Source organism: Ixodes scapularis, unplaced genomic scaffold, assembly GCF_016920785.2.
Source record: "Ixodes scapularis isolate PalLabHiFi unplaced genomic scaffold, ASM1692078v2 PGA_scaffold5__190_contigs__length_132052651, whole genome shotgun sequence".
NCBI classification, from domain to species: Eukaryota; Metazoa; Arthropoda; class Arachnida; order Ixodida; family Ixodidae; genus Ixodes; species Ixodes scapularis.
Window position 1 is genome coordinate 62,574,838 of NW_024609880.1, and position 144,179 is coordinate 62,719,016.

A 144,179-nucleotide genomic window follows, 5' to 3' on the forward strand; every position below is an offset into this window, starting at 1 on the left:
TGCAAGGACAAGGAGCGCGCGGGCCAATCAGCGCGGCCCTCGCGTCCGCTCGAAGCGCCAGTTTTGAGACGGCGGCGGCGCAGCTCCAAAAACCAAAAGAAAAAAAAAAGAAAACCGGATTTGGCGTTAGTAACGCGAACTTGGGGTCTTTGTTCGCGTTGCTGTTCTGCTTGGGGAGGCTACAAGTTGCTGTGTTTGAATAAGAGAGTTTGCCGGTGCCTTGAGTGCTTCCTCTGCCGATGGTTCCTGTGGCTGATGACGTCCTCCGCCTGAGTTACCCTGAGTTCCACTCGCTCGCGGGCGAAATGGCTGCCTCCCAGAACGGCGTGTTCGGAATTCGCTACGTCCTCATTGCAGCGCGGGCACTGGCTGTCTCTGTCTCGGCGCCAGCGAGCCAGGTAAGCAGGCTCGACCATTTGGATTCATTTTCATAATCAGGGTCATGTGAAACTTAACCTTTTTGCAACCCCATTTGGAACAGCCATGCTAGTAATACAATCGCCAGTGTATACATTCAGCTTCAGACAACCTCTACCGCAGTGGTTAACCACTGTGGTAGATGATCCTGCTGTTTTTGCCCCTTCCTGCCTTCCTAGTCTGTCGTCCGCTATGCAACGTAAAGGCTGAACCGCATGTAAGCGATTAAGCGAGCGGCGAGAGTCAGCGACGAGCGGCGGAGATTTCCCACGGTCGCTTGTCGCATCGCTCGGTTTTTGGATTTCTAGAAATCGACGCTCATCGCCTTGGTCGCTTGCTCCGTCGCTTTCACGCGGTTTGCTGCGTCGCGCGAGTGACCGAACGACAGTGAAGCGGATCGTCGTCGCTTGTCTCATGGCTCGTCAAATCTCTTACATGCGGGTTTCTACTTAATTGCCGCGAGACTGGCACCACATGTACGATTGGCACACGCTTCCATATTCCCTCTCATACTGTTTATGATAGTACATATTTTTTATCAGTGGCATTAGATATTTACCATTTTAAAACAGAAGGGTGCAAATAAATCTGCCATGGTTCTAATTACTGATGTTTATTCTTTTTTCAGGTGCGTTGCGGTACTATGTTAGCCACCACCGGAACCCCTACACTCCAGAAGATGTGGAGAATCTCGCCAACCGCCTGGGACACATGAATAATATCATGCCAATTTTTTTGCATTGTACATATGTTTTTATGTTTATTTTTGCAGCCTGCAGTATGTATTTTTTTGTGGCAATAAATTGAATTTTATAAATTTACGATGTGTGTTGTCAATATGACCAGTTAAACTGGTTTAACTGCATTTTGAATTTCTATTGTCTAGCCAAGCTTGGCTGACCACCCGTCCACTAACCTGGCCCATGCTGTATATACAATAAAGAGCCAAGCTTGGGGTACCACTGAGCTTCCCGCCTGGCCCAGGCCATAATTCCAGTGGTGAGCCAGTCCATGGCTACACAGGGAACTGCCGGTGGTCCCCAGACTGGCATACCAGGATGGGGCTGCCTAGCGCCATGGTGCAAAACAATCTAGGCCCAGTGAAACTTCCCTGGCTACCCAGTCTGGCTCAAGCTTGAGCCGGTCGTAATGTGCTGCTTGGGGGAGGGCCCATCGTATACCGTATCGGATGTGCAAAAACGGTTCCCTAAAACTCCCTAATATATCATCAGCCAGCAAGGGAACTTTAACTCCACTGAATCTACGAATCTAGAAAAGGTACGAAGAAATGACAAAATAAAAATATCTAGACTTCGCATGATGGTAAAATACACAAATTGGCACCATCGTCGTTACCTGCACCGCCAACGTTGTCACCGTGGTCATTATAGGGAGTTTTAGGGAACTGTTTTTGCACCTCCAGTACGGTACGATGAAACCCTCCGGTACGAACTGAGTATGTGCTACCACAGAGAGACTCGCATATGCGCAGTTCGTACCGGAGGGCCCATCGCATACCGTATCGGATGTGCAAAAACGGTTCCCTAAAACTCCCTAATATATCATCAGCCAGCAAGGGAACTTTAACTCCACTGAATCTACGAATCTAGAAAAGGTACGAAGAAATGACAAAATAAAAATATCTAGACTTCGCATGATGGTAAAATACACAAATTGGCACCATCGTCGTTACCTGCACCGCCAACGTTGTCACCGTGGTCATTATAGGGAGTTTTAGGGAACCGTTTTTGCACCTCCAGTACGGTACGATGAAACCCTCCGGTGCGAACTGAGTATGTGCTACCGCAGAGAGACTCGCACATGCGCAGTTCGTACCGGAGGGCTCATCGTATACCGTATCGGATGTGCAAAAACGGTTCCCTAAAACTCCCTAATATATCATCAGCCAGCAAGGGAACTTTAACTCCACTGAATCTACGAATCTAGAAAAGGTACGAAGAAATGACAAAATAAAAATATCTAGACTTCGCATGATGGTAAAATACACAAATTGGCACCATCGTCGTTACCTGCACCGCCAACGTTGTCACCGTGGTCATTATAGGGAGTTTTAGGGAACCGTTTTTGCACCTCCAGTACGGTACGATGAAACCCTCCGGTACGAACTGAGTATGTGCTACCGCAGAGAGACTCGCACATGCGCAGTTCGTACCGGAGGGCCCATCGTATACCGTATCGGATGTGCAAAAACGGTTCCCTAAAACTCCCTAATATATCATCAGCCAGCAAGGGAACTTTAACTCCACTGAATCTACGAATCTAGAAAAGGTACGAAGAAATGACAAAATAAAAATATCTAGACTTCGCATGATGGTAAAATACACAAATTGGCACCATCGTCGTTACCTGCACCGCCAACTTTGTCACCGTGGTCATTATAGGGAGTTTTAGGGAACCGTTTTTGCACCTCCAGTACGGTACGATGAAACCCTCCGGTACGAACTGAGTATGTGCTACCGCAGAGAGACTCGCACATGCGCAGTTCGTACCGGAGGGCCCATCGTATACCGTATCGGATGTGCAAAAACGGTTCCCTAAAACTCCCTAATATATCATCAGCCAGCAAGGGAACTTTAACTCCACTGAATCTACGAATCTAGAAAAGGTACGAAGAAATGACAAAATAAAAATATCTAGACTTCGCATGATGGTAAAATACACAAATTGGCACCATCGTCGTTACCTGCACCGCCAACGTTGTCACCGTGGTCATTATAGGGAGTTTTAGGGAACTGTTTTTGCACCTCCAGTACGGTACGATGAAACCCTCCGGTACGAACTGAGTATGTGCTACCGCAGAGAGACTCGCACATGCGCAGTTCGTACCGGAGGGCCCATCGTATACCGTATCGGATGTGCAAAAACGGTTCCCTAAAACTCCCTAATATATCATCAGCCAGCAAGGGAACTTTAACTCCACTGAATCTACGAATCTAGAAAAGGTACGAAGAAATGACAAAATAAAAATATCTAGACTTCGCATGATGGTAAAATACACAAATTGGCACCATCGTCGTTACCTGCACCGCCAACGTTGTCACCGTGGTCATTATAGGGAGTTTTAGGGAACCGTTTTTGCACCTCCAGTACGGTACGATGAAACCCTCCGGTGCGAACTGAGTATGTGCTACCGCAGAGAGACTCGCACATGCGCAGTTCGTACCGGAGGGCCCATCGTATACCGTATTGGATGTGAAAAACGGTTCCCTAAAACTCCCTAATATATCATCAGCCAGCAAGGGAACTTTAACTCCACTGAATCTACGAATCTAGAAAAGGTACGAAGAAATGACAAAATAAAAATATCTAGACTTCGCATGATGGTAAAATACACAAATTGGCACCATCGTCGTTACCTGCACCGCCAACGTTGTCACCGTGGTCATTATAGGGAGTTTTAGGGAACCGTTTTTGCACCTCCAGTACGGTACGATGAAACCCTCCGGTACGAACTGAGTATGTGCTACCGCAGAGAGACTCGCACATGCGCAGTTCGTACCGGAGGGCCCATCGTATACCGTATCGGATGTGCAAAAACGGTTCCCTAAAACTCCCTAATATATCATCAGCCAGCAAGGGAACTTTAACTCCACTGAATCTACGAATCTAGAGAAGGTACGAAGAAATGACAAAATAAAAATATCTAGACTTCGCATGATGGTAAAATACACAAATTGGCACCATCGTCGTTACCTGCACCGCCAACTTTGTCACCGTGGTCATTATAGGGAGTTTTAGGGAACCGTTTTTGCACCTCCAGTACGGTACGATGAAACCCTCCGGTACGAACTGAGTATGTGCTACCGCAGAGAGACTCGCACATGCGCAGTTCGTACCGGAGGGCCCATCGTATACCGTATCGGATGTGCAAAAACGGTTCCCTAAAACTCCCTAATATATCATCAGCCAGCAAGGGAACTTTAACTCCACTGAATCTACGAATCTAGAAAAGGTACGAAGAAATGACAAAATAAAAATATCTAGACTTCGCATGATGGTAAAATACACAAATTGGCACCATCGTCGTTACCTGCACCGCCAACGTTGTCACCGTGGTCATTATAGGGAGTTTTAGGGAACTGTTTTTGCACCTCCAGTACGGTACGATGAAACCCTCCGGTACGAACTGAGTATGTGCTACCGCAGAGAGACTCGCACATGCGCAGTTCGTACCGGAGGGCCCATCGTATACCGTATCGGATGTGCAAAAACGGTTCCCTAAAACTCCCTAATATATCATCAGCCAGCAAGGGAACTTTAACTCCACTGAATCTACGAATCTAGAAAAGGTACGAAGAAATGACAAAATAAAAATATCTAGACTTCGCATGATGGTAAAATACACAAATTGGCACCATCGTCGTTACCTGCACCGCCAACGTTGTCACCGTGGTCATTATAGGGAGTTTTAGGGAACCGTTTTTGCACCTCCAGTACGGTACGATGAAACCCTCCGGTGCGAACTGAGTATGTGCTACCGCAGAGAGACTCGCACATGCGCAGTTCGTACCGGAGGGCCCATCGTATACCGTATTGGATGTGCAAAAACGGTTCCCTAAAACTCCCTAATATATCATCAGCCAGCAAGGGAACTTTAACTCCACTGAATCTACGAATCTAGAAAAGGTACGAAGAAATGACAAAATAAAAATATCTAGACTTCGCATGATGGTAAAATACACAAATTGGCACCATCGTCGTTACCTGCACCGCCAACGTTGTCACCGTGGTCATTATAGGGAGTTTTAGGGAACCGTTTTTGCACCTCCAGTACGGTACGATGAAACCCTCCGGTACGAACTGAGTATGTGCTACCGCAGAGAGACTCGCACATGCGCAGTTCGTACCGGAGGGCCCATCGTATACCGTATCGGATGTGCAAAAACGGTTCCCTAAAACTCCCTAATATATCATCAGCCAGCAAGGGAACTTTAACTCCACTGAATCTACGAATCTAGAGAAGGTACGAAGAAATGACAAAATAAAAATATCTAGACTTCGCATGATGGTAAAATACACAAATTGGCACCATCGTCGTTACCTGCACCGCCAACTTTGTCACCGTGGTCATTATAGGGAGTTTTAGGGAACCGTTTTTGCACCTCCAGTACGGTACGATGAAACCCTCCGGTACGAACTGAGTATGTGCTACCGCAGAGAGACTCGCACATGCGCAGTTCGTACCGGAGGGCCCATCGTATACCGTATCGGATGTGCAAAAACGGTTCCCTAAAACTCCCTAATATATCATCAGCCAGCAAGGGAACTTTAACTCCACTGAATCTACGAATCTAGAAAAGGTACGAAGAAATGACAAAATAAAAATATCTAGACTTCGCATGATGGTAAAATACACAAATTGGCACCATCGTCGTTACCTGCACCGCCAACGTTGTCACCGTGGTCATTATAGGGAGTTTTAGGGAACTGTTTTTGCACCTCCAGTACGGTACGATGAAACCCTCCGGTACGAACTGAGTATGTGCTACCGCAGAGAGACTCGCACATGCGCAGTTCGTACCGGAGGGCCCATCGTATACCGTATCGGATGTGCAAAAACGGTTCCCTAAAACTCCCTAATATATCATCAACCAGCAAGGGAACTTTAACTCCACTGAATCTACGAATCTACAAAAGGTACGAAGAAATGACAAAATAAAAATATCTAGACTTCGCATGATGGTAAAATACACAAATTGGCACCATCGTCGTTACCTGCACCGCCAACGTTATCACCGTGGTCATTATAGGGAGTTTTAGGGAACCGTTTTTGCACCTCCAGTACGGTACGATGAAACCCTCCGGTACGAACTGAGTATGTGCTACCGCAGAGAGACTCGCACATGCGCAGTTCGTACCGGAGGGCCCATCGTATACCGTATCGGATGTGCAAAAACGGTTCCCTAAAACTCCCTAATATATCATCAGCCAGCAAGGGAACTTTAACTCCACTGAATCTACGAATCTAGAAAAGGTACGAAGAAATGACAAAATAAAAATATCTAGACTTCGCATGATGGTAAAATACACAAATTGGCACCATCGTCGTTACCTGCACCGCCAACGTTGTCACCGTGGTCATTATAGGGAGTTTTAGGGAACCGTTTTTGCACCTCCAGTACGGTACGATGAGACCCTCCGGTACGAACTGAGTATGTGCTACCGCAGAGAGACTCGCACATGCGCAGTTCGTACCGGAGGGCCCATCGTATACCGTATCGGATGTGCAAAAACGGTTCCCTAAAACTCCCTAATATATCATCAGCCAGCAAGGGAACTTTAACTCCACTGAATCTACGAATCTAGAAAAGGTACGAAGAAATGACAAAATAAAAATATCTAGACTTCGCATGATGGTAAAATACACAAATTGGCACCATCGTCGTTACCTGCACCGCCAACGTTGTCACCGTGGTCATTATAGGGAGTTTTAGGGAACTGTTTTTGCACCTCCAGTACGGTACGATGAAACCCTCCGGTACGAACTGAGTATGTGCTACCGCAGAAAGACTCGCACATGCGCAGTTCGTACCGGAGGGCCCATCGTATACCGTATCGGATGTGCAAAAACGGTTCCCTAAAACTCCCTAATATATCATCAGCCAGCAAGGGAACTTTAACTCCACTGAATCTACGAATCTAGAAAAGGTACGAAGAAATGACAAAATAAAAATATCTAGACTTCGCATGATGGTAAAATACACAAATTGGCACCATCGTCGTTACCTGCACCGCCAACGTTGTCACCGTGGTCATTATAGGGAGTTTTAGGGAACCGTTTTTGCACCTCCAGTACGGTACGATGAAACCCTCCGGTACGAACTGAGTATGTGCTACCGCAGAGAGACTCGCACATGCGCAGTTCGTACCGGAGGGCCCATCGTATACCGTATCGGATGTGCAAAAACGGTTCCCTAAAACTCCCTAATATATCATCAGCCAGCAAGGGAACTTTAACTCCACTGAATCTACGAATCTAGAAAAGGTACGAAGAAATGACAAAATAAAAATATCTAGACTTCGCATGGTGGTAAAATACACAAATTGGCACCATCGTCGTTACCTGCACCGCCAACGTTGTCACCGTGGTCATTATAGAGAGTTTTAGGAAACCGTTTTTGCACCTCCAGTACGGTACGATGAAACCCTCCGGTACGAACTGAGTATGTGCTACCGCAGAGAGACTCGCACATGCGCAGTTCGTACCGGAGGGCCCATCGTATACCGTGTCGGATGTGCAAAAACGGTTCCCTAAAACTCCCTAATATATCATCAGCCAGCAAGGGAACTTTAACTCCACTGAATCTACGAATCTAGAAAAGGTACGAAGAAATGACAAAATAAAAATATCTAGACTTCGCATGATGGTAAAATACACAAATTGGCACCATCGTCGTTACCTGCACCGCCAACGTTGTCACCGTGGTCATTATAGGGAGTTTTAGGGAACCGTTTTTGCACCTCCAGTACGGTACGATGAAACCCTCCGGTACGAACTGAGTATGTGCTACCGCAGAGAGACTCGCACATGCGCAGTTCGTACGGGAGGGCCCATCGTATACCGTATCGGATGTGCAAAAACGGTTCCCTAAAACTCCCTAATATATCATCAGCCAGCAAGGGAACTTTAACTCCACTGAATCTACGAATCTAGAAAAGGTACGAAGAAATGACAAAATAAAAATATCTAGACTTCGCATGATGGTAAAATACACAAATTGGCACCATCGTCGTTACCTGCACCGCCAACGTTGTCACCGTGGTCATTATAGGGAGTTTTAGGGAACCGTTTTTGCACGCCCAGTACGGTACGATGAAACCCTCCGGTACGAACTGAGTATGTGCTACCGCAGAGAGACTCGCACATGCGCAGTTCGTACCGGAGGGCCCATCGTATACCGTATCGGATGTGCAAAAACGGTTCCCTAAAACTCCCTAATATATCATCAGCCAGCAAGGGAACTTTAACTCCACTGAATCTACGAATCTAGAAAAGGTACGAAGAAATGACAAAATAAAAATATCTAGACTTCGCATGATGGTAAAATACACAAATTGGCACCATCGTCGTTACCTGCACCGCCAACGTTGTCACCGTGGTCATTATAGGGAGTTTTAGGGAACTGTTTTTGCACCTCCAGTACGGTACGATGAAACCCTCCGGTACGAACTGAGTATGTGCTACCACAGAGAGACTCGCACATGCGCAGTTCGTACCGGAGGGCCCATCGCATACCGTATCGGATGTGCAAAAACGGTTCCCTAAAACTGCCTAATATATCATCAGCCAGCAAGGGAACTTTAACTCCACTGAATCTACGAATCTAGAAAAGGTACGAAGAAATGACAAAATAAAAATATCTAGACTTCGCATGATGGTAAAATACACAAATTGGCACCATCGTCGTTACCTGCACCGCCAACGTTGTCACCGTGGTCATTATAGGGAGTTTTAGGGAACCGTTTTTGCACCTCCAGTACGGTACGATGAAACCCTCCGGTACGAACTGAGTATGTGCTACCGCAGAGAGACTCGCACATGCGCAGTTCGTACCGGAGGGCCCATCGTATACCGTATCGGATGTGCAAAAACGGTTCCCTAAAACTCCCTAATATATCATCAGCCAGCAAGGGAACTTTAACTCCACTGAATCTACGAATCTAGAAAAGGTACGAAGAAATGACAAAATAAAAATATCTAGACTTCGCATGATGGTAAAATACACAAATTGGCACCATCGTCGTTACCTGCACCGCCAACGTTGTCACCGTGGTCATTATAGGGAGTTTTAGGGAACCGTTTTTGCACCTCCAGTACGGTACGATGAAACCCTCCGGTACGAACTGAGTATGTGCTACCACAGAGAGACTCGCACATGCGCAGTTCGTACCGGAGGGCCCATCGCATACCGTATCGGATGTGCAAAAACGGTTCCCTAAAACTGCCTAATATATCATCAGCCAGCAAGGGAACTTTAACTCCACTGAATCTACGAATCTAGAAAAGGTACGAAGAAATGACAAAATAAAAATATCTAGACTTCGCATGATGGTAAAATACACAAATTGGCACCATCGTCGTTACCTGCACCGCCAACGTTGTCACCGTGGTCATTATAGGGAGTTTTAGGGAACCGTTTTTGCACCTCCAGTACGGTACGATGAAACCCTCCGGTACGAACTGAGTATGTGCTACCGCAGAGAGACTCGCACATGCGCAGTTCGTACCGGAGGGCCCATCGTATACCGTATCGGATGTGCAAAAACGGTTCCCTAAAACTGCCTAATATATCATCAGCCAGCAAGGGAACTTTAACTCCACTGAATCTACGAATCTAGAAAAGGTACGAAGAAATGACAAAATAAAAATATCTAGACTTCGCATGATGGTAAAATACACAAATTGGCACCATCGTCGTTACCTGCACCGCCAACGTTGTCACCGTGGTCATTATAGGGAGTTTTAGGGAACTGTTTTTGCACCTCCAGTACGGTACGATGAAACCCTCCGGTACGAACTGAGTATGTGCTACCGCAGAGAGACTCGCACATGCGCAGTTCGTACCGGAGGGCCCATCGTATACCGTATCGGATGTGCAAAAACGGTTCCCTAAAACTCCCTAATATATCATCAACCAGCAATGGAACTTTAACTCCACTGAATCTACGAATCTAGAAAAGGTACGAAGAAATGACAAAATAAAAATATCTAGACTTCGCATGATGGTAAAATACACAAATTGGCACCATCGTCGTTACCTGCACCGCCAACGTTGTCACCGTGGTCATTATAGGGAGTTTTAGGGAACCGTTTTTGCACCTCCAGTACGGTACGATGAAACCCTCCGGTACGAACTGAGTATGTGCTACCGCAGAGAGACTCGCACATGCGCAGTTCGTACCGGAGGGCCCATCGTATACCGTATCGGATGTGCAAAAACGGTTCCCTAAAACTCCCTAATATATCATCAGCCAGCAAGGGAACTTTAACTCCACTGAATCTACGAATCTAGAAAAGGTACGAAGAAATGACAAAATAAAAATATCTAGACTTCGCATGATGGTAAAATACACAAATTGGCACCATCGTCGTTACCTGCACCGCCAACGTTGTCACCGTGGTCATTATAGGGAGTTTTAGGGAACCGTTTTTGCACCTCCAGTACGGTACGATGAAACCCTCCGGTACGAACTGAGTATGTGCTACCGCAGAGAGACTCGCACATGCGCAGTTCGTACCGGAGGGCCCATCGTATACCGTATCGGATGTGCAAAAACGGTTCCCTAAAACTCCCTAATATATCATCAGCCAGCAAGGGAACTTTAACTCCACTGAATCTACGAATCTAGAAAAGGTACGAAGAAATGACAAAATAAAAATATCTAGACTTCGCATGATGGTAAAATACACAAATTGGCACCATCGTCGTTACCTGCACCGCCAACGTTGTCACCGTGGTCATTATAGGGAGTTTTAGGGAACCGTTTTTGCACCTCCAGTACGGTACGATGAAACCCTCCGGTACGAACTGAGTATGTGCTACCGCAGAGAGACTCGCACATGCGCAGTTCGTACCGGAGGGCCCATCGTATACCGTATCGGATGTGCAAAAACGGTTCCCTAAAACTCCCTAATATATCATCAGCCAGCAAGGGAACTTTAACTCCACTGAATCTACGAATCTAGAAAAGGTACGAAGAAATGACAAAATAAAAATATCTAGACTTCGCATGATGGTAAAATACACAAATTGGCACCATCATCGTTACCTGCACCGCCAACGTTGTCACCGTGGTCATTATAGGGAGTTTTAGGGAACCGTTTTTGCACCTCCAGTACGGTTCGATGAAACCCTCCGGTACGAACTGAGTATGTGCTACCGCAGAGAGACTCGCACATGCGCAGTTCGTACGGGAGGGCCCATCGTATACCGTATCGGATGTGCAAAAACGGTTCCCTAAAACTCCCTAATATATCATCAGCCAGCAAGGGAACTTTAACTCCACTGAATCTACGAATCTAGAAAAGGTACGAAGAAATGACAAAATAAAAATATCTAGACTTCGCATGATGGTAAAATACACAAATTGGCACCATCGTCGTTACCTGCACCGCCAACGTTGTCACCGTGGTCATTATAGGGAGTTTTAGGGAACCGTTTTTGCACCCCCAGTACGGTACGATGAAACCCTCCGGTACGAACTGAGTATGTGCTACCGCAGAGAGACTCGCACATGCGCAGTTCGTACCGGAGGGCCCATCGTATACCGTATCGGATGTGCAAAAACGGTTCCCTAAAACTCCCTAATATATCATCAGCCAGCAAGGGAACTTTAACTCCACTGAATCTACGAATCTAGAAAAGGTACGAAGAAATGACAAAATAAAAATATCTAGACTTCGCATGATGGTAAAATACACAAATTGGCACCATCGTCGTTACCTGCACCGCCAACGTTGTCACCGTGGTCATTATAGGGAGTTTTAGGGAACTGTTTTTGCACCTCCAGTACGGTACGATGAAACCCTCCGGTACGAACTGAGTATGTGCTACCGCAGAGAGACTCGCACATGCGCAGTTCGTACCGAAGGGCCCATCGTATACCGTATCGGATGTGCAAAAACGGTTCCCTAAAACTCCCTAATATATCATCAGCCAGCAAGGGAACTTTAACTCCACTGAATCTACGAATCTAGAAAAGGTACGAAGAAATGACAAAATAAAAATATCTAGACTTCGCAGGATGGTAAAATACACAAATTGGCACCATCGTCGTTACCTGCACCGCCAACGTTGTCACCGTGGTCATTATAGGGAGTTTTAGGGAACTGTTTTTGCACCTCCAGTACGGTACGATGAAACCCTCCGGTACGAACTGAGTATGTGCTACCGCAGAGAGACTCGCACATGCGCAGTTCGTACCGGAGGGCCCATCGTATACCGTATCGGATGTGCAAAAACGGTTCCCTAAAACTCCCTAATATATCATCAGCCAGCAAGGGAACTTTAACTCCACTGAATCTACGAATCTAGAAAAGGTACGAAGAAATGACAAAATAAAAATATCTAGACTTCGCATGATGGTAAAATACACAAATTGGCACCATCGTCGTTACCTGCACCGCCAACGTTGTCACCGTGGTCATTATAGGGAGTTTTAGGGAACTGTTTTTGCACCTCCAGTACGGTACGATGAAACCCTCCGGTACGAACTGAGTATGTGCTACCGCAGAGAGACTCGCACATGCGCAGTTCGTACCGGAGGGCCCATCGTATACCGTATCGGATGTGCAAAAACGGTTCCCTAAAACTACCTAATATATCATCAGCCAGCAAGGGAACTTTAACTCCACTGAATCTACGAATCTAGAAAAGGTACGAAGAAATGACAAAATAAAAATATCTAGACTTCGCATGATGGTAAAATACACAAATTGGCACCATCGTCGTTACCTGCACCGCCAACGTTGTCACCGTGGTCATTATAGGGAGTTTTAGGGAACCGTTTTTGCACCTCCAGTACGGTTCGATGAAACCCTCCGGTACGAACTGAGTATGTGCTACCGCAGAGAGACTCGCACATGCGCAGTTCGTACGGGAGGGCCCATCGTATACCGTATCGGATGTGCAAAAACGGTTCCCTAAAACTCCCTAATATATCATCAGCCAGCAAGGGAACTTTAACTCCACTGAATCTACGAATCTAGAAAAGGTACGAAGAAATGACAAAATAAAAATATCTAGACTTCGCATGATGGTAAAATACACAAATTGGCACCATCGTCGTTACCTGCACCGCCAACGTTGTCACCGTGGTCATTATAGGGAGTTTTAGGGAACCGTTTTGCACCCCCAGTACGGTACGATGAAACCCTCCGGTACGAACTGAGTATGTGCTACCGCAGAGAGACTCGCACATGCGCAGTTCGTACCGGAGGGCCCATCGTATACCGTATCGGATGTGCAAAAACGGTTCCCTAAAACTCCCTAATATATCATCAGCCAGCAAGGGAACTTTAACTCCACTGAATCTACGAATCTAGAAAAGGTACGAAGAAATGACAAAATAAAAATATCTAGACTTCGCATGATGGTAAAATACACAAATTGGCACCATCGTCGTTACCTGCACCGCCAACGTTGTCACCGTGGTCATTATAGGGAGTTTTAGGGAACTGTTTTTGCACCTCCAGTACGGTACGATGAAACCCTCCGGTACGAACTGAGTATGTGCTACCGCAGAGAGACTCGCACATGCGCAGTTCGTACCGGAGGGCCCATCGTATACCGTATCGGATGTGCAAAAACGGTTCCCTAAAACTCCCTTATATATCATCAGCCAGCAAGGGAACTTTAACTCCATTGAATCTACGAATCTAGAAAAGGTACGAAGAAATGACAAAATAAAAATATCTGGACTTCGCATGATGGTAAAATACACAAATTGGCACCATCGTCGTTACCTGCACCGCCAACGTTGTCACTGTGGTCATTATAGGGAGTTTTAGGGAACCGTTTTGCACCCCCAGTACGGTACGATGAAACCCTCCGGTACGAACTGAGTATGTGCTACCGCAGAGAGACTCGCACATGCGCAGTTCGTACCGGAGGGCCCATCGTATACCGTATCGGATGTGCAAAAACGGTTCCCTAAAACTCCCTAATATATCATCAGCCAGCAAGGGAACTTTAACTCCACTGAATCTACGAATCTAGAAAAGGTACGAAGAAATGACAAAATAAAAATATCTAGACTTCGCATGATGGTAAAATACACAAATTGGCACCATCGTCGTTACCTACATCGCCAACGTTGTCACCGTGGTCATTATAGGGAGTTTTAGGGAACCGTTTTTGCACCTCCAGTACGGTACGATGAAACCCTCCGGTACGAACTGAGTATGTGCTACCGCAGAGAGACTCGCACATGCGCAGTTCGTACCGGAGGGCCCATCGTATACCGTATCGGATGTGCAAAAACGGTTCCCTAAAACTCCCTAATATATCATCAGCCAGCAAGGGAACTTTAACTCCACTGAATCTACGAATCTAGAAAAGGTACGAAGAAATGACAAAATAAAAATATCTAGACTTCGCAGGATGGTAAAATACACAAATTGGCACCATCGTTGTTACCTGCACCGCCAACGTTGTCACCGTGGTCATTATAGGGAGTTTTAGGGAACTGTTTTTGCACCTCCAGTACGGTACGATGAAACCCTCCGGTACGAACTGAGTATGTGCTACCGCAGAGAGACTCGCACATGCGCAGTTCGTACCGGAGGGCCCATCGTATACCGTATCGGATGTGCAAAAACGGTTCCCTAAAACTCCCTAATATATCATCAGCCAGCAAGGGAACTTTAACTCCACTGAATCTACGAATCTAGAAAAGGTACGAAGAAATGACAAAATAAAAATATCTAGACTTCGCATGATGGTAAAATACACAAATTGGCACCATCGTCGTTACCTGCACCGCCAACGTTGTCACCGTGGTCATTATAGGGAGTTTTAGGGAACTGTTTTTGCACCTCCAGTACGGTACGATGAAACCCTCCGGTACGAACTGAGTATGTGCTACCGCAGAGAGACTCGCACATGCGCAGTTCGTACCGGAGGGCCCATCGTATACCGTATCGGATGTGCAAAAACGGTTCCCTAAAACTCCCTTATATATCATCAGCCAGCAAGGGAACTTTAACTCCATTGAATCTACGAATCTAGAAAAGGTACGAAGAAATGACAAAATAAAAATATCTAGACTTCGCATGATGGTAAAATACACAAATTGGCACCATCGTCGTTACCTGCACCGCCAACGTTGTCACTGGGGTCATTATAGGGAGTTTTAGGGAACCGTTTTTGCACCTCCAGTACGGTACGATGAAACCCTCCGGTACGAACTGAGTATGTGCTACCGCAGAGAGACTCGCACATGCGCAGTTCGTACCGGAGGGCCCATCGTATACCGTATCGGATGTGCAAAAACGGTTCCCTAAAACTCCCTAATATATCATCAGCCAGCAAGGGAACTTTAACTCCACTGAATCTACGAATCCACAAGGCCCAGAAATGCCTTAATCATGCACTGCCAGCGATGAGCAAAGTTCTCTCCATCGACGCTAACTAAAAGGGCTTAAATGCTTGCGCGCCCTTTTTTTTTCTCGCGCTTTACGTGCATTTTAAACATCAGCACGCCTTTTCATGCGCCTATCTTTTCGCTATGCTCGCCTTCCAATTGGTCGTAGCCTCTTATATTCCACATCAATGTATGTGGGATTAAAAAGCAAGTGCATCTTTCTCGAGGCTTGTGCCACAAGATGAAAGGTACTAACTCTTTAGTGCTCGTTGCGGATGTAATTAGGTTTTCTGAAAGTTCTGAAAACTTGCCCCAATCGGTGACTGGAACTGTGCGTGGACTCCTATCACTATCAAAGCCACGTACAAATGTCAGGACGGGGATGTTGTCACTCCCTCTTGCTTCGAGGTCAGTTGACCACGCAACACATTTTACGTAGTCTGCTGAAACAAATGTCAGGTCTATAACACTACTCACAGTTCGTCCACTGTAGAAAGTTGGAGCACCATGTTCCATCAGGATCAAACGTAGGCTCCCTGCAATGTCATTAATTGCTCGCCCACTTTTATAGTCACGTGAACTACCCCAGAATTCAGGATGGGCGTTGAAGTCACCACATGCATATATGCGGAGACGGTGCGCTGTGTACAATATAGTTTCGAGTCGCCGAGAATGAAATGGTGTCTTCGTTTGTATATGCGCGCAGAAATGACAGTAAAATTACCCGATCTGATTTTTATAGCACAAACGTATTCAGTTCTGTCATTTGGAGTCAGTCACATGACATTCGGTGCAAGTGAGATTTTTTCGTATTACAAATAAAAGTGTACTGCTTCAAGACGTTCTCTTAGATGGGATGAACGAGTAGCTGGAAAGTTTAATGTTCGTTTCGTCGTTAATACTAACTTCGGAAATTATGGGAAAGCGATACTTCCAGAATAGTTGACTAACATCTAAGTTTTGCTCGAAGGCCTTTGGCGTTCCACTGAAATACTGTTGTATCATTCAAGGTGTCTTCAAAAAATTCTACTTTATCCAGGCAAAAAGCAAAGAAGTAATAAAATCGAGACTTTTCTTTACTTTTGTCGCCCATTTTTACTTCTGACTATTAAGGAAACTGTTTATCATGGCAATCACAAATAGGAGTGTCGAGCTTCAAAAGGACTCGCCGTCTTTAGCATATGTTGGCTCAGGGGTATCTGCTTTTTTCGCTTCAGTATCGCTACGTGCTTGTGAATGCTTTTTGGGAGATGTTTCTTTTTACACTTCTTTGCTATTAGATGGTGGAGAGTTTGAATTATTAACATCGTCATTTAATGCAGACGTTAGACCGTGGATTTGTTTCTTTCAACGAGTATGTGCGCTTTTTAATAATGAGGCGTGACTGTCCCGAGCCACTTTGTTTTTCTTTTTCGCTAGAAATTGGTCTGAGCTTATAAAAGTCATCAGAGTTCAGCATTTGTGGTTCTTGAGACTGCTGAGAGGCATCATGTGGGACATCAGTTTGTGTATTATTGGAAACTGTGGTTGTAGCCATGATTGTGAACTGGGGAATCATGGCAGCTGCCACAGCTGACGCATTTTCGACTAGCTTGATTCTCAGCTATTCCGGTCGTGTTTTCCGCCACACTGTCTGCACGTTTTTTTCTCAGAAGCAGGCAACAGTTTTGTGACCATAGCGACCACAGTTCGCACACCGCAAGGGACGCCCTTCGAACGGGAAGATTTAGGAGCGGAAACATAAAATTAGGGCGTACTGTGCCAGCTGTCTGGATGCGAACTGTACTTTAAGAATAGTGAATCTGCCAAATCTGCGAGCATGTAAAATTGGTGTCTGTTCAGCGCTCATTTTATTTTGCAGTGGTGTGCATCTGATCTCCTGATTTACGCCCTTATGACACAGAAAGCTGCTGAACGCGGACCGGGTTCGTAAGCTCTATCGTCCACTTGACAGGGTAAAGTAACCTTGCGCAAGGTTCTTGTAGCGTAGGCGTCGCGCGTCACCTCTAATGCCTAAAAGGGCTTCAGGCTGCTTATCTTTGTCAAAGAAATTGCTGAATTTGCTTGTACAAAAATGACAGTCAAACCTGTCTGATGAAGCGGAGCTGTCATAAGACCAGTTTCATGTGCAGTACCGTTGTTTTCGTGTTGACACTTGCGCTTCCGTGTAAAGATTGCTGAGTCTTCGTCGTAGATGTTTTGAGGAATCTTTCATAGCTTCGACATTGCCTTCTGGCTCATGCTGTGCTGGAGTGATGTCAGCTAGTTAATAACTAGCTGACATCACTCCCGGAACAAGTCAACGACTATTCATACTCGACGGACCCAAGCACCTAAAGGAACAAGCTACCTCATAACTAGTAGTTATGAGCACTGTTGGTGCCAGGATCAGGTAGTTTGTTCCTTTAGGTGCTTGGGTCCGTCGAGTATTAATGGTCGTTGACGTCTTCCGGTGAGACTGGAGCTGCGTGGTCGTTCTGATGGTCTTGTTGCACTGCGAGCGGCTTCAGAGTCCGTGGTGTTTGGACCGGGAGCGCAAATGCCCCTTCTTGCTTTAGAAATTCTCAAACTGTTGTGTACTAGTCTGTGGTGGCACGGTGCACGCGAGCGCCGCCTGCTGCGCGAGCCAGGCCTCCTTCCGCGTGCCCCCATTCGGTTATGACTGGTCAACCTAGAGCACGTACGCAACGTACATGTACCAATAAGCCCTTGGTCCACCGTGCCCACCGTTACCGTGCCTGACGCACCGGACGCCTGGAGTGGACTACATTACACTGGCGACGAGTTAAACGTGAGGTCTCGGCAACTACAGTGCTTCACCACAGCAAATATGACTGCGTATGCACCCTTCGAAGAGTTTACGCCAAATGACCCTGCGTCCTGGCCACGCTATATCGAGCGCCTGGAATTTTACTTCGTGGCGAACGATATCACCACGCCAGAGAAGAAAGGAGCTGTTGCGTCTGTGGCTCGGCCACATATGCCATCTTGCGCTCTCTCTGTTCGCCAAGAGCTCCAGTCGAAACACCATACAAGGACATCATACTCAAGCTTCATGAGCACTTCACTCCCCTGCCGCCGGTAACCTTCGCGCGATTCCAGTTTTTCAAGCGCGGCCAGCGTTCTGGGGAGTCAGTGGCAGACTTCTTAGCAGATCTCCGACGTTCGTTCGAGCACTGCGAGTTCGGTGAGATGCTCGACGACATGCTTCGTGACCGCGTAGTTTGCGGCGTTCAAGACGACGCGTTGCAGCGACGTCTACTCGCCGAGCCGAACCTAACACTGCGCAAGACCCTAGACATGGCGAAGGCAGCGAAGCTAGCCGAATTCCAGACCATCAAAATCCGTACCTCTGCTAAACCGGAGCCTACGGCGGTATCAGAAACCTATCGCGCGGGGATCGACGCAACGTCAAGGTCGCCGCGTGGAAGCACCGCACCGCACGCGTCAAGCTCTCCGCCTACCGAATCCAGCTGCACAGCTAAAACCATGGAGGGTAGCCTGAAGCCAGGTTCGCCAGGTACATGCTGGCGTTGCAATGAAGCGCATAACGCAGAAAAGTGCCGCTTCGTTGGGGCGGTGTCCCATTTCTGTAATAAGGGCCACATTGTCGCTGCGTGCCGCCAAAAGGAGAGAGCCGAACGTCGACGGTCAGCAATCCGCAATAACAGGCTGGAGACGGTGGACCCATTGAAGAGAGACTACTGTGTCTTCGCCGTGGAGCCCCCCGTATTTTTGTGATGTGGTAATCAACGGCTGCAATCTGCGGATGGAAGTTGACTCCGGGTCGGCTTTTACGGTTGTCAACCCGCGTGTGATGCGCCAGCTCCGCATTTCCAAAAGCTGCCTCAGGCCGTGCACCTTCCAGCTGCGCTCGTATACACGGCAGAGTCTTCGGATTCTCGGAAGCGCAACAGCGGACGTTTCCTTCAAGGGCAAAAGCGTGGAATTGGAGCTTCTGGTTGTGAAGGGATTTGGCGTCAGAGTCTTAGGGCGCGACTGGTTCCGGTCCTTGGGCATTTCCCTGGAGGATCTCAACCATGTCGACGCCTCGTTGCAGCATGTTCAGGCAGCCACAGTCCATAATGTGACGGACGAATTTTCTGAGCTGTTCCAAGCAGTACTCGGGAGAAGCAAGGGGCCGCCGGTTCGTGTAGATATCGACCCCGCCGTGAGTCTTAAGTTTTTTAAGGCCTGCCAGGCAGACTTGTACCGTACGCATTACAAGTAATCAAATTACTTGTAATCGATTACTTTTTGGAGTAATTTTGTAATCAGTTGATTAGTTTTATTAGGCAGTAATCACAAGAGTAATTTGATTACTTTTTGAAGTAATAAAATTACTTGTAACCGTTACAATTTGTCCCCCCCCCCCTTCCCCCCCGCCCGGCACACGCCTTTTTTTTTTTTATGAAATGACAAAAATAAATTCTTTTTTTCGAACGGAAAAAAAGATTTTTGCGGAGCTGTAGGAAACGAGGTCAATCTCTTTCTATGTACAGGTTCTGTAAAATGTCCGTTTTTTTTTTTTTTTTTCGAGCTGGGACTGGGAGTGGGAAGCCCCAGGAAAGCCACAGTGCGTGACAAGGGACATTCAAGGCGAAGTTTGAGGAAGCAGAATGTAGCTTTGTAATTCCTTCGTTCAAACTAGCCCCCTCACGTACACACACACAGAAATAAAGAAGTAAAAAAATCCTGCTTAGGGTACCTACTCGCAGCCCGTAGGAGAACCAGGACCGAAGAATGCCTAAAGCGGATGCAAAATATAACAAATGCAGGTGAAATATTTCCCCATTTCCCTTACGTGGTCTTTGTGACAAACAATGTTTCGAGTTGAGAAGTGGTCGGGGCAATCTCTTCCGCTAATGGATACTACACATGATCCGTTTCAAATCCTGTAGCTGCTGCTCTTTTGTATAACATGCGAGCTCATCCACATGTGAATAATAAAATGAGCGACGCAAACTTTGAGCGACAACTGTTGCTCAAGCTTAACAAGATCTAGAACCCCCTCCGCTCCCCCCCCCCCCCCCCAACACACACACACACACTTACTGGCGAACGCCCAAATCATAAAACGTCTTCAAACGAATTCTATGCTTGTGTCCGCATTGTGAAAGTGCAACGACCACTGAAGAGGGAGCCAGTTTTTCTTCTTCAATACTTGTGCAAATGTGAAATATAGGTTGGCAGTAGTTCATTGTTATGAGCGCTAAAGATGTGTCTTCACACAATAAAGTAATCGTAAAAGTAACGATTACTTCTTTAAGTAATGTCCAATTACTTTTGCCGTCGAGTAATAAAGTAATCTAATCGAATACTTTTTAGCCAAGAGTAATAGTAATTGTAATCGATTACTTTTTTTTAGTAACGTGTACAAGACTGCTGCCAGGTGCCACTTCCGCTGCTGCCAAAGGTCGACGAGGCCATCGATAAACTGGTGGAACAAGGAATATTTGAGCCTGTTCGTCACTCTTCCTGGGCAACCCCGTCGTGCCCATTCTCAAGAAGAATGGGAACATCCGCCTATGCGGCGATTACAAGTGTACGGAAAACCGTGCCCTCCGGTGGGAAACATACCCATTGCCTACGGCTGTTCAGCTGTTTGCCAAACTGTCTGGCTGTCAGAAGTTCTCCCAGCTAGACTTGGAACAGGCATACCACCAGAAGGAAGTAGGTGATATGTATCGTTTCAATATTTTTGTCGAAAACCTTGTACTCCCCCCTCATAAAATGCCCGAAAGGGCGCTTTGAGGTAAATTAAATAAATAAATAAATAAATAAACAAGGATACAGCAGATCTCCAAGCGGTCAACACTCATCGAGGACTTTTCCGGGTCACACGTCTACAGTTCGGCGTTGCTACAGCCGTAGCGATCTTCCAAGGCTACATGGAAGAATTGCTCGCCGGACTTGATGGTGTTCTGGTGTTCCTCGACGACATTGGTAGAAACAGTACAGAACACGAAGCCCGCCACCGGGCCGTGCTGAAGAGGATCAGTGACGACGGTCTCCGCCTGAACAAGGGCAAGTGCAAGTTCGGAGTGCCTCAAGTGACGTTCCTGGGGTACCAAGTTGACAGGGAAGGCATCCATCTTACGGAAGACAAAGTTCTGGCCATCAAGACCGCTCCCGAACCGGAAGACAAACAGCAATTGCAGTCCTTCCTTGGCCTCTTAAATTTCTATGGTCGGTTTCTGAAAGAGGCCGCTCATGTTTTGGAGCCTCTTCATCGGTTGCTGGACAACGGTGCTGCATGGAAATGGGGAAGGGAAGATGCGACAGCTTTCAGACAAGCCAAAGCTCTCTTACAGTCGTCCGCGGTTCTGGCACATTATGATGTCGCCCTTCCCTCGGTATTGGCCTGTGATGCTTCTTCGTATGGGTTAGGATTCGTTATGAGCCATGTCTCACCGTCGGGTCAAGAATCTCCAGTAGCTTTCGGGTCAAGGACAATGACATAAGCAGAAAGAAACTACTCACAGACGGATCGTGAGGCCTTGGCTGTCATAGCGGGAGTGAACAAGTTTCATCAATTTTTGTACAGACGGCAATTCATGATTTTTACGGACCACAAGCCCCTTCTGGGGTTGCTGCACCACAGCAACCCGATTCCCCAGGTCTTGTCACCACGCCTTTTGCGCTGGAGCCTGATGTTGGCGAAGTACGACTACGAGCTCATTTACCGACCTGGCGGCAGATGGGAAATGCGGACCTTTTCAGCCGCCTTCCACAGAAGGTTCAGGACTTCGAGGTACCTCCCCTTCATGACGTTTTGCTCATCGAGTCAACCCCCGAGGTGCCTGTCGACTCAAAGAAGATAGCTTTCCTAACAAGGAAGGATCGCGTTCTCGCCCTCGTACTGCGTTGGATTCTGCATGTCTGGCCATCTGAGAAACCTTCCGAAGTTTTCAAGCCATACTACGATCGCCGTGACGAACTGTCTGTTTACAACAGGGGGCAGCCGTGTTATTGTACCACCGCTTCTTCGAAAAGAAGTTCTGGACCTGCTTCACAGTGGTCACCCTGGCGTGGTGAGGATGAAGGGCCTTTCAAGGGGCTATGTATGGTGGCCGGGACTTGACCAAGACATAGAGCGCCGAGTGCGTTACTGGTTTCCGTGCTAGGAGTCACGAAACGCGCCAGCCCGCGCACCCATTTACCCATGGGAATTCACAACAAGACCATGGTCGAGGCTATACGTTGATCTCGCGGGCCCCTTCCAGGGGGAGTTTTTCTTTATCGTAGTAGATTCGCACTATATGTGGTTGGAAGTTCAACGAGTCAAGTTCATGTCAGCTTCGACCGTGATCGCAGCTCTACGTACGCTGTTCGCTACGCATGGATTGCCTGATGTTTTGGTGTCGGACAACGGTACTGCTTTCACTTCAGGGGATTTTAAAGAGTCTCTTCGTAGAAAGAAACTCTTTAAAGAATCCGCCAAGTCCTTGCGGCACCCTACCATCCCTCATCGAACGGGCAAGCCGAAAGGATGGTTCAAGAGACCAAAAAATCACTGAAGAAAATCATTCGCGGCGACTGGTCAACCCGTCTTGCCAGGTTTCTTTTCGACCAACATATCCTTCCCAGTACTTCCACTGGAAGGAGCCCCGCAGAGCTTCTTTTTGGACGACAAATTCGGCCGGCCCTATATCACCTACATCCAGATCAGCAGGCGGCACTAACCCGGCACCAGGAAGAAGCCTTTGAGGCCAACAATTGGCAAGCCGCTCGCCAATTGGAACCCGGAAGTCAAGTTTTTGCAATTAATTTTGGCACTAGCGGGAACCGCTGGTTGCCAGGTGTGATCTTTTGCCGTTTGGGCCCACTTTTGTATCAAGTGCCACTTTTAGACGGTCGGGTGTGGCGGCGACACATAGATCATATCCGTACGCGACATTGCAGCATGCCAAGTGACTGTCCAAGCCAGAGTTGCGAAGTCCAGATTCCTGATACAAACTCCGCAACGTCAAGCCCGAATCTAGACCCGGACGTTCGTCTACCAGCTGCGCCGACTGCTGACCAAGGAACCGAGCAACACCAGGCAGGTCAATCCACATCGACCTCCTATCTTCCTGATCCTGGCGCTGCTCCATCAGGACGCCCTCAACGCGAACATCGTCGTCCGGGGTATCTTCGAGACTACATTTATGGGGGAGGTGTGTCGTGTAGTGGTCTGTGGCGGCACGGTGCACGCGAGCGCCGGCAGCTGCGCGAGCCAGGCCTCCTTCCGCGTGCCCCCATTCGATTATGACTGCTCAACCTAGAGCACGTACGTAACGTACATGTACCAATAAACCCTTGATCCTCCGTGCATGACGCACCGGACGCCTCGAGTGGACTACATTACACAAACTTATATGGAGGGATTCGCAATTCAAGAATATATATCGAGATGAGATCGCTGGAACGTCTTGAGTACTCCTTCGTCGTCGTTTTTCATGTCTTTTTTAGCTGTGATGCCAGATCTTTTCTTTCTTTTTCGAACTTCTGGCAGTATTGAGGATATGGCTAATATCTTTGGCAACGCCGCATACGTTACCGGTTTCTATCACGTTTCTTCCAGCGGTTGAGTAATTTTCCTATACGTGCTCTTCCTGCACGTTGACGGAAGAGATGTGTGGCCTCTGCTCGGTCGAAGACGTTCTGTTAGGCACGGCTAGAGAGTAGAAGAGTGCTTTGAATAGGTCACATATGTGGTCATTTATAATTTTGTAATATTTCTTAGGATCGTCTTGGATGGAAACGGGCAGATTGTGTCCGTTATTGAGGACGTCGCCGTCACTGATCGGTGGTTGGCGTTCGTGGGCCGACGAAGACGAAGAACAGCTCGCCTGCACGCGTTGAAATTGTTTGACGAAGATTCCATCCGCCATAATTCGTCATCGCCATGGAGCTCTCGGCGTCAAAGATACGCTATATCGCCATGGTGCTACTGGCCTTGAACACCGTCGCCGTCCTCGAAGTGGTACTTGTCAGCGCCATACCCATAAGGGAAGACAGGGACCAGCCGAGGCACTTTCTGCTCTCGCTCTACTTCCTAAAGGGGACCGAGGGCTGCTTCAACTGCTTTTCGGACATCGTCCTGTACTTCGGCATCAGCAGCTTCGTCTTGGCGCCCTTCCAGATCTTCCTGGCCTGGAACATGGTCTCGACCGCCATCGCCCTGCCAGTCACCGTCGGCATCTTCGTCATTCGGCTCACCGACCATAGACTTACGTTCGACAGCTACGCCAATTCAGGCGTCAACAAATACGATTTTGTCACCCTCGCGAAAAGAGCGTCGGACTGGATGCCTGACAGCTACCTCGGCTTCAGGATAATCTTGGCGCTCGTGTTCACCGTGGTCAAGGCGCTCCTGTTGTACCAGATGTTCCACTACTACAAGCTGCTCCGAAGGCAGAAGATCGCCAGGTCTCTAGCGTCGAGTCCCGTGAATGCGAAGTCCTCGTGAGATAGACAGCCACCGCAATAATAAAAAATCATAAAGTAAACAAAAAAGATTTGTCATTGTGATTCAGGATTAATTGCTTCTTTTTTTTCTTTTTTTGCTCTGGCAGTCCTTGGTTGAGATCTTATTTTTGGGAACATAGGTTTTGTATTGCTTTACTTAAAATTTATGAGTTAGCATTACGATACAATTATATATCTGAACCATATTGCATCTTCAAACATTTTTTATTTATGGCTCCTTTGCACCTGCATGCATTGACGGTGGCACTTCACAGTTCCAATGGCTTTGGCGTTTTTTTATCGTTTCTAGGTGCTCTTTTGACAATAAAACGCTGGTGGAGTGACAAGATGACAGTAAAATTACATACAAGTTGAGTAAAACAAAAAAAGTTAGAATATGGTGCACTAATATTTGATTTGAGGAGCATTCACTGGGCGCCATATTTGTGAGTGATGTCTAGAGCGCATGCTCTGAACGAGCCCACATTGATAGGCTGCTAAGACCGGCAATCGTGATAGTGTGGAGTGCACGTTGCGAAAGAACCGGGCAAGATCGCCATCAGCACGCGCTGAGCAGTCGCGCACAACTATGGCCGCCAGTGAATAGTTCCTATAGTGGATCGGTCAAGCAGTGAGAACAATTTCTGTACTACTTGATATTTTTGTTTTGTGAAATAAAGTAAATGTCCCTAGACTTGGCGAGCCGTAACCAGCCCTGTGGCTTTAGTCAGTCGAGCTTGCTGCTGCTCCCTCAGTGGCTTCGCCGCGAAGTTCTGGCGCTCGTTCGAAATGTTGATGCGGCCCTATGTTTTTAGATTAGGGTCTAAAAAGAATTTAAAAACGTTGGTGTGGCCCGTCTGCCGCTGAGAAACGATGTGTCGTAACAAATGAAACTGAGCTCAATAGACCGTTTAGAGTGCCTAGAGTGCTTTTGCTTGAGTGGTGTCATCTAATGGTATATTCGGCTGGTCGCTTTTCAGCCTCTTGGAGCGCTCTGAAAAGCCGGTGTGCATTCGCCTGGTCGATGCCAGGCGCTCCAAGTATATTCGGGTGGTTCTTTCGGAGCGCTCTCGAAGCTCCGACTCTCGCCGTCCTCCGAATCGGAGCGGTTTGAGGCGCTCTGACTTGGAAGTGGGAGCTCGCGAGAGATCTGGCTGCCGACCGGTCACGTGACTTCAGCCATTCCGCCATTTTGCTTTTGTGTCGGAAGCGGACGGAGAGAACGCAGCTACTCCGCAGAAAGAGGGCTGCGAAAAACAGCTGTCAGTCTCGACGCCGTCACCGTTGTGTTGTGCTCCCCGAATTGAGGTGAAATATTGTTGAAACGAAGACGTGTTTAATGTTAAGGGTGGCACTGTCAGTGCGGCTGGCGAAGCTAGCAGACAGGGACAACACCAGCCGCTCGGACGACGACGACGAGGGCCGTGTTTACGAAGCGAAGTTTGCCGAGTTGTTTGACGCTAGAGGGCGGCTTGCGCCGTCCTCTAGTGACGCAGGCCACCCTCTATCCGCTCGGCTTGCCGCTCTGAAAAGTCTAGGAGCGTTCGGCTGGGCGCGCCGATTCTCATGCTCCGATGCGGAGGCACTTCGGGATCTGGTAGCTCCGACTCGGATGATTGGAGCGCTCAAAAGTGACCGGCCGAATATACCATAAGTCATATTTCCGTCCGATCGTTTTTTTTGTTGTTGTTTTTTTTTATGTTTTTTTTTTTAAATGCGTGCATTCCGGTGCGACACAGCTCGAGCGTGTAGTCATCGCTAATGCTTAGACGCCATTTTACCGCATTTTTCACGCATTGAGTGCGCGAGCGCGGCACGCGCTGGCTTATTCAGTGCAACAAGGATGTTTTTATCCGTAGCCTCCTCTAAACTGACAAAGCCTCTACTTATTGGAGTAAAACAGCGCAAAAATTACAAAAAGAAAGAGACAAACCGGACAGGACAAAGCGCTGAGTCGCAACTAAAGCTTCTTTACTCAAAGAAAATGAGAAACAAAAACACACGTTGCTCCACACAATCGCACTCGCACCTTTCACCCATGGTAGCTGACTACGGCACGCGCTGGAACCTCATTTTCAACTTCAGGAATTCCAGCTCCTTGCAAGACAACGCTAGACAGTTTATTTATTTTGCATCGGGCCCTTTTCTTGTCAGCTCTTGTGTTCCTTTTTGTAATCCTTGCGTCCTCGTTAACCTAATAGCCCAGCCTGTGTGTAGTGCAAGGGTTTCTTCTTGGCACATTCGACGTGGTACGTATCCTGTGAAATTGAAAGGAACTTTCGGCCTGCTAGCTCCATCGGAAGGACACGCAAAAAGGGTGTGTCGTGTTTTAATACCTGAACAGTGGCACCAGGGTAGGTTCCTCCGAGACTGACTGAGACTAGCCTGTGCCTCTGCAAAGGAAAGCCCTGACCATCAACGGAGGGAGGTTCTACCGTGAAATGAGAAAGAGAGCAAGGGACGCCACGGAGTTCCTGTGGCAGCAAATCCTGCCGCAACTTTAAAGAAGAAAGACCGGATGAATCCGTTGACGGGCGGATACACAACATTGATAGCTGCCGAGATTCCTCCAGAAATTGGCAAGCCGTTAGAGCTGGGTCCCAAGTTCTGCTTCGAGCCGGTACTAAGCCCTCCCGTGTTGGTTACACTGGCCAAGAACGTAGCGGAAAAGGCAGTGGAAGGGTACAGGCCAAGGCGCGTCTCTGATTGTGTGGACGTCCTTCAACCACCAAGAAGGACATGTTTGTCCAATTACCACTTCGGCGAATTTTCTGGTAGGTAATGAACTACACGTCATGTTATTAGGCAAAGAGGGAGAATTTGTTGTGTTACCAAACGGCATGTTCAATGATAAGGCAAACGGGGCCATTGACAAAAATTGTAGACCGGTCAGTTTGGATCTGAAAAAAATTCGATGCAGAGCAAAATGACTTTGTGATCACTAGCCTTAAACCAGCTGGCGGGGAGAGTAGTAAAGGCGGAGACTTTACATCTGCAAGTGTTTCTCAGCGCCAAAACGCATAAAGAAGGGTGCATTTTTCGAGCCACTGTCACGGAAAAGGGATTGTGGCAAAGGAAATGGGCCTCCTACCTACAAAAACAGTTGTCATCATTGAATATCAAGGACCCTTTTAGGGTTTTCACTTCTTTGGAGCTTGTGGAGTACCTCCAGGCAGGGAGACCGGAGATGAGGGACGCTTGCAGAATAGACGTAGATCTTTTTTACTCCTTACCGCACGACAGACTGCTGGAATAAGGGAAAGGGTGCATTGAGACTAATAGAGCTGGCTTTCAGTAGTTCTAGTGTAGTATCCCTGGAAAGCTTTTCGGAATTGTTTTTATTCTATCTCCAGTCAATGGTAGTCGGATGGCGGGAAGCGTGCTATCGGCAAAAGTTCGGTGTGTGTATTGGTTCAGGCGTAGCCCCCGTTTTAAGTGACACTTACCTAGGTGAAGTGGACTGCGCCATTGAAAGAGAGCTACACTCTAAGACAAAATGGGGGAAAAGGTAGCAACGGCGCATTTTCCTCCCTCCTACTGACGCGCTTCTGAGCGGACACGACAAGATTGGAGGAACGAGACGTTCTTCTTCTCCAGGCAGACGGGAGAAAGCTTCCGCCCTCCCGACTTATCATCTTTCGGTTTCGTTTTTCTAGCACGTCGCGCACGTTGTTTTATAAATGTTGTTGAGTTGATTGAGCTTCAGCGGCAGCGAAGGCCGCCTCCAATTCCGTCTTCCAGCCCCAACGTGTAGAACATTTCGGTTGCATTGACGTTTTCGCCACTAATTTTATCAAATGAGCAAACGAAGCCGCTAGAAACAGCGAAGTTCCGGAGCAGGGCCAGCAGCGCTGGGTACGCTGGGTTAAGATGGCCATCTCCGGTTTGCGGAACTCACACGGAACCATGTGGACCACGCGGAACGATATGTCCACAGTAGATATGTCGACGTTGATGACGTTATGGAAGTCGCGGAAACTGCGTCCAAGACAGGCAGGCTTGGCTGCCGGGTGCCTGGGTGCCTTCTGTGCTGAGTTCGGTCCTGTTCTCCGATGCCGGGTGCCAACCGGCAGTCAACGTGGTTCTGTACACAGTTTATCATATACAGTTTGCGCACTGTAAAATAAGCGTGTGATAATCGGAGGACATGGTGTTGAGAGTATTTTTTGCATGCAGCGCCCCTCACCACATATCGCGAACTAAACCACTTTTTATGCTTCTGTTTTGCTTTCAAAGATGGCGGCCCCCGTGGTATTTTGGTTTCCCTGTTCCTCGCGTTCTCACGTTGCATATTGCTTTATTTGAAGCGCCCGTCACAGGACACTATTTCCGGGCGATCACATTCAGACAAGAAAGCATTTTTTCACGTAGGGGACTGTTTATTGGATCTCTGCATGGTATAATTCAATCAAAAAGAGTCACAAACATACAGCCATAGAACAAAGTTTGCACGGATGCCGGTCAATTTGCAAACATAAAACAGGGCCGACGACACTTTTTTTTTTTTGCGGAGTATTGGCATGTTATGACAGAAATATTGTAGATGGCAGCTTTTAGGGCAAGTGTGAAACGCGATGATCGAACTCACAGCTAAGTGCAACACATTTTGACAGGACACAAGGACATCAAGAGGCATGAAAAATAGAGCATATCAAATCATATATGTACTGCACAAGTAAACAGTACAATAAAAACTCAAAACTGCATGCACACAGCATTATCTACAACAATTAAGAAATTCTACAGAATTGAAGGCTTCTGACTGTTCTCCGTGTCAAAAGTTTTGTTGTTTAAATAAAGCATAGTCTTTTAGAGCGCTCGGAGCTCTTTTACTGATCAAGGGTATGGCGCATATTGTCACGAATGAAGGTGACGAGAAGCCGAACAGTGAACTGAAGGATAAAGGTTTAATTGGCGAACTCGTGCCAACCAAAAATAAGTAACGAAAGAGCGTCGAGGCAGCAGAAAAGCAGGCGGCGAAACAGAGAGCGCGAGCGAGACTGACTCGACAAGGTCGCAGGCAGCTGCTTAGGTACCGTGCGTCACTATCTCGAAAGTTTGGCAAAGAAAGTTCGAGCGTCGCGCGCTCGGGGCGAGGATGAACTGGCACTTTCGAGAACAAGAGCAGGAGGAAAATTACGTCTGGTGTGAGAATGAACGCGAATCCTCTAGAAGTCCGTGACCAAGCGTTTCTTTATCGACCCTGCGGGCGGCAATATGACGAGTCGTACAAGGTTTTTTAAATGATAAAATAATATTCTCCCTTTTAGTTTTGTGCGGACTAATAGCATGAACAGAACATATGAGAGAGTTTGAGCAGCAACATTCCCATGTGTGTTTTTGTTTTTTAGCTGATGAAAACACTTAATTTTTCCCTAACACCGGTTGACAAGGAGACGTAGTGCCGTTTTCAACGCGGCAATTCACCAAGTAATTTTTTTTCTAACACGATCTGAACTAGGGTTCAGATCGTGTTAGATCACATATGTTTGCACGAGTTGGGTGCCCTTATTTCAAAGGCACTACTTGAGAACACATTAAAATGAACGCGATCACTAAATTCTAAATCGAAACTTGCGACGCCGGAGTACGCTCAGCGATTTCTTCAGTTTCGTTTGGGCTACATCAGTTACGAGCCTATCTCTACATGTGCAAAGCCGCGGTTACTTTGTTGTTCATGATTCCGAATAGAAAGACGATTCGGCACTAGCTTCATTGATGCAAAGAGGAAAATCAGCACCTCACAAAATTTAAAATACACACGTTTATAGGCAGCCGGCAATGCCCAGGCGGCGCCACGAGAGCATTAAAATCATCTGGTGGGCTGAGCGCCACGAGAGTACTGCATTCAGCGCCACAAGCGGAGGCGTCTCTGTTAAAGGGGTGGTGCAATGATATTCAATTGGAATGTTTTTCCCTTTACACGTGCTTACTGGCACTAGTGGGACTCAAGGATACTCGCACGCAACACCACTGACCAAGAAACTCCTTTGTTGCGCTGTAATTTCGAAGACAAAACCGAGGTTTTTTTTTTTTTTTTTCAATCTCTCCTTCGCAAAACCTGATGACGTAGCTGGGCGGTAGCAGTACCTCCCAGTGACGATATTTGAATGCGGTTCATAGATTGGACCCGAGCATGGCGTCGTCACTCGATTTGGGCTCGTGATAATCGATAGCTCGAGAAGCATTCGGGTAGTGTCCCGTGTCCAATCGCTGCAATGACGACAACAGCCGAACCATAACAATGTCTGGAACTCAGCGCGTGTCCTGTGCCTTGCCAACTCCAGCGCATGGCTATGATCAACATTGGCGGCATATAATCGGTTCCAGATCACGTGGCCGCTTGTTCTGGCTGCGAGTTGAGGGGGTGAACTCTGCTCGTTTTTCTTTATTTTTTTCTGCGACTTGGATTGCGTGTGGTGAAAAACGAACGGGTATTTCACAGGTCATTAACGTCAGGGATCCGTCCTAAGCGGTATTTGCGCAAAATACAAAAATCGTTGCATCGCCCCTTTAATGGGGCGGCCAGTTTGCCCGCCGGGCCGTTGCGAACGGCGGCGACCCCGATTTCAGCAGTCCCCGTGTGCACCTGCGTGCCATGTCCCTGGTTCTTTTATGCGGTTTTTTAAGGCCATCGGGAGCCTTGATAGGTCCAAGTGTTGAGAGAATATTCTAGAGTCGACAATTGGACACCAGTTTGAGTTGTCTTCACTACTTGTGGCCGCCCGATCGGTCTGTGCTTCACTCGTCTGTAGGAAGTGACACAACACAACGAGAAGGCAGCGAATGGGTTTATTGTACATCCCGGTTTCCCAGTTTCGAGAGCCGGCAGTCCGGACCCGCCGACCCTAGTTGTCGCCCGTCGTTCAGAGCTCACAGTCGGAGCCCGTGTCCAGGCCTGCGGATCGCACTTCCCACGCCAGTGCTGCGTAGGCTAGCTCTTCCGGGCTATCACAGCCAGAATCTCGCTGCGTAACCACTCCGGGATCGTCGTGGACTAAGCCAGTATGATCAGGGTTCGCCGCTTCCGCCGGTCCTGATCCGAACTTCGCTGGTGGAATGCTCCCGGGAATCGCCATGGACCAGACCATCCAGAACGGCTCTATCGTTCCTGCCCGGCCCCAGCCTCGTGCAGCACGCTCTTCCTCTTTCCTCGCCGGCTGGCCCCCGCTTGCCCCTCGCTCGCCGTCCTCTCCTCCCGACGCCCACACACACTAGAATAAAATTTCGGTAATTATAACCGAACTTTGCATGCTACAGAACCGTACGCACATTGCAAAGCCTGGTGTAAAATGGCGACAGGCAACAAAGTGTACGCGTAAGAAGGATATTTACGCTTCGCACGAGATTTTTCTAAGCAAAAACTTTAGCATTCTGCTTTCTGCACGCCGTCACTTTTGTTACCAGACTTAGCATTCAATTTGGTTGCTGAAACAAACAAAACTTTGTACAACGAAAATCCACTTTTTGAAAACTCGCAGGTTTGGAAGGTTTTGGTGCGACCACGCGTGCCGAACGGCATTAGTAGTGCCGGAACGGGCCGACGGGCCTTTCGCTTAAAGACCGGATCGCCCGATTCTCGACGTCACAGCGAAGCAACAATCGGCCCGATTGTTCCTATCGTATTTCCCTATGTGGCTGTCAAAGCGACTCGTTATACAACTTGTATAAATATGTTATTTTGCCGAGTAGTCTGCAAAATGAGTTCGTCCGACCACTTTCCAAGCCTGTACGTAGATTTTCGTTCACTCCCCCCCCCCCCCCCCCCAACAGTTTCTGTAAAATTCACTTACTTGTTGCGTCGCACTGCAGTAATCCACTACTGTCGCCGTGTCGCTTCCCAAGATCTCGAAGGGAAACTGGGGAAGTGATGAAGTTCGACGCTTGAGTCACCTTCGCGACTGTGGCCGTCTTTTATGCAACAGTAGTAACATTATGTTCTTTTTCGACCGCCGTAAGTTGCAGGTTTCTGCCTTGAGTGTGTGTCTGCATTAAAAAAATATAAACAAACTCCACAGCAACACTTTCGCATTGACACAGCGATGGGAAAATAATTACAATATTTTATATTTAAACTTTTGGCGAGCAATTTTTCTTACAATATTTTGCCACCAAGGGAGCATGCCCGTCGCTTCTCCTGTAAGAACGACTGCCGCTTCCCGCAGTAATTGGATAGAAAATGCCGTACAACTGCAATTCACCCACACGATTACCAGCGACCTCCGCGCGTCCCCGTGCCCCGTTGTTCGGCAGCACCATGAGCTGCAGAGTGAATTATACGACAGTATAATATGCGGGACATTTTGAAGATTTGGGAATTTCTTGCGGGACACGGGACACGAGCCCTCAATGTGGGACAGTCCCGCGAGTCGCGGGACGGGTGGTCACCCTATCCTACGATGATTTCCCACCAACGCGCCCAACTATCCCTTCTCATATGATAGTTGGAAAGGTTGCCGCCATCTATGAGCGACGGCGGAAAACAAACTGGTTGTGTGCCTGCCGCTCTCACTTATAGATGGCGGTAGCCGTCCAGGTAGGTTTGGGTCGACATACCGGAGCGATCCTGGGGAACCTAGCCCTCAAGAGCTCCGCTGTAAAATCGCATCCCGTGGAGGCCAGCGCAAGCTTCCTTTGCGCCGATGTCTTCCCTTCGTTCGTTTAGTGTTCGCCCTTGTGACAAGGAATGTCGCAATCTCGTCGGGGTGTATGCTTTTCTTCGCGATGGCGTGACAATACAGCAGTCACACCACCATCGATGCGATACGCTGCGTGAAATACTCGAGTGATGCCACCGCCGCGCTGCCTCACCGGACTCGGCCTCCTTCCCCGCTCTCTTTAATAAATGAAGAATTCCAACTTGTATGGCGCCTTCAAATCGATATTTATTTATCCGCGAAGCTGGTGCCCTCGCCGAGTCTGGTCGTTATGATCAGTCGGGGGGAAATCAGGTAAGTAGCAATTGCCTTGTCTTACCAATGTTACACATTCTTCTGCTATCGCCTAAAACAACATGAAGTAGGAAATCTACCAACATCTCACCTCGTGCGAGATAACAAAGGTACCTTAGCCGCCTCGGGACGATGTCATTACGTTCAAGGAGCAACCAGCTCGCGCCCGAAACCGACGGTGTCGATGTCGGCATATCGGCCAAGTCGCTGTGGAGCACGGTGTAAGATAATAATCTTCAGGTGAGGACAGCGCGCTCATCGCGCAGCGCAGATAAAGTTTGCTTTTCACTCTCTCTCTTTCTTTCTCTCACTATGGTTTCAAGTGGTGCCGGCAGATGACTCGTCGACCCGTGGGTGGGGACAAAGACGGCTCGTGCCGCCTCATGCTCCACACGCGCAGAGCTCCAGTGAGGTTCTCGCTCGTGCATAAAGACCACGGTGTACCGGGGTGTCATGGCAACGAGATATCTTTTTTAGATGCGGAGCATCTCTTGCTCGGGTCTATGTCCCGCGGCGTCGTAGTCCGCACTCACACTACAAATGCGCAACTCTCCTCCTTCCCTCTCTCCAACAGCTGCGCGTTACTCTCTCCGCTCTTTCTCTCTACCAGCTGCGTGCACCTCACTTCGCGTGCGTTCGCTTCTACTCACACCGCGCGCGCATGCGCATCTCTCCTTCTCTATACTCTCCTTCAAGTGTGAATATAAGCAGCGGTAGCGCGCTGCGCGCGTTCTTGGGGAGGAAGTGGCCGAGTGGGTTAACGCGTCTCAGCTCGGAGCGTGGAGCGAAAGCTTGCGCTGGGAACCTCCTGGGTTCGATCCCCGCCGCCCCCGCCCGTTTCGATCTGGATGAGTTTCGTACGGGCACGCGTTCGTGTGATCACTACTGCGTACGTGATACACGTTAAAAACCCCAGGTTAGCGGTTGTACTGCACTGGCTAAATTTTTCATCTACAGCTAAGAGACCGATTACCCGTTGAGGCGCATCTCCATCAAGGCTGTATAAACATAAAGAGCAAAACCAAACTGCGCGCGTTCAGTTCACCGCTGTTAACTCCACTTCCCTCCGTTGTTCCGATAAAGTGTGATGGAAGCAACAGTCCCGTCAGTTAGTGGGTTGGCGCAAGCAAGCGTCAGCACCACCCCACAAACAAACAGCAACGCTACGTCCACTGAAGACAAAGCTGCGCAGCGAAGGGCACGCGACGCTGATCGCAAACGCTTGAAGCGAGCGGCAGACCCTGAACTACGGCAACGAGAAGCGGCGTCCATTCGTCAACGTCGAGCGGCGGATGCTGAACTACGACAACGTGAAGCAGCGGCGGTTCGAGAACGTCGAGCAGCAGAACCTGAGGTTCGGGACCATGAAGTTCAACAACGTTACTAACACCGTTAATAAACACCGTAAATAAACACAGTTAATAACGATCCGCGATGCTCCGCATCACCCCATGGTTCCCCTCAGGAAGATGGTGTAATTTTTCGCTCTCACGCAGTTTCGCCGTTTGGCCGCCGGCGACACTGTCAGCCGCGGGCACGGTGGCCGCGGAATAATGCAGCCTTTCGGAAGCCCGTCAAACGAACACTATCTGATTCCTCGCGCCGCGCGTTCAGCCCCGCCGTGTCCTCACCTAAAGGGTGTATCTTACACCGTGCTGTGGAGTCAACGGACTACGTGTTGTCATAGCGCTGCCGGTTCCGCTAACTCCTGGTGATATGTTACAGTCCAAGGGCACTCTACCTAAGCGAGGTAGTAACGCGTTGACGCCAAGCGCCAAACGTTCATAACTACGGTATGCTTGGCCCTAGGAAGGCGGATGACGTCATGGGCAAGTAACTGGCAAGATGAATACACCCAGATGCACCGCGATCTTCGATGGCTGATATTGAAGCGGTCGCCAGAATCGAACATATAGAACGAAAAGTACATCCATCTGTTTGAAATAAGAGTATGCAATTGTCATTAGCAGATAGAGTTGATCATACGAACGTGAGAAGTTTCGATTCAGTATTCTTTTCATTTTGGTTATACCTTGGCTTTCATGGAATTTATGGTCCCTAATTGTCAGGAAATAAAAACCGAGGACACCTAAGCACCTCTCATGAGTTGTGAATGCGAAAACATGAATATCATTTTTGCGCTCCCTTAGTTCATCTGGGGTGTACTGGCGTGGACGGCCACGTTCCGCAACTGCCGTGGTTGCGGCCGCCGACGATATACAGGGTGTCTCAAATAGCGGCCAGGCTCATTAAATCGACCGCGAAAATCGGTTTCTTAACCTATCGCGCCACAATTTTGTGCAGCGTTGCCCATAGGTGGTGCCCTTTTTCTATAAAATTTGAAAAGAGCGAACTTACCTGAGAAAAAAGTAAAGAAAGATAAAGGCTTAGCTCCAATGGGAACGCAGCGAAGCCGCCGGTCTTCAAACACTCGGGCGCCGTTTGGCACGGGCGACAAGAGATGGTGCAAGCGTTCGCAACGCCAACTGCTCCAAGAGCAGGCGTCAGATAGCGCCAGGAAGACGGCTTCTCTGAGGGGTGGCATTCCTTGGAACTATGATGCGTCCAAGCCAATAGCTATCTAGGAGATGTTTCGTTGGGAATTTCTTTCACGTTTTGTTTTCGGTTACAGACGCCACCGGTTCCTCTCCATGGGAGAGTTAATGCTTTCGCATCAGAACAAAATGTTGGCCCAAAGATTAGAGCTACATGTGTCGGTTGTCGTACGGCGCGTATAGGAGCATCGCATTGTAAAAATTAATAATCAGGCGAACAAAAACGAAAGTATATTAGCTATAGCTAGAACCGCCATAGACCTGATTTACTTTACTGTTTCGAAGGGTTAAAAAATGCAAAAAAGCTGTCAATCAAAATCTCGAATCATCTGATGAGATTTTGCTTGGGATCCCCAGTTGGACGGAACCGCGAAACTGAAAGCAAACTCGCACCATGCAAATCAGGCGTAAGCTGTTCACGACCCTTCCTAGTTTATTGGTTATCATACAAAATCTGAACTTGAAAGTCACTTTGCCGGAAATGTTAGAATAGCAGCCGCAGTTTCGCTAAAAAAGAAACCTAATACTAACGTTTTCTTAATGCTTCTAAGTCATCGCACATAAAATGTTCTGTAAATGACCTCTAATGGAGGGTCACGCACGTGGCTACGAAGTTCGACAATAAGAATTGTTCGTTGTAGAAAACCGTGCGTTTCGCTCAATTCTTTTCTAGGTTTGATGAGGGAACAAACGGGGCAGGCTCGAGAGTGACCACTGCGTTTTGTGGGAAAATGTTTTTAGTATAACTCTTGAAAAAATTTACAACATACAATTCTTTTTCTTTTTTTTTTTTGCTACTACGCATTAGCCCCTTATGCCGCCTAACTGTTAGGTCCTTGTTCATCGATTCAAAATTATCAAATGACCTTTTCTAAATGTCAGCATATCCAGGGCTGATATAAGCCTCTCCGTTCCTTGGATGCATCTTTGAGGAAAGGACTTTACAGAAGCGATGCTTGCATTTCTTTCTGTAGTTTCTGCTTTGCTAGCATTTTCCGATGCAAAATTATCAAAAGAGAAGAGGGAAGAACTGCAAGCGAAGAGTTCCGTGAATGCTTGGTTGGTACGTACATACCTTGTTTTGTTGCAGTCCGCTGGGTTATAGGCTGAAAGGGCATATGATAAACAAACCTCGCCATGTATTTTTATTTTTTTTTTATTTGATAAACACCCTACATTGATCTGGGAGACCGGCTTTAGAGCGCGCGACACTAGAGTGCTGACGTTAGAGCGCGCGACACAAAGGCGCTGCGACAGTAGCGCGCTTGACAGTAGAGCGCATGTCACTAGAGCGTATGACCAGTTGAGCGCATGTCACTAGAGCGCATGACCAGTTGAGCGCGCGACACGAGAGCGCACAGTTGAGCGAACACCGCAAAATGTGTGATGTACCCGCGGCTCCACAGACAGAACAAAATTGTGGGGTTTATCGGATCGGAACATTGGTGGTTTTTGATTGATTGAATATGCCTTTAATAAAAAAAATAAGAATAAAAAGGGAGCGACTCCTTCCGACCAATTGTTTACTGACATCGGAGAGAGTAGGAGAAATGAGAGTGGAGCATATGGGTACCGGGAATGTTCGCAGTTGGAGATTTCTTCACGGTGCTACGGTGCGCATCTCGGAAAAGTTTACTTTTTCCTAAATCTGGTCTATTCTTGAAAGGCATTTGGGCACCGATCTATTTGGTGGTTATGTGGACGTCCCTCACATAATTTGAAACAATATTGTGACGTCCATGACCGTAATAAAGACAGCTCACCGCTAAACAACTATCAGGAAAAAGCTCATCGAAGGAAAGCTCAGAGTAATTTTATCGAATGCACAGCTTTCCGGCCCTTTGACGTCTGCAGGGAAACCTCCCCTGCAAATCTGTGAAATATATTTAAAAAATGTTTCCCAACATCTTAATTCGTTGACGCGTCGTGTACGGTGACGACGTCACCATCTGTTGTTGATATAGCGCAATGTTAAGGCAATGCCCGTTCTGTGTGTCTCAGAAAAGAGTCTACAAAGAAAAAATACTTGTCTATCACTTTGTCCATTCTTTGCATTCTATAGAACCATAGCTTCTCCCCCTTTGTTCTTAGAAAGCGGTTCAATCTTCTAGGGCCGGACGAAAGTGCTTTCATTCAGGAATATACGAAAACCAAAGATTTCAGAAATATATGAATATGGAAGAAAAAAAAAACCGCAGCACAGACAGAAATAAGTTCGAACATAAAAGTTTTAGATGTGAATAGACCCTGAAGTTCAACACAAGGATTAGTGCCGCGGGTGGTAAATTTAAAGGATTGATTGTAGGACTCGTAGGTCAGCTTTTTTTCCGACAAAAACGTCCCCAGAGAAATAGCGCCAATGCGTCAATATCTCTCGCGGCCAGATTCCGAGGAGCGCACAGGAGACGGTGACATTGACCGCATTAGCAGGCCGCGTTTTTGCACGACGCAAATGTGTGCACACACACTTGTTTTGTACAATTGTCATGTGTGACAGTATGAATGGTTGGCGTATGACACTTGGCACGAGAGCTCCTTTCCCGAAATTGATCTTGAAAACCCCAGAATACGGGGAAGCATGTTACATGTTGCTTCTTTCTTTTTTAAACATTTTAAAATAATTTACAATAAATATGAGTGAGGTTGGTGGTGAACTTTATCAATTAAGATCAAAGACCTAATGAAGCTTGATCAGTTGAAGCGTTTTTTTTTGTTGAAATGGACGCTACAGATATTCATGTTTTTTTTATTATTTTTTTTTTGCTGTCAGCTTTTTGTAACACTTTTTGGTTTGTCAGATGCCAAAATTTCGTCAACTCATTTCGCAATGTCCTCTCTGAATGCTGTGCCGTTGATCCTCGCCAATTTCAAATAAAACACGCGATGTCCGAACAAGTGCTGCAGAACCCAGGGATCCTGGGTTCAATCCCCACCCCTGCCCGTTTCGATCTGGATGAGCATCTATACCGGCGTGCGGTCGTGTATCCCTACTGCGTGGTGCACGTTAAAGACCCCAGGCTAGTGGTTGTACCGCACTGGCTAAATTGCTCATCTACAGCTGAGACACCAGACGCCCACTGAGGCAGACTAACACAACAATTTGCTTTTTGCGAACAAGTGCATCGTCGGTCGGGTCGGGCTACTCGCGCTGGACTGGTTGTGCGCTCTCGTGGCGTGCGCTCTAATGATCTCTCGAGTCGTGCGTGCTAACGTCGCAGCGCTCTCGAGTGGCGCGCTCTAACGTCGTGGCGCTCTATTGTCGGCGCTCTAATGTCGGCGCTCTAACGTCGTGGCGCTCTACTGTTGGCGCTCTAATGTCGGCGCTCTTGTGTCGTGCGCTCTAGTGTTGTACAGCCCATTGATCTTTGGTTCCCAACTGGAACGTGTTCTTTTCTGGTCTTCTGTATTTATCTTGTCCCATAGAGCGCGCCAAGTAATGTCATAGCTTTGTAATTCTGTGCTTCACCGTAATCCTGGCGGTATAACAGCAGTGGAGGTTGATAGACACCCTGTCCAACTTTACCTCTCCGCTCTGCAGTCGGCATGTAGTCGCAGACAACACCAATCAAAATTTGGGTAGCCGAAAGGTCAGTCACGTCTGCGTCCACTTAAACTTGCCATGCATCGGTCACTTCGAGGGTTGGGTGGTATAAAAAAACTATCCACACCGGTGCGAGACGCGCTGCAAAGCACCAGTCTTTAGAGACGAACTTTGTCATTTAAATATTGAGTTGTTTTTAAGATAGAGACATGTCAGTGTCTCTATCTTACATGCAAAATTATGAATAAAGTAACTTGCAAAGTAATGAGCGAGAAACGTTTGCGCGTGTGCGTAACAGACTCTAACGCTTATCAAAGAAGTTGTACGGTAAATTTTGTCAATGTGACATTTCAAGTCGTATCTCAGTTCCAGCAAAGCATTAGAACAACATGCTCGGTATTGTCAATTCCATTGTAGTCTAACAACTGCACTGTTACGTTCCCGGTAAGACCTGTACACGATAATAGTACATTATTAATTAGTGCCATCAAAAACATCAAGGCATGTGTGTTCCTAGAACCGTCATATTTCTGTAATTTTTTCTTAGGGACCACTTCTGCAACATATTTAGTTTCTGGTCACCATTATGAAGACCCGTAATATTTCCGACGATGAGCGGCGGACTCACAGTATCCACCTAAATTAAAATTGCATTGTTTAGACTGATGTCTGTTTCCGTCAGAGGTTGCATCTCACCAGTTCTGTCTGTAACGTTAGGGGTCCCCCAAGGGAGCGCTTTAGGTCCTCTTTTGTTCTTGGTGTACATAAATGATATTGTATCAATCATTGACGCAGGTGTCTATATACGTCTTTTTGCGGTCGATTGCATTATTTTTAAAGAAATAACTTCGAGCTCGGATCAGTTATTGCTAGATCATAGTTTGCATTCCGTTGTATCATGGTGCGATACGTGGAAAATGAAGCTTAACTCTGCTGAATCAACACTTTTACGTATTACAAAAAAGAAGCAACCCTTTGAATACATTTATAATATCGCGGACACCCCGGTTACTGTGGAGCGAGAATGTAAATATCTTGGTTTAATTATATCGGACACACTTTCTTGGTCTCCTCATATAAAACATATCTGTACCCCGGCATCCAGGAAGTTGGGTTTCATTAAAAGAAAGTTGAACGACACTCCGATTCAGGTTAAGTTACATGCATATTATTCATTAGTCAGATCCAAGTTGGAGTATGCAAATATCGTTTGGGATCCATTCGCTCAGAAAGATATCCGGAAGTTGGAGATGGTGCAACGTCGAGCGGTTCGGTCTATTTACGGAAAGTATAGAAGGCTGGATTCACCATCTCAACTTATGCAGGCTAACGGAATACAGACTCTTCAGGCCAGAAGGAAACTAGCGCGGTTGAAATTCTTGTTTCATCTTCAGCAAGGACAGACTCGCATAGACCCATTGCAATATATTTCCCCTTTAGTGTCAAGAGCTACGCGGCACAGACATCAGTTTTCACTAACACCCATTTTTGCGCGTACTAATATGTTTAAGTTTAGCTTTTTCCTTCGCACTATTAGCGACTGGAACGGTTTACCTCTCGAACTATTTATCGACACCAACTTTGTAGAAGGTCTCGAGCGTCTTGATAACTGGCATATTTTGCTTTGTACATTGGTGCACCTTCATCTTTTTCGCAAGGACATTAGGATTGTATAAATCTTCATACTACATCTGGATAGGTCATTTTGTATTAGTCAGGGTGTCGAACCGGAACCGAACCGAACCGAAAACCGGAACCGAACCGGTATTTTTTTCGGAACTGAACCCGAACCCGAACCGTTATATTGTTACCGCGATGAACCCGAACCGGAACTGAACCGGAAAAAAAAATAACGGTTACCGGCTCATGTCAAAACGGTTCGGCCACGCGCTGTTGACAATGAATGTGCTATCAATGCCATTTGTTTTTTAAGTGCCGTCAACTGACACACACCTCGCTTACATATTTTTCTTCCCCACTCAGTCTTAGGAATATAAACGCTGCATCCATGAATCTTGACAAACGCTGCATCCATGAATCTTGACATAGGAACCAGTATTGTGCTTGTCGCGGCTTGCACGGAAAAAAGAAAATTGGAAGGCTGTGCAAAAAAAAAAAAAAAAAAGATCGCGTCACGGGATTTCATTTTCCTACAATCTCGTAAATCCTAAATGCTGCTGTGTGCTCATTTCATAACACGTTTCTAGAACGCGCGAGTTCTTGAAGCTTGCTTCCATCGGAATGAGAAAAGAAAAGGCTGTAGAGTTTGATAATAATGCATCCGGTTTCGTATAGGCACTTAGAAGCTAACATATTTGTGAGACAGCGAACTCTTCTATTTTAATATTTATCCTATTACGTCCTTCTGGCGTTGCGTTCGGTGAAGTGTTTTTCATATTCCGTATCTTGTTTAATTAAGGGTCTAATTTGAGTTACCGAAGGCTAGTTCAAATGGAGAAAGCTGTATTTTGTCCCCACTGTTCTTTCAATTGCTTACACGCCGAGGTGGCGGGATAGTTAGCGAGTTCTACTTGTAAGTGGGCTTGTAAGGAGGTCGCGGATTTTACAGCTACTGCGTCGGACCCAATTCGATGAAGTCCGAATGCGTAAACGTCGGTGAGGTAACCTTTGAGTGCACATAAAGAAACCATTCCTGTTAGAAATCCCTGAGCCTTACACTACGATGTATCCCGTTTCGTATGTGCTGATTTCAGATGTTTTATTTGTAATTTATTTTGATGTTGCAATTTGTCATTTATAATTTCCGAACTGGTTCGCGAACCGGTTCAGCGCCCCAAACCGGTTCGCGGATCGAATTAGTCGAACCGGAACTGAACCGGAACAAAATAAATTTACCTGAACCTGAACCGTAACCGAACCCGTATTTTTTTCAGTTCGACACACTGGCATGATGGAATTACATACTGCTTGATGCTTGCTTTCGCCCCCCTCCCCTTTTTTTTAAATAATATGTCCTGTATATTTGCTAGTTAGTTGTAAACCTTTTAATGTCGTGTTATTTGCTTTCGTTGTATGTGTGAATGTATATGTTGTACCCCACACCTACTTGGGCCTTCAATGGCCTGTAGTATCCTCTAAATAAAAAAAAAAAATAAAAAAGACGCGTCTTATACTTTTGGAAAACACTTAATGTTTACCAATCTCTCTCATGGCTCAATTCGATCCTTAGGAGGACCTTCTCAAGCTGAGATGCTTGAAGTACGCCACTGGTCATCCTTAGAGTCGAGTCTAACGCCAGAGAAAGTTGGTGTGCGTGGAGTAGATAAAGGATGAATCTCATCATTTATACGCTTAATTCCATCTTATGATTAGCGTTGATGCTGATGAAGCGTTTGAATATCGGCGCTCGAGTGCAATTATACGAGAATTTAAATTGCATTGCGTTGCTATTTCATTTCAGCTGTTTACTGAGAAACATACACATTACCTTCTGTATCGTTCCATAGAAAACGATACTGCATATGGAGGATTCAAACCCTGTGTTAACATGTCATTGAAAATGTGTTGGGACGGCAGTCTGGTCCTCTGGTACAATTTTTATTATAAGGATATCCCTGCAAATGACGTGTGCGTATAATCTTTTATCGATTTTTAGAACAAATGCGCAGTGGTTAGAACAAAATATAAAACATATTTACGCGGTCGTTTTTGTTGCTTGTTCAGCAAAGGTTTGTCCAAGGGGTCGCCTTTACAAAAATATTTACTGACTTTCCACAAAATATTTGTACATTATAGTGTATAGAGACTCTATATATATACAACAGAAAATGTATCCACTTTTTATTCACTGTTTATAGCTTCTTGACATATTTTTTATAGACTTTCAATACAGCTTAGCGTATTAATTTAGGAATTAATAGCATAAAAAACAAAATTAGACATTATTTCTCTCCTATATAACAAAAATAGGTAAGTATTTGGTGTTAAACAAAAAAGAAAACTTATATTCTGAACAATAATTTTATGTTTTGTTACAATAAGTCCACTGACACTTCACTTTCCACTTGCCGCGTGCACATACACATGAGAAATACAGACGCCAGTGAGCACTCATCATACTAGTAGTTTAAGGGTGTTGACTGCTAGACCGCTATATAGAGCAGGAACTCAAACCATAATTGTAACCGAAACCGAAAATCGTTTAGGGACGAAATTCTTTCAATGACCGTAACCGGAACGAAACCGTTATTTGAAATGTACAAAAACAGTAACCGTAACCGTAAATCATTTACCGGCAACCGATATTAACTAATATTAACTGAAAAATAAAACTATTAGTTTTCTCAAGAATGGCCTCGAAGATGGATCTTGAAATGTGGCCATTAGACAGAGTTACCGTCAGCGAGTGGTGCACCGGGTAATAAATTTCCATTCAATCTAACTTTCGGATTAAGAATACTTCGTTGGAATCACTGGTCCAGCTCATAAAACCAAGTATATTTTAAATCTTTTACACTCCTACAACCGCTATCTACATTCAGTATGTGTCGCCTTCAGGGTATTAACTAATAAGTTAGAATTCTGAGATGTCCATCCAACTCGTTTCTATAAAAACCACCAATGTTCCTGACCTACTGTAGCTATGAAGAAACGAGGTAAATTCAACATCATGCAGAGCTGGCGGAAACCAAAACCTGGTATTCATTTCGTCTGAAACGTATCGTGAGTGACGATTTTGGAGCAACACAGAAAGAAGAAAAATGTCAGAGGTTTTACATTGACGTTTTGCATAAAGTCCACGGCTAGGTTAGAACAGATTGTGTGTCGGCCCCATGCCGTCTGCGCGCGCATCCTCGTCGTCCTAAACGGGTTCTGGCACGCGCCACAGCAGCACCGCTACACTATTATTTCTCTGAGGTTTTTTTTATGTTTCTTTTTATGGTGGTTCATTCTGCCAATCGCCACGTTCCATAAAAGATAGTTATTTTTGCAGGCGTCGTTGTCGTTGCCGGTGCTCCTCGGCACACTCACGAATTTCACGCCAACGTCACAGTTCCTCCGCAACACCAAAATCCAGCACATTGGCAATTTTGAAGTTAACCCGCGTGTAGTATCGCGGGTATTACCGTGTGAGCAGTAGCAGTATTACCGCGTGAGCAGCAAGACGACGATACGCGAGCCCGCCACGCGGACCAGAGAGCAGCACGAGCAGGGACTCTGGAGCATGCTGCGGTTCGAGTCTATCCTAGTGTATCCTATCGTTTCTGCCTTATTAAGTACGTGAGTTTGTTGTGATGTAGCGTTGGCCTCCATACATAACATTTGGCGACGAGGCTAAACAACGGCAAGGAGCATGGCAACGAAAGAGAACGCATCAGGACCGGCACTTGGACGTCTGGAGAAGTTCGACTGGCGGAAACCGGAGTCTTGGCCGCAGTACATTGAGCGACTCGGGTTCTTCCTTTTGGTAAACGGGATCGTGGACAAAGTAGCGAAGCGGACCGTCTTCTGCAGCGTGTGGGCCTTCCATATACGCCTTGCTTTGATCACTCTGCTCTCCGAAGACACTAGGTGACGTATCTTTTGAAGTGCTGTTGGCCATTCTAACACAGCACTTCGCACCGAAAACGTCGGTAATTGCTCACCGATTTACGTTCAACAAGCGTTGCCAACGTCAAGGCGAGTCCGTGGCGAACTACATCGCGGAGTTGCGTCGCCTCGCTGAACACTGCTAATATTATCGTTTTTGGGTGAGACGCTCCGCGATCGTTTGGTATGCGGGGTCGGCGAAGAAGCTGCACAGCGCCGTCTTCTCGCCAAACCAGACCTCGCCTTCGCAAAGGCTCAGGACCTTGCAATCGCGGCACAGTATGCCAAGAAACGTACGCAAGAGATGCGTGACCTTCATAGCCCGGAGGCGGCTGAAGTTTGCTACATCGAGAGAAACATCTTGCATAAAGCGCCGAACAGCTCATCGACGCAAGGCAACTACCCTGGCAAGGTTAAGACACCTCCAAGCTCAGTTGGCAAATGTTGGCGCTGCGGTGGTACACACGACGTGAGTAACTGCCATTTCGCACACGCCGTTTGCCATTTCTGTGGCAAGAAAGGGCACATTGTATGTGCCTGCCGCTAGAAGATGGCCAAGTCCAAAAACAGCGCTTCGAAAGCGGGATAAAGCTATAAGCTGGAGTTAGACAAAGCTTCCAAGGTGGAGTATCACCTAAACTTCGTTAAGCCGGCAGAAATAGTCGAAGTTCAAGTAAATGGAATTTCCATCTGCATGGAAGTAGATTGCGGAGCGGCTTGTTCAGTCATCGATCTGAGGACAATGCCTCGCCTTTCGTTCACATTATGTCCTGAGAGTGATTTCTGTTGTCATCAGTCCCTTCTTTGTTAGTCCATAACAAAAAAAAGAGACTGATGAGAACAGAAATCACTCTCAGAACATAATCTGAACGAAAACTGACGGTTCTCGGAAGTGTTAATGTTCCTGTAAAATTCAAAGGAAAGGAGCACGCGCTACCACTGCTGGTAGTGAAAGGAAGCGGCGAAAGCCTGTTGGGAAGGAACGGGCTTCGAGCACAGGGAATCAAAATTCAAGGAATTCATCAGCTATCCGAGTCTCTGCCCCGGGTGCAATGACTGGAGAAGGAATTTCCAAACGTCTTCGAGTCAAAACTTGGAGAAAGCAAAGTACCCGAAGTTCACATCGAGCTCAAGCCAGACTCCAAATCAAACTATCACAAGCCTCGAGCTGTTCCGTTGGCACTTCAACCAAGAGTGGAAGACGCCATCACACACCTAGTACAAAAATAAATTCTGGTTCCAGTGAAGAATTCTGAATGGGCTACGCCAGTCGTACCTGTGGTGAAGCCAAACGGCAAGATACGACTATGTGGTGATTATAAATGCACCATTAATCCAGTATTGGAATGGGAAGATTATCCACTGCCAACAGCAAAACAGCTGTTAGGTAAACTGGTAGGTTGCCGGTGGTTTTCCAAGTTGGACTTGAAGCAAACCTATCAGCAGCTTTTTTTTTTTTTTGATGAACACACGTCCAACCTGCTTACACTGAGTACTCACAAAGGACTTTTTAGGGTTACAAGGTTACCATTTGCTGTCGTTACCGCTGCAGCTATTTTTCAACGTCGCATGGAGCAGCTGCTAGCCGAACTACCGGGAATTAAAGCGTTCCTTGTCGATATCCTGATCGGTGGATCCGACTCAAGAAAACATGACCTTCGAGTCCGTGCAGCTGTACAAAGAATCGAAGAGGACGGACTACACTTGAACCAGAAGAAGTGCGCTTTCGGAGTAAAAGAAGTGACGTTCCTGGGTCGCAAGATAGACCAAGACGGGGTACACCCAAAACAGGACAAGGTGAAAGCAATCCATGATGCACCTGCGCCTAAAGGCAAGAAGAAGCTTCAAGCTTTCTTAAGACTCCTGAACTTTTATAATCGCTTCATGCGTGGACCTTCAGACGTGTTGGAGCCTCTCCACCGACTTCTAAGGGACAGAGTAAAATGAAGTTGGCCATCCAAAAAAGCAAAGGCCTTCAACGATGCAAAGAAAGTTCAAGAGAAAGTTCTGAACATTCAGCATGCCTCGCAACCCGGTGTTGTGTCCATGAAAGGCCTAGCTAGAAGCTACGTCTGGTGGCAAGGACTAGACCAACAGATCGAGGATCGTGTTCGATGCTGTACGACTTGTCGGGAGACGCGAAATGCGCCGGTTCGAGCTCCAATCCATTCATGGGAATGGACGGTGAACCCATGGTCCAGACTACACATGGATTTTGCCGGCCCTTTTGAAGGCAAGATATTTTTTATGGTCATTGATTCACACTCAAAATGGGTCGAAGTACGTTTAGTAAAAACGACTTCAGCGGCGGAAGTCATCCGAAGTTTAAGAGAACTGTTTGCGACATATGGAGTGCCGGATGTGCTGGTTTCCGACAACGGAGCTGCCTTCACTTCGGCAGAGTTTCGAGAGTTCGCAGAAAGCAACGGTATTCGACTTTCGCTTGTTTCGCCGTATCATCCAGCTTCCAACGGCCAAGCTGAAAGGATGGTTCAGAAAACGAAGAAGTCGCTGTCACGCCTGAAGGAAGGAGACTGGTCCACAAGGGCATCAAGAGTTTTGATAACTCAACATGTTCTACCTTCCACTACTACTGGGAAAACCCCAGCCGAGCTGATGATGGGACGTAAGCTTCGAACAGCTTTAGACCTGCTTCATCCATCGTCGGCAAACCGCACGATTGAAAGACAAGAGAAGATGTTCATGGACCAGAGGAAGAAAACGGTCAATTTTCAGAAAGATGCGATGGTCTGGGTAAGGAATCTGCTGTCGCCCCATTCTAAGTGTTTGGCAGGAAAAGTGATGAAAAGTCGTGGACCTCTGTCCTACGAAGTGCTATTGGAAGGTGGTCGCGGATTCCGACATGTCGATCACCTGCGTTCACGTTGGATGAATACGACATTGTCCTCGGCGTCCGAACGCGATGCAAGTCTCCGCGAGGAAAGGGGAAGAGACCGTGAAAACGTCTTGGAGACAACCACGCATGCGGAGTTGGGAACAACAATGCCCCATACGAGTGACTCTCCGGAGCAGCTTTTGGATGCCGAGTCCTCCGAAACACCAATATGCGAACCGGAAACGCTTGCCCGTCCAACAGCCGACGCTGAAGTGCCAACTGGTCGCCCGACGAGAGTACGTCGAGCACCGCGGTACCTTTAAGATTACTATGTAGATTAGGACACCTGCGGACTGGGTAACGATTCCGGGGGAAAGGGATGTAGTATCGCGGGTATTACCACGTGACTAGGAAGACGACGATACGCGAGCCTGCCACGCGGACCAGAGAGCAGCACAAGCAGGGACTCTGGAGCATGCTGCGGTTCGAGTCTATCCTATCTTTTCTGCTTTATTAAGTACGTGACTTTGTTGTGATATAGCGTTCGCCTCCATACATAACAGCGCGGAGACTTGTCACTTGGCCGCCACTAGCTTCTGTTTTCGTCACCCTTGATAAAATGTCTGATCAAAATTCTGATGCCGGCACAGATCATATCGGTGCGAAACATCACTGCACATTTGCGTATTTTGAAAATGAACACCGAAAACGAAATACGCCGGTAAGGCCAAGACCCGGAAGGAGATGTAACGTTTTGTAAACGTTGCTGCTCATGACCTCATCCACTGAATGGCCACAACAACGGTTAGAAAAGCATTCGTGTTCAGCGCGTACTTACGCGCCATGATGGTGTGAAGATCTGGGATGCCGATGTGGCCATCGACCAATGGAAGATGTCCGTTTCAGGCTCAGAGAGTGAGAGTATAGTTGTGGGGGACACGTCGAAAATCTAACTTGTCTTCTTGGGAGGTCAGGCGTAAAGATCTGAAGCTTCAAGTGGTCCAGCCGCGATTCTATGGCTCCGTCAGACGCCGGCGCTGACTACGTTGCAGATGATGTTCTTCCCGACAGGAGGCTTTCCGGGTAGCATGAGGTGCCATGCCAGAAATCCCACTTCTGAAAACAATATTACTGAGTTTAATTTATTAGGTGTTGACCATGGCCAGATTAGAACAGATTTTGTGTCGGCCCCGTGCCCTGTGCTCGCGCATCGTCGTCGTCCTACGCGCCTCAGAGTATTTGTCGCGGGACTCTGAACGCGAGCTATTCGAACGTCAACACGATGAGCTCGAACATCCACAGACGCGCCACGAGATCGCTTCCAGCATCACTGGAGCCCTCCACCTGCTCCCACCAAAGGTATAACTTCTGCGGGAATCAGTTTTAGCGGAGCCACCAACGCGATCCGACTACCTCCGGTGGAGCCCCCGCCGCCCATTCCTGGAACGAGGGCTTGTGAGGCCTACGACATTCTGCGCGAATCCGCCCAGAACACAAGAAGTCTGTCCACGAGAGGCGCCCACGAGAACCGGCATCTCCACCCGTATCTGTTCTACTGGGACGCCATGCTCCCTGAACACCAGAACCTCATTTTCGATAGACTGGAACTCTTTCACGTTGTTGCGAGAAGGAAATGAAGAACGGTTATTCAATTCCAGACGTAGAGGCTCAAGGCCAAGGTCTTCAGAGAGCATCCCGACCAGCTACTCAATCACCCTCGACGCGGACGCTGCACGGATCGTGCCCCCGCAAACACCAGCTACTGCCCAGGCAATAATTTCAAGAGGCCCCCTAATCCAAAGTGAGTACGGCAGCGACCCTGGGTCTTTGAGACCCACCAGTGCCGTCATTAACGGCACAGTATCCTCGACGCTCCTGGACGTCTTTCCTGTCGAGGGTGCTCTCGACCACGCATTTTGCGAGGCTGGCGTCTCGGCCGACCTTGCCCGTGCTAGGCCTTGGACCGAAGAAACCGACCCATTGGATCCGAACTCGACGACTTCCGATGCTAAGCGTATCCTGGAGTGGCTCAGCAGGACCGACAGTGTCGAGCCCCACGGCGATGACGACCTCTTCGACACCTACGATGGCGAGGAGGAAAACCAAACCAATAGAAAGGTAGTCATAACAGAGAAAGAAAGCGACGTCGAACGCTCCAAGTCGAACCTGCGTTGCACTACCTACAAGTCGAGAGCGACGGGACCTCCGCCGCCAGTCCGCCCGACCCAGCAGGCACGTCAAGTCGACTGGCGGTGTTTAGGGAGGCATTTATTTTTCACGGGCCGACCAACTTCGGCGTACTTCCCATTCGCTGCACGAAGAATTCTTGACTCACGTCCCACTCCCCCCCCCCCCCCCCCCCCCCCCGGATCAGGTTTCTATGATCAATGCCGCTACAACCAACATGTTTGCGGCCAGCATCATCGAACACGCCTCACGTCGCCCATACCTCAACCCCGTCTTCCTCGAATTCAAGTCAGCCACCGAGTCCCACTTTGTTTTAGACTGCGCCGCACTTACTCCTCACCTCTCGACACCTCCGTTCCGCGTTACTCCGCTAGCCCAGGCCATAAAAGCAAACTCCCTCCTGCTTCAAGCATATATTGTGAAGCTCGACCTTGCCGAGACCTCTTATAATATCACGCTTCGTCCTTCCTCCCGCAACCTGACCACACTTAAGGCTTATTCACACGATGCATCTTTTCAACGCGCCACAGTTTAGCGAAACCAAGATTTCGCGAAATCAGCCAGTTCACACGTGGAGTATGACGCGCGAAACCTGTGACGTATCGACTCACGAGAATTTCGCCAAACCTTGTCATCTGCACCGGGAATACCAAGCGTTTCTCATCAAAATGATATGAAGTACGCACAGTGTGAAGAGACAGCCTGTTTTATTAATACCACTCAATGAACTTCGTCAGATTCGGCTCACTGGGTTTACTAGTCCTGCCAAACCCGGAAAAGACCGCGAACGTCAAAGAACAGGCAGATGATCTCGAAGCATTTCGGACATTTTTGCGCCGATAATAAAGAAAGTTATTCCCAGTCACCAGGTTTATATCCGGTGCTTGCACTCGTCGCGACTATTGATGAATCTGTACCGCGCCACCAACCCGCACTCTAGGCGCCGTTCACACACCTGACGCTGAGTAGGACGTCGCCCGTACGCCCGTACGCACCGCTTCTCCGCTTGTCGCTCGCCATGTTTGTTTATTTTCTTTCGGCTTTGGCTCGGATACGGAATCGGCCGAAAATCAGACTCCTCCAAAAGCTCGCTCCTCCTCGAAGGTCAGACGTCATAGCAAAGTCGAGCGGCCATTGGCAGCGCCCGTGTTTCTCCTTCGGGTGATGGACAGGCCTCGGTGAGGTTTCAGCGAGAAATTGCTCCAGAAGCGAGGAAGACGCGCCACTTTTTTCGGAGGCGCGCCACTTTTTCGGTGGCGTTCAGACGGGGAATCTGTTTCCCGAAACCTAGTTTCGCGACACAAGATTCGCCAACAAGATGCATCGTGTGAATAGACCTTTAGAGTAGGCCGCCGTTACTACCGTTTTTGGCGTATGCCCTTCGGGATAGGCCCGGCGCAGTTTTACATGCAGCTCTTGGCACACCCATTGCCAGAAAATACGCGCGCGTGGACTCTGGGCTTGGTCTCACATAGACAACTCCTTGTGCGCCCATCTCGACCCAGGCAAGCTGGCGTCTACGGTGCGCCTCCTCGTGGAGGACTTGCTGCGGTCGGGATTTTGCTTCAACCTAAGCGAAACGAGCCTGGAACCCACGTGACGCATTGATTTTCTTGGGTTCAGGAACGACGTAGCCGTTGACACCATTTCGCACACGCTAGAACGGCTCGGAGCCATTCCTCGTGTCCTTCGCTCGCTATAGCGCCCGCTTCCCCTCAAGGCGCTCCAGCGAGCGGAGGGTTACTTGGCATTTTACTTTTCTCTCTATAACTCTAGTTTTTTTTTTTTTGTCTCTTGTTTGACAGAGTCTCAGACGAAATTTCTTTTTCATCCATTTGGCTTCCTTTTCTTCTGCGTGTTTGGCCGACTTTGCCGCACTTCCAACTGCTCCACCTTCCCCCGCTACCCAACAACACATAGACATATGCCTCCGAAGTCGGTTTTAGCGTAGTTGTCGGTGTCTGTGCGCAGGCGATCATCGCCCCTCTGCCGAGGCTAGTATACACGTTTCCAATGTTTACAAAACTCACAATGCACACGTGCTAAATTACAGTCCCGCAGGCGCAAGTTCGTCGCTTCGGACAGCGAGCAAATCACACGCCATACGCACGAACACTGAAAATGGAACCGGCCAGGAGCCCTTTTTTAGACAGGCCCAGCTGGTACCCCATGAGTTCAAGCACGTGCAGCGTGCGCGTGATTATAGCTTAGGCAACATAGAAATTCCAGGGGCTTTCCCGCCCGAGCAGAGACATGGAGGCGGCCAGTGGCCTTGGTTGCAATAGACCGATCTCACCAAGCGTTCGGCGCTTGCGCGAAGCAGCCATAACTTTAGTTCACAGAAGGCAATCGGCAGTGCACGAGACTGTTCGTGCCCTGCACGCGCAGAGCTCCAGCGATGTTGTCGCACGTGCGAAAATACTAAAGTTCCCTCGATGCATTGCGGCAGCGATGGCGTAGTCAAACTGGCTGGTGAGATCGGACTATTGTATATACCTCCGGGAAGGACTCGCCGTGTTGTGGTGCACGTGCATTGCCGAGAAAGGGACTCGTCTAGACACGGACAACAGAGCTTTGGCTCTCACGCTGCGCCGTGGCCATGGACGAGCTTTGCCTTGGGCCAGAGCCGTATATGTAGAGAGTTTGGCCATTCGTTGGGAAGTATAGGAGACAAATGCGGAGGCGCCATTGGCTGAAAGCGGGCTGGGCGTGTTCCAGGGCGTCTTCAGAAATTCGAATGTGACCAACCAGAAGCCGGAAATAATACCCTGGCGGTGGTCGCGAGAAACAAACCTGATAACTGCAGTGAAGTGACTCTCGATGGCTGAAAATATGGTACACGTGATGTTTCAATCACGCTCATCCAAAAATGATGGTGGAAGAGTGCGTCTAGCGGAACGATCGACATAACCCGTACGCCAAGCGCCGAGGGCCGGGAATCTGCCGTCCGAGCGGTCACACTCTGCCCGCGCAAAACAGAGTTGAGCGGCGCATTCGTTTCTTACACCTTTCTGCATGATCATAATGAAAACAACACGTGCACCCTATTTTCAACCACAAAGAGTTACTACACTTCACTCTTACGCGCTTATTAAAACCATATACGAACATAAACCTTTGATCAGAACTGTTTCTCGCTACCACCGCTAGGGGATTCTTTTCGGCTTCTGGTTGGTCAAGAGAGCATGCCAAGCCCTTTATCCGAGTCAGACGCACGCCCTGGCTCTGCCCGCGCCTCCCATTGACCAAACTCTCTACATATACGGCTCTGCCTTGGGCCAGCGCCGTGTATACAGAGAGTTTGGTCAATGGGAGGCGCGGGCAGAGTCAGAGCGTGCACCAGACGCAGAAATAGGGCTTGGCGTGCTCTCTTGGCCAAGCAGAAGCCTAAAAGAATCCACTAGCGTTGGTAGCGAGAAACTGTTTTAGTCAAAGGTATACGTTGGTATATGGCAGGGGTGGCCAAGCTGCGGCTCGCGAGCCGCATGCGGCTCTTCGCTTGTTAAAGTGCGGCTCACGGCTCTCTCCCCTACCCCCCCCCCCCCCCAACCCCCCCTAACTCCCCCCGACTCCCCCGCCTCCCTCCCGGTCACACATGTACTTCTCCAAAATAAGAAACGGAGCGCGTTTTAAATCGAAAGAGAGGTTGCGGTTTGGTAATCTTGTGCTACTGCTACATTACGTACAGTGTGACTTTTGACTCGCATAGATTGAAAGTGGCTCCAGTTTCGTTTATTGTTCTATAAAAAGATTTTGCTCCCCCCACCCCCCGCGGCTCTTGAAAGTTTCTCGGTTTTGTTTGCTGCTCTTAGCCCAGGTCAGCCTGGCCACCCCTGGTACATGGTTTTAATAAGCGCGTAAGAGTGAAGTTTAATAATCCTTTATGGTTGAAAATAGGGTGCACGTGATGTTTCGATCATGATCATGCAGAAAGATGTATGAAAAAAAACTGCGCCGCTCGAACTCTGTTTTACTCGGACAGAGTGTGACCGCTTGGACGGCAGTTTCCCGGCCCTCGGCGCTTGGCGTGGGGATTATGTCGATTGTTTCGCTAGTCACATTCTAGCACCGTGATTTTGAATTAACATGATTGAAACATCACGTGCACCTTATTTTCAGTCACCGAGAGTCACTCCAACGCACTTATCAAGTCTGTTTCTCGCGACCACCGCCAGGGTGTTATTTGAGGCTTCTGGTTGGCCACATTCTAATGTGGCCAACCAGCGCCCCCAAAGCGCCTTTTACGATAGATCACGTCGACCTCTCAACCGACCAAAAAGCACTCGTCCAGGAGGAACTGGCGAATGCTGTCCACGTGTCGAGCCAAGGCCACAAACGTACGTTCAAATGGCAACACGACTATTGACCACTCCTCAGATGGTGCCTCAGCCACAATGTTTTCCTTTACGTACCATGGCTCTAGTCACTCATACACCCTCGCAATATGCATATACCGTATTTACTCGAATGATAGCCGCACTGTTTATGAAGAAAACCCGAGGTTTCGTTTTTCCGTGGAGCACACGGATTGCCAATCACTGCATGACTCCAGCAACGTCTTCGCGTGAAGATTCCATCTGTGAAGATTGCATTTGTATGGAGGATCGTGTTTTCGATCTGGTTATTCGCTGTGTTTTTATGCGCAACGCGATGAGTGGCTGTATATGTGCTTCGCTGGAAAGTAGAAGCAAGGACCTTGTTCATAAATAGTGCCGGCTAATACTCGAGTAAATACGGTATATTATAATATAATATAAGCACACCCGACCGGATGTTGGGAGGCCCAACTTCAAATCCTGGATCCGCTGTTTATTTTGGTTCACGGTGGTTTCTTTAACCATTGATCAATTCGATCAAATAAGATTTAGTTATGTGCATATTTTCAATGAATATATATATATACCGTAAACGACTTAATTTTCGCGAGGACCTAATTTTCGCGAATTTCGCGAATCGCCTACGATTCGCGAAAAATAGGTCCCACTAACAATCCCGGGAAATGTAAACGAATGTGAATATATATCCCACCGCGTCGCGAAAATTAGAACCCGCGAATTATTCTAAGACTTCAGCTTTGACCCAAATCGCGAAATATTGAGCCCGCGAAAAATAAGTCGTTTACAGTATATATACCTTTTTTTTTTATTCTTGAAGATTTCTTTTAAGAAACGCCATGAAAGCTACACTTATGCGGTTTGTGCGAGTGAGTTATACGCCAAGGTGGATATTATGTGGGTGGCTAATCTTTGCAATAAGTCAGCTAATTAATTAAATTTCACTAATTAACTTTTTAGTCAGCGAAAATAGACATATGATTCCTATTAGAAACTTGCTGAGCGTTATCGAAAACCACTAAATCAGTCATTTTCAGAAAGACTTTTAGCACGTGAGAAGCATAGTAGTGCACTAAAGTTACCACTCGTGGAGCACGTACAAGGCTAGCGGTTTCGGTAATGCGCCCGCGCAATTTTTCCGTCTCTTATCTAGCCCCAGCTTTGTACCCGCTCCACGGGTGGTAACTTCAGCGCAATACTGCGCTTCTCATACGCTCAAAGTCTTCATAAAAATTACTGATTTAAGGGTTTTGGACGACGCTCAGGAAGTTTCTAATTAGAACCATATGTCTATTTTCACTAATTAAAAGGTTACTTAGTGAATTTTAATTAATTAGCCGAATTATCGCAAAGATTATCCACCCGCATAATGTCCCGCTGGGCGTATAACTCCCTAGCAGAAACAGCATGAGTGTAGCTTTCATGGCTTTCTTTAAACAAATCTGTAAGAATAAAAAAAAAAACGCTATATAAAATATAGTGCGTCCGCACCTTTTTTCTTTTTCCTTATATATAAATGCCCAATTTATCTGGCGTCACAGAAGCAGACAGCGAGAGACGCGCGCTTTTATAACCACATGCATCAGCATTTGCACAACAAAGAAGACTAGGGAAAGGAACGAATAACACAGGGCGTATTTTAACAGCTTTCTGTGCTCGTTCTTCTCCTTACTATTCCTTGTTTTGCGCTATTGCATTCACATTAGAGAGTTTTAGTAGATCGTTCCGATACCTCCGACAGCCCCGATAACGATACTATGCATGCGCAAGGGATGCGGTGGCGGAGTATCGGGTATCGTTATCGGAGTCATCGGAACGATCTACTAAAACTCTCTAATATGTTTGACTTTCACTAACTATACTCCGCTTCACGATAACTTGGCGAACTGTAGAAGCTACGGCCCCGCGACCCAATCAGAACGTCGGAGCGCGGCACGTGGCCCGACGTCACGGGAGCATTTGGGTCACCACGCCAAATCCGAGGCGCGAGGCTTGCCACCCAAAGGAAGCGGCTGTCGTCTGCTAGGAAGAGAGTTGTCTGCTCCGAAACCAACCAACTTCGGATGAACGGCCACCGCAGCAACATATCTCACACTTTAAAAAAAGGGTATCACCTTACACCCTTTTGTCCCATATAATGCACCCCAAAACTTCGTTTCGACGTACAGCGCCCTATAGTCGAACAGTAGGCCCCAAAGTTTGCGAGGGGCTCTATAACGCTGCGATATAACTTATTAAATGGCTAAAGTACGTATCAAAGCCAACAAAAATAAAACACGGAGGTTTTCGCAGTAGGGCGAAGAAAATCCCGAATATTATTATTTTTTCTTTTTCTTTTAAGGACAGAACGAGTTGGTTGGTAGGGATAATTAAACTTGAGAAAGAAAACAAAAAAGGGTCGCGAAACAGAAAACAAAACAACCACAAACTTCCAAAGGGAAGTTTGTGGTTGTCCGTCCTTTCTCGTTTCGCGACCCAAGTTTCGGAAAGCGCGGCCCGTCCCCTTTCCGCTACGTTCAGCCGTCGAGACGGAGATCGACCGACTGGAACAGCTAGGAATTTTGGAGCCTACGCAATATTTTAACTGGGCCACGCCGTGGTGTTAGTGAGAAAGAAGGATGGAAGCATTAGTCTCTGTGGTGACTACCGCAGCACCGTGAACGGGGCCACGAAAAGGGCGTCTTATCCTTTGCCAACAACAGGCGAAGTGTTGAGCAGTCGACGGGGAGGAACTGCATTCAGCGCCCTCGACCTAGCGCAAGCCTACCAACAACTTCACGTGACTGCAGCTACGACTGAGCTTAGGGTGATCACCCGTCCCGCGACTCGCGGGACTGTCCCGCATTGAGGGCTCGTGTCCCACGTCCCGCAAGAAATATATAAATCTTAAAAATGTTCCGCATTTCAAACTGTCCCAAAATTCACTACGCAACTCACTGAGCTGCCGGACAACGGGGCACGGGGAAGCGTGGTGGTCGCTGGTAAACGTGTGAATCGCAATGGTACACCGTCTTCTATCCAAGCATTGCGGGAAGCGACCGTCGTTCTTGCAGGAGACCTGACTCGCATCCACCGCTGTGCACCCTACCCTCTCTTTAGTGGTAAAATATTGCAAGAAAAAATTGCTCGACAAAAGTTGAAAAATAAATTATTGTAATTATTTTCAAATCATCCCGTGTCAACGCGAAAGTGTTGCTGTGGAGAAATGTTTTCTTTGTTTTGTTTTTTTTTTTTTTTTTTGTGAAGGCGATTACACAAGGCAAAAAATACTGCAACTCACAACGATCAAAAACAACATAAGGTTTCAATTCGTGTAGGAGCACGTTGGTAAAAATGAGACAAAACAAATTAGTCGTTAGTTGTTTATACAGCAGGAGTTTTGTCGGCCAGAACATGGTGACCATTGTTACCCGCTGTATATAAGCAATTTAGCCAGTGCAGTGCGACTGCTAGCCTGGGGTCTTTAACGCGCACCACGCAGTAGTGATACACGACCGCACGCCGGTACGATGCTCATCCAGTTCGAAATGTTCAGGGGTGGGGACTGAACCCAGGCTGCCTGGGTTCTGCAGCGCGAGCTTTCGCTCCACGTGCTCCGAGCTCGAGTGCGCTAGCCCACCGATCACCCGTAAAAATAAGAATCGACAGGAAACAAGAAGCCGTACAAGATTTACAGCATCTTCTTTACTTTTCATGCATTGAGTTCTGCTGGAGTCGATTTTATGTTTTCAACTTGTACACATTTATTAAAATATGTGGCATTTAAACTTAAAATATATTCTTGAGGGTGAAAATTATTTGAGCTTCTATATAATAGGCTTTTGGACACGACAGGGTATTAAATGTGCTAGCAGAGTCACATTTTGTGGCGTGTGTTCATAAATTACATCGAACAGTTCTTCTTTTCCATGTTGCTTATAAACCTGAAACTGGGGCAGAAGGAGCTAGGAAAGAAAATGTTTCCTTGTTTTGATCCAGTCTTGGGTTAAAAAGCAGCATGGTAAACTTCCAACAGCTCGACTGCGCACTAAGTTTTTTTTTGTAGTTGCCGCAGTCGAAACATAATACCATTCTCCTTTTACAACCCCCCCCCCCCCCCCCGGGTCAGCGTGTCCCGCATTTCGCTAGCAAGGGTGGTCACCTTAGCTGAGCTGCTCACCATGAACACAGCAAAAGGACTGTACAAGGTGAAGTGGCTTCCTTTTGGTGTGGTAGCAGCTCCAGCAATATTTCAAAGGTTCATGGAGACCACCTTGAGTGGGCTTACCGGTGTCTGTGTGTACCTCGACCACGTCATTGTCAGTGGTGCCACGGAACAAGAGCACAAGGAACGATTGGCAGCCGTGCTACAGCGACTGGCAAAGGCAAACTTGCGTCTCAGCAATGCTAAGTGCCGCTTCAGTGTACCGGTAGTACATTTTCTGGGCCACAAGATTGACGCTAAGGGCATACACACTGCAGATGAAAAGGTACAAGCGATAGTGGAAGCACCCGCTCCGACTAGTAAGCAGACTCTGCAGTCATTTCTGGGCATGTTGGCCTTCTACGACCGTTTTTTAGAACAGAGAGCCACAGTAGCATCCGTACTGTATGAGCTGCTACAGAAAGGCAGTCCGTGGCAATGGGAAGAAAGACATCAGTGGGGTTTTGAAGAGCTCAAGAAACTGATCCTGAAGACTCAGTACAGTCCTGGCTTGCTACGATGAGACAAAGCCACTACTCATCTCGTGTGACGCCTCACCGTATGGTGTAGGTGCGGTGCTAGCCCAGCAGGACAGTCAAGGCAGGGAATTGTACGTATGGTTGGTTATCTCATGAACTTTTCCCGAAGAACTCGCTGCTCTAGTGGATGGCAATGTTGAGGCGGTGGACGTTCATCCGAAGTTGGTTAGTTTCGCGGCAGACGACTCGGCACCGACAGCCTTCGCGTCCCAAACATTAGGTGCCGCTGAGCGCAACTACGCTCAGCTTCATCGGGAAGGCCTTGCTGTGGTGTTCGCAGCCAACCAGTTCCACAAATATAATGCGGTACGACCGGTAACCTTCGTGACCGACCACCAGCCACTACTGGGAATTCTCGGACCGCAGAAACCGGTCCCTTAGATACCTTCACCCCGCCTGACACGCTGGTGTTTAAAGCTTGGAGCCTACGACTACGACCTGAAATACCGAGCCGGCAAATTGCATCAGAATGCAGACGCGCTAAGTAGGTTGCCGTTACCCGATTGCATCAAGGAACCTCACGCTCTTGGTGACATCCTCATGTTCGAAGTCCTTCCAAGTCCGCCTCTTACAGCCGAGTTGGTGGCAAGATTAACGCTGGAAGATGCCATCCTGTCCAAACTTTACAGAGCGATTCAAGAGGGCACGGTACAGACACTGAAGGGAGACGACTTCACCGTTTATCACAGAAGAGCCACGGAGTTAGCAATTCAACGCGGATGCATCACCTGGGGCGCAAAAGTCGTAATTGCCAACAGCAGCCCGCAAGCAAGCAATGGCACTGGTCCACGCAGGCCATCGAGGAGTCGTGGCCATGAAAACCTGTGCGCGCAGTTATTTATGGTGGCCAGGTTTGGATGACGACATTGAAACAACCGTTGAAGCATGCGAGCCATGCCAGCGCACACAGACGAATCCGGCAGAAGCTCCGATTCCTTCGTGGACGAAACCATCAGCACTATGGCATTCGCTCCATGTAGATTTTGCTGGTCCCTTGGAGGGACGAACCTTTTTGGTAGTTGTGGATGCCTATTGTAGTGTTTCAGGGGCTATACTGCATTAGGATATATGCGCAGGAAGGCTTACGGTACGACGACGATGGAGTGGAGGGCAGCGGCGGCCCGCGGCCAAGCGGACACGCCGAAGGAAAAAGGACACGTCCAGCCCCGACGAACGCTGCTACACTTCTTCTTTATTCACGCGCACAAGGGCGATTAAAGGAAAAGGGGCACCTTGGTGGCGATTCATAAACTCAATTACAACACCTATACCAAGTGGGTAGAGGTGAGACAAGTAGCTCCTCCCACATCGGCATCGGTCATTGATGTACTCCGCTCACTGTCTGCGACATTTGGGATACCACACAAGGTGGTGTCAGACAACGGAACAGCGTTCGTGTCTGTCGAAATACAGGACTTTTACAAGGACAATGGCGTTCAGTACGTAGCGTCGGCTCCATACCATTCTGTTACCAACGGGCAGGCAGAGCGATACGTTGGCGCGCTGAAGAGAGCGCTGGTCCGAGAACCGTTTGCATCGGGGGACCCGAGACTTTCACGGTTCTTGTTCCGTCAGCATAGTACGGTTCACCAAACAACAGGTGTTACTCCAGCTAAGGCCATGTTTGGTCGGGAGCTACCAAATGTCCCCGATCGCCTCGTACCGATAGCAGAGTCACCAACAGTAATAGAGAAGTTACCGCCAAGCAGGCAACTCCAACCTGGAGAAGAAGTAATGGTTCCGCAGTTTCTGAAGAAGCCTAACTGGATTCCTGGCATCCTAGTTAGACCAATGGGTCGACGTTCATGGCTTGTTAAGTGTGCAACTGACATCACTCGCCGACACTTGAACCAGATTCGCAAACGTCGCCTTGAAGAAGATGCAAATAATGGGGCATCAACGACGCTCACATGGGCATGGGCAGGACAATGAAGAACCAAAAACTACGGCACTAGAGAGGCAGGTAGACAGAACGACTCCGCGCAGATCTAACCGGACGAGACGGCCGCCTCCCCAGGTACCGCGCCTGAGAGGGGAGAGGTGTTATCTCCAAGGGGCCAGCCCAATGGCACTTGGGAGCAGAGGGCAAAAGACGATGAAGTGAAGACGTTGTTCGACGAGTGCGTTTGTCGCCATGTTGGCGTTGCTCACCGTGTTCCGATAATAAACGGAATTTCTAAGTAAACAGTTTTCCTCCAGCACGTAAAAAAAGAAAAACTTGTATTTTTTTTAGGCATTTATACTTACCAATTTAGATATGATAAATGAACCATCTAAAGCACATTGATGTACAGTTACATGGCACTCTGTTCAGTGGCTTATGCAGGGTGTCACAAAAGAAAATTTACACGGTCTTTTTTACCGCAAAAATGAACTAGACATCGCCGGACGCTCATTCTCCGCCTAAAGGTAGCCCTAGAGGTCACAACCAGATGCCAAAGTTTCAACCCGATCCGATTACTTAATCAAAAGTTATAAGTGATTTTTTGAAAATTTCAATGGGAAAATGGCGGCCGACGGAGTTTTCAAACACATGGGGCTCTATGGCCCCAGAAACCGAAAACAGGCAAAAATGGGCTCGATTTTCCCATTAAAATTTTCAGGAAATCATTTATAACTTTTGATTGAGATATCGGATCGGGCTGAAACTTTGGAATCTGGTTGTGACCTCTAGCTCTACCCTTGGGCGGAGAATGAGCGTTCTGCGATGCCTAGTTTATTTTTGCTGCAAAAAAGACCGTGTAAATTTTCTTTTGTGACACCCTGTACATACGATTTTTTACACCCCCGTAACACTCGAGAACACCCCGTACATTCACACTGCGCAACTGTAAATCAGTAATGTGAGTGGTAAGTGCACGCTCGATCGACAGTCACCTGATCGGTCGTGCAGGGGAATTTCTTTGCCGAGCAAGAAAATCCGCGTGCGAAACGCGTCAATATTCAGGTGCACGCGTGGAGAAATTTATCATTAGAAGTGTCTCGTTTCCTTCAGAGTCTCTGCTAAAAATATAAAAAAGAAAAGAGAAAAGGATTAAGCATTTTATAGTTACGTGCCTTTCCCTACCTTTGTTTATGTTCTGGGGGACTGAATGCAAACTTCTAAAACTATTTACGTATCGTGGCCCAGTTTTGATTAGGTGTTATTAAAGTTTCGATTAAGTGATTGCACGAAAACTATTAAGATATACTATAAAAGTAGGTTTATGGAATCTTGAGGAGACTAATATTTGTCTTGTATGGTTCTTTGCATAATGATGTTCGTTTCATTGTTTCATACCGTAGCTGGCCAGATTCCCATATGTGGATCGAGGTGAAGCCTTCTAGCGAACAAAAGGACGAAATGCGAATCGATTACGATTATTATTATGGAGGTAAGCAATTACTGATATTGTTTTACACTTAGACATTGAGTTCAATAGCGTTATTTTTAGTTTATTAAATCGAGAAACGTATTCTGCTGCATCGCGAAAAACAAATATTTTGACCGAAATTAAACTGCATGCCCAGAAAAACTCCTGAAGCATGCAGCCGCTCTGCAAGAGTAGGGGTCAAGCTTTTTTAGATAAACAAGCAAGGACAAAATTATCAAAATATACACTTATCTTCCTAATCCTCATAATCACAGAGGGCACAGAATATGTGTTGTGCGTGGATTATGCGTGCGTTATTATTTTTTATTCTTGGTTACCTAGAGCTCGGGTGGTTTCATGCGCGTTGGAAAAAAGGACGACGAAGTGGCATGAGGAGCAGCAGCGTTCGCTTCAGCTCCGCTAACACCACTAAATTCCTGCCATCAACTGGGTCCCCCGACCCAAATCTTTTACCTAAGGGCGGCGACTCATCGAAAGAATTCCAGCAGAACCAAATGTAGGCGAGTTTTTCTTTTAATTCTCACCTCGAGAGGCCGCCGTAGGCCCGGACCCCGGGTAGGCAGAACTAGGCCTGCCCATCATCCCGCATTCTGAACATGGCGAGTACTGAAACAACGCCGATCGAAATGTGCACCGAGAACGACGAAAACAATAGCATGGAGCTAGTGACCAACAAGAACAACGCAAAAAAGGTGATAATTCCAGCGAAAATACTACAAAAGTCAAGACCAGGACGATAGTTTCGAGATCAGCGATGACAAGATTAACAGTATAACTAACATCAGCGATAGTTCTCCTCCTGAAACGACAAACAGTTGGACGCGAGTCACATACGAAAAACAACAACCACAATGGGGAACCCACCTTGAGCGCTTTGACGAACCAAAGATCGTGATTGTGGTGAAACCCACGACGCAAACCAGAATATCGAACATCTCATCGCGGATCCACATGGACCAACTGAAACAGCTTTTTACAATTCCTTGCAACATAGACCGACTTAGCTACGATCCCAAACACAGTAACAACACCATAGACATCACTGTTTACAGTGAGGCGCACGGAGGAGACATCCTCCAGATAAGCACTCTGACGCTGTGTGACGGCACAGAGGTAGGGTTCCAAACATACAGATCCACCACGGGCCTCATGCCCAGAGGAGTAGTACACGACGTGAATGCAGAGTTCACAGCACAAGACATTGTCGACTACTCAGACTCTGACTATTGCAATGTCCTACATGCAAGACCCATTGGGAGGAGAGGCACATTTCTTCTTACATTCGATGGAAATAGAGTTCCTAGGAAAATCACGCATCGCGGAATACTGTTCAGAGTATACACGTACAAACCAATAGCTGTCCTGTGCCTCAAATGACACGGCATCGGGCATAAGGCAGCTGTCTGCGTGAGAGAGCAGAGATGTAGATGTTGCGGTGAACCTCACCCAGAAGGAAAACAATGCGAAGATGCGAAGATACGTATTGCCCTGACTGCCATATGTCGGGACATACAGCCTTCGACCCCAACTGCGAAACCAAAAAAAGCACGGACGCAAAGCTACAAAGAGGAGCAGAGGCAATGACACAGACAAAGAGCAAAACAAAAAATGTGGCAAGTGCTTCTCCATGGAAGACGATGGCAAATGCCCTGCACAACCAGGGCACACTTAGAGGAAGAACATCCTTTCACCAGAATCGCTTCTCCCCCTACAAGATCTCAACAAGTTCCCGCCGCTGGAAAACACCGGCAGTACCAAGAAGGACCCCACCGCCTCCAACTGCACGACATACAACCAGGATCTACCAAACGCCAAGGCCAACATGGCCAAAAGAACATCTTCAACGAACAAGGCATCAATCGAAGCCAAAGAAAATCAACTAAAGGAACTTGAAAGACATGTAGCCCAGCTCAAAGCGGAAATTGAAAAAGACAAACAAGAAGAACGTGCCAAGCAACGCAGACAAACAGAACTGGAAAAAAAGAAGCAAGATGCAGTCAGGAAGACTGTTGAACAAAAGACGGTGCTAATTCCTTCCTTCACAAAGAACCAAACACCATCCGAAAACCCGCCGATCTGCGCGATTACCCAAGCTACCCAAAAAGGGAATTGGGAAGATAAAGTGCTGCGCTTCGTGAAAACACAAGCTCAGAAAACGCAACAAACACAGAAAATACTACACCCACAAATTCAGCAACAAATACAGCAGCAGCAATAGATGCAGCAGATGATGTAGCAATTTCAAATCATGTTTATGCAGTTCCAGAAATCACAAGTACAACAATGCAGCATAGATGATACCTCCACCCCCACCCAGGATGCAGAACAAACCATCTAGGTATTCCCGCAGGAATAAGGCACTCGATTTTCGCCAATGGAACTGCCGGGGCCTCCAAGTTCGCAGGGCGGAACTCAATTTACGACTTAACAAGAACCTAAAGATGCACTACTATTACAAGAGATAAATGGGGACAACATCGGTTTTAGAGGATACAGAAGCTTCACATCACCCTCAATCATCCACAAAAGCGGCAAAAAAGAAACAGTCCGAGCCCAAGTAGCGGTGTACCTAAGAAAACAACTTCCATATGAACAATTACACACTACTCAATGGTGCAACCAAACTTAAGAAATAGTAGCAGTCCGCACAACAGATAATGACATCAAGATCATCCTTATATCGGTATACTACAGACCAGCACTTTTCACGGACGACGAGCACAGCTGGCTAACCACATCGTAATTGGGGGTGATTTCAACGCATGGAACGCGGACCGGGGACAAGACCAACCCAATGAGAGAGGCGTCAAAATTCAAAAAGAATATGAAAAAGCAGGGCTCAACCTACTGAACGACCCCGAAATTAAAACCAGACTCGGACAAGGGCCCTAAAAGAAAGACACAGCACCCGATTTAACCCTTACACCACAAAAGTCTATAACAACCTGGAAATGCGATAATAATGACCCATGGGGAAGTGATCATTTCCCATTTCACATAACGCTAGAACTCGGAAGCAAACTTAAACAGAAAAGAAAGCGCAAGACCATCATTTCGGATGATTTCAGAACAATCATAAATCAAGAATACCACATAACTAGCTTAGACGAACTAACCCACGCTATGAGAGAAGTATCTGGAAAAGCGACAATTCAGAAAGCAGAAAACGGGGATGACCCAAATCCTGACACACACCTTCTTTCATTATGGCAACACAGACAGGAGTTCGTTGACAAATATAGAACATCCAGAAATCGCAAAGACTTAACCGAGGCAAACAAGCTTGCAAAGGAAGCACAATCTTACGCCAATAAGTTATGTATCGACAATTGGAACGACCTATGCGAATCATTCTACGAGCACATGTCAATAACACGAATGTGGATTGTTTGTAACTCAATGCTCGGAAAAAAAAAGGAGTAAGGAATCCCATCCAATATAGCCCTACGAAGCAACAAAACGCTAGAAGAAGTACTTGAAGAAACGGGCCCACTTTTCTTCCCTCAACCTGCAACCAAGCCGAACGAAATAATCTACACCCCAACAGTAGTGGAAGACCAACACCACTACAACTGCGACTTCACCGCCTGGGAGCATGAAGCAGCAATTGCAAACGGCAGGACTAGATGTGCACCAGGCCCTGATCAAGTAACCAGCAGTATGTTGAAGAACCTTCCTGAATTTGCGAGAACTGCGCTATTGGAGCAGATCAACGTCATCTGGAAGTTAGGTGAAATGCCAGAGGACTGGAAGATGGCGTGGGTCACACCCTTACCAAAACCCAGAAAAGTCTCAGACAAACCTCAAAACACAAGACCAATATCCCTGACGTCGATACTGTGCAAGCTCGTCGAAAGGATGACGCTCGCTAGGATCGACTGATTCACGGTTAAGAATGGTACATACCTCCTGGCCCAAACGGGATTCAGAAAGAGCTTGGGAACGCACGACACTCTAATACTACTTAGAGAAACAATATTGAAATTCACCCCCGAAGCCCACAGTACGAGAACGTTGGTGGCTCTAGACATCAAGAAAGCGTTTGATTCGCTACCACACGACGTAATAATCAAGACTATGGAGACCCAAAGAATCCTGGGAAGACCGCTTAACTTAATCAAGACATTTCTCAAAAATATAAGATACGTAATCAAAGTGGGCAAAGATCAAAGTAGCACAAAGAACAATGACACTGGAGTGCCGCAGAGTTATGTCCTTTCTCCCATGCTCTTTAATCTAGCAATGGCACCGCTAGCTTGAAAATTGGACGAGGTAGAGACACTCCATTTTACTATATACGCAGATGACATCACACTCTGGACAACACAAAATAAGAAAGAAGAACCGGTTGAAACACTGCAGGCAGCACTTCACATTATAGAGAGCTTCCTAGCAAAAGTGGGCATGAAACCATCAGCCGATGGGACTAAACTTCTGATATTTGGTAGAGAAAGAGACAACACCAACCCCACTCTAAAGTTCGACGAGCAGACAATATAAAACAGTGACGAACCACGTCAACACCAAACTCAATCCCGACAAATGGATCAAAAGAATGCGCGACACATCGAGACACGGCACCTCGATCATCAGAAGAATAGCGAATAAACACGGCGGAGCAGGTGAAGGAATTGCCAGAACGATAGTTCATGCGGCACTCATACCGAAAGTCATGTATCGCTGTCGCTTTTACACATTGACACTGCATCATTGGGCCCGTCTCAAAACCCTGATGAACGACGCTAGAAGATGTATCTCGGGTCTTCCGAGACAAACAGGACTGGGAGGACTACACAAAGGCGTGCCATTTCTGTCGCTGAAAGAATTGGCCTCCACGCAAGAACAAACACAAAAAGTCAAGATGCAACTCACCAAGCAAGGCAGAGAAATCGCCACACTACTTGGTTGGAAACTCGAAAACAATGCTCCCATATCAGACCAACTACCACCATGGGAGAGGATCGACATAGCCCAATCGGCCCCTATTGACGACGTAAGTGATCGAAAGCGTCGCTGTGGTCGGTCCACCACAATTGGCCGAATGCTGACACTGACGTCAGCAAAGGATTTCTCATCGACGGAAAGAAGAGGGATGTAAGGACTCCAATTTCGACGGTGTTGGCAGTTGCTTTGAGAGCGCAATGATTTCAGGCTTCCACCATGCCCATTCATTACAAACACCATCGAACTTGTTGTTTACAAAGTAATGACGTCACAAAAGGTAACCGAACGAGGGTGCCACCGAAACATCTCGCCGCTAATACCACAAAAAATTAACGGCGAAAAAAACAAAGAAAGACGGCGACACAAGGCAATGAAGCACTCCGAGGAAGTAAAAGCCATAATCGAATGTAACGACTCATCTACCATCGTCTGCTACACCGACGCAGCCTTCAGTGAACGAGGAAATGCTGCTCTTGCGTGGTACGTTGAAAACACGAAAACTACTTGCACAAAACATGCACCGTACTGCAGAACGCCGCAAGAGGCTGAGATCACGGCCATTGAAGAGGCCCTGAATGCATTTGGACAAGAAGCCCAATGCGGCACGAGCATCATCATGTTCACAGACTCCCAAGACGCCAACCGTTTACTGAAAACGCATCAGGAAACGTGCAAGGCGATTCGAAATATTACGACTATGGCCATTAAGCTAAGGATGCGCGACATCCGAGCCTCGGTACGCTGGATCCCGGGTCACGAAGGGATCGAGGGCAACGAGATAGCCAACGAGGCAGCAGGAGAGTTAACTCGTTCCTTCCTCCGCTGCTTTCAATGCCACTCCGAAGCCCCCGAGCCCTCTCGAACCCATCAAAATCTACCAAAAACGTCGCAACGAATCGAGTCTCCGAAGAGCGAACCTGACGGCTTTTACGACCCTTTTTGGGAAATTAAAGCAGCCAAGATCGCTCTGAAGAAAAATATCGGCAAGCACAAAGACGTGGCACGGGAAAGCCTTCACAAGCGATTCCGAAGGCACGAATCCGTCCTGCTAGGAAGACTCCAAGCAGAAGCGGCAATCACCCCATCAATAACGAATAAATGGGCGGACGCTAAAAAGAAGAAGAATCCGAACTTTGTACCAAAACCAGACCAGTTCAAGTACTGCCTAGAGAATCTTAGGGCAGACACTCAATACTTGGTCTGGGAATGTTCAAAGCTCGACCAAAAACCAAATGACGCCCTGAGGGCACTCAACCATGAAGACAAACCTTCAACACTCGACGACTGGGTAAACCCCACAGGAGACTCCGAACGACGCAGCCTCATCCTCCGATCGCTGGTCGACTTTCTCAAGACGGCCAACCTCGGCAGAGACCTTAGCTGCCACAATTACAACCCTACGCGCTTCCATCATCCCAATAACCCTCTCCTCACTGGCCCTACCATAGTGTAAACCGCCAGTTGAATTTCATTCTTAAAAAAACGTTGTCTGATCTGACCGTCACACTGATATGGCGCCTGTCTTATCAGAATGATTAAGGCAAATTAAAATGTATTCAGGATCGGAGTCGCCTGCCCGCGCCGACAGTCGCCTTAGTCCAGCTGCTTGTGCTCTCGTTCGCCTGCTCCTCGTAACGTCGAGCATAAGCGCCGGGCTGCGGATCGCAAGGTCTGAGATTCCATCTCAGCCGCTCGTTCAACCTCGGTAATCGTAGTTTATCACGCTTAATTACGATGAAGTGTTACTAATCATATCTTAAGTACGCCTTCTAGGCTTTTTACGCTTTTGCATTGCCTGTTATTGGCTATGTATACTTCATGATTATTTGGTCATGTGACGGTCTTTTGTTGCGTTTGAGTGAAACGCTTCTCGCAATAAATCCACCCCTCAAACATATTCTACGTCAAATTTATTTTAAAAAAAAAGGACAGTCATTGAATACAGTGGAACGGTGCAAGCCGCAGGCGAAATAAAACCTAGTGAGCCTTTGGGACAGAGAATTTCCCCGATTTGTTCGCTTTGTGCTGGTTAGGAAAGCGACTAACCGGAAGTTGATTAAACCGATTACCTTTATAGAAACAAAATACTGACTGTCAAATAAGAGTCTCGGAGTTTCCCTTGATAGATAAGGGTCTCGGAGTTTCCCTTGATAGGCATGATATCGCCGATTTTTCAAATTTAGTTTGAGTAGCAAAGTCAAAAAGAGCATCGTATAATGTTGACATTGTCAGCCGTACAAAAACATGCTCGGTGGGTGTGATATCTGTAAATAAATTATCTTTAGGTTACAAGGATTATCGGCTGCTTTTTACCGACTACAGAACCTGCTTCACCTTACAAAGGGATTACGATAAAAGTAAGCAATAACTGTTTTTTCTACTGCGCTTAATTTGTATTATGCTGAATCTTATTGACCTGATCAATTATAAGCACTTTTGACTAGAAAATTATAATCAAAATATTTGTGGAAAACTCGTTCTTTGCTGTATACAGTAGAATGTAGAATTGAAGACAATGTGTTTGAATGCTACGCTGAGAAGTCAATTGATAAAAATAATTCCGTTATTTTTACTTCATTTAAATGCCGTTCATATTTAGTTGCTGTTTTATTCAGTTCGCTCCATTCAGAAAAGCGTTTCATAACCCAATAAAAAGAAATATGACTTGCCATTTGCAGCATAAATATTTTAACCTTGAAGTTTGAACCTGCAGATGTCTCTTTTCTACATTACTTAGCCTATTTACAAAAGTCATAATTGTGTTGCACGCGACAGATAGGTTTTCTGTCACCGAGTCTGAAAATGGGCTTGGTAATCATCTTCTGGAGTCTTGTAATTTCTGGTTCGAACTATATGCCTTCAAGCATGTTTTGCGCACTGTTTATGCGCCCCGCAAAGTAGCTCTTACAAGATTTGGTCGTTGGAGGAAGAAGCGGTGCTTTTGGCGTTTGAAACGTGCACGTCTTGATAAGAAAACACATATCTAATCAAAAACACACCTAAATGTATCTCAGTGATGTGATTGCTCCGCCAACTGCGCCAAAATGCGCCAAGCGGATAACCCTGCCCACATCCTGCTACATTTTGCCAAGTATGGTAATCTGCGCCAAACCTGCGCCAAAAGACCAATTTCGGTCGCCTTTCAACACCGAAACTATTCTGAGCACCGTAATTGAGCATGCGTGTGTAATGTGGCGCAAGCGGCCGACCGACACAAAGTACCCTGCATCAAATGCCCTTTCGGTTCTGCATGGTTTTCCCGCCATCTGGCGTTTCGCGCTCTCGTCGTCTCGTAAGTCTCGTCTCGATTTTTTTTTTTTTTTATTTTTAACGATAGACGAGGGTGTGTGCGGAGGCTCCCACGTTATAGCGTTTTGGATACTAGCCTTGCCGTCATGCTGTGAAACAAAACCGCGTTTTTGCGCGGCGGGAATTTTTTTTTTTTTTGTGTACTGAAGCATTTGCTTGTGAAAGCAACAGCCGTGGGAAAACTATATTTGGTCTCTGCCTTCTAGTCACCGTGGCTGCGCGACGTCGGGTGTTGCCCTCCTCACGTCGCTGCAGACATGGCGCTTTCTATGAAATGAAACTAAGTACCGCTGCATGTTCATCAACATTCCTGTTCTTGTTTAAATCATACTTTACTACAAAAATCCTTCATCAACTCAAAGACTGCTGTGTCGAAGTATTAATTACCTAGATTTCTCTCACTGGGCTTTTTTTTCGAGAGGGACCCCGGTACGTGAAAAATCTGCCGCGATAAGAAAGTTGGTGATGACAAGTGACCTAAAGCAAAGAAGGCATTGTCTGCGCTGAACCCGCACAGCGCGCTTGTTTGTCTCGAGTTCAGTCGTTGCACAAACCCAAAGCGATCCAAGAACCTTTTGACCCTGGCTTGCGATATCTTGCATCTATGCGCGCTAGATCTTTTTTTTTGTGTGTGTGTGTGTGTGTGTGTGTGTATTTAGCTTGTGCCTTGTTTGCCTGTCTGACAATAACGCGCCGCTGGACTTTTTTTCGTCGTATGCTTGACAGTTACACTTTGCACACAATTTCGGGAATCAGTTGGCGACGGAGCGGAGTGACATGGTTTCGGTTTGATCGAACAGCTAACCGTTGTCTCCGCTCGCGCGACGAAGCACGCGCAACTGCAAGACTGCTGAAGTTGCCCTCACGTGTTTGCGAACTTCATTGCACGGCAGAGGCACCAGCCGGGACGCTTGCAATCCATTGTTTTACGTTTGCTTACTTTTGACGAAAATCTGCTACGTCGGGAACCAGTAAAACGGTGACAAGCGGTATTTCGGAATTGCTCGGCAACGCCTACAGCACTGTACACTTGTGGGATGTCTCAGCAGTAAAAACACAAGCAGCGACCTCCATCACAACACGTCACGTTAGAACACTACACAGGTCATAGCACAAAGTGCCCTTCATTTGTACAGCACTTAAGGCCACGGTCCCACTGAATGTGGCAGTTTAGGTACTTTTTGGCAGGTCATTACTCATCTCCTTTTAAATACTGTTTTGCGGGATTGATCTCATTCGAAAGGCAATGCAATCCTCTTTCATTTGATAGTATGTATGTGTGTTTTTACTGTTCATGCGCATTTGTAGCGTTGCGAATATGATGGCGCGGATCCTCACTTGCTCGGCTAGTTTATGTTTTATGAACGTTCCATCAAAGATAACACGGTTCCAATTTAGCAGTTTTGTTAAGATGATGTCGGAGCAGAATGTAACGATACACTTTTTTGGTATTTGCACTACTTTATTTATTTCATCCCTCCAAATATTGCCCTAAAATTGACATCTTTCAACACAAATATGTTTTAATAACAAGCGCTAGGGCAATAAAATTAGCTACAGATGTAGTGCTTATAATTGGTAATATGCAGAAAAAATTTTTGTTGTGTAAAATTTTTTTGTTTAGATATTTTATATCAAACGTAGCACTTTTTTGTGCTTCGAGTCATGGCACTTCAAATGCCGCTGAGGAAATAATTAAACTATGATAAAATCTTTTATAACATTTAGAGCTGCAATGGTTGCCCAAGAGCTGGACGATGGCTTTTTTTCATTTTCGAAGTCCTAACGCTCCAGGAGCGTTTCAAACTTACCTGTTTTGACGCATATCTTTTTGGACATCAAACAGATTTATTGGCATCTAATAATATTTATTTTTTGGAATAGATATACATTGCGATGTATTAAATTTTCACAATGATCTTGCTTTGGTTTCTTAATAGGTGTAGAGCTTAGCTAATTTTAAAAACAATTAAAAACTGTTTGGGTGTTTTGTTGCGCTACCTAGCGGATCGCAGAAAAAACTAAAAATTTCCGAGGGCGGCGTTGGCGTCTGTATCATCACCAATCTCCGTGTCTTTTTACCCTCACATTTAAAAAATATATTGGAAGATTTACTATCGATAACTGAATAGTTTAAGTACTGGGTCAGGCTAATAAATCTAAGACAAATAATTACACAAGCGTAGCGTGATATAATGTGTTCATTATTCGATATGATTGAAATCAATAAACAATGAAGACGAAGAGGAATAGAATACACCCGAGTTCACTTTATGCCTAGAGTCACTAAATGAGCTTTAAATTATCGGCACTCCGTTCCCCAAAATTGTTTTGGGCGCCGCCATTTTGGGTCTTGCTCGGAGCAAATACAAATGCCGATCATGATCCAAAAGTACGACTCCCTCAGCATTAGATGCGGTGCTAGGAAGCTGATGCAATATTGCAATGCTCTGTCTTTGCTTTTAGAGGAGAAGCAAGGGTGGCGACGGATGGTGAAAGGAATGGGTGGGATGATTTGTGTCAAGCTGGTCGCTGATTCGGTTGCGAGCATTGTACGCCTGGAACCTCCGATACCGCAACCCTGGAACGCCCAATACCACACCTCATTAAATTAGGTGTGGTATCGGGTGGGCATAGAGAAGAAGGGATTTTGGTACGCCGGTCTAGTCCCAGTGACTTTAGCTTTGTATAAGGAGTCAGGACACAACTTGCTTGAGATTGTTGAGCAGAAGCGTCACATTTTCGCTGTCACATGGCAGATTCCTGAATGACTTGCCGTGCGGTGGTTTGTTTGTTGAGCTCCGACGCTAGTCGAATCGGTGCATGGCGACGAAGAGCATAAACGACTGGGGGGCTTATAACCACAACATGGGGAGCAAGTGAGGTTATTGAGTCGGCAGTAGACGTGCCTTAAATTAACTATATTCGCACATTGCTTGGCGGCTGCATTTGTAGTTTCAAAACAAACGTGTTAATCATTGGCACTTAGGCCTTAAAAAATTTAGGCCGGATTTCTAGAACTTCGAGCTGTGGTCAAAGAAGTTCTGGGACTGATTTTTTAGCGTAAAAAGAGAGGATAGCACAGCGATGTGCGTGCAGCAGTCGAAGGCCGGAACCTTGCTGCGACATTATACCAGAGGGCGTCGCTCTGTGAACGTTCGAAACTGGGCTACACCAGTTTGCTTGACCACATGCACAACCATAATGGCGATCTCTCCATATAGACCACAAACTAAGGCGTGAGAGAACATCAGTTTTACGTCAAACTCGACAAATCTAAAACGAACATCTCCAATTATTTAGAAGGCTTATGTCAAATGCAGTGTGGTGTGCGAGGTTTTTTGAGTGGCAATTGAGCCTCAAGAATGGCAGAACGTCACCGCAGTCCAGGAGAGGTCGGATAAGGTCGCCCTACCTCTCTTTGTCTTTCAGGAGTGTTCTGCCATTCCTGAAGCGCGAGTGCCGCTTAAAACACTGCGCAATATTTACTGATTTTCGACACAAGCCTGCTGAATCATTTCAAAGGTCTCTGTTTGATATTTGCCGAGTTTGACGCAGAATTGACGTTCGTCCTCGGGCTGGTTTGCAATCTGCGATAACTCACAGATTGGAAGCCAACGATCAACGAATTTTATTGAATACCAACGTTCTTATATAGCAACCGTTATCACTGCAGGCCGCTGCGTCACTGCATGCCACTTGCGTGACAATGCACTTTGGTGCAACGATATCTCATTCCTCCCCCCAAAATCACGCAAACAAAACCATAGATGAAGCCATGCGCTCGCGCCAGTAGCTTTGACAGCGTTGCACACTAAGTATTAAACAGAGTATAGGTGTCTTGACGCCATTAAAATGCTTGCGCTTTTTTTCTTTTCTTGTTTTAAAGGGAGGGAGGGGGGGGTGCTGGGGTTTAGATAACCATTTGAAAGCTCTAGTCTGCGCCAACGTTAGCGGAGACGTTTTTTTGTTTTTAGCACGTGCTATTAAACATGTGTTAAAATTTAGTGCGCTATTCTAGAACTAATAATAATAGTTTATTTTCCTTGAAGCATGGTGGAGCAAAGGGTAAAAGCCTCAAAGGAGGCTTGACCAGCCCTCGGCCCCGTACATTGGCATTGCAGCAAAAAGAAAAAAAAAAAAAATATATATATATATATATATATATATATATATATATATATATATATATATATATACTCGCGGAGCAGGTACAAGGCTGGGGCTAGATAAGAGACGGAAAAAACGCGCGGGCGCCTTACCGCAATTGCTAGAAGTTTGTACGTGCTCCACGAGTAGTAACTTTAGTGCACTACTACGCTTCTCACGCGCTCAAAGTCTTTCTGAAAATTACTGATTTAGTGCTTTTCGATGGCGCTGAGCAGGTTTCTAATTTGAACCATATGTCTATTTTCATTAATTAAAAAGTTAATTATCGAATTTTAGTTAATTAGCCAACTGATCGTTACGATTAGCCCCCTATAATATGTCCCCCTGGCCGTATAACTCATCTCCACAAGCAGTATAAGTGTAACTTTCACGACTTCTTTTTAAATAAATCTGTTCGAATTAAAAATGAACACCCGGTATATATATATATAGTATATAGTATATGCACCAGATTACAAAACAGTTATTAACCACCTAAACAGATGGCATGAACAGTCGTTGCAGACAGAAATCCGAAAAACACAAAAAGAGTGCATTCGATATAGCATAAACAAATTTAAAGATTCATTTGAGTGGAAGTGTTGTAAGTTGGGCGAGTTGGTATGATGACATGATGTCCCTGTCTTTGTGTGCGCTGTTCTGTTCATCATGTCATTTGAGTGGGGGGGTAAATTACTGCTACAGATAAAGAGAACGCAAAGCCTTGAAGGAGGTAGTGTCAATGTAAATTTCTTTTTCTAGAAGGAAATTTAACAGTTTTGGTATGGTATATTGCAACATTTGCCAACCAGAGTTAGTAGAACAGTAGACAACCTTCCAATACTCCATGTGTCTAGTTAAAAGGGTACTCCGCCGATTTCTTCATGGTCCCCCATTTGCTTGAAATTTTGCTAAACTCGCCAAACAACATCGCCAAAATAGTATCCCAAATATTAGGTAAAAATATTTTTTTTTTCACGAAGTTATTGAATTTACAATTTTGGTCTTTACCGTGTTTTTCAAACTGAAAGTTTCTACTGGCAACAACGGAAAAGTGACGTCAGTGGAAGTGCAGGGGTTCACTCTTTGGACTGTAGAATTCGTTCCCAACTGATTCGAAGCAGTTTCATGGTGTCAAATGAATGCTTTGGAAGCTCGCTCCAGTCCCCGCGCTCCAGCACGGAACAAATGATTGGCATATTTCGAAACATATTAACATATGTTTCGAAAATATGACTCCAAGACTTTTAAAATTACTGACAATTTCAATTGGCGTAGAGTCAAGCACAATGCTTCTTTTTAGATTTACGCACTTATTCTTGGGTCGAAAAATGATAGCTTTAGTTTTATCAGTATTAATTTGTAAGCAGTTATCTTCTGCCCATGCCCCAAGTTTGGACAGAGGGTCATTGACGATTGTGACAAGATCATCGCTATTATCTGAAAAGAATAGGCTACTGTCGTGGGCATATATGACACATTTTGCAAGACTTATGTTTAAAATGTCATTAATGTACATATTAAAAAGAAACGGTCCAAGAATGCTCCCCTGTGGGACGCCTGAGTGAATAGGTTTAACGCCGGAAGAAAATTCGTCAACAGAAACATATTGGCAACGGTGTCGCAAGTAGGAACGTAGAAGTTCTAAAGGTGACCCGCGGACACCGTAAAGCTCAAATTTTTTAAGTAAGATGTTATGGTTGATAAAATCAAAGGCTTTCGGGAAGTCCACGAATGCACCTAGAGCCTGCTTTTTTTCCTCCAATTCTTTTAAAATATATTCGTTTTGCTCTAGTAATGCTAATTCGGTCGATCGACCTTTCCTAAAACCAAATTGGGCGGGAGTCAGCAGGTTATGCTTATCAAAAAATTGAACTAAACGTGTATGTATTATTTTATCTAAGCCTCTGGAGAATATGGAGAATACCGGGAGGATAGAAAGGGGTCGATAGTTGTTGAGAATATTTTTATCGCCCTTTTTATGTAACACTGCCACTTTCGCCATCTGCATCTTTTCAAAAAATAACCCCGTTGTTAAGGACAGATTAAAAATGTGACACAAACAGGGTGCTACTAAGTCAAGTATGTATTTAATAGGTCGACTTTGCAAATTATCACAGTCACAACTACTGCTATTTTTCAGTTGCATAAAAATGGAGCAAACCTCAGAACTTGTGACGGGTTCAGAAAAATAGAATGGTTATTTCTATACTCTAAGTAACTGCGAAACGCATCTGTGGTAGTATTGTCACTAACTAAGCCTGCAAAGTAGTCACTGAAAGTGTTAGCTAAAGAACTACCATTCAAGTACACCCCTTCATGGAGAATGCTATCTACAGGCTGCCGATTTGGAACGCGATTTAAAACGGAGTTTAATTTTCTCCAGATAACATCCGCACGTGTAGATTGCGCCTTTAAAGAGTTTGTGTGATACACTGTCTTAGCTTTCCGTAGTATTTTTGTTAATTGATTTCGATATACCTTAAAACTTAAAAGCTAAGACGGTTCTCTAGTTTTAAGGAATTTCTGGTATAGCATTTTTTTTTCTCAATTTTCTTCAACAATTCAGGCGTTATCCACGGCTTGCGGATCTTTTTAGACACTTTCAAGGTTTTCCAAGGAAAATGACGATTGTAGATAGTTGTAACTTCCCCCAAAAATGTATTATACGCAAGGTTAGCACCCTCGCAGTTGTATATTGGGCTCCAATTAATTTCAGAGATATCGGCTTTAAAAGCATTTAATCAGTCGTTTGTTATGTCTTCAAATACAAATGTTCCTGTGTTTCTAACTTTTTTATATGGTTTGGTATTTAAGCATAGGAATATTGGAAGGTGGTTACTAATATCATAACTTAGCGTTCCGGATGTAATCTTATCAGGCTGTGCGTTCGTAATAAAAAGATCGATCATTGTTTCACTACACACTGTGACTCGGGTGAGAGATTTAATAACGCTGACACATCCGTTTGTTTCGATTAAAATATTAAATTCACGCTTACAAGCGCTATCTTTCAACATATCGATATTGAAGTCTCACCCAAAAATTAAATCGTAATGGTTATCGTTTACGACCTGTAAAAACCGCTCGCAAAACTGAAAGAAGAAACGACTGCGGCCATCTGGTAGTCGATAAAGCACACTTAGAACAGCATTCCCTGTTCTTACAGAAAGCACTTCACAGTCTTGAGTGATACAGCAATAATCAGTCCAAAGTTCACGTTTTATTGAATTATTTACAAGTAAACACACGCCTCCCCCGCGACGAGATGTGCGAATCAAAACGTAACTGGAGTATAACGGCATTTGAAGTACAATGAATGTACATTCACGGCAAAACACTTGTTTCAGCTTTGCAGGTGTGGATGATTGGATCGACGGATCCAACCAGGATAAACGACACTTGCCATTCTACTTACAACAAAGCCTTCAATGAGACTGATACGGATTCGGAGATACCAAATATTATATCTACAATGAAACAATATGCGGTACAAAATAGTAATGCCATCTTTTTTATATATACGTAATTATGATTCAGCAATTAATTTAGAACTATAAAATAAAAAACTGTCAACGAACTTACGATCTTCAATGGAAGCTTCCTTGAACCAAATCACCCTGTGTAATTCAGCGTATTTGGATTTGTTTCGTGGTTTTGTGCTTTACGAATAAAATAAAACGACATTTTACTTTCTTCCGAAGCTTTTCATCTGGTTTCGCGGAAATAATAATAAAGAAAAATATTTTTTTATATCGCGCAGCTCCTTCAGATTCCCAAGGGGTTTCATTTTGATAAGGGTTGCATCAGAACAAGGTAACAATATATATATATATTTTTTTTAATTTCTAGTACGTAAAAACTTTCGCCCTCTTCAAGAAGTCAGCCGCCATCTCGACCTTTCGCTAGCCACACGGTAACACTTTGGTTGCGTTTCTGAACAGATCGTAGGACTTATTAGCCAAGTACAGGGTTTGTATTCAAACAACATATGAGAACATGCGAGTACATAGCGTACATACTTCAGAAACAAAGTTACATTATGTTTATTGGAAAAATATCGTATAAACGCTCTCTTTTGCTTTCCTATATCTTCTTATATTCCTATACATATGAACCCATTTTTTTCATATTTTTGCTGAATAAATGAACCACCTAATTACGACGCTGTCCTAAATTACATCGAAATTTGATAAGGAACATATTTAAGTGTTCCCTTCAAAAGGCGCGCCATTGGGCTGGTTCTATATCACAATTAAGATTCCTTGCTCCCGGTCCTCTAAAAAATGCCAGCGCGTCTACTTACCCGCAAAACACTCAAAGAGACAATCTCTGCGATAAACCAAATCAGCTCAGCGAATGAGGAGGCGGAACATCTGTTTAGACCTCTGAATTAGTCTGCGCTGTGGCATTACGCAATGCAAGCATGACGCTTCGCATAATGCCACAGCGCAGACTTCATTTGTAGCTCTAAATGAATGATCCGCCTCATCATTCGCTGAGCTGATTACCTCGATTACAGAGATTGGCTCTTTGAGTGTTTTGTGGGCAAATAGACACGCAGGCATTTCCTAGAGTGTATTTTCGCTAACGGGCACAACACTGACTTCCTCCCATGGCTAAAGAGAGCCTTACAGAAGAGCCTCTATGTGCTTGTTACAACATCCCCGCACATTGGGCCTGTCTAAAAATGCCAAGCATTTTTAAATTCCATTGAACTTTATCACTCCGCGAGAGCACACTGCTACGTGAACCACTGCACACATCACGCAGAGGGCGGAGGACGACAGCCCCCAAGTCCCGCCACTCAAGTGATTGAACCAGCTCCTGCGCCGCCCGTTGCAAAACGCATTGAGTACGACATGCTCCGGGTTCAAGTCTGCAACCGCTGTTTTCGCAACGTGCGTATCATTCAATCCACCATTTACATGAGACCGCAATGTCCATGCGCACCTCTCTCCTGCAGAGCGAGCGCTCGCACGCTCCCTTTGCAGAACAACAGTTGCCATCTCGTCAAAATCATGTGGCTCCTACACACGAACAGCCAAGCATACTGTGCGAAATAAACAGGCTTCCGGCCCGGCCTATCCACTAAAGATAGCCTGGCCCTTATCCCCAAGGACATCACATCGAAGCGACCATGCTACAATCTCCGAACGCTCGCAGCAATCGATATTAAAGAGACCTTCGATTCGGTTCCCCACGCGGCGATCATATACGAGTGACAGTGAACAGAGGCGTCAGGGAGAGAATGCTCAAATTCATCCGCGCCTTTCTCCAGGACCGCCAATTCGAGACGTCCGTCGGGGAGACGATCGAGGAGCCCCAAAGTCGCCAACAAAATCGTGGTCCCGCAAGGTGCAGTGATGTTACCAGTAGTATTTAATATGGTCATGTCGAACCTGGCATGTTCGCTCGAAGAAATACAGGGGTTGCGATACACAATCTACGCCAAGGATATTACTATCTGAACAAAGACTGCCAGCACCTCGAAGCAGACCGAAATTTTACGGACAGCACTTGACATCATTCAATAATTTTCTACGAAAACTGGACTCCAGCTTTAAAAACAAAAAACAAAAAAAAAAACTATGTGGCCATTTCTAACAAGAAAGAACGAGACGAGAAGGTTGGCAGCAAGATCAAGCTCCACATTAACGGGAAGCTAATTCAAAAGCAATTCACCGTCAAGATCCTGGGAATCCAGATTGACGAAGATGGGAAGGCCAGGCAGCTGGTGTAAGCATACCAGAAACCGGTGGAGACAAACCCTTAGTATCGTGGACAAAACTACCGGGAAAAGCTGGGTGACTCAAGAGGGGACCGTCCGGACCATGTCGAAGGCATTTTTGTTCCCATAACAACAAGCGGAATCAATTATCTTAGGCTAACCTAAGCGCAGAAGAACGGCTTTGGAGTGCTCAACCGCGAGGCCGTGAGGGTCATCACCGGCCTCCCGAAGTGCACGAGGGTGGAAGAACTCTACCAAATCGCCGGTCTCAGCACCATCGAAGGGATTGCATGAGAACAACACAAACCAAATACTCAGACGGCAAAAAAAAAAAGAAAGAAAGAAAAACAAAAAAACAAAAAAAAACGAGACATTTAGGCATTTTTTGAGTTGTCAAATCGAAAGCGTGAATGTCGTTGTTCCGCCCCTTTAGTTCGTCTGCGGTGTACTGGACTGGACGGCCACGTTTCACTACTGCCGAGGCTGCGTCCACCGACAATATTGATGCCTCAGGCGCACGGCGCCACCATGTTCCTCGGCGCGAGAAGAGCAGAAGCGGCCGATGCAATTGAAAACGGCGTCTGGACATTACCCTTGCAGTTCAGTTGTTTTAGACGAAACTTTACTTAAAAGTTTAAACGTCAGAGTTATATTTAAAGCTGGTATGACAACTGCCGATGCTGATGTGCAAGCACACGATGAAGCATGCGTGTATACGTGTGTCCGATTAAAATATGTTATTTATGTGATTTAACGCATGGTGCAACATTTCTGGCTGTGACTGCACTGTTCTATCTACGAGTCCAGGCGCATATAGATGAATTGTAAAAATTGTGGGTGTACAGGGTGGGCATAGCTTCGTAGAATATTGCGGATGATGGGGGAATTTTGCTATGTAATACTGCCATAGCTTTCCCAGACCCAGAGCACGGTCGTTCATGTCTCAAGTTAAGTGAATGGTGATGCTTATGCCGAAATTTGTTAGCGCATGGTAGCTAGAGGGAGAGCTCTTCAGCGAGCATACCGTTGACTGATGTGCCAAGAGGCACGCTGAGACATGTTCTAATGAATTTGTTCATTTCTGCCTGGACACTCTTTATATTGGTTGCTAAGATAGAATGCGAAACAGGAATAGTATACCTAAGTGGACTATTGATTAAGGCACTTCGTTACTTGAGCATAGATGTGCATGACTTGCCCCACTTTCTCCCTGTTAGACAACGAAAAACATTGCAGGGAGAACCAAGCATTTTTTTTAGATGTTTAATATGTTGTGTCTACATTAAATGTTTGTCAATACATACATTAGAAATTTGATCGCAGGCACATATGGTATAACAATCCCAGCAAGAATTAATTGAAAACACTTTACTAACATTCGTGTCGAAGCCATTGCGATTGTCTTTTATTGTGGTACACGCATGCCACGGTTTCACAGACAATGACTTATTTCATCTAGTGCTCTCTGGAGTTTCCTCTGAATAACGAAGCGGCTAGCGGTGGCCGACCATATACAAACATCGCCTGAATTTATGAAGATCTGAATTTCCTTCGGAAGGTTTTTAGGTAGTGATAGTAGAGCCACATTAAAGAGGGTGGGGCTTAACACACCTCCCTGTGCGATTCCTTTCTCACGAGTGTACCTACTTGTGTTTTCTTCAACAGTTGTCATATAGACTACACGGCAAGTGAGGTAATCGTTTACCTAGTTGAAAATGTTGCCACCAATGGCGTGTTCAGCCATTGAAGCCAGTATGGTTTGATGTGTAACTGAATAAAACGCCTTTTCGATGTATAAGAATATAGCCAAGGTCGTTTTCGTATCAGCAAAACCTTGTTGAATTTTGCTAACGATGTCAATCACACTATCCGTGGCAGATCGTCAAACTCGGTGGATACAACTTTGCATTCTAGAGATACCATTTTATCGTTGCTAGAGTCCTGCGTTCCATAATTTTGCATACACAACTTCTCAAAAGATTAGGTCGGATACATCCAAGGACAAATGGTTAGCAACTAGGATTCAAAATTTGGGTTACCTTGCCTTGTTTCCACCTACGTGGAAGCACGTCACAGTTTAATGAGTTATTGTAGTGCTCTAAAAGTCTGATCCTCGAGTGTTCGCTGAAGCGTGAAATTGGGCTATACGTTACGGCATCTGAACCAGGCGGGGATTTTCTTTTCGAGTTCTGCATGTCGTGCCTCAGTTCCTCGAGAGTGATTGGAAGGTCTGTGGATGATTATTTTGACGTTAGAAACTTCGGGTGTTTTGATATTTTATATGGCATGATCTGTTGACAATAACTCGGCAAAAGGCCTCGGCGACCTCAATGTATGAGATGCCTGGACGTAAATAAAGCGCTTTCAACTGAAAACGCTGCTGAGCCGGAGTTCAAAATCCACGCACTACTCTCCAGAGCTGAGTGAGGTTTTGTTTTGCATCCAGCGATGCAGGGCCGGATTAAAGTACGGGCTAAAGGGGCTGTAGCCCCGGGCCCCATGTTGTCAGGGGCCCTGTGCTGGCCCCTGGAAGTTAAAAAAAAATGTTAGTCGTTTTCCATTTAGGACAGCTCAGAACAAGACCAGAAGGGACACTCAAAAGGGTCACTGGCGCATTCACCTTCTCGTTTCTTTCCGGTTTTTTCAACGTGAAGATGGGGATGCCGTAAAGTTGCCGTCTCTGGACAAGCTGGAGTTTGTGAGCGCGTTGTTCAAGAGCATGCCAAAGCAACAGAATCTCATGCGGCCTCTCATGCCCCTTGTCACGGAGGGGGCAAGGACGCCGGCGTTGGCGGTCCCGTTGATGTCTCTTAACCGTCCCGATGGAGGGACGGTTACAGATTTCTTTTTTGTACGGAAAGCCTTTGGCGTGCTTTAGGCACAATGGTGGCCCGAAAGTTAAGCAAGAGCTGCCAGAGACTACTCGAGTAGCACGCACGGTAGACTTTGTTTTCAGCCTTCAACCTAGCTTCAACCCATGTGGAATTTACTCCCGAACGACACGTTTGAACCAAGCAGAAAGAGGCTGGTAAACATTCCAGTCCCCGAATCCATAACCACCTAGAGGCATTCAAAGTACATGGTTCTTGAGACACCGCACAAAACGTTTTGATGGGCAATGACTGCAAGAAACTGCTCTGAAGTCGGTGTCGGGTCTGCCAGTGCGAGTCACACACTTCCTTCCCCCGACTAACACGAGTACTGCAGTAGTTCCACCAACCTGTAAGTATAACCTCTTATTCTTCAACTTTTCGTCACAGATTAATGGCCGTTAACTTCTAAATTACTGCATTTAGAAGGAATGAGGTTACGACTAAAACTGATCAAAATGTTTTCCCTCTTCAAATAGACAACATGTTGATACGCAAATAAAAAAAAAATTAAAAAAAATCAATTTTTATTAGACTTTTTTTAATGTAAATGTGCTCGAACGACAGTGGTCAATGCATTAGAATCGCATGCCGTTTCTCATTGTTTAGATGAAGAAGTCCGTGTTTGCTTGTGACACGAGAGTTCAGTTATTAGAAGAGCGAGGACAAAGTGGCTTGATCCCATGAAGACTTCCTCAACCACCGAAATTTCTTATTTGCCTGTGTTACTCCTTTCTCTGTTCACGTCAGTAAATATTTACATAAAGGGATAGTTAGATCACTTCTAATCACTCAAGAAAGGGAAGCTCTTTGGTTTTCTTTATCAAGCTGATAGATGTGAATAAAACATCTGAATATTTTCTTTCATATTTCTCGATTTGAGTTTAATACCTCGAAAATTACGCTCGAAAGTGCGTGCTAGAACGGCTGATTATTTGAGAAGGAGTTTCTAATTTACAATCAATTCCGCCTCATTGCCAGCAAGGGAATTTTAACTCCATTGAATCTACGAATCTAGAAAAGGTACGAAGAAATGACAAAATAAAAAATATCTAGACTTCGCGTGATGGTAAAATACACAAACTGGCACCATCGTCGTTACCTGCACCGCCAACATTGTCACCGTGGTCATTATAAGGAGTTTTAGGGAACTGTTTTTGCACCTCCAGTACGGTACGATGAAACCCTCCGGTACGAACTGAGTATGTGCTACCACAGAGAGACTCGCGTATGCGCAGTTCGTACCGGAGGGCCCATCGCATACCGTATCGGATGTGCAAAAACGGTTCCCTAAAACTCCCTAATATATCATCAGCCAGCAAGGGAACTTTAACTCCATTGAATCTACGAATCTAGAAAAGGTACGAAGAAATGACAAAATAAAAAATATCTAGACTTCGCGTGATAGTAAAATACACAAACTGGCACCATCGTCGTTACCTGCACCGCCAACATTGTCACCGTGGTCATTATAAGGAGTTTTAGGGAACTGTTTTTGCACCTCCAGTACGGTACGATGAAACCCTCCGGTACGAACTGAGTATGTGCTACCACAGAGAGACTCGCGTATGCGCAGTTCGTACCGGAGGGCCCATCGCATACCGTATCGGATGTGCAAAAACGGTTCCCTAAAACTCCCTAATATATCATCAGCCAGCAAGGGAACTTTAACTCCATTGAATCTACGAATCTAGAAAAAGTACGAAGAAATGACAAAATAAAAAATATCTAGACTTCGCGTGATGGTAAAATACACAAACTGGCACCATCGTCGTTACCTGCACCGCCAACATTGTCACCGTGGTCATTATAAGGAGTTTTAGGGAACTGTTTTTGCACCTCCAGTACGGTACGATGAAACCCTCCGGTACGAACTGAGTATGTGCTACCACAGAGAGACTCGCGTATGCGCAGTTCGTACCGGAGGGCCCATCGCATACCGTATCGGATGTGCAAAAACGGTTCCCTAAAACTCCCTAATATATCATCAGCCAGCAAGGGAACTTTAACTCCATTGAATCTACGAATCTAGAAAAGGTACGAAGAAATGACAAAATAAAAAATATCTAGACTTCGCGTGATGGTAAAATACACAAACTGGCACCATCGTCGTTACCTGCACCGCCAACATTGTCACCGTGGTCATTATAAGGAGTTTTAGGGAACTGTTTTTGCACCTCCAGTACGGTACGATGAAACCCTCCGGTACGAACTGAGTATGTGCTACCACAGAGAGACTCGCGTATGCGCAGTTCGTACCGGAGGGCCCATCGCATACCGTATCGGATGTGCAAAAACGGTTCCCTAAAACTCCCTAATATATCATCAGCCAGCAAGGGAACTTTAACTCCATTGAATCTACGAATCTAGAAAAGGTACGAAGAAATGACAAAATAAAAAATATCTAGACTTCGCGTGATGGTAAAATACACAAACTGGCACCATCGTCGTTACCTGCACCGCCAACATTGTCACCGTGGTCATTATAAGGAGTTTTAGGGAACTGTTTTTGCACCTCCAGTACGGTACGATGAAACCCTCCGGTACGAACTGAGTATGTGCTACCACAGAGAGACTCGCGTATGCGCAGTTCGTACCGGAGGGCCCATCGCATACCGTATCGGATGTGCAAAAACGGTTCCCTAAAACTCCCTAATATATCATCAGCCAGCAAGGGAACTTTAACTCCATTGAATCTACGAATCTAGAAAAAGTACGAAGAAATGACAAAATAAAAAATATCTAGACTTCGCGTGATGGTAAAATACACAAACTGGCACCATCGTCGTTACCTGCACCGCCAACATTGTCACCGTGGTCATTATAAGGAGTTTTAGGGAACTGTTTTTGCACCTCCAGTACGGTACGATGAAACCCTCCGGTACGAACTGAGTATGTGCTACCACAGAGAGACTCGCGTATGCGCAGTTCGTACCGGAGGGCCCATCGCATACCGTATCGGATGTGCAAAAACGGTTCCCTAAAACTCCCTAATATATCATCAGCCAGCAAGGGAACTTTAACTCCATTGAATCTACGAATCTAGAAAAGGTACGAAGAAATGACAAAATAAAAAATATCTAGACTTCGCGTGATGGTAAAATACACAAACTGGCACCATCGTCGTTACCTGCACCGCCAACATTGTCACCGTGGTCATTATAAGGAGTTTTAGGGAACTGTTTTTGCACCTCCAGTACGGTACGATGAAACCCTCCGGTACGAACTGAGTATGTGCTACCACAGAGAGACTCGCGTATGCGCAGTTCGTACCGGAGGGCCCATCGCATACCGTATCGGATGTGCAAAAACGGTTCCCTAAAACTCCCTAATATATCATCAGCCAGCAAGGGAACTTTAACTCCATTGAATCTACGAATCTAGAAAAAGTACGAAGAAATGACAAAATAAAAAATATCTAGACTTCGCATGATGGTAAAATACACAAATTGACACCATCGTCGTTACCTGCACCGCCAACATTGTCATTGTGGTTATTATAGAGAGTTTTAGGGGACCGTTTTTGCACCTCCAGTCGGTGAAAGTGAGATTTTTTCGTATTACAAATAAAAGTGTACTGCTTCAAGACGTTCTCTTAGATGTGATGAACGAGTAGCCGGAAAGTTTACTGTTCGTTTCGTCGTTAATACTAACTTCGGAAATTGTCCAGATGGGAAAACGATACTTCCAGAATAGTTGACTAATATCTAAGTTTTGCTCGAAGGCCTTTGGCGTTTCACTGAAATACTGTTGTATCATTCAAGGTGTCTTCAAAGAATTCTACTTTATCCAGGCAAAAAGCAAAGAAGTAATAAAATTGAGACCCTTCTTTACTTTTGTCGCCCATTTTTACGTCTGACTCTTAAGGAAAATGTTTATCATGGCAATCACAAATAGGAGTGTCGAGCTTCAAAAAGACTCGCCGTCTTTAGCATATGTTGGCTCAGGGGTATCTGCTTTTTTCGCTTCAGTATCGCTACGTGCTTGTGAATGCTTTTTGGGAGATGTTTCTTTTTACACTTCTTTGCTATTAGATGGTGGAGAGTTTGAATTATTAACATCGTCATTTAATGCAGACATTAGACCGTGGATTTGTTTCTTTCAACGAGTATGTGCGCTTTTTAATAATGAGGCGTGACTGTCCCGAGCCAGTTTGCTTTTCTTTTTCGCTAGAAATTGGTCTGAGCTTATAAAAATCATCAGAGTTCAGCATTTGTGGTTCTTGAGACTGCTGAGAGGCATCATGTAGGACATCAGTTTGTGTATTATTGGAAACTGTGGTGTAGCCATGATTGTGAACTAGGGAATCATGGCAGCTGCCACAGTTGAAGCATTTCGGCTAGCTTGATTCTCAGCTATTCCGGTCGTGTTTTCCTGTCTGCACGTTTTTTTCTCAGAAGCATGCCACAGTTTTGTGACCATAGCGACCGCAGTTCGCACACCACAAGGGGCGCCCTTCGAATGGGAAGATTTAAGAGCGGAAACATAAAATTAGGGCGTACTGTGGCAGCTGTCTGGATGCGAACTGTACTTTAAGAATAGTGAATCTGCCAAATCTACGAGCATGTAATATTGGTGTCTGTTCAGCGCTCATTTTATTTTGCAGTGGTGTGCATGTGATCTCTTGATTTACGCCCTTTATGACACAGAAAGCTGCTGAACGCGGACCGGGCTCGTATGCTCTATCATCCACTTGACAGGGTGAAGTAACCTTGCGCAAGGTTCTTGTAGCGTGGGCGTCGCGCGTCGCCTCTAATGCCTAAAAGGGTTTCAGGCTGCTTAACTTTGTCAAAGAAATTGCTGAATTTGCTTGTACAAAAATGACAGTCAAACCTGTCTGATGAAGCGGAGCTGTCATAAGACCAGTTTCATGTGCAGTACCGTTGTTTTCGTGTTGACACTTGCGCTTCCGTGTAAAGATTGCAGAGTCTTCGTCGTAGATGTTTTGAGGAATCTTTCATAGCTTCGACATTGCTTTCTGGCTCATGCTGTGCGGGAGTGATGTCAGCTAGCTAATAACTAGCTGACATCACTCCCGGAACAAGTCAACGATAGTAGTTATGAGCACTGTTGGTGCCAGGATCAGGTAGCTTGTTCCTTTAGGTGCTTGGGTCCGTCGAGTATGAATGGTCGTTGACTTGTTCCGGTGAGACTGGAGCTGCGTGGTCGTTCTGATGGTCTTGTTGCACTGCGAGCGGTTTCGGAGTCCGTGGTGTTTGGACCGGGAGCGCAAATGCCCCTTCTTGCTTTAGAAATTCTCAAACTGTCGTGTACTGGTCTGTGGTGGCACGGTGCACGCGAGCGCCGGCTGCTGCGCGAGCCAGGCCTCCTTCCGCGTGCCCCCATTCGGTTATGACTGCTGATCGTAGAGCACGTACGTAACGTACATGTACCAATGAACCCTTGATCCTCCGTGCCTGACGCACCGGACGCCTCGAGTGGACTACATTACACAAACTTACATGGAGGGATTCGCAATTCAAGAATATATATCGAGATGAGATCGCTGGAACGTCTTGAGTACTCTTTCGTCGTCGTTTTTCATGTCTTCTTTAGCTGTGATGCCAGATCTTTTCTTTCTTTTTCGAACTTCTGGCAGTATTGAGGATATGGCTAATATCTTTGGCAACACCGCATACGTTACCGGTTTCTATCACGTTTCTTCCAGCGGTTGAGTAATTTTCCTTTACGTGCTCTTCCTGCACGTTGACGGAAGAGATGTGTGGCCTATGCTCGGTCGAAGACTTTTTGTTAGGCACGGCTAGAAAGTAGAAGAGTGCTTTGAATAGGTCACATATGTGGTCATTTATAATTTTGTAATATTTCTTAGGCGTGTTGGATAGAAACGGGCAGATTGTGTCCGTTATTGAGGACGTCGCCGTCACTGATCGGTGGTCGGCGTTCGTGGGCCGACGAAGACGAAGAACAGCTCGCCTGCACGCGTTGAAATTGTTTCACGAAGATTCCATCCGCCATAATTCGTCATCGCCATGGAGCTCTCGGCGTCAAAGATACGCTATATCGCCATGGTGCTACTGGCCTTGAACACCGTCGCCGTCCTCGAGGTGGTACTTGTCAGCGCCATACCTATGAGGGAAGACCGGGACCAGCCGAGGCACTTTCTGCTCTCGCTCTACTTCCTAAAGGGGACCGAGGGCTGCTTCAACTGCTTTTCGGACATCGTCCTGTACTTCGGCATCAGCAGCTTCGTCCTGGCGCCCTTCCAGATCTTCCTGGCCTGGAACATGGTCTCGACCGCCATCGCCCTGCCAGTCACCGTCGGCATCTTCGTCATTCGGCTCACCGACCATAGACTTACGTTCGACAGCTACGCCAATTCAGGCGTCAACAAATACGATTTTGTCACCCTCGCGAAAAGAGCGTCGGACTGGATGCCTGACAGCTACCTCGGCTTCAGGATAATCTTGGCGCTCGTGTTCACCGTGGTCAAGGCGCTCCTGTTGTACCAGATGTTCCACTACTACAAGCTGCTCCGAAGGCAGAAGATCGCCAGGTCTCTAGCGTCGAGTCCCGTAAATGCGAAGTCCTCGTGAGATAGACAGCCACCGCAATAATAAACAATCATAAAGTAAACAAAAAAGTTTTGTCATTGTGATTCAGGATTAATTGCTTCTTTTTTTTTTTTTTTTGCTCTGGCAGTCCTTGGTTGAGATCTTATTTTTGGGAACATAGGTTTTGTATTGCTTTACTTAAAATTTATGAGTTAGCATTACGGTACAATTATATATCTGAACCATATTGCATCTTCAAACATTTTTATTTATAGCTCCTTTGCACCTGCATGCATTGACGGTGGCACTTCACAGTTCCAATGGCTTTGGCATTTTTTATCGTTTCTACGTGCTCTTTTGACAGTAAAACGCTGGTGGAGTGACAAGATGACAGCAAAAATTACATACAGCTTGAGTAAAACAAAAAATTTAGAATTTTGTGCACTAATATTTGATTTGAGGAGCATTCACTGGGCGCCATATTTGTGGGTGATGTCTAGAGCGCATGCTCTGAACGAGCCCACATTAATAGGCTGCTAAGACCGGCAATCGTGATAGTGTGGAATGCACGTTGCAAAAAAAGAACCGGGCAAGATCGCCATCAGCACGCGCTGAGCAGTCGCGCACAACTATGGCCGCCAGTCAATACTTCCTATAGTGGATCGGTCAAGCAGTGAGAACAATTTCTGTACTACTTGATATTTTTGTTTTGTGAAATAAAGTAAATGTCCCTAGACTTGGCGAGCCGTAACCAGCCCTGTGGCTTTAGTCAGTAGAGCTTGCTGCTGCTCCCTCAGTGGCTTCGCCGCGAAGTTCTGTTGCTCGTTCGAAATGTTGGTGCGGCCCTATGTTTTTAGATTAGAGTCTAAGAAGAATTTAAAAACGTTGGTGTGGCCCGTCTGCCGCTGAGAAACGATCTGTCGTAACAAATGAAACTGAGCTCAATAGACCGTTTAGAGTGCCTTCATACACGGACGCGCTTTTGCTTGAGTGGTGTCATCTAATGGTATATTCGGCTGGTCGCTTTTCAGCCTCTTGGAGCGCTCTGAAAAGCCGGTGTGCATTCAGCTGGAAGATGCCAGGCGCTCCAAGTATATTCGGGTTAGTTCTATCGGAGCGCTCTCGAAGCTCCGACTCTCGCCGTCCTCCGAATCGGAGCGGTTTGAGGCGCTCTGACTTGGAAGTGGGAGCGCGCGAGAGATCTGGCTGCCGACCGGTCACGTGACTTCAGCCATTCCGCCATTTTGCTTTTGTGTCGGAAGCGGACGGCGAGAACGCGGCTACTCCGCAGAAAGAGGGCTGCGAAAAACAGCTGTCAGTCTCGACGCCGTCACCGTTGTGTTGTGCTCCCCGAATTGAGGTGAAATATTGTTGAAACGAAGACGTTTAATGTTAGGGGTGGCACTGTCAGTGCTGCTGACGAAGCTAGCAGACAGCGACAACACCAGCCGCTCGGACGACGACGACGAGGGCCGTGTTTACGAAGCGAAGTTTGCCGAGTTGTTTGACGCTAAAGGGCGGCCTGCGCCGTCCTCTAGTGACACAGGCCACCCTCTATCCGCTCGGCTTGCCGCTCTGAAAAAATGAGGAGCGTTCGGCTGGGCCCGCCGATTCTCATGCTCCGATGCGGAGGCACTCCGGGATCTGGTAGCTCCGACTCGGATATTGGAGCGCTCAAAAGTGACCGGCCGAATATACCATAAGTCATATTTCCGTCCGATCGTTTTTTTTTTTTTTTTTTTTTTTTTTTTAATGTTTTTTTAAAATGCGTGCATTCCGGTGTGACACAGCTCGAGCGTGTAGTCATCGCTAATGCTTAGACGCCATTTTACCGCACTTGTCACGCATTGAGTGCGCGAGCGCGGCACGCGCTGGCTTATTCAGTGCAACAAGGATGTGTTTATCCATAACCTCCTCTAAACTGACAAAACCTCTACATATTGGAGTAAAACGGCGCAAAAATTACAAAAAGAAAGAGAAAAACCGGGCAGGACAAAGCGCTGACTCGCAACTAAAGCTTCCCTACTCAAAGAAAATGAGAAAGAAAAACACACGTTGCTCCACGCAATCGCACTCGCAGCTTTCACCCGTGGTAGCTGACTACGGCACGCGCTGGAACCTCATTGTTAACTTCAGGAATTCCAGCTCCTTGCAAGACAACGCTATACTCTGTTACTTAGTGTGCAACGCTGTCAAAGCTACTGGCCCGAGCGTGCCTTGATCTCGTTGACCATTTGCACGCCTTCTCGCGCAAACAAAACCATAGATGAAGCCACGCGCTCGCGCCAGCAGAGTATAGACAGCTTATTTCTTTTGCATCAGGCCCTTTTCTTGTCAGCTCTTGTGTTCCTTTTTGTAATCCTTGCGTCCTCGTTAACCTAATAGCCCAGTCTGTGTGTAGTGCAAGGGTTTCTTCTTGGCACATTCGACGTGGTACGTATCCTGTGAAATTGAAAGGAACTTTCGGCCTGCTAGCTCCATCGGAAGGACACGCAAGAAGGGTGTGTTGTGTTTTAATATCTGAACAGTGGCACCAGGGTAGGTTCCTCCGAGACTGCCTGAGACTAGCCTGTGCCTCTGCAAAGGAAAGCCCTGACCATCAACGGAGGGAGGTTCTACCGTGAAATGAGAAAGAGAGCGAGGGACGCCACGGAGTTCCTGTGGCAGCAAATCCCGCCGCAACTTTAAAGAAGAAAGACCTGATGAATCTGTCGACGGGCGGATACACAACATTGAGAGATGCCGAGATTCCTCCAGAAATTGGCAAGCCGTTAGAGCTGGGTCCCAAGTTCTGCTTCGAGCCGGTGCTAAGCCCTCCCGTGTTGGTTACACTGGCCAAGAACGTAGCGGAAAAGGCAGTGGAAGGGTACAGGCCAAGGTGCGTCTCTGATTGTGTGGACGTCCTTCAACCACCAAGAAGGACATGTTTGCCCAATTACCACTTCGGCGAATTTTCTGGTAGGTAATGAACTATAGAAGGTAAAAGTTATCGAAAAACATATCTTGGGCATTACATTCACAATGTCCAAGATATGTTTTTTTTTGTTTTTTTTTACCTGGCATGAAAATTGCGAAAATAACTTTTTACACGAAGGAGCGCACCTCAGAACCCTTTTCGCTCCATACAGTTACTTTTAGCATACTAGCTGGCGAAAGGGCCGGGAAGTTTCTTCGGAAAAAAATATGGAGTAAGACAACAATGGTAAATCCGGCCCTTGGTGCGTTTTGATTAACGACGTCGCCTTGTTTATGGGAGCAAGAGAGAGAGACAGAGAAGGTGGGGGTGAGGCATAGAAAAACACTGCAGAGTGATGCGCGCGCTAGCCTTGCTTTAGCCGGTTTTCAGGTTTGCTTACCTAATAAAGCGAAATCAAATCTGGGAGCTGGCTGAAGGCCAGCACGTGAATCACGTAAGAAATCGTAAGCAAATGTTCTTGTGTGAACCGACCTTGAGCGGACGGGAAGGATCACATGGAGTCACACTGCGGTAGTGCGTTTCGTTCCTGTTCAGTGATGCGTTTTTTTTTTTTTTTAAGTTTTTGTTAGCACTGTGTTTTTGAATCAAAAGATTTTGTTAACATACCATACAGTATGTTGTTTTATTACTTGCAAGGTGTCCTACTAACCGACATCTAAAGAAATGAAAAGCAAAATTATAAATGTGGAAATAGAAACTTTAAAAGTGAGCACCCCTGAGCATCTCTCCACCACAAGTTGGCTTTAAACGGACACTAACACCCCCCCCCCCCCAAAAGAAAGAAAAAAAATTATAATTTTTTTCCTAAGCGGTTTGAAATGGGGGGGGGGGGGGGGTATTAGAAGACTATTCAATTGATGTCTTTTTACTGAGACACGTACACTTTTAATAAAGCCAAAAAACGCAACTTCTCAAAACCGAAATGGAAACACGACGGAGTAGTGGCGCGACATATCCACACTAGAGAGGAGGGGAAAATATAGAGAGAGTCGCCGGAAGTCATAATTACACCGGACCGCATTCTTTTTTTTTTTTTCCTTGCAATGCACACGACAGTTTTAACATTGTAATCGTCAAGCACACGAGGGGGTACTCCTCGTTCGCAATAATGCAGTCAATCGACTGTGGATCAGAGAATAAAGGCCGGTTCTCACATGCAGCGGAGCGCTGATGTAGCGCTTCTCACGTGCCGTCAGCTACTTATCGTCAGCCATGAGCAACCGTTTTGACGGTGCGATATCAAGCTGGTGAACGCTCCCGTCAGCACGCGCTTAGCGCGAGGTAAGCGCTATGCTTGTAGCGCTCCGCTGCATGTGTGAACAGGCCTTTAGCTGCCAATTCCCTGCAGCAAAGGCCCTCCCCAGGCTCGAAGTCGGGCAGCACCAAGCATTGCCACATTCGGATCTAGAGAAGGCACGAAGTGCGCACTTCGTGCTTGACGTTTGCGCGTGTTTCAAGCTCTTTCCAATTCGTGTTCGTAAGGCGAGTGATGTCTTCAGCCAGGAGAAGGGGCGACGACTCGGCGACGTCTTCGTGCGCATCAGCTTGGTGATCGGGCGTGTCTTACGAAATAAATCGTAACTGTCTTGATCGTTAAAATTTTTTTCTTTCGAAGGTAGACAGATTCGCCGGTACAGCGAACGGCGGTTCTGAAGAGATGGCGCCTCGTCCGCGCCATCGCTTCGTCCACTTCGTTTAGCCGTCCAGCCCTCGACTCCCGCTCTCACGATCTCGTGATACGACATCCTGTGGAGAATAACGCAATGCATGTGCCTTCGGCACTCTGCATTTTTTAACTTCAATACACGTATTTTCAGTTTTTAGAAGCCACAAAAAATGGGTCTCATATTTTTTTGTCCTATTTTTAAAATTGAGTGTGAGACTTTGATGTACTTCAAATATATTTGGCGGTTGAGTCTGACCGCCACGTGACCACGGAGAAAATAGTGAACTCGACTCAAACTGGCCAGTTCTCGATCGGTAAATTTCGGTAGAAAAAAAAACAGAATTTTAAGTCGCAAATTCTGTCATGTACAAATGAAAACCGTGGCTAGCATATGTAAGCAAAGTTCAAAGTTTATTGAGACAACCGTCGAGGAATACAGTTGTCTGGGGTACGTCACAAAAGGCGTTGACATTCCTGACAAAACAACAATGCCCCCCCCCTCCCCCCCCCCCCCCCCCCCCCCCGGTCCGTCCCTGCCAGACAATCCGCATGCCGAGACAAAATGAATGTCTCACAGAGAAAGGAAAACTACTTGATCAGGACAAATAAAAAAATAAAAAAATACACAAGCAGTAAAATACACTGTATGAAAAGACAAATCCAAGAAAATAAATCCAGGTTGTCCCCCACGCCGTAACAAAACACAACGACGCACATTCTTTTTTTTTTATTTAAGCCTGCACGAATACGGCAGACAATCCGGCCACGCGCAACAAAATAGTAGAGAAAGATGACATCAGCACAAATGGAAGTCAACCAACCATCTCTGCAGCAAAAAAAAAAAAAAGAGAAAATTGCAGATAAGTTTTGCAGTGTTTTTTTAAGGTAAAGGTTATCAATTCTTCATCATTTTTCAAAGTATACATGACGCTTTGCGACAATGCGTACTTGTTGCAACGCAAAACGCCGTTTTTTATTTGTGCTAATTTGCTACCTTTCTGTTACCAAAAATATTGCTTGCGGCCCTAAAGTTTTGAACAGCGCTGCTCTGGCGTGCACTATATAGACTATTTGGGTATCGTTTTAGTTTTGCATCGTCAAGTTCAATCACATTGCTCATGAACGCTATCACGGGCGGCTACATTATCATTATAAATATGAAAGTGAATACAGCCAAAGAAACTGAAGAAATTAGTTTCTGCCTTTTCATGGAATCTACCGGCAACTGTATTTTGTTAATTTTAAATTTATTTTTGTTATTTCAAACGCCCTGCTAGTGCACGTAAACCACTGATCTCAATGTCTATTTGCTGGATCGCGTTTGACCAGCTCCGCCTATGGACGGGAATGCGGCCACGGTCGGCCATTTTTTTTTGTAGAGTTATATTATCTCTGGGGCCATCATAGTAATATGGCGGACAGCAGTATGGCGGTACACTGCCATAAAAATAGCCGTGGGGTTAGTACACTGTACCGTGGGTGATATTTCGTGCTTGATTGAAGTTGTTCGACGAAGCAGATTCTTGAAACCCGGCGTGAACGGTAGCCCCATCTTTGAAAATTCTACGAAAGCGCAGCACCGGGGGAAAGCAGCGCAGCTCGCATCGAAAGCAGACACCGGTACGGCGTCTGCTTTCGATGCTTCTTTCGATGCGACTTTCGATGCGTGCTGTGCTGCTTTTCTCCGGTGCTGCGATTTCGTGACACTTTCACCGGGTCCTCAAAGTTCGAGCTACCGTTCACGCCGGGTTTCAACAATATGTTTCGTCGAACAATTTCAATCAAGAACGAAATATCACCCACGGTTATTTCTATGTCAGCCTGCCACCACAGCTGCCACAACGCTGTCTGCCATGGATGGACGATAGTGGCTGCACCAGCTGTACATTGGCCAGAGGCAACGTTACTAGAACCACTCAGTTGGGTAACTGCCATAGAGACTGCTCTGAAGAAGTGGTTCCAATCTGTCCACCAGAACCGAGCTAATGGCGAACACAACGCCGCCATTTCTCCCGCAGCGGCCACTCGAGGAACTACACGTTACTTCTATTTTGGCTTTAATCGGCATTCTGGCGCCGAAACAAATACAGCGGAAGAGGTTACAGGGGTGCCACCCCCGCCTCCGCAGCGGACGCGCCGCGTCACACTACCGAAGTTAAAATGCACCTAGGTCGGGACGCGCTACCTGAAAGTACCGCTGAGGCATGGTTTTTTAAAAACAATATTAACTGTGCCGCAAAACCCTGCAAACTAAAATTTTTAAAAGCATCACGCGCCAATCATTTTGTACTAAACTCCAATACATTTCATACAAAAAGAGTCTTTTCCCTTTGTTTTTACGCAAACATATGCTATGTAAAAGCTCAAAGTGACCACAGTACAGTCAAATGACAAAGAGTGGCGCTGCTGTCGTATTTAGCTCGGTCTCGGTGGACGCCAGTGGCCCAGGTTTCGACGGCGAGTTTCCCAACTGAGTGTTCTAGTAACGTTGGCCAGAGGTAATATAACTCTACCAAAAAGATGGCCGCTTTGCTTTGCTTTGCTCATCTTTCTGGCCGCGTTTGCCCGCTCCGCGAATACGGCCAGTGGCCGTATTCACGGAGCGGGCGAACGCGATCCAGCAAATAGACATAGAGAACAGCGACGTAAACAGACGCTTACATACGAATGTAGAGTGCATAATCAAAGCTAAAGCGCCGCTTGATGCCAGCATTACACGATCAAGTATTGTGGGTCTTGTGCAGTGTTGTACGGAACGGCGTTCCTGGGTCGCGTTCCTTCTAGGAAAAACGAAGGAACGCCGCCGTTTCATTTTGCATCGGTGGAACTGGAACGGGAACGCGTTAAAGTTTTACTGAATCAGAAAATGGAACGGCGTTCCTTTTTTACTTTTTTCAGTGGAATAATTTATATTAATTTGTTTAAGGGGGAAACTCCAAAAAGTATAAAAACAATATTTTTACGAAGAGCAGGATCTCGGTAACTTTTTGGTTACTTATGTTAAGGATTATTCTGCGTGGTCCTCGCTCGGTAACAGTCGGGCGCAGGAGAGCTAGTGAACATCGATCCTTTTTTCAGTACCCGACACTACGGTACAAACAGCAAAACTTTTAGTCGAAGGAAAAGACACAGAAAGAGGGACGTTTCAGACTCAACTACTTTCTTTGCTTCGACGAATCCTCATACACCCATAAATCTAAGGCCGACTACAGCCATCACTGAACTTCCACAAAAAGGCCTACAGTTACAACAAAAGGACAGGTTATAAAATATCGAACGCACCTTTGTATCTCGAACATTGGTCACTTAAAAGATACGCATAAATTAACCTTTATTCCTTCTCCCCTTGTCCCCACCTTCAAACTAAACAACGAATCCAACCTTCACGAAGAAGGACTTGTAGGTTTCAAGACTGACCTTCCAAAAGCCCCACCCTCTTCTTCACTTGCTCGTCTTGCGGACAGAAGACGTGAGAAGCAACTGTTGTTAAGTTCGAACACGGGACTTTGTTAGATTGAAACATGTGAGGTTGTTGTAGAACGCTCGTGCAATGTGGGGCAACAGTATACATTTGGCTTGTCTGAATCACCCGCCACAAACATGAATATGGGTAAAAGCTGAGATTTTTAAATAATATATCAACAAATGAAACACTGCTTCCGCTTGTTGTTTTCTCCTGGTGCGTCACGGAATTCAATTTCGTATGCTCTCATTTGATGGGATAGATAGAAAGAAAACTTTCCTAGATATAACTAAATGTGGTAATCAGCAAAATACTAATGTAATGTATATGTAACGACACGTTCCATTTTTTTAACTGCAACAGGAACGAATCTCTTTTTTTTAAATATAGAACTGGTAATGGGAACGCGTTCCAAAAATCAGAAGGAACGACGGACGATCTTTCGTTCCTTTTTTGAGGAACGTGTACAACACTGGTCTTGTGGAAGCACTCGTGCCGCCCTGCATGACAGAAACATGCCTATATCTAAAGTTGACGTTTCTGGACGTGAAGCTATATGGCGGCTGTGAGACGCTGTTTGCTTGGAGACCTGATGGCACTCGGGCAGCTTGTATTCGTTGACATGTCGAATGCTTTTGGCTCCTTGGTGGATCGCGAGCAAAGAATCTTAATTGTGATATAGAATCACCCCAATGGCGCGCCTTTTGAAGGGAACACTTAAATCGGTTTCTTAACGAATTCTGATGTAATTTGGGACAGCGTCGTATTAAGCGGTCCATTTATTTAGCAAAAACATGAAAAAAAAGGGTTAATCTGTATAGGGATATAAGAAAATGTAGCTTTGTTTTTGTATGCTAAAACAAGTTTGCGCAGAACCACCAACCCTCTTGAAAACAAAAGAGAACGTTTATACGATATTTTTCCATTAAACGTAACGTAACTTTTTTTCTGGAGTATGTACGCTATGTACTCGAATGTTCTCGTATGTTGTTTGAATACAAACCATGTACTTGGCTAATAAGTCCTACGATCTGTTCAGAAACGCAACCAAAGTGTTACCGAGGGGGCTTGCGAAAGTTCAAGATGGCGGCTGGCTTCTTGAAGCGGGCGATACTGCTTACAAACTAGAAATTAAAAAAAAAAAAAATTGTTATAGTTACCTTGTGCTGATGCAACCTTTATCAAAATGAAGCCCCTCGGAATATGAAGGAGCTGTGTGATATAGAAATTCTCCTTCTTTATTATTTTTTCTCGCGAAACCAGATGAAAAGCTTCTGGAGAAAGTAATATGTCGTTTTATTTAATTCGTAGAGTCCAAAACCACGACGCAAATCCCAATATGCTGAATTATACATGGTGACTTGTTTCAGTAAAGCTTCCATTGAAGGTTGAAAATTCGTTGACAGTTCTTATATAGTTCTAAATTCATTGCTGCTTCGTAAGTACCTATATATATATAAAGGTAGCGTTGCTATTTTTTACCGCATATTGTTTCATTGTAGATATAATATTTTGGTGTCTCCGTAGAGTCATCAGCCTTATTCACGTTTTTGTTGTAAGTAGAATGGCAAGTTTCGTTTATCTTAGTTTCATCCGTCGATCCAATCATCCACACCTGCAAAGCTGGAACAAGTGTTTTGGCGTCAATGTACATGCATAGAAAGTTCTAGAATAGCGCACTAAATTTCAGCACACGTTTGATAACGCGTGCAAAAAAACGAAAAACTTCTACGCTAACACTGTCGCAGACAAGAGCTTTCAAATGGTTATCTAAATGGTTTCAAATGGTTATCCCTCTTAAAAAAAAAAAAAAAAAAAAGAAGAAAAAAAACCTTGTGCATTTTAACGGCATCAAGACGCCCAGCAGTAGTCACAGCTTTTAGTGTGCATGCGAAATGCTATGACTAAATAATGAAACCAAGCTTTTGCCCTCAATAACACTATATTTGTTTAAATATAAGGAATCCGCTCACGTCAACGTCCTTGGCTCACGTCGACACGACCACGCGTCGTCTCGGCAAGAGCAGTCTCGTATTCACCTTAGCCGACAAGCGTTTGCTGTTGCAACCAGTATGTTTTTGGGGATCGTCGCCCTCCATGCTAAATCTTCGAAACTTCTTTTAGTGCATTTTCTGCAGGGGTGAGGGAGGCGCAAATCTGTATTGCAAATTGCTGTCGCGACGAGGCCATCTCTACCGCGGTCACATTTGCCGCTGGGATGCGACTCGCAGTTTCGTTATCGAAGGCCGCTCATCTCGGCCCTTTAGACCTTTCCCATCCTCTCCTTTTCCTTCAAATGCTGTCGCATTTAAAGGAAAAGGTTACCTCGGCGCGCTCGGAGATATTGAAAAGTGCTGAGAGTAGGTACACTAATGAAACTGCTGATACTGAGTATAAAACAGGCGGTCACACAATCAAAGGAAACGTTTTATCCCGCGTGTTGGGACATCTACGCGGTCATTTTATTTGTACTACTGTATACCTGGTAAATTACATATTATATAAAGCTCTAATAAGGCCTAAACTTGAGTACGCGCGTTTATTTTGGGATCCTGGGTATGTAACACTAATGGCCCGTTCACACGATGCATTTTTCTCGCGCATCTAGTGTCGCGAAATGGTTGCGCCGTCTGAACGAGTCCGAAAAGGACGCGCGCATCTAAAAAAAAGTTGCGCGCACACCTCGCTTCTGGAGCGAGCTTTTGCTGAAACTTTGCCGAGTCCTGTCAGTCACTCTGAGAGCGCCGCCAATGGCCGCTCAGAAACGCTCTCACGTGGCCTTTGAGGGGGGAGCGAGCTGTTTGAGAAGACCACTTCACTGCCGGTGTTGTAGCGGAGCCAAATCAGAAAAAAAAAACCGAAACCACGAACGATGGATACTGCCGGCGCTTCCGCAAGCACGTCAAGCACCACTGAAGGAAAAGTAAGTAGCATATCGGAAAAAAAATCCAGCGATGGACGAAGACAATTAGCGGGAGTTGGCGAGATTAGAATAGTGCTCATAGCGTTGTTGTCGCGACGATACCGCTGGATAAGAGACCACCGAGTAAACTGAAACCAAGTTTGCTTTGTTTACAAGCGAACGTGATACCATGTGCGCTCTCTGAAACAGCTGGCACAGTAGACTCGGGGCAGACATGGGCGCCGATAAGTAACCAGATTGGGCACGTAGCGTTTCTATGAATACCATGTGCATTGATAGGAGCTTTGGCAATGAATTGGCTGCGTACGGGCTCGGCGCCGGCACATGTCCTGCACGTACAGGTTGCCGCCTCAATCGGCTTAGCGCACACGCGAGATCGCTCCAAGTAGTGCAATATGTGAGATTAAAGTGAATTGACTGCATAAAATGCGCAAAGCAGGTGCCCAGATAAATAGCGATCTGATTCGGAGCTCACTCAAAACGGTGCATCGGTGTCTGTTGTTGTTGCACGTAAAGCGGTACGTGTGAACGAGCACATTTCGAGAAACTTGAGTGTCGCGAAACTGTTGCGCGCCTAAAAGATGCGTCGTGTGAACAGACCTTAACAAACGCTGTAGAGCGCAGCTCTTAGGCACCCATTTCAGGGTTTCGCGCCGTCGCCGTCGCACTATGAGAATAATGCAATTTTCCCGTTAAACTTAACAGGGAAATTTTAGCTAAATTTATCGGGACGTTTAGCTGAAATGTCCCGGAGCAGGAGAGGAGGACGGGAAGGGACAGAGGGGGAGGAGGGGCATACCCTCCCCTCTGTACCCTCCTCTCCTCCTCCTCAAGAGCTTCGCTCTAATTCGGCGTTACAAAGAATTGTAAACGTCTGCCATTTTTTTTAGATCCATTCAAAACCGCGCCACCCGTTTCATCATATCCAATTATTTTCGTACTACTGTCGTTTCATCAATGAGATCAACCCTGGACTTGCACGACCTCGCTTTACGTTGCAAGTATCTTCGTCTCTCTCTCTCTCTCTCTTACATCGCATTTATAATTCTATCCCGACTCTCGAAGACCAATTGTTTCTTGGCGCACCATATACCTGCCAACTCGTGCCGATCATAAGTTGAAGGTTGGGACACCAGCATGTCCTACGAACATTTATTTTGCCTCCTTTGACAGGCGCAGGACTTGGATCCTGGGAGGTATTGACAGAGCACGCGCGAGCACGAATGCTTCACCCGCCACACCGCTACTACATTGCTAACTGTATCGTCACGACCGCTATGCTTGCGTCGACTACACGGGTATATTAACCACATTTTGAAACTCTGCTGACATTCAGTGTCTCTAGCAACTGACTTTGGGACTGCGAGGACACTATTAAATAACAACCCGATGTCGGCGTGACGTCCAGCGGGGGAAGCATTAGACCCACATCGTGTGGCTCCTAAGGTTTTGCTCCCTATGGACCCGTGTTGATGTCTCTGCTAGTGTCGTCGCATCGGGACAGAAGTAACATACCCAAATAATAAAGTGTATTTCCCAAATGATGCGAACAGAATTCTGACGGCCTTTATTTGACCTCTAGGTCAAACAAAATCATGAGCCATACCACTTTGGGAAGATGGATGACCAGCCAAGATCTTTAGCACACGACACCGACGTGACACAGAATTTTGAACACAGGTGCGAACACGTTTATTGCCTTGATCGGTGATCATCGTGACGAAAGGTACGCGCACACATGTCGAGGACTCTCGCCGCCTCGAAAAGCCGGACGAAACTGTACTCCATTTCACCTTAGGTTGAACCGCAGCGAAGGCTGGAAGCCCGAGCTCATAGCGTTGGCAGCTGCCCTGATGCACGAGAGCTTGTGCCGCCGAGATGTGCCCTAGACCAAGGGGCTCGCGATTGTAGCCAGTGCATCCTATGGCAAAATGGAGTATAGACATGCGCGACGGGACCGCCACCCGGCGGAAGGAAAGGAAACTAGGCAAGCAAGCGCTTGGAACGACGACAGAGAGGGCGGTGCGCTTCCCTCCTCCTTCCTGCTAATTTCCCTGATAAATTACCTGAGAAATTTGTTCCGCAAAAGCGGAGAAATTTTTCTGCTAAATTTGGAGCGGAAAATTTTCCGATTCATTTGGCGGGAAAATTTTCACGCTAAATTGGGCGAGGCAATTTTTTCGCTAATATTAGCGGGGAAATGAAGTTTTTGCTGACGCACACGAAAAATCCACAAAACCCTAGCCCTAAACAGCTTTGCTGTAAAACAGCACATCGAACCGGCGGGACTGTCAATGCGGAGTGAGTGTCCGACACCACCGCTCGACTAGGAAGACGAGGCGACAAGAGTGCCAATACTAAAATCGAGGTCAGGGTTTAGGCTACTCATGCGGGAAAGGTCCGCGGGCTTCATTTCTGTGGTCGGGGGCAGAGAGTCCTGGCCAGGTAGGGCAAGTCCAATGCCTTACTAGGCCTAGGCCGTAGACGAGCACCGCCAAGGCGTCACAGGAGTCTGAATTTCGCTTTCGGGCGAGGTCATCAGCACTTGGCGCACACGGGCAGCGCACACGACCGAGCTGTCGGGCGGCTACGCGTTGATGCAGTATATTGTAGAGCTTCCGTACTGTAGGTCTCGGCGACCGGTAGTATCGCTGACGGTGGTAATCGCAATCGTCTCCAGTGTCCGACGAGTTTTGAGCACACGCGGTTGCCTCAAGCTTCTTCTGACGTCACGCTACCCCTCAAGCACGAGCGGAACGTAGGCAGAGGTTTTTAACGAATACTCGCTAAAATATTCGTAAAAGGAAGGGGTCCCCAGTTGTAGGGTTTTATTTTATATCACACAAAAGTTAACAACATTTTGTTTCGAGAATATCGAAATGTTCGTAACTTTTGCTTAAGTTATATTTACAAACTTTTTTTATCGTAACATACGAGTTGTGATCAAAAAGTTTCGGGACTGATTTTGTAGCCTAAAAAGAAGGGACAGCACAGTGATGCGCGCGCAGCAGTCGAAGGAGGAAATCGTGTATCGTTATAGCAAAGGGCGTCGCTTTGTGAACGTTTGAGCTGCGCTACTCGCTTTTTTTGTGACCACGTGCACGGGCACATTGGCGATTTTACCATGGACTGTGTGACAGCGTAGAATTAAAGTGTATTGTTACACAAATGGCCTGCAGTTACGCAGCGACCTGCAATGACAACAGTTGCTAAATAAGAGCGTTGGTATTCAATAAAGTTCGTTGATCGTTGGCTTCCAATCTGCAAGTTATCACACTGGCGACGAGGATGGGATTACCAAAGCCATAGCGGAGCTGAAACCCAGATGGACACCTAAAATCAAGTACGGCATCGAAACGATGCACAACGAAGTTCCACGAACGCTTCTGCCGACGACGCTGCCTTCACGGAACATGTCAGCAGGAACCAGCGTCGCAGCAGGGAGGACTACAAATCGATAAGTGCAACTTTCTATTGAATCTGTCATCTCACGGCTCGAATAGATAGACGAATTCGACGAGAAAACGCAAAACTTCGATTCGTACCGGAAAACGCTCCAGTACTTTGTAACAGCAAACTACGTTGCGGAACCTAAGAATCTCCTAGTGTTCCTGACAGTGATTGATGGCTCGCGCGCATGCGAGGTGCTCAAGAATTTAGTAGTTCCAGCTGTACTAAGGGAAAAACGGTTCTTGAAGTGACCGCTCTACTGTAAAGCCATTACAGCCCCAAGGGCTGTAGTGGCTTTACTAAGCGGGCAGCGGTGCAAATTTAATCGAAGAGTACAGCAAGAACAAGAAGGCGTGGGAGCCTTTATAATAGAGTTGAGGCAAATCGCCCGGAAATGTGATTTCGGCCAGTGTCTGAAAGACGGTTTACGAGACAGGCTCGTCGCGGGGCTCCGAAGCGAAGAAAGTCTGCGCGCGTTGTTTGCCGTAGAGCTGCTCTCATTCAAGTGTGCTTGTAAGGTTGCCGTGGGCAGGAAACTAGCAGTGATACAAAAAGCTTTGTTGCATTCGTCGAGCGACTGCTGGTAGAAGGGTTACACTTACACGAAGTGTTCCACCGTGGGACACCTGCAGAAGGTGTGTGGCAAGGGCATGAAAGCAACAAAAAGCACTAACTTCGTCGAATCATCTGATGAGGACTGCGACCTCGCTATGTACTATTGCAGTAAGGCGTAAGATGCGCTAGATAGCGGATATTATGTAACCATAAAGGTAGTGGGGAAGGACGTAACAACGCAGGTGGATACCGGGGCGGCCGTCAGTTATTCCTGAAAGTGTGTACGCGGGGGAAATGCGGTAAAAGGACTTCCGAGCCTTGCCACGCAGTTCTGAAAACGTACATGGAGGACAGGTTGCCTATAAAAGAGAAATGTTATCTGTCGGTACTTCACCGCAATTAATCCATGGTTCAACCGGGAATTCTGGTTAACGATCATGGAAAACAATTTCCAGTACTACTGGAGCGGAAATGGTTGGAAAGGCTCCAACTACATTGGAAAGCGCAGAACTGAGTCGGAACGGAAGATTGGGTAGCAACATTGCGTGCGAAGTTTCTACGAGTTTTCAGCAGATCATGGAGTTATCAGTAATTACGAAGGGAAAATGATTCAGAAATAAAACAGCACGGCAGTCTTCTGCAAGGCGCGCTCTGTACCATTTGCTTTGCGAAGTGCTGTCGAAAAACAGCTGAATGAGCTGAAGGAAAAAGAGATCGCCAAAGGAGCGCCTCAAAGTGACTGGGCGATACCTTTGGTGATGGTACCAAAAAGAAACACTGAGACGCTTTGGGTGGCGACTACAAAGTCAGCATCAATCCGGTCTTGGAGGCTGATCATTATCCAATACCACACCCTGATGACTTGTTCACGGCCACTGGGGGCGGAAGTGTTCTGTGTGCACTTGACTTATCGTCAGCGTACCGGCAGGTGTTACTCAGCCCAGAGTCGAGATCACTTTTGGCGGTCAACACAGATATGGGGTCTTATGAGTTTTAGCGGCTTCCGTTCGGTGCGACTAGTGCCCCAGCCATATTGGAGCGCAGCTCTTAGGCGCCCGTTTCCGTGTTTCGCGGCGTCGCCATTGCCGTCGGCGTCGGCGTAACCGCGCTAAATTTAACGGGAAAATTGACGTCACGTGACCTTAATACTAATTCAATTTCCCGCTAAATTTAGCGGGAAATTGAATTGGTGTTGAGGTGACGTGACGTCAAGTTTCCCACTAACTCTAGAGGAGAAACTTAATTTGTTCACAAGTGACGTGACACAAAGTCATGTTACGTCATTTTTCCCACTAAACTTAGCGGGGAGCTGAATTTGTGTTGAGGTCACGCGGCGTCACTTTTTCAGCTAAATTTAGCGGGGAAACTTTGGGAAGGGGGAGGCTATCGAGGAGGAAGAGGATGGGAGGCTACTCAGGAGAAGGAGGGGAGGGTACGGAGAAGGAAAAGGAAAGGAGCAGAAAAGAAAGGGAGGAGGAGGAGGGGCATACCCTCCCCTTCGTACTCTCCTCTCCTCCTCCTCAAGAGCTGCGCTCTAATTCCGCAATAGAGATTTGTAAACGTCTTCCCTTTTTCAGTCGTTCATGGACGAATCACTCTACAAAACGCCAAGCATTGGTTGCTACATAGATGATGTAATTATTGCTGGAAAGGGCGTTGATGATTGCCAGCAAATTCTGGAGCAGGTCTTGAAACGCTTGAACAAGTCTAACGTCACCCTTAAAGGGACCGTGAGGGCAATTTAATTTTTTTTTTTTTAAAGAAGGTGTTTTCGGAAGCATTGGGGTCCTGGCATGCCACACAATTTTTTCTAGAAAGTTGTAACTCTTATTTCTGTACCTGCAAATAGATTTGCGAAACCGAAACAAACAATCAGATTTCTTCCCTTTTTCGCCTCTGGAAAGAGAAGTGACGTCAGGGAGCACTGTCGGCATCAATAGGATTTAGTGCACACGCAGTGTGGTTCCCGTGGTTCGCTCGAGTGCACGGCGGTCTGTGAAGAAAACCTGGAAGAAATGTACGACAACGCCGCGCTCGCTAACGAGTTTCAGCTCCCGTTCAGCGACCTCACGCCGACTGAACGGGAGATGCTGCTAAGGACGCAGAACTCTGGATTGGCGACCGATGCAGCAATGCTGCGCATTGCTCCATCGGTCGGCAGTTTATGCGAATTAACGTCGCCCGATCGACCGCACGTCTTTAGCCGACCTTTCGCGCGGCTACTACTGCACATAAACGCGGCATGATTGGTGAGACACCAGTTCGCAAAGCGAACACGAGACGACGCACGAAACCAAAACCAAAAGTCCGCCGCCCCCGGCGCCCGTACCTCGTTTTCTTCTTTTTTGTCCATGGTTGCTCGATGCTTGTTACGCGCCCGAGGTAGCAGTGCGGGATGCGTTCAACCAGTGACAAACGGAGGGATCGCTTTAGATTATGCTTTTATACACGGTATGAAACCTATTAATTCCCAACTGCAACTTCAAAATATTATCCAACGTTCAAATAAACTTTTTTCATCACATCTCACCACCGAAATCGAAACCAAGAGCGCGTCTATCGTTTGAACCAATCGCCAGACGAGGAGCCCGTTGTAGTCACGCTTCGGCGCATCGTTCCCGGCGCTATTATTACCGCGCCTGTTTGCTCGATTGGTGCGGCACCCAAACTTCTGTTCGGGCTAGAACTTGGTCAACAGCATTTGATACGTGCCTGACATCCATTTCAATCGTCGAATAAAACTTCGAAACTGCCTTCATGGTCCCTTTAAGGAAGGAAAATATAAATTCTTCAAAGACACATTGCCGTACCGAGGTAACAAAGTGATCGGTGATAGAATTTACCCCAGAAAGGATAAGGTAAAAGCAGTAGGGGAAAGACCCGCACCCTTGAAGGCGTTTTTGAGAATGTGTAACTTCTATTCTAAATTCCTAGAAAACGTGCCCACTGTGGCAGAGCCACTGTACAGTCTTTTAATGAGGTCAAACATGGTGCTGGACTCGAGAGTGCAATGATGCGTTTTTTGTCATCAAAGAATTGATTATAAGCCACGGTGTGTTTGTTCATTCACTATGATGCCCATAAGCCAATTGGTCTGTTCTGCGACGCGTCCGCCTATAAGCTGGGGCAGTAATTTCATACGTGACACCTGAAGGTGACGAATGGCCTGCCGCATTCGCGTCGCGAACGCTTACGAGTGCCAAAATAAATTACGCACTGGTTGAGCGGAAAGTGTTAGCTCAATTTTTCAATTAAAGAAGTTCCGCCGAGTTTTGTACGGGCATGAATTTATGCTGTACACAGACCATCAACCACATCTGGGGATTTTTGGGTACGACAAACCCATTCCAACGCTTGCGGCTGTCAGTATGCAAAGGAGAACCTTGGTTATCCCAGTGTACCGTTATAGGCTGAAATACCCCAAAAGTAGAAATATGAAGTGCCTGATGCGCTGCCAAGGCTCGCGAGAGTTATATCGCGAACCGTAGAGCCTGCAGTGTGTCTTTCTCTGTTTCTATATATGCCCCTTATAGCAGCAGATGTGGCGGAAGTAACGAAGTCAGACGTAACACTGGAGTAGGGGGAGTTCGCGTTAAACCGGTGGCCAGGAAAGGTGTCGGACCCTGAGCTACAGCCTTATCTTGTGCGACGGAATAAGCTCTCCTTAGAACAGGACTGTGTAACCTAGGGAACAAGAGTCATTGTTCCCGGGAAGCTATAAAAAAAAAGTGAGAGCCCTTCCACCCCGTGAAGAGGGCAGTCCAGCGAAGCTGGCGCTCTGGTGGGAATTGCTATGTCGGGCTGGGAACAGCGACAACTGCGGTTTCACGTTGGCGGCGTGCCCACTCTCGCTTCTGGGCGCGCCGACGCTCCTCGTACTCCCGCTGCTCCTCTTCGGAACGTACAACACGGGTGCGACCCATGTGAAGTCTGTAAGTCCAACTGATAAGGGCAGTTGGCGCGATTTTCGGCAAGTGGCCGCCGAACAGCGCGCAGCATAGCGCAATGTCAGGGGGGAGAGAGACGCCGCGGGTGGGGCGCCGGCGTCTGCAGCATTAACTGTTCTAAAGCAAAAGTCTAAAACAAATGGAATCTTGCACGCGCGTTCGTCAACGCTTTATTTCGGTTATTTACTTCGAATCGCTTATACGCGGAAGGCGCGCGCGCGCGGCACAGGCGTCTGCATTATAAACTGTACAAAACTGTTAATCTACGCTCAGTCTGACCCCGGAGACGATCTGCCAGAACCAAGTCATTGACAGCTTGGCTGTAAAATCGGTCCTAGCACAGCTTCACAAGGACCACCCAGGAGCCAGTCGAATGAAAATGTTGGCGAGGAGCTACGTGTGGTGGCCGAATATATAGATGAAACATAGAGGAGCAGGTGCAATAGTGTACCATCTGCCAGGCAGTATAACCAGCAACCAGCAATAAGACGATCAAAAAGTCAAGGAGCGCTTGGCTGCCTATGGGTTGCCAGAGGAATTTGTGTCACACGAGTTAGCTGAATTTATGCCTGTTGACTTGATCACGCATACCAAGACGCCGCCATATCACCCGGCCTCCAATGTAACGGCCGAATTGCTTGTGCGAATAATTAAGAAAGCGCTTCTAAAACAAGTGTTAGAGAATTCATTAACGGGAGTAAATGTGTCCCTCCAAGAAGGCCTCGGCAGCTACTTGTTTAGTTACCGAAACACGCCTTACAGTGTCACGGGAAAACACTTCCTGAGCTGTTCATGAAGCACCATCCTCGTGTGAAACTAACTCTACTAAAACCCAGCCTTGTTGCCGACATCCAGAGAAACAGTTCACTATAAATGAACAAAGAGATCGTTCCCGATTGGTAGATTATGCTTTGAAGATTGGAGACGGTTTTTTTTTTTTGTAAAAACTGTCAGGGGGAAGGAGTGTCTTGGAATAACGGTGTTGGGCAAAGCGTCAGCCCAATGACGTACGTAGTAAAGTTTGATTTCCATGTTCAGGATACACATGCCGGTCACATTCGCGAACGCCATGACTGTTCCGCTCCAAGCGCATTGCCTGACAGCGAAGGAACCCCTGAGAACGACGCAACGGAGGCGACGTTTAACGCAACTCCGGTGCCGCACTTGAAGACTGCTCTACCACCAGCAGGCAAGCCAAGTGACCACCAAGATTCTCCCACCTCTACAGCAGCCAGATCAGCCACTAAAGCAGCCACGTCAATCTCTGAAACGCCGACCATCCAGACAGGAGCACTGCCGGACGATGCGGTGCGAAGGAGTGGGTGCTCAAGACAGTCACCTAAACGCTTTGTGGCACAAGACTTCAGGAAGTGATGTGTTGTGATTTTGGGGGGAGGGATGGAGGAGGAAGAAGACGTGCTTCGAATAGGTCTGTGCTCTTTTCGTCTCTCTTATTTGTGGCTATATTTTAATAGTATCAACCTTCTACACGTTTTTCTTTGAGCCTATACAAGTGCGAAGCCTGCCTCCAACTGCATGTAGGCAGGTGTGCCGGTCGGCTGGGGATTATTCCTCGGCTTTTCTGAAACGACTCCGCTATGTCCACTAGTACTCCCTCACTAACGGCAAGTCAAAGAGCTGCAACCGACCGATACAGCGTGAGTTCCTCGATATGCGGTACATCTCTTGCAAAATCGGAGTACGAAGCTTCCGCTGCTGACTTGGCAGAAGACCTCACAGCTGGTCAACATTCAAATATCAACGTATTGAATGCCGAAGGGTCACAACTCTGTGACATGGAGCTCAACGACGACGAAGAAGGCTGGCAGACCAAAGGAGCTAAAAAACGCAAGAAGACTGACTCAAACTCAAGCAAAAGCACGGATACAGTTACCCACTCGCCGAAAGTGACAGAAGGGCTGACTGTCATCTTTGTATCAACGGGTGAAAATCAGCTCATCGCAACACTCAGCAGCCTTAAACTGTCAATTGCTTTGGAACAAATGTGCCCGGAGTGCATTCTTTAGGTCCATCCCAACAAAAGACTCAACCTAATTGCAGTAGACACACGCAATGGTAAGACGACTCGAACGCTCCTTGCCTGCTCTGAGCTTTGTGGAATGAAGGTCAGAGCATATGAGCCGGTTCCGCGACACTACGCCGTCGCAGTCATCACAGACGTTGATCCTGCGCTTTCTGAAGTAGAGATCGAACAGAACGTGAGATCTCCGGAAGGTCGAGTGGCAAGATTGCGACGACTTGGCAAAAGCACAGCAGTGAAGCTGTCCTTCTCTACAACGACACTGCCAAGTTATGTTTACCTCGGCCATGTCCGTCACCCAGTCTCTCTATTCAAGGAACGCCCCATACAGTGCCGTAAGTGTTGCGTGTATGGACACCGAGAAGCGACTTGCAAGCGACCTCCTATTTGTAGCCGCTGCGGAGATTTACATGAGAGCAACACGGAGTGTTCGGCGCAAGAAAAGTGTGTCAACTGTGGACAACCTCACGCTGCCACTTCTTCATCCTGCCCCAAATGGAAGAAAGAAAGCGAGACTCGCAACTGCGCACGTCAACATGCCGTTGATTTTCGTGCTGCAAGGACAGCTGTCCAACAGTATAAGACAGCCAACGCAAATCAAAATGGTCAGCCCCCTCCAAGCCCACCGAAAAAAAGGGAATGATCCCATCAAGGAGCCTAATGTCAGTGCTGTGAATTACGCTGCAGCACTTCAGCGAAAAGGCAAAACGACGCAGGGAGCATCTGAATTGAACAACCACCACACCTGCACTGTGGAATCGAAAGCCGACACTGTCAGACCAGCATTGAATTTGACGCCTGCACTGAAGCCGCAGCCTCCTCCCAGCCCGAATGCTGAACCTACAGCTAAATCTACAAGGGAAAGCTGGATTCCACTTCTTCAGAAGGCAACCCGCATGGCTTACGCTTTTCTATCTACTGTGGATGCGCAGTGGGCACGACTTCTCCTCTCATTCCTTAACATGATTCTTCCTCTTATGGAGTCATAGTAAAGGGAGGGAAAGCCAACAGGCCGTGTCAACGAAACCGGAACCCCAAATTCCCATCGATTCTCCAATGGAACGTGAACGGCCTTCGAACACGCATTCCTGAACTTCGGCAAATTCTACAGCAGAGAACCATAGATGTAGTTGCACTTCAAGAAACCAACATCCTACAAGGTGAGGTACGACTCTCTCCATATGTTTTCTACAATTCTACCACAACTGACTCAAATACTAGGTCTCGAGTTTCACTTTTGGTGAGATCAAGCCTCCATCAAAGCGTCCTGGACCTTTCAGATCTCTGCTCATTAACGGCAGAGTATGCGGGAGTCATAGTAAGGCTCGGCACGCAAGACACCACAATAGTTTCCATTTACGTAGCCCCTGGGAGCACATGGGACCCTGATGTGTTGCACCAAATTCAACAGAGAGCTAAAGGTGAACTTTTATTAGCTGGAGATTTTAATGAACACAACATGAACTGGGGTGATAGCCGAACCAACAGAAGGGGAAGACGCCTGGAAGACACCATTGCGGCCCTGAACCTCACAACTCTAAACAGCGGAGCACCCACATTTATCTGTAAAGGGGTCAGAAAAAGCGTCCTTGATCTCACATTTGCATCGCCTGCGATCAAAGTGTCGTGGGCAATGCAACCAGACACATGGGGTAGCGACCATGTTCCCATCATTATAGCCTCGCCGAACGCAAGTGCAGTCGCCACCAGAACATGCAAAGTAGTCAACTGAAACCTTTACCCTGAATATATGGCAGCATCGGTAACTGCGGCTGACGCTACAGACCTACCTGCCATCATTGAAAACTGCATTCGACGAGCGACCCGACTAGTGAAGGTTCCCATCACGCGACCTGTCCCGGACCTAGAGTTTCTCAACCTCCGAGCGGCACGGAGACAAGCCCAACGACGGGCTATGCACACAGATACAGAATACGACTGGGCACGTTACAAAAAAATAGATGCGGCGTTCAGGAGGCACACGAAAAAATTGCAGCGCTATCAGTGGGCTCAAAAATGTATTTCCTTCGGGAATCCGAGGGGAGCCGCGCAAGCTTGGCGGTTAGTTGGCGCTTTGGCAGCTGCGAAGGTCCCTTGTCACCCAATTGCAGCACTCGCCATCAGGAACGACAAAACCATGACTGAAACGGCAGAACTCCTAGCTGATGAATTTGCGTGCCCCCTTCCTCCACCAGCCGTGGCTTTACCCCAAGAGCTGATAGGCCCTTCCATTTCTCAAGCATCCACAGCAGATGACGACTTCACCATCTTTGAACTGCAATATGTGCTCCGACACTGCAAACGCCGAAGTGCACCCGGGCCAGATGGAATCACGTATCAAGCATTGAAAAACATAGACCAAGCTTATCATCCACAATTTTTGGAGACACTCAACTCAATATGGAGAAAGGGCATTCTGCCTATGACCTGGCTAGAATCAATTGTAATTCCGGTATTGAAATGCGGTAAGCCGAGCCACTCCTCCTCATCCTATAGACCTGTGTCCCTGACAAGCTGCCTGGGAAAGATACTTGAGCGCCTGGTCTTGAGACGCCTGACGGCACCTAGAGCAATCACATGCGCTGCCACACCAGCTGTCAGGATTTCGTGCAAAGAGGTGTACGGCAGACGCAATGGGCGACTTGGCATCTGCACTCGAAGAGGCAAAAGCACGCCGCAACATGCTTCACTGTGTGTTCTTAGACATAAAGCGGGCATTTGATACACTTCCGCATATTGTTATCCTCCAGCGCCTCAGACATCTCGGAGTAAAAGGGAAAATGCTTGAATACATTAAGGCATTTCTCTCTGGTAGAACGATTCGGGTCAGGGTCCCGGGAGCGCTTAGCAGTCCACGTACTGTGACTCAGGGCGTTCCTCAGGGAAGTGTCCTTAGTCCTTTACTTTTCAATGTGGCCATGGCAACGCTTCCAAGCTCACTTCGCCAGCAGGGACCGTTCCTTGTACAGATATCCATCTATGCGGATGATGTGGCTCTTTGGTGCGCTGGCCCAACTCGAAGGGCAAGGAAGATTCGTTGTCAACTCCAAGAGGCACTCGATACAATCTGCATTGCCATCGAAAAACTCGGACTGACACTTTCCCCTAGAAAACAGCAGCGCTGCTTTACCGTCCGAGAGGACGCCCCCCGAACGAGCGCTGCAACTCAAGATGGCTGGGATACCAGTCAAGAGAGTGAGGACACATAGATATCTTGGATTGTTGTTGGATGATCGGGTAACCTGGAGACCGGAAGTCCGCAAAGTTCTCTCCAAGTGCCGCAGCCTTCTCGGAGTTCTACGGTGCCTCCGCGGCCATGCTTGGAAAACACCACAACACGCCCTCCTTCAGTTATATAAAGGTTTAATCCTTTCCCGCCTACATTATACTTTGCCACTTCTCAACATCGGACCAGCACAACAACGTGATGTTGAAACATTTCACCGTGTGGCACTGAGGATGTGCGTCGGACTGCCCCGATACGCGGGAAACGTTGCCACACTCGTTGCTGCCGAAGAATGGCCTGTTTTTCTCCGGGCTGATGAGCGCGCCTGCCGTCACCTTGCGAGAATTCATGGTGTGTCCTCTGGGAGCTACTCTCACACGTCCTTGACCGCCCCAACTCCCTCTTTGGCTATTTGGCTAGACAGTTCGAAGATCTTATAGGACCGCCCGGACATATCCCTCCACCCCCGCAGCCTCATCTAGAAGTACCACTGACGATAAGGGAAACTCTCCCTTACATGCATAGCAAGGCGAGTGTTTCTGGGACAATTTCTCGCCTTTTGACCCAGGAACTACTCTACACAGAGTATATTGGATGGCTGCAAGTATACACCGACGGCTCCACTAGTCCGGCGACAGGAACTACCACGACAGCAGTCTTCATCCCAACTCACAACGTCTGCATTGCAGACAGACTAAACTTCGCCACAACCTCTACTACTGCGGAGCTGGTGGCTATTTGGCGGGTTTTGGAGCTTCTAGTGCGAAGTGGAACGCCAGGGAGAGCAGTCATCCTCACAGATTCGAAATCTGCTCTTCATCTTCTCCGGAACCCCGAGACTGGCACTCCATTAACTGCAACAACTGTAACATCTGCCAGGTCGGCTGAAAGAAATGGTTGGCAACTTGCTTTTCAGTGGTGTCCTGCGCACACTGGAATTGCGGGAAATGAGAAGGCGGATGCCCTTGCTACTGAAGCCCATGAACTTGAGACCCCAACCATTTCCCTTCGCCGGTACAACGAAGCATGGCGATTTATACGAAATTTCTACCAGAAGCGCCACCCACACCGAGAGACGGCTGAAGGACGGCCCCCTCCAGCAATCCCCCGCAAGCTGTCAAGAGAACAAGCGTCAATGTTACATCGGCTGAGGGCAAACTGCGCAAACACAAGGTCAACTCTGCACAAACTTAAACGAGTCAATAGTCCTGATTGCCTACACTGTGGAGCCCTAGAGGACATTGAACACGTGCTACTAGTATGCACAGAATACGACGAAGAGCGTAAAACCTTGTTTCAACGCTACACTTTCAATGGACTTCCTTCCTCCAACACTCGGGAACTCCTCATCCCAGAAGCCCCGCGTCGGCTTGTCCAGAGGGCTTACCAAGACCTCTTGGATTTTTTGAGTGAGACTGGTTTGGCAGACCGTCTTTGATCAAATACCAGACACCGCAAACAGCAAGGTTGTTAAATTGAAACCCACACTTGTGCCAAACCCCCATCACATTATTGGACTGGTTTCCAAATTTCCACACTATCTCTTTTAGCCACCTACGGCTACTCCCCCTTTTCCAAGCCGGGTAGCGACTCGCCCCGTACAGGAGGCCAACATCTCTCCCGGCTTTCCCTTTCCTTTTCTGGACCTCACAAGAAGAAGAAGAAGAAGGGGGAGGGATGAGGCATCGTGGCACCAAAGGGCATTGTCACGCAAGTGGCCTGCAGTGACGCAGCGACCTGCAGTGATAACGGTTGCTATATACGAACGTTGGTATTCAATAAAATTCGTTGATCGTTGGCTTCCTATCTGTGAGTTATCGCAGATTGCAAACCAGCGCAAGGGGGAGCGTCAATTCTGCGTCAAACTCGGCAAATATAGAACAGAGACCTTTGAAATGATTCAGCAGGCTTGTGTCGAAAATCAATAAATTTTGCGCAGTGTATTAAGCTGCACTCGCGCTTCAGGAATGGCAGAACATTGCTGAAAGACAAAGAGAGGTAGGGCGACCTTATCCGACCTCTCCTGGACTGCGGTGACGTTCTGCCATTCTTGAGGCTCAAGTGTCACTCAAAAAACCTCGCACACCTCACTGTTCTTGACATAAGCCTTCAAATCCATTTTAGATTTTGCGAGTTCGACGTAAAATTGATGTTCTCTCACGCTTTGGTTTGTGGTCTATATGGAGAGATCGCCATTATGGTTGTGCATGTGGTCAAGGAAACTGGTGTGGCCCAGTTCCAAACGTTCACAGAGCGACACCCTTTGGTATAATGTCGCAGCAAGGTTCCCGCCTTCGACTGCTGCACGCACATCGCTGTGCTATTCTTTTTTTTACGCTAAAAAATCAGTTCCAGAACTTTTTTTACGACACCTTGTGGTTTTAGGAATCCGGCCTCAATGTTTTAAGGCCTAAGCACCAATGATTAACACGTCTGTTTTGAAACTACAAATGCAGCCGCCAAGCCATGTGCGAGTATAGTTAATTTTAGGCACGTCTACTGCCGACTCAGTAACCGCACTTGCTCGCCATATTGTGGTTATAAGCCCCCCAGTCGTTTATGCTCTTCGTCACCGTGCACTGATTCGACTAGGGTCGGAGCTCAACACACAAACCACCGCACGACAAGTCATTCGGGAATCTGCCATGTGACAGCGAAAACGTGACGCTTCTGCTCAACAATCTCAAGCAAGTTGTGTCCTGACTCCTTATACAGAGCTAAAGTCACTGGGACTAGGCCGGCTTACCAAAATCCCTTCTTCTCTATGCCCACCCGATACCACACCTAATTTAATGAGGTGTGGTATTGGGTGTTCCAGGGTTGCGGTATCGGGGGTTCCAGGCGGACAATGCTCGCAACCGAATCAGCGATCAGCTTGACACAAATCATCCCACCCATTCTTTTCACCATTCGTCGCCACCCTTGCTTCACCTCTAAGAAAAGGAATATGTGGCGAGCATTTACAGAGAAAATAAAGACTATACTAGTTTTCATTTCAAGAACCGCAGTAAAAAAATCACGGCTCCTCGCAGAGGATTACTAATTTCTTCCTTTCTGCGGAGAATGAAGATACAGTTAGGTGTGTTTTTGATTAGATTTGTGTTATCTTATCAAGACGTGCACGTTTCAAACGCCAAAGGCATCGCTTCTTCCTCCGACAACCCAATTTTGTAAGAGCTACTTTGCGGGGCGAATAAACAGTGCGCAAAACATGCTTGAAGGCGTAGTTTGAACCAGAAATTACAAGGCGCCAGAAGTTGATTACCAAGCCCATTTGCCGACTCGGTGACAGGCAACCATCTGTCGCGTGCAACACAATTATGACTTTTGTAAATAGGCTAATTAATGTAGAAAAGAGACATTTGCAGGTTCAAACTTCAAGGTTGTAATATTTATGGTGCAAATGGCAAGTGATATTCCTTTTTATTGGGTTATGAAACGCTTTCCTGAATATGGCAAACTGAATGTAATAGCAACTAGGCATGAACGGCATCTAAGTAAAGAAAAAATAACGGAATTATTTTTGTCAATTGACTTCTCAGCGTAGCATTCAAACACATTGTCTGCAAGTCTAAATGTTACAGCAAAGAACGAGTGTGCCACAAATATTTTGTTTATGATTTTCTAGTCAAAGTGCTTAAAATTGATCAGGTCAATATGATTAAGCATAATACAAATTAAGCGCAGTAAAAAAAAGAGTTATTACTTACTTTTATCATGATCCCTTTGTAAGGTGAAGCAGGTTTTGTAGTCGGTAAAAAGCAGCCGATAATCCTTGTAACCTAAAGATTTATTTACAGATATCACACCCACAGAGCATGTTTTTTACGGCTGACAATGTCAACATTATAAGATGCTGTTTTGACTTTGCTACTCAAAATAACTTTGAAAAATCGGCGATATCATGCCTATCAAGGGAAACTACGAGACTCTTATTTGACACCGAGTATTTTTTTTATAAAGCTAATCGATTTAATCAACTTCCGGTTAGTCGCTTTCCTAACCAGCACAAAGCGAAAAAATTGGGGAAATTCTCTGTCCAAAATTCTACGCTATGCTCACATATGTTTTATTTCGCCTGCGGCTTGCACTGTTCCACTATATTCAGTGACTCCTTTTTTTAAATAAATTTGACGTAGAATGTGTTTGAGGGGTGAATTTTTTGCGAGAAGTGTTTCACTCAAACGCAACAAAAGACCGTCACATGACCGAATAATCATGAAGTATAATGGCCCATAACAGGCAATGCAAAAGGATAAAAAGCGCAGAAGGCGTACTTAGGATATGATTAGTTACACTTCATCGTAATGCTAAATTACGATTACCGAAGTTGAACGAGCGGCTGAGATCGAACCTCGGACCTTGCGGTCCGCAGCTCGGCGCTTATGCTCGACGTTACAAGGAGGCGGCGAACGAGAGCACAAGCAGCTGGACTAAGTATAGCCCATGGGAGCCTGCAGTAGCAGGCGACTGTCGGCGCGGGTAGGTGACTCCGCCCCTGAATACATTTTAATTTTCCTTAATCATTCTGATAGGACAGGGGTCATATCAGTGTGACGTGTATGCAACGCGCATGAAACCACCCCGAGCTCCAGGTAACCAAGCATCAAAAATAATAACGCACGCATAATCCACGCACAACACATTCTGTGCTTTCAGTGTTTATGAGGATTAGGAAGATAAATGTACGTTTTGATAATTTTGTCTTTGCTTGTTTATCTAAGAAAGTTTGATCCCTACTCTTGCAGAGCGACTGCATGCTTCAAGAGTTTTTCTGGGCATGCAATTTAATTTCGGTCAAAATATTTGTTTTTGGCGATGCAGCAGAATACGTTTCTTGATTTAATGAACTAAAAATAACGTTATTTATCTTAACGTGTGAGTGTAAAACAATATCAGTAATGGCTTACCTCCATAATAATAATCGTAATCAATTTCCATTTCGTCTTTTTGTTCGCTAGAATGCTTCACCTTGATCCACATATAGGAATCTGGCCAGCTACGGTATGAAACAATGAAACGAACATCATTATGCAAAGAACCATACAAGACAAATATTAGCCTCCTCAAGATTCCATAAACCAGCTTTTATAGTATATCTTAATAGTTTTCGTGCAATCGTTTAATCGAAACTTTGATAACGCCTGATTAAAACTGAGCTACGATGCGTAAATAGTTTTCGAAGTTTGCATTCAGTCGCCCAAAGCATAAACGAAGGTAGGGAAAGGCACGTAACTATCAAATGTTTAATCCTTTTCTTTTTTTACATAAACTACGTCAGTATTTTTAATAGAGACTTCGAAGGAAACGAGACACTTCTAATGATCAATTTTTCCACGCGTGCATCTGAATATCGACGCGCCTCGCACGCGCATTTTCTTGCTCGGCAAAGAATTAACCTGCACGACAGATCAGGTGACTGTCGATCGAGCGTGCACTCACCACTCACATTACTGATTTAAAGTTGCGAAATGTGAATATACGGGGTGTTCTCGAGTGCTTTCGGGGCGTAAAAATCGTGTGTATAAGCCAGTGAACAGAGTGCCATGGAACTGTACACAAATGTGTTTTTAGATAGTTCATTTATCATATCTAAATTGGTAAATATAAATGTATAAAAAATGCATGTTTTTCTTCTTTTTTTTTATGTGCTGGACGAAATCTGTTTACTTAGGAATTCCGTTTATTATCGGAACACGGTGAGCAACGCCAACATGGCGACAAACGCACTCGTCGAAAAATCTCTTCATTCCATCTTCTTTTGTCCTCTCCTCCCAACTGCCATTGGGCTGACTCCTTGGACATAACACCTCTCCCCTCGCAGGCAAGGTACGTGGGGGGCGGCCGTCTCGCCCGGTTAGATCTCCGCGAAGCCGTTCTGTCCAGCTGCCTCTTTGGTGCCGCATAGTTTCTGGTTCTTCATCGTCCTGGCCCATGCCCCATGTGAGCGTCGCTGTTGTCCCACTATTTGCATCTTCAAGGCGACGTTTGTGAATCTGGTTCAAGTGTCGGCGAGTGATGTCAGTTGCACACTTAACAAGCCACGAACGACGACCCATTGGTCTAACTAGGATGCCAAGAATTCAGTTAGGCTTCTTCAGAAACTGCCGAACCATTACTTCTTCTCCAGGTTGCAGTTGCCTGCTCAGCGGTAACTTCTCTATTACTGTTTCTGACTCTGCTGTCGGTACGAGGCGATCGAGGAGAGTTGGTAGCTCCCGATCAAACATGGCCTTAGCTGGAGTAACACCTGTTGTTTGGTGAACCGTACTATGCTGACGGAACAAGAACCGTGAAAGTCTCGGGTCCACCGATACAAACGGTTCTCGGGCCAGCGCTTTCTTCAGCTCGCCAACGTGTCGCTCTGCCTGCCCGTTGGTAGCAAGATGGTATGGAGCCGACGTTACGTACCGAACTCCATTGTCCTTGTAAAAGTTTTGTACACGAACGCTGTTCCGTTGTCTGACACCACCTTGTGTGGTATCCCTAAGGTCGCAGACAGTGAGCGCAGTACATCAATGACCGATGCCGATGTGGGATGAGGTACTTGTCTCACTTCTTCCCACTTAGTATAGGCATCCACAACTACCAAAAAGGTACGTCCCTCCAAGGGACCAGCGAAATCTACATGAAGCACATGCAATAGTGCTGATGGTTTCGTCTACGAAGGAATCTGAGCTTTTCCCGGATTCGTCTGCGTGCGCTGGCATGGATCGCATGCTGCAACTTTTGTTTCAATGTCGTCATCCAAACCTAGCCACCATAAATAACTGCGCGCACAGGTTTTCATGGCCACGACTGCTCGATGGCCTACGTGGACCAGTGCCATTGCTTGCTTGCGGGCTGCTGTTGGCATTACGACTCTTGCGCCCCAGGTGATGCATCCGCGTTGAATTGCTAACTCTGTGGCTCTTCTGCCATAAGCGGTGAAGTCGTCTCCATTCAGTTGCTGTACCGTGCCCTCTTGAATCGCTCTGTGAAGTTTGGACAGAATCACGTGTTCCAGCGTTAATCTTGCCACCAACTCGGCTGCAAAAGGCGGACTTGGAAGGGCTTCGAACATGAGGATGTAACCAGGAGCGTGAGGATCCTCGGTGCAATCTGGTAACGGCAACCTACTTAGCGCGCCTGCGTTCTGATGCAACTTGCGGGCTGGGTATTTCAGGTCGTAGTCGTAGGCTGCAAGCTTTAGACACCAGTGTGTCAGGCGGGGTGAAAGTATCTAAGGGACCGGTTTCTGCGGTCCGAGAATTCCCAGTATTGGCTGATGGTCGGTCGCGAAGGTTACCGGTCGTCCCGCAATATATTTGTGGAACTGGTTGGCTGCGAAGACCACAGCAAGGCCTTCCCGATCAAGCTAGGCGTAGTTGCGCTGAGCAGCACATAATGTCCGGGACGGGAAGGCTATCGGTGCTTCTCTGCCTTGACTTTCCTGCTGGGCTAGCACCGGACCTACACCATACGGTGAGGCGTCATATGAGATGAATAGTGGCTTTGTCTCATCGTAGTGCGCCAGGACTGTACTCTTCAGGATCAGTTTCTTGAGCTCTTCAAAACTTCTCTGATGTCTTTCTTCCCATTGCTATACGTGTCTTTCTGTAGCAGCTCATACAGTACGGATGTTACTGTGGTTCTCTGGTCGTAGAAGGCCAACATGCCCAGAAATGACTGCAGAGTCTGCTTACTAGTCGGAGCGGTGCTTCCACTATCGCTTGTACCTTTTCGTCTGTGGTGTGTATGCCCTTAGCATCAATCTTCTGGCCCAGAAAATGTACTACCGGTACACTGAAGCGGCACTTAGCCTTGTTAAACGCAAGTTTGCCTTTGCTAGTCGCTGTAGCACGGCTGACAATCGTTCCTTGTGCTCTTGTTCCGTGGCACCACTGACAATGATGTCGTCGAGGTACACACAGACACCGGTTAGCCCACTCAATGTGGTCACCATGAACCTTTGAAATATTGCTGGTGCTGCTGCCACACCAGAAGGAAGCCTCTTCAACTTTTACAGTCCTTTTACTGTGTTCACGGTGAGCAGCTCAGCCGTAGATGCAGTCACGTGAAGTTGTTGGTAGACGCGCTAAGTCGAGGGTGCTGAATGTAGTTCCTCCCCGTAGACTGCTCAACACTTCGTCCGTTGTTGGCAAAGGGTAAAACGCCTTTTTCGCGGCCTCGTTCACGGTGCTGTGGTAGTCACCACAGAGACGAATGCTTCTATCCTTCTTTCTCACCAACACCAACGGCGTGGCCGAGTCAGAATGTTGTGTAGGCTCCAAAATGCCTTGTTGTTCCAGTCGGTCAATCTCCGTCTCGACGGCTGAACGGAGCGCAAAGGGGACGGGCCGCGCTTTCAGAAACTTGGGTCGTGCTTCATCTCTCAATTTCAGGTGTACTGGTGGTCCTACTTGACCACTGATGGTCTCGAAAAAGACTGACTGAAATTTCTGTAAAAGCTGCGTAATGTTGCCATCGTGTGTGGTTTTGTGAATGCCACTGACTGGAATGCCCAGTGGTTCAAACCAGTTGCGTCCGAGCAAGTTGCATCCAGCGCCTTGGACCACAATTAATGAAAGCTGGCAAGTCTTGGTTGAGTGGCTGACATCCACTGTTGCTGTTCCGAAGACTTCAATTTTCTGGCCTGCCCAGATGCTCAGACGAATGTCATCTGGTTGTAAAACAGGTGGGTTTGTAGGCCATACAGCTCGAAAAGTATCACTGCTGACCAAGGTGCAAGCGGCACCTGAGTCAAGCTCAAATGTCACTTGCTGACTCTGTACAGTGAGTGTCACTGTGATTTTCGGGGTGGTGGACTGACTCACTTGCTCCTGAGTAAAGGTCATGCAATGTTAACATTTGTTGTTCAGGAGGTTGAGGCTCTCTTGATGTGCCAAAGTAGTTGTTCCGTTGCGGCCCTTTCTTTGTAGGTTTCATTTTTGAAATGCAGGCTTTTTCGATATGGCCTCGCTTCCGGCAGTAGTGGCACGTTGCTGTCGCGAACTTGCATGAGTTGGGGCTGTGTACTTCGTCACAGCGCCAACAGCGTTTTCCTTGCCCAGCCTGTGTCCTGTAAAAACTCCTCAATCCTGCACTGGTCGTGGCTATGTTCACTTCCGAGTGGTCGGATTTCGACTTTTGTTGTTGCTGAACAGCGCTCTCCGCGCGGACAGCGAGATCATAGTCCTTGGAAAAAGTGAGATCCTTCTCCGCGAAGAGTCGCTGCTGGAGGTGCTCGTCGCGTAGACCACACACGAGCCGGTCGCGTAACATCACCTCCAATGGCAGCAACGTCGGGTTAGCAACCCTAGCTGCAGTTCCTGTTTGCAGCGTCGTCGTTGCTCCAACGTTCGCCGTTCCAGTTGCAGGTGGCATCGTTGTTCCGATCGCCGATGGCAGCGTTGCAAAATTACAGTGCGTGGCTAACTTGCGCAGCGCTGCCACGTAGTCGTTAATTGATTTTCCTGTCAGCTGGTTGCGTCGCTGAAACATGGTCCGACTGTACACCTCAGATGGGCGAGGTTCCAAGTGCGTTTTTAACGCACTAACAATGTCGGTGTAGCTCACCTGGTCCGGCGTACTTGGGTGTAGCAGCGCACACACAATGTCGTAGGTGTTTGCTCTGCATAGCGTGAGCAAGTGTGCCCGTTGCTTGATTGGGTCGGTCACGTCGTTCGCTTGAAAATAAAACTGGAGACGACCGTACCACGATGCCCACGAAGTGCCGTTAGAGCCGCTAAACTCTTCCATGCGGCCGGCGAAGTCAGGGGGGCTATGTTGCGCTTTTTGCACTCCCAAGGGACTAGGGAGAAGGAAGTGACGTCAACAACGCAGCAAATGCAGATTGGATGTTGATTTTGTTTTCTTCTGTCAACATCCAATCTGCGTTTGCTCTAGTCGTTGACGTCACTTCCTTCTCCCTAGTCTCCTGGGAGTGCAAAAAGCGCAACATAGCACCCCAGGTGTGCGGGCTGCCACACTTGCGTCAGCTTGCGTTGTGGGGTTATCCACGGGGGTCCGACCTTACTCGTCGCCATTGTTTACTTAGGAATTCCGTTTATTATCTTATCAGAACGCGGTGAGCAATGCCAACATGGCGACATTCGTCGACCAACGTCTTCCCTTCGTCGTCTTTTGTCCTCTGCTCCCAACTGACATTGGGCTGGCTCCTTGGAGATAACCCCCATAAGACTTTTTGCAGATGACTGTGTTATCTACCGCCGCATCACCAACCCAGATGATCAAGTACTGATACAGCAAGACCTCAGCATGATTTCAGTTTGGTGCGGCAAATGGAAACTGAGATTGAGCATTAACAAAACAAGATTTGTAGCATTTGCCAGTCAGCCTCCTTCCACGCAAAGGAATTATTCCATTAACCACGAAGACATGGAAAAAGTTCGAACATACAAGTACTTAGGAGTAATTTTTTCAGAGGACCTCACCTGGAACGATCACATCCATAACACCGTTTAAAGTGCATGTAAATCGCTCGGATACATCAAAAGAAACCTTTTCCGCTCATCTCAGACAGTCAAACTAACCGCCTACAAAGCATTTGTGCGATTCAAACTCGAATGCGCCAACATCATCTGGTGGCCTCATCAAGCATACCTTTTTAACAAGCTCGTATTTGTTCAAAACTAGGCATCAAGCTACATCATGCTTGACTATCCACAAACCTCGAGTGTCACTATTATTAAAACCAACCTGGAGTTGAAACCTCTAACCGTTAGAACCAAACTAGCCCGTCTTGCTTTTTTCATGGCATCTACTACTCATCATTGGAATTTCGTAGCCTCTATCTCCAGGATCCATCTTACATTTCAAAGCGCTGCGGTCATCGACTAAAAATTCAGCCTCTCTTCTCCAGAACAAACACATTTCAAAATTCACCCTTTTTACTTGCTACTGCCGACTGGAGTTCCTTACCCGCTCACATCCGTCCATGAAACTAATACCAATAAATTTCGCGATATTTGTGATTCTCATTTGTAAAGTGTGATCAATAAATGTTTTTTATGTGTTTCGCTGTTTACCTTTTGATATTGTACATTGAATGCTGTATTTATCCCCCCCCCCCCCCCCCCTCATGTAATGTATCCCAATTGGGATACCTTTGAGAAAAATAAATCTGGTCTGATCTGAACAAAAACAGAAACAAACCGTTGGGATGACGCTCCTACTCACATAAGGCACCATAGGTACCAGATGGCACAAAATCTTGCAATCTTGTTCAAGATTAACATTCTAAAGCAAATTCAACATGTCCCAGCATGTGCGGTGCAATACTAAGCAGCAGCGTCAATCCGACGGTTCAGCTGTTTTATACTCCCGCACATAGAAAAAAAAGTTTTTAGTCGAGCATTTTATTTTAGTGCTACACTTACAAAATTTGAGTATAATTCTTACAGAATCTAAAAATATATATTTTAAAACGTTTCATAGCGCACTGTTCTCTTGCTTATCTATACAAAAAAAAAAAGAAAAAAAAAAAAAGAAGCTTTGATTAGAGCACGAGTTGCGAATAACGCCCTGGGGTATTAGAGGATGTCGAACCGAATCCGAACCGGAAATCGGAGCAAAACCGTTATTGTTGACCGAACCAGAACAAAGCCGTAAGCAAAAATAAATATCTGTTATTTAACCCGAACCGAAACAAAACCGTAATATAATGTGGCGGTTAGCAATTTATTGGAAAACGGTTCGGCGTCATAAATTGTGAATCGCGCCTGCTTTTTTCGGGTAATGGCGAGAAGTCAATTGAATATTCTCAATGATGGCGGGAGCGACTCCGTGCTGAGTCAACAAAAGTCATCGATGTGTAAACATTTCAATATTAAAAAGACAACCAACAATATTTTACCACCATGTGTAGCATGCCTTGGCGTTTCCCAGTCGACGCGGAGGCGTAATGTACTTGTTATGACTATGACTATGACTAAGACACCTGGACGTATGCAACGTACTGTACATGTTTATAGCTTTTATTGTTATAAAAACACAACCCTTCTTTCCCTCTAAAAATATAAATAATATGCTTCGAACTGAAAACCAGAACCGTGACTTTTGTCTTAAACCGTCGTTTTGAACGAACCTTGACAAGATAAATGGTAAACCCTCTTTTGTGAATAGCACAATACTAAAACAACAGCAACAAAAACAACTGAGGTCATCGTTTTTTAGGACCACCGACCCTGTGCGGTCACAAAATATATTACCAAGGCACCGTATTTAGTTTTTATTTCTTTTCAATTTGCCATCGCGATGCCTGAAGTCTGAGTTTTTCGAATATATCTGAATTAACGAACAATTTACCGGCCAGTGTTTTTTCTTTTAACTTCTTCAGATATCTGAAAACACGGAACACTACAATTGAAATCCCATTATGATTGATTAGATGTTGAATGTGCGCACATGAATCTTGAGGATGCAGGAGTGACCTTACAAAACTATTTCGGGCAGTCTAGGAAAATTATATCCATATTTTAACGACTCAACTTCTTATAAAGCCACGTCGTATCGTCAATTTTCAAAACAATTTCCGCAGACGTACTTTCAACCGACGTCTATAGAGTAAAGGCGATAGAAATGACAGATTTCTTTTGCCACGTTACAATAGACATCTTGTAACCATATTTCTATCAAATTCTTATAAGCTAGACTTCACAGAATGGCAAGGTGTTGTGCGGAGAAGCGACATCGCATCCAATTGGAACTTCCTTGTGGAGGTTTTTTTTTTTTTTGTTTTGTTTTTAAGACTGCGTCGAAAAAAAAAACACCCTAAGTTTTATCGTTGGTGATGCAGTTCACGAAAGCTTATAACGGACATTTCGTATACTGTATTGGCGGAAAAAAAAAAAAAGAAGCAACATACACTCTAAAAAAAAGCCCGTGAGTCTGCTTTCCCGCACAACACTCGGAGAGCCAATCACCGCAACTTACGGAGGCAGTCTGAGTTGTGACATTAAGCAATGCAAGCGTGACGTTTTGCATTGCTTAATGTCACAACTCAGACTGCGTTTTTTGGTCTAAACATATGTTTCGGCATTGTCATTCGTTGAGCTGGCTCTGTAAGTTGCGGTGATTGGCTATCCGAGTGTTGTGCGTGAAAGTAGACGCACAAACATTTTTTAGAGGGTACTTATAATCTGTTTTGCCTCCTGGGATGGTGCTCATTCAAATGATTGCCTTTCAATTGTGCGGTATATATCAGGGACTAAAACCGAAAAATATAAGGTTTCGGTTACGGTTACAGTTACCGTTTTCTGTTGATATCAGTGTGTCGAACCGAAAAAAATACGGGTTCGGTTACGGTTCAGGTTCAGGTAAATTTATTTTGTTCCGGTTCAGTTCCGGTTCGATTAATTCGATCCGCGAACCGGTTTGGGGCGCTGAACCAGTTCGCGAACCGGTTCGGAAATTATAAATGACAAATTGCAACATCAAAATAAACTACAAATAAAACATCTGAAATCAGCACATACGAAACGGGATACATCGTAGTGTAAGGCTCAGGGATTTCTACCAGGAATGGTTTCTTTATGTGCACTCAAAGGTTACCTCACCGAAGTTTACGCATTCGGACTTCATCTAATTGGGTCCGACGCAGTAGCTGTAAAATCCGCCACCTCCTTACAAACCCACTTAGAAGTAGAACTCGCTAACTATCCCGCCACCTCGGCGTGTAAGCAATTGAAGGAACAGTGGGGAGAAAATACAGCTTTTTTTATTTGAACTAGCCTTCGGTAACTCAAATTAGACCCTTAAAGAAGTTTTCATTAAACAAGATACGGAATATGAAAAACACTTCACCGAACGCAACGCCAGAAGGACGTAATAGGATAAATATTAAAATAGAAGAGTTCGCTGTGTCACAAATATGTTAGCTTTTAAGTGCCTATACGAAACCGGATGCATTATTATCAAACTCCACAGCCTTTTCTTTTCTCATTCCGATGGAAGCAAGCTTCAAGAACTCGCGCGTTCTAGAAACGTGTTATGAAATGAGCACACAGCAGCATTTAGGATTTACGAGATTGTAGAAAAATGAAACCCCGTGACGGCGATTTTTTTTTTTTTTTTTTTTGCATAGCCTTTCAATTTTCTTTCTTCCGTGCAAGCCGCGACTAGCACAATACTGGTTCCTATGTCAAGATTCATGGATGCAGCGTTTATATTCCTAAGACTGAGTGGAGAAGAAAAATATGTAAGCGAGGTGTGTGTCTGTTGACGGCACTTAAAAAACAAATGGCATTGATAGCACATTCGTTGTCAACAGCGCGTGGCCGAACCGTTTTGACATGAGCCGGTAACCGTTATTTTTTTTCCGGTTCAGTTCCGGTTCGGGTTCATCGCGATAACAATATAACGGTTCGGGTTCGGGTTCAGTTCCGGAAAAAATACCGGTTCGGTTCCGGTTTTCGGTTCGGTTCCGGTTCGACACCCTGGTTGATATCAAATTTGTTTCGATTTTTTACGGTTCTATTTTTTACGGTTTCGGTTGCCGGTTACACGTTCTTAAAAACCGGTTTATTTCAGTTTATCCAATAATTTGTTTTATTGAAATGCTAGACAGCCGTTTTATAATAAACTGTTTAAAGTATAGCGCCAGATATCTGACAACGGTAAATTTAAGGAACTTAGAAACGTATTAGTACTTCTAGTTGGACAAAAGTGGCACACGTTTCTAGCTCCAACGCTTGTTCACTACATCCACCTGCATTATATAGTTTGATACTCGAGGATACATGTTGCTTCCGCTACTCGGGGATCCATCGCATTCTATATAATAAAAATAAAAATAAAAGTCTCTAAAAAATTGGGTTGTGTGTATGTTTATGCAACCTAGAACTTAGTCTACCTCAGCGGCCGAGTTGTCTCCCAGATGTACAGTCGGGGTCAAAAGACCCCTGGACGCGCGAGCTGCGACTGAAATGCATTGCTCTGCCATCTGCCGGCGGGTCGCCTGGTTTCGAAATCACACAAAAGTGCCTGCAAACATGTGTGTTCCCGCTCTTCTGCGGCGCGTTGCGTAGCTCAAAATCGGGCGCGTGGTACCGCCTCGGAGATAGCGCTTGCGGCTGACGACCGTCTGCTACAGGTTCCGAAACTCCAGATACCGCCTACGGCATTGCTCCGCACTTCGCCGTGTCAGCGCACCTTGCTTTATAACCAGTCGAGCTTATCGCTCAGTTGAGCTGCCGTGACTTCTTGCTTTGTGGGTGCCATGTCAGTAAGCGCTATCTTTGAGGCGGCACCTGGGGATCGGTGGCCGAGTGGGCTGAAGCGCACACCCAGCTCGACGCGCGTGGAGCGAAAGCTCGCGCTGCAGAACCCAGGGATCCTGGGTTCGAGCCCCACCCCTGCCCGTTTCGATCTGGATGAGCATCGTACCGGCGTGCGGTTGTGTATCACTACTGCGTGGTGCACGTTAAAGACCCCAGGCTAGCGGTTGTACTGCACTGGCTAAATTGCTCATCTACAGTGTAAACCAGTGTCGCCCCTACTGGCAGACCAACCTTACGCTGTATAAATCACTCAAACGTCCAATTTGACTTTTTTTTTTTTTTGAGGCGGCACCACGCGCCCGATTCCGAGTTAGGCGCCGCTTCGCAGAAGGGCAGGAAAACGCACATGTTTGAAGGCACAGTAGGACGCGCATGCGCTTATGTGTTATCTCGAAACCAGGCGACCCGCCGGCAGATGGCGGAGCAATGCATTTCAGTCGCAGCTCGCGCGTCCTGGGGACTTTTGTCCCCCACTGTGCATGAAACATTTAACCAGTGCAGTGCATCCGCTAGCCTCGGGTCTTTAACGTGCACTACGCAGTAGGGATACACGACCGCACGCCGGTACGATGCTCATCCAGATCGAAACGGGCAGGGGTGGGGATTGAAACCAGGATCCCTGGGTTCCTCAGCGCGAGCTTTCGCTCCGCGTGCTCCGAGCTGGCGTGCGCTAGAGTTCCTGTATAGGCTCCCTAAGGGAGCCAGAGTGGCGCTTTCATCTCCGTAGCGCCGTCTTTCCTGCACGGCATGTTGATCACGCTCGTCACGTGACTGAATTTGGCGAATAGCGGCGCCGCGCGTTCGAGTCGCGCGGCGTGCTCAAGGGAACGTACGTCGGGGCGCGTGCAACGTCTACTTTCCTGCACGGCACTTGATCTGGCTCCTCACGTGATCGGATCTCGGCGAATTGCGGCGCGGCGGCACGTGGAAAACAAACGTGCAACTCTGGCTCCCGTAGGGAGCCTATACAGGAACTCTAGTGTGCGGTAGCCCACGCGGCCACCATTATAAATCTCCACTTTCTTGTTCGGCAGCGTTTGTAAACAACCCTCAGAAAGTTCCCCATGGGTGTTGGAAGAGCCATTCGCAGCTTCTCGTCGCTATAATTTAATGCGACCTAAGATATGCAGAAGAGTTTTCGCCCATACTGACGGAAGGAGCAGAACGGAAGGAGCCCTCCTCTAGTAAATACTGCTAAGTGGAGTAAAGTAATAAAGTCGAGAGCTGGGCTATACTCCGTTTCACGATAGCTTGGCGAACTGTGGAGGCTGCGGCCCCCGCGACCCAATAAGGGTGGCGGAGCAAGGCACGTGATAACACTCGGTGGTGGAGGCCGCCAGGCCCTCGTTACCGCCACAGCAACAGAGCATCCGCGACAAAAAGTAGTTTTAGACTTCTTTTTCTCTTAACGGCAATTGAATTCGCGCGAGTCCCATATATAACGAAAAGATACGAAGAATAAAGAATAAATAATCACAAATGTATGAGTTTAAATTATATTTAAACCAAAAAAGGGACGCGACATTCCGTATCCGCTCGAATGTTTTTCGCCTTGCAGCGCCGTGGCCGTTGGCGATCGCCGGCGATCGCAGCCGTGTAATTGTCTGTTTCCGCTTAAGACATCGCACTGTGCCCTGGCATTAGCACCTGTCACAAATTCGCGGTTAATTTGAGCGTCTCATGAACTGTTCCCGAAGTGCCCACTACCCTAGCGGAGAGCACTGTCGGAAAAAAAAAAAAAAAGGTGTATTCTTACACCCTTTGTCCCATATAAAAACTTCAGTTGGACGTACAGTGCACTGACGTCGATCTGAGGATACGAACTTTCACGAAAGGCTTGATAGCCGTGTGGTGCAATTTATTCATATAGTTGATGCACGTATTACTGACTACAAAAAAAAATTGAGGAAGAAAACGAGAAAGGACGGGACAACCACAAACTTCCATATAGAAGTTTGTGGTTTCCGTCCTTTCTCGTTTTCTTCCTCAAGTTTAATTATCTCTACCAACCCGCTCGTTCTGTCCTTAAAAAAAAGATTGGATTTTTTTTTTTGGTCTTGTTGCAAAAATCTCAGCGTTTTCTTTTTGTTGTCAAGTTATCAAGTTATCGTTAACTTTGGGACCAACTGTTCCACTATAGTGACCTGTACGTCGAATTGAAGTTTTGGGGTGCATTATATAGGATAAAAGGATGTAAGGTGATACCCTTTTTTTAGAGTGTGAGATATGTTGCTGCGGTGGCCGTTCATCCGAAGTTGGATGGTTTCGGGGCAGACGACTCTTGGCTAGCAGACGACAGCCGGTTCCTCTGGGCCTCGCGTCTCGCATTTGGCGCGGTGACACAAACGCTCCCGTGACGTCAAGCCACGTGCCGCGCTCCGACGTTCTCATTGGGTCGCGGGGCCCTAGCTTCTACAGTTCGTCAGGTTATCGTGAAGCGGAGTAAAGTTAGTGAAAGTCAAACATAATGTAAATGGAATAGCGCAAAACAAGGAAGACTTAGGAGAAGAACGAACACAGAAAGCTGTTAAAATATGTCCTGTGTTGTTCGTTCCTTTCCCTAGTCTTGTTTGTTGTGCGAATGCTGATGCAGGTGGTTATATAAAAGCGCACGTATCTCGTTGTCCGATTCTGTGACGCCAGATAAATTGCGCATTTATATATAAGGGAAAAGAGAAAAGGTGCGGACGCACTATGTTTTATACACCGTTTTTTTTTTTATTCTTACAGATTTGTTTAAAAAAAAAGCCATGAAAGCTACACTCATGCTGTTTGTGCGGGTGAGTTACACGCCCAGAAGGACATTATGTGGGTGGCTAATCTTTGCGATAAGTCGGCTAATTAATTAATATTTACTAATTAACTTCTTAATTAGTGAAAATATAGATATGGTTCCGAACATACTTCCTGAGCGTCGTCCAAAACCCCTAAATCAGTAATTTTTAGAAAGACTGAGCGCATGAGAAGCGCAGTAGTGCGCTGAAGTTACCACTCGTGGAGCAGGTACAAGGCTGGGGCTAGATAAAAGACGGAACGATTGCGCGGGCGCATTACCGAAGCCGCTAGCCTTGTACCTGCTCCATGAGTGGTAACTTTAGTGCACTACTACGCTTTTCACGTGCTAAAAGTCTTCCTGAAAATGACTTATTTAGTGGTTTTCGATAACTCTCAGCAAGTTGCTAATTGGAACGATTTGTCTAGTTTCACTAATTAAATAGTTAATTAGTTAATTTTAACTAATTAGTCGACTTATCGCAAAGATTAGCCACCCACATAATGTTTCCCTTGGCGTATAACTCACTCGCACAAACCGTATAAGTGTATAGCTTTCATGGCTTTTTTTTAAAGTAATCTGCAAAAAAAATAAAAAAACGGTATATATATATATATATATATATATATATATATATATATATATATATATATATATAAAAATTAAAAATGTGCAGATAACTAAACCTTACTTGATCGAATTGATCAATGTTTTAAGAAAGCACCGTGAACCAAAATAAACGGCGGAGTCAGGATTTTAAATATAGGCCTCTCAATATCCGGTAGGGTGTGCTTATATTATATTATAATATACCGTATTTACTAGAGTATTAACCGCACTATTTAGGAACAAGGCCCTTGCTTCTACTTTCCCGCAAATCACATATACAACCAATCATCGCATTGCGCATAAACGCTATAGCGAATAACCAGATCGAGAGCACGATTCTCCATACAAATACAATCTTCACAGATCGTATCTTCACAGATCGTATCTTCGCGCAAAGAAGGTAGTAGTTAACGTTTGTATAAGCGGAATCTGATCTAAGACGGTGAAGACGGTAAGCAAACTTGCGTGTTAAGCCCCGCGTACATGCCAGGGGAGGCGGGTCATGCGCTGCAATTCTTGAAACCGGATGTCTATGCTGTATCCAGGTTTGGATTGCTATTTTTGAGTCAGTCTGGGTCGGAAGCTGTAAAGTAGCAGTAGGTAGGAGCAAAGCGTTGGAAGCCAGTTGGTTCGCCTTTTCATTTCCAAGAATGCCGACATGTGAAGGTATCCATTGCACTCGAATGTTACAGCCTCGGAAAACAAGTAGGCGTCCCAAGTTAAATATCTCACGAGTCATGTTGGCATTAACGTCTCTGCCACTTCGAATGCTTTGCACTGCACACTGAGAGTCCGTTGCGAGCAGCCAGTTTTCTGGTGGCCTTTTCAAGATATAAAGAAGAGCTGCGTGAATTCCACAAAGCTCGGCCGTAGTCGATGAAACAGCGAGGAATGCCGTGATTTTCCATGAAAGTCAGGGATGTCATCATATACGGTGAATGGATGTTGACTCCACGGTGAATCGGCTGGAGAACGCTGAACAGCTGGTGTAGATACGAGCGCCTCTATCAAAGTGCTGCAGTGTCTGCCATAATGAGAACAATGCCGCCGTTGGATATCCTCGTAAAGAGAACCACCGCTGCTCGACTGGGCGAGTCGAACCAGATGGCGAAGAGCCCGTTCCTTTGCGTGCAAAGATACTGGCATTTCCTGGGCCTCAATCCACGTTGCCTCTATTCGAGAGTAAGAGGGGAGCCCTAGGGCCATCCTTAGTCCAGCGCGATGGCGTCGTTCCAGCTGATCCCACAGAGAGCGAGTAGGGGGCAAGTACGGCGCGACATAAAGAATCCGAGACAGGTTCAGCGCTCGATGCACGTTAGTTAGGGCTCGAGGAGTTGGTCCCCAATCAAGGCCACGAAGCCTACGAATAAGAGAGGTTGTCATCGTGCTCTGCCGTACAAGAGTAGTTACGTGGCGACGCCAGCAGAGCCGCGAGTCGAGATCAACGCCCAGATAACGGTAGTTTCGCACACGTGTCAATCGGATCTTAGATTAAGTTAAACGTTGAAACCCGTGGCGAAGAGGACGGCGGGAACATGCGAACACAGCCGTCTTTTGTGCCGAGATGGAGAGGCCTTAGCCATAGAAGATAAAGAAGAAAACTGCGTTAGTTCACCATCTATTGCCCTACAGGAAAGCGAAAAAAGATTCTTTCGGAAAACCAGTATCTGAGATGGCACAGAAAGATCGAGTAGGAAGAAAATGAAGACATTAATAGAGGAGCAACAACATTAAATGATGGAATAAGTTCCGAGAAGGTAGCCACAACGCCAGCAGACAAAGAGAGGAAAACGAAGGATCATTATTAAGTAGTGGGTAGTCCAGCGATTGCTTGTCTAGCTAGCCCCCCAATTAATTCTGATGCTTGTCTTTACTCCTTTCTCCCTATTTTCGTAGTTCAGCTGGTTTAACCGTTGTAATATGTACCACCAACTAGCTCAGCTTCTACCCCCTGTTAGTTATCTTTCTAGTCATCTGAGCACGCCTATTCTTAATTTCAACCTTCTGAAACCGGAGGTCCTATGCCTCTGTATTGCAACTTCCATCTGCCAAGCAAGACTGCTCTCTCGGAACATACAAAAGAAGATCCTACTGGTTGAAGTGCAATACTTCTTTGGAGCGGTAAAGCCATTCCAGGGGCACGCTCAACGAGTGTCCAAGATCCTCAGGTCCGAAAAATGGCGGCAAGTCCGCCTCCTCACCGATGTTCTGCGAGATAGATGTCCTACCTACAACTGATTTTCCAACCACATCGCAATGACAAGGTATACGACGGAGAACCTATGGATTCAAAGTTTCCTCCCGATTTGGCGTCACCTTTTGGCAGCACATCGACTAGTCAAGGAACTTGAGAAGAAGCATCCGATCCAGGTGATCGGCAATGTAGAGATTTCCACAACAGCAAGACAGGTGCTGGAAAAAGGGCCTAAGTTCGCCATAGCTCCCAAGCTCGAGAGGGTGGACAACGTTGCTCTCGTAAGGAAGATAGCCGCCAAGGCCCCCCAAGAGAAAGGCCCTCAAATTATAGATGAGGGCATGCAAGCCTTTGAAAACCTCAAACACTAGGGCAAGGCAAAGGTGAGCTTCAGGTCTACCATTCAAGAGTTACGAAGGAAAGACCTTAAACTTTGCGTCTCGGACAAAGAAGGTGGTTTTGTGGTTCTGAATTCAAACATCTATGAAGAAAAGGCCCAACAAGCGATCAATAAGCATTTCATTAAAGTAGACGATAAACGGGCAAAAGCAGCAAAAAGAACCATCATTGACCTGTTCGACCAAAATCAAGCCAGCCTTTGCACCAAGATCAAAGGAGCGGCAAACGGCCAGCTTTCGGTGTTTCTCTCCGCCAAAACGCACAGAGGGCATTCCTTTTCGGGCCATAGTCTCCGAGAGGACAACGTGGCAAGCATGTGTTTCAAGGTTTTTGGCACAACATCTCCCAAAAATACACATTGAGGATCCATTCCGGATTCCCAACTCAGAGCAAGTAATAACTTATCTTGAAGAAAAAGGAAATAGTATAGTATAAGGGTTTTCCTTGGACGTACAGGACATGTACTACTCCATCCCTCAAGCAAGGCTGTTGCACGTCCTCAGAAATACCATTGAAAATCAAGGCCATGCGAAGTTCCAAAATGGAGCAGGTGTTAGCGTAGATACCTTCTTGGAGTTTTTAAGGGTTAACCTCTCCGCAACGGTAGTGACTTACCAAGATCAGCACTTCGTCCAGAAGAGTGGAGCGTGTATCGGGTCAAAAGTGGCACCATATTTGTGCGACGTCTTTTTAGGCGCGTGTGAGGTTGCTATACAACAAGCTTTGAAAGATCCACGGGTTGCAGTTATTTTTCGGTATGTTGATGACTTTCTTATTTTATGTACCACCGAAGTTGATGAAACATCAGACGGATGCCTTAACACCACTCTTAGGGATTTTCAAACAAATTGCATGGGCCTCACCTTTACATACGAGCTTCCCGTTGATAAGTCTATCAGGTTTCTGGATTTGGCCTTAGACTTCCAAAATGAACACGTTTGTTGGAGATACGAAGCGCAATCGGGTAATGGGTTCCTTCCCTTTGACTGTGAACATTCGAAAAATGTAAAGCAAGGGGTCGCCACCACAGCTCTCACAGCTAGCCTCAGAAAAAAACGTGTTCACATCAGATGGGACGAAGCTTCGAGACTCAAATCTCCAGACTCCATGAGGCCGGATATCCGAGACCCTTCTTAGCCTCCATCTGTGAAAAACTCTGCCAAAACATCAAGACATGCAGCCGAAAGAATGATTCTAACACACTAAAGAAGGTTCCTAGATCACCTTTCGCGGTGGTTCCGTATATTCATGATGTCACCCATATAGGTTGAAAAAGATCGCCACAAGGCAGGACGTCAAAGTAGTGCGCTTGGCACCCAACAAGGGGTATGCCATGTTCCGGAAGGTTAATCTAGTGGAGGCCAACAACGGCACTTGCAACACCAAACATAAGAATAAATACGTCCAATGCGAAAAGGGAGTAGTTTACAACATACCACTGTCATGTGGGCGTGTGTATATTGGACAAACGGGAAGGTGCGTGAACGATCGAGCACGTGAGCATGCAGCAAACATAAGAGCCCTAACAGGGCAGGGCATTTAGCTGCTCATTGTCGAGCATACACGTGCGAGGCCAAGCTCGAAATGGGAACCATCTTAGCTCACCACAAAGACCAGCTCGCCCGCGAAATACTTGAGGCCTTGGCCGTAGCAGATAAAGAAAACTGCGTTAGTTCACCATCTATTGCCCTACAGGAAAGCGAAAAAAGATTCCTTCGGAAAACCAGTATCCGAGATGGCACAGAAAGATCAAGTAGGAAGAAAATGAAGACATTAATGAAGGAGCAACAACATTAAATGATGGAATAAGTTCCGAGAAGGTAGCCACAACGCCAGTAGACAAAGAGAGGAAAACGAAGGATCATTATTAAATAGTTAGTATTCCAGCGATTGCTTGTCTTTACTCCTTTCTCCCTATTTTCGTAGTTCAGCTGGTTTAACCACTAGTTTAACCATTGTAATATGTACCACCAACTAGCTCAGCTTCTACCCTCTCAATTTTAGATTAAGAGGTCAATCTCTTCCTCTCGTCATCTCCTTGTTTTCCGAGGCAGCGGTGACTCGCCGGTGAAAAAGCGTTGAATCTCCGACAGACACAGGAAAGGTAAAGCAGCCATTGCTTTGACTAGCAGACGTAAAGCAGACGACCTTAACTGCGCCAACCCGCCGACGCCGTTAAAGAGTGAGGAGTCTCGCCGCACACGAAACAAGGGAAAAGTATTGGGAGGGAACTTGCGGACGCTCACTCTCGGTTCTTAGCCAACAAACCTCGGCGCCCCGGGACACCTAACTGTGAGTCCTTCGACTTCTGTTCTTGATGCACGTCTGCTAGTTGTAAGACAAAAACAACGTACCTCTCGAGATATTTCGTCTGCTCTTTCTGAAAGGCGAAGTCGAGCTCGCTCGTAAAGACCTGTACTTCCGAAAGTCGCAGGAAAGGTAAGACAGACGCAGACGACGATGCGAGCAGACGACGTTGCAAGGAGCAGACGACGCTCAGATAGGGGGTCGCGATCAGCCAATCAGGGCTCGGCGTTCTGATGTCACCGCTACTTCCTTTCCCATGCGCAGAAGACGAAAAGGAGCCCACTTGCGAGGCGTATAGCACTTTGTAGGACAGAGGTCCACAATTTTTCATCGTTTTTCCTGCCAACCACTTAGGGTGGGGTGACAGCAGATCCTTTGCCCAGACCGTCGCATCTTTGTGAAAAGTGACTGTTTCCTTCCTCTGCTCTATGAACGTCCCTTGTCTTTCAATCGTGGATGAAGCAGGTCTAAAGCTGTTCGTAGCTTACGTTCTAACATCAACTGGGCTGGGCTTTTCCCACTAGTAGTGGAAGGTAGAACATGTTGAGTTATAAAAAATCTTGATATCCTTGTGGACCAGTCTCCTTCCTTCAGGCGTGACAGCGACTTCTTGGTTTCCTGAACCATCCTTTCAGCTTGGCCGTTGGAAGCTGGATGATACGATGAAACAAACGAAAGTCGAATATCGTTGCTGTCTGCGAACTCTCGAAACTCTGCCGAAGTGAAGGCAGCTCCGTTGACAGAAACCAGCGCATCCGGCACTCCATGTGTCGCAAACAGTTCTCTTAAACTTCGAATGACTTTCGCCGCTAAAGTCGTTCTCCCTAAACGTACTTCGACCCATTTTGAGTGTGAGTCAATGACGATAAAAAATATCTTGCCTTCAAAAGGGCCGGCAAAATTCATGTGTAGTCTGGACCATGGTTCACCGTCCACTCCAATGGATGGATTGGAGCTTGGACCGGTGCATTTCGCGTCTCCTGACAAGTCGTACAGCATCGAACACATTCTTCGATCTGTTGGTCTAGTCCAGGGGTGGCCAGGCTGACCCGGCATAAGAGCCGCAAACAAAACCACGAAACTTCCAAGAGCCGCAAGGGGAAGTGGGTTGGGGGGGGGGGGGGGGGGGTATTTTTGTCCATCTAGCAATAAACGAAACTTTAACTACTTTCACTCTATCCAAGTCAAAAGCAGACTATACGTAAGGTAGCAGCAGCACAAGACTACTAAACCGCAACCTGTTTTCCGATTTAAAACGCAGTCCATTTCTCTTTTTGGGGAAGTGCTCGTGTAGCCGAGGTGAGTTGGGGGCGGGGGGGGGGGGGGGGGGGGGGGGTGTAGGGAAGGGATCCGCGAGCCGCACTTTAACACGCGAATAGCCGCATGCGGCTCCCGAGCCACAGCTTGGCCACCCTTGGTCTAGTCCTTGCTACCATACGCAGCTTCTAGCTAAGCCTTTCATGCCCACAACACCGGGATGCGAGGCATGCAGAATGTTCAGAACATTCTTTTGAAGTTTTTTTGCATCATTGAAGGCCTTTGCTTCTTTGGATGACCAACTCCATTTTACTCTGTCCCTTAGAAGTCGGTGGAGAAACTCCAACACGTCTGAAGCTCCACGCAGGAAGCGATTATAAAAGTTCAAGAGCCCTAAGAAGGCTTGAAGTTTCTTCTTGTTTTTAGGCGCAGGTGTATCATGGATTGCTCTCACCTTGTCCTGTGTTGGGTGTACCACGTTTTGGTCTATCTTGTAACTCAGGAACGTCACTTCTTTCACTCTAAAAGCGCACTTCTTTTGGTTCCAAGTGTAGTCCGTCCTTTTCGATTCTTTGTAGAACTGCACGGACTCGAAGGTAATGTTCTCTTGAGTCGGATTCACCGATTAGGATATCGTCAAGGAACACTTTAACTCCCGGTAATCCGGCTTGCAAGTGCTCCATGCGACGTTGAAAAATAGCTACAGTAGTAGCGACACCAAATTGTAACCTTGTTACCATAAAAAGTCCTTTGTGAGCACTCAGTGTAAGTAGGTTGGACGTGTGTTCATCAACAGAAAGCTGCTGACAGGCTTGCTCCAGGTCCAACTTTGAAAACCACCGGCAACATGCCAGTTTACCTAACAGCTGTTCTGCTGTTGGCAGTGGATAATCTTCCCACTCCAATACTGGATTAATGGTGCATTTATAATCACCACATAGTCGTACCTTGCCGCTTGGCTTCACCACAGGTACGACTGGCGTAGCCCATTCAGAGTTCCTCACTGGAACCAGAATTCCTTGTTGTACTAGGTGTGTGATGGCGTCTTCCACTTTTGGTTGAAGTGCCAAGGGAACAGCTCGAGGCTTGTGGTACTCTGGTTTGGAGTCTGGCTTGAGCTGGATGTGAACTTCGGGTACTTTGCTTTCGTCAAGTCCTGACTCGAAGACGTTGGGAAATTCCTTCTCTAGTCCATGCATCCGGGGCAGAGACTCGGATAGTTGATGAATTCCTTGAATCTTGATTCCCAGTGCTCGAAACCAGTTCCTTCCCAGCAGGCTTTCGCCGCTTCCTTTCACTACCAGCAGTGGTAGCGTGTGATCCTTTCCTTTGAATTTCACAGGAACATTAACACTTTCGAGAACCGTCAGTTTTCGTTGAAAATATGTCCTGAGAGTGATTTCTGTTGTCATCAGTTTCTTCTTTGTTAGTCCAAGGCGACGCATTGTCCTCAGATCGATGACAGCACAAGCTGCTCCGGAAACTACTTCCATGCAGATGGGCATTCCATTTACTTGAAATTCGACTATCTCTGCCGGCTTAAGGAAGTTTAGACGATACTTCACCTTGGAAGTTCTGTCTAACTCCAGCTTATAGCTTGATCCCGCTTTCGAAGCGCTGTTTTTGGACTTGGCCATCTTCTGGCGGCAGGCACATGCAATGTGCCCTTTCTTGCCACAGAAATGGCAAACAGCGTAAGCGAAATTGCAGTTACTCACGTCGTGTGTACCACCGCAGCGCCAACATTTGCCAACTAAGCTTGGAGAAGTCTTAACCTTGCCAGGGTAGTTGCCTTGCGTCGATGAGCTGTTCGACGCTTTATGCAAGATGTTTCTGTCGATGTAGCAAACTTCAGCCGCCTCCGAGCTATGAAGGTCACGCATTTCTTGCGTACGTTTTTTGGCATACTCTGCCGCGATCGCAAGGTCCTGAGCCTTTGCGAAGGTGAGGTCTGGTTCGGCGAGAAGACGGCGCATTACAGCTTCTTCGCCGACCCTGCATACCAAACGATCTCGAAGCATCTCATCCAAATATGATGAATAATCGCAGTGTTCAGCGAGGCGACGCAACTCTGCGATGTAGTTCGCCACGGACTCGCCTTGACGTTGGCAACGCTTGTTGAACATAAACGTAAATCGGTGAGCAATTACCGATGTTTTCGGTGCGAAGTGCTTCGTTAGAATGGCTAACAGCTCTTCGAAAGGTACGTCAATTGGTATCTTCGGAGAGCAGAGTGATCGAAGCAAGGCGTATGTGGAAGGTCCACACTCGCTGCAGACGACGGCCCGCTTCACTGCGTTGTCCACGATCCCGTTCCCCAAAAGGAAGAACCCGAGTCGCTCAACGTACTGCGGCCAAGACTCCGGTTTTGATTTGTCGAACTCCTCCAGACGTCCAAGTGCCTGTCCTGGTCCGTTCTCTTTCGTTGCCATGCTCCTTGCCGTTGCTTAGACTCGTCGCCAAATGTTATGTATAGAGGCGAACGCTACATCACAACAAACTCACGTACTTAATAAGGCAAAAAAGATAGGATAGACTCGAACCGCAGCATGCTCCATAGTCCCTGCTCGTACTGCTCTCTGGTCTGCGTGGCGGGCTCGCGTATTGTCTTGCTGCTCACGCGGTAATATCGCTACTGCTCACGCGGTAATACCCACGATACTACACACGCATTAACTTCAAAATCGCCAATGTGCTGGATTTTGGTGTTGCGGAGGAACTGTGACGTTGGCGTGAAATTCGTGAGCGTGCCGAAGAGCACCGGCAACGACAACGACACCTGCAAAAATAAATATCTTTAATGGAAGGTGGCGATTAGCAGAAATGAATCACCCTAAAAAGAAACATAAAAAAGTTAGAGAGAAAATAGTGTAGCGGTGCTCCTGTGGCGCGTGCCAGAACCCGCTTATGACGACGAGGATGCGCGCGCAGACGGCACGGGGCCGACACACAATCTGCTCTAATCTGGCCATGAACTTTATGTAAAACGTCAATGTAAAAGCTCTGACATTTTTTTTTTCTTTCTGCTTTGTTCCAAAATCGTCACTCACGACACGTTTCATACAAAATGAACACCAGGGCCGGCTTGCTCGAAGCAGAGTCTCAGTTGAGACTGCTCAAAGAAAGCGCTGTTAAGGCGAGCGCTCGAGCTTAAGCCGAGTCTCAGACGCTCGCGCGCCCGAGCCTTGGCAGCGCTTTGTTTGAGCAGTCTCAACGGAGACACTACTTCTAGCAACCGGCCCAGGTTTTGGTTGCCGCCAGCTCTGCATGCTGGTCAATTTTCCTCGTTTCTACATAGCTACAGTAGGTCAGGAACATCGGTAGTTCTGATAGAAACGAGTTGGGTGGATATCTCAGAATTCTAACTTATTAGTTAATACCCTGAAGGCGACACATACTGAATGTAGGTAGCGGTTGTATGAGTGTAAGAGATTTAAAATATACTTTGTATTATAAGCTGGACCAGTGATTCCAACGAAGTATTCTTAATCCGAAAGTTAGATTGAATGGAAATGTATTACCCGGTGCACCACTCGCTGACGGTAACTCTGTCCAATGGCCACATTTCAAGCTCCATCTTCGAGGCCATTCTTGAGAAAACTAATATTTTGATTTTTCGGTTAATATCAGTTAATAACGGTTGCCGGTAAATAATTTACGGTTACGGTTACTGTTTTTATACATTTCAAATAACGGTTTCGTTCCGGTCACGGTTATTGAAAGAATTTCGTCCCTAAACGGTTTTCGGTTTCGGTTACAATTACGGTTTGAGTCCCCTGCTCTATATAGCGGTCTAGCAGTCAACACCATTAAATTACTAGTATGACGAGTTCTCACTGGTGTCTGTATTTCTCATGTGTATGTACACGCGGCAAGTGGCAAGTGAAGTGTCCGTGGACCTATTGTGACAATATATAAAATTATTGTTGGGTATATAAGTTTTGTTTTTTTGTTTTTCACCAAACACTTACCTATTTTTGTTATATAGGGGAGAAATAATCTCAAAACCTGTTTTCTATGCTATTAATGTCTAATTTAGTACGCTAAGTAGTGTTGAAAGTGTATAAAACTCTGTCAAGAAGCTATAAACAGTGGATAAAAAGTGGATACATTTTCTGTTGTATATATACAGTCTCTATACACTATAATGTATAAATATTTTTGGGAAAGTCAATAAATATTTTTCTAAGAGTGACCCCTTGGACAAACCTTTGCTGAACAAGCAACAAAAACGACCGCGAAAATATGTTTTATATTTCGTTTTAACCGCCGCGCATTTGTTCTAAAAATCGGTAAAAGATGATACGTACATATCACTTGCAGGGATATCATTATAATAGAAATTGTACCAGAGGACCAGACTGCCGTCCCAACACATTTTCAATGACATATTAACACAGGGTTTAAATCCTCCATATGCAGTATCGTTTTCTATTGAACGATACAGAAGGTAATGTGCATGTTTATCAGTAAACAGCTGAAATGAAATAACAACACAATGTAATGAAACTTCTCGCATAATTGCACTCGAGCGCCGATATTCAAACGCTCCATCAGCATCAACACTAACC

At 46.6% G+C, this 144,179-nt stretch overlaps 1 protein-coding gene and 1 pseudogene across 1 annotated transcript in view; one reads left to right on the top strand and one right to left on the bottom strand.

The window, feature by feature from the left end:
• Positions 1-37,433: 37,433 nt before the first annotated feature.
• On the top strand, positions 37,434-78,928 carry LOC120836987 (annotated as a pseudogene).
• A 21,189-nt stretch (positions 78,929-100,117) lies between these two features.
• Positions 100,118-144,179, bottom strand: part of LOC120836986 — a 47,491-nt gene continuing 3,429 nt past the window's right edge. The window contains exons 2-5 of the mRNA XM_040206143.1: positions 143,919-144,085; positions 119,699-119,787; positions 118,499-118,570; positions 100,118-100,269 (exon numbers count right to left, since the gene is read on the bottom strand). Of these exons, the coding sequence (XP_040062077.1) occupies positions 100,118-100,269; positions 118,499-118,570; positions 119,699-119,787; positions 143,919-144,085 (480 nt within the window). The remainder of the gene's footprint in view (positions 100,270-118,498; positions 118,571-119,698; positions 119,788-143,918; positions 144,086-144,179) is intronic.